The sequence below is a fragment of the Drosophila virilis genome, chromosome 3 (assembly GCF_030788295.1).
Source record: "Drosophila virilis strain 15010-1051.87 chromosome 3, Dvir_AGI_RSII-ME, whole genome shotgun sequence".
Classification (NCBI taxonomy): Eukaryota; Metazoa; Arthropoda; class Insecta; order Diptera; family Drosophilidae; genus Drosophila; species Drosophila virilis.
In genome coordinates, this window is record NC_091545.1 from 10,647,467 (window position 1) to 10,782,560 (window position 135,094).

Sequence of the window (135,094 nt, forward strand, 5' to 3'; positions counted from 1 at the left end):
ATAAGAAAATTCCATTTTAATAGCTGCAACAGTTATGCATATTGATGTATGTGCAACAAAGTGTGTGTGTGTGTGCCAACTTTTTATGGACCCTGTACAGGATGATAAACACGGGTGGGCTAGAACCAAGAAAAGGTTCAACTAATCAACTGCTCAGCGAAGCTTTCGCGTGCAACTTTTTCACATAGTCATGATTGTTTGTGAGGTGCTTGCTTTTGTGAGACACTGTGAGCACTGGCATTATCAGCTTAGCTGAGAAAAGCTCACGCTCTTGAGCGCTTAACAAAGCTCAACTATTCACCTGCTGCTCAAAGCTTTCGGTTACAGCTGTCACAGCTGATTTGACGCGTGTTTGTGAGGTGCTTACTTTTGTTAGAGACTGTAATGTGCATAAGCACTGGCATCAACAGCTTAGCTGACAAACACTCAACCTCACGAGCACTAGGCAAAGCTCAAGCCCCCACCGGCTGCTCAAAGCTTTCTCACATGACTTGACTCTCGTTTGTGAGGTGTTTACTTTTGTGAGACACTGTAGACATACTGTAAGCACTGGCATTATCAGCTTAGCTGACAAAAGCTCATTCGCTCACCTGTTGCTCAAAGCTCTCGCCGGAAGCTTTCTCACTTGGCTTGGCGATCGATTCTAAGGTGCTCGCCATATGCGTAGTGCCCCGTCAGTTGCCGTTGACGCGTTTGGCTAATAATAATAACAAATATGACGCCAGAGCGAGTCAGTTGACTGAAGAAAAAAAGTTATAAAACGTGATAAAACGACGATAAAAAGAAACTAATGCCAGAGGCTTCAATCAAGGTCAGACGCCGCAAATGAAAAAAAAGTGTAGTCCGTTAAAAGCAGGAAAAGTCTATAAAAAAAAATTCAAATAAAAACTAGAAGAGACAAAGTGCATTTGTCTGCGTGTCTCCGCGACGAATTCAACAAGCGCCCGTGAGCTCGCAATTCAATTACGGGCAACAAACAAAAGAAGAAGTCGGTGATAAGATAAGCGCAGAGAGAAACCAGCCAAAGGTGGGTTTGCTTAAGCAAATTTGCATCGCTCGTCTGCCAAATAAATTTCCAGCTGATGCCGCAAGCTGCCAGCCAGACAAATTGTATTAGATCCCAGACACCCACCCATAAATGCATATACCCTATAATATACTTATATCTATGAAATAATTGATTGATTGATGATGAATGAAAAGGCAAGAGCTGAAAGACGAAATGTTTACTCTGAATTGTTTACTCCAGTTATCTTATCTTATGTAAATGCACACCAAACTGGGGTTTTCGGTAATTCCACCCGCAAGTGTGGAAAGTAGGCGGAATATTTTTACGTGCAACTCATTTTGTTTACCATACGATAAATTTTTAAATCTTATTTTCCAAGTTCTTTCTGAACGATTTCCTCAAAAAGTGTTCCACACTCTTCACAAAATAATTTCCACTTCAATTCGGTTAAACACAAGTTTCGCACGCGTGGAAAATAGGTGAAAAGTGGTGTCTAACAAGAACTTGGGCACGGGCAAAGCCGGTTAATAGCCGCTAGCATACTATATAATGCCAATATTTATGGCAAGTCTCGATTTCAATGCTGCTGTCGTTGTTGTTGTTGTTGTCGACGTTGCTGCATTTGTTGCTGGTTCGCGCTTCAGTTGCCGCGTGCACAAATACATTTTCCCGCACAGTTATGCATATTAAATATCTGGGCGGTCTTTTATGCCAGTTATATGTATGCTCGTAATACCGCCGCCAAACAATAAAGGCATTTGCATGCCAAGGCGCTAACAAACATGGCTCAATAATGACTTGGCCATTCACTTTGGCTTCTCGAATCGCATCAAATAAGAACGCGAGCAAATGCCCACCGGGCATATAAATTGGGCAAATCAGCAAATCAGCATGTTAAGCATACGACGCATGGGCCAGAGAAAGGAAATGAAGCTTAGCAAAAACGAATCCAAATGGCCAGATACCTAAAAGTTTAACAAATAAAAAAACAGCCCCCAGTTCACTTAAATAAAGAAACCAAAAAATTTGACTTTGACAAACGAGATCTTAACTCTTGCGTACATACATGATATGCATGATGTATGATATATGATATGTCAGCTTATGGCCATATACTGGCATTTGCCAGTTTGGCAACGGAAAATCAATAGTATTTTTATAAATTATATGCGAAAATCTAGTTACATTTTGTTGGCCATAATTATGATTCATGCGCTAAATAAATCAAAATACTTGTGATTCGTATTGATGTGTTCCGCTTTCAACAAAACTACGAGAATAAAACAAAGTGCCACAAAACATTTGAAGAACTTTCAAATTGAAATTCCAATCAGGTTCTAAAACAGTGGAAATTATTATGAATATTAACAAGTCGCAGCTGCCGCTGGAGTCGAGTTAAAGGCGTCTTTAGGGCAGGCGAGCTGAGCGGGCACAAAAGCTGTCAATTGCGTAATTATTGTGTGTATATATAGGAATATGTATACATATAAGGAGCGCTTTGCTGCTGATGTTTATATAAAGAATTTACAAAGTACGCAAATTGGCAAACAAGCGTCTGGAGTTTAGCTGCCAAAGAGCTGCGACAACAACAACGACAACATGAGGCGCCATGGCAACAACAATTTGCAATTATGCGGCTTGATTACGAGCTTGTCAATTGCGTGTAGTTTGCACGCTCTGCTGGCGAGTCGTAAACAAAAAGCCTTATAACATTGCCAAAGAGCACAGCAACAACAACAACAACTCTAAAGCCAAGTAATAATTAAGTAAACGCAACTGAAATATAATAATGAAAAGGTCTTTGCCTTGACACACACTCGCACACACTTCTCCTCATGCGGCTGCTGCTGAGCTATTTGCAACAGCCGCAACATTCAGATGCATTCATAACTTGGCCAACGGGCTACTCAGTTATTCACAACATGCAAATGAAGAGGCTTTGCTTGTTAATTTTAACCATTGCCGGAAGTTCAGTTGACATTCGAATGCCAATTATCGACTGGCAACATGTTATTAAGTGCACTCGACTAAATGAATTCATTTCAAGTCAGTTGCCAAATTGACAGAGCTGCAAGCCAGATTTTTCCAATGAAATGCAAAGCAATGCAAAACCTTCGAAATGCCTGAAACAACTGCAAGTTTTAAGTTGAACAAAAATATGACAAGTATTTATTTGAACAGGCTTCAATAATTGTTGTCACATCGCTTGGAATTATTTTCTGTTTGCCACAAAAACAACAAATAAATAAATAAATAAATAAATATGAATTTAGCGTGCAGTCAAAAGACGTCGGTCTAAAGGAAATACTTCAACAAAAATGAGTGTGTTTGGGTGGGTGTGTGTGTAGGTATGTGTGTACTGGTTGTGTGTGCAAAAGTCAAAGCTACTTTCCGTCCCACTGTGTTGCAAATTAAAATAAACATATTTTGCACTTTTGCCTTTCTATGCAATTCTCATGAATTTAAGATAGCTCTACATGTTTTGATGCTTTCATCGCAAGTCTCTTTTATTAAAAAGTTGTGTTATTAGCATGATTCTTTTTTGAATGAATATACTGCATATTTATGGATGCATCTACATTTACTAGCGGATACTGGGCGAGGGGAATTTCGAGCTATGACCTTATAGGATATAATAATGTTGCCAAATTTAGATGCCGAATTGATCTAGAGGCCACCAACTGCAAACAGGCACTTTTAAAGACTCAAGCAAAGTTCTGACAAAGTTTTGCCAGTTATGAAGTTTTGTATCTTATTTAACAAAGAGAAATGAATCTGCAGCTCACATTGCGTAAAGCTGTTTGCTTAAAAAGTAAAAGTAAAAGTATTTTCTTTGTATACCCAAACTTATTTCTTGGCAAACAATTTTTTCAGTTTCTATACAAATTGATTTGTTCTGCATATATCAAGAACCACACACACACACATACAGCACATTAGAATGATTCATTGGACTATCAATAGCATTCAATTCGCTCGACTGTGCTCATTCATATTCCCAGTGCTCGCACAGCACTCATCAGCATGCATTCATCTCACGGCGTTTGGATGCAGTTTTGGCCACTTGGCTGTTCCAGATTCGGTTTCGGTTTCTGTTTCAGTTTCTGTTTCTGCAGCTGCATTGCGCATACGCCTCGTGCGCCGGCATCTAGTTTACCGCTGGCATTGCCTTTGGCCTCAGCTGCAGCTGCTTTTTGCTATTAACGTGCTCATTTTCACATTTCCAGGCGAAGCTCTGCATCCTTTGCCAGTGCATTGTTGCGCCAGATACACAGTCCGAATAAACAAAAAACCCCCAAAAAAAATTTGTAGGAAATATTAAAATTTATGATGACAAACCCGTCGACAAAACTTTTCAACGCCAGCTGCAAAGATTTGCTGGCCAAAAAAAGGAAAGAAAGAAAGAAGAAGCACACAAAATGCAAGTAAAAATATACATTTTTTATGCGATGAGTTTATCAGAGCTCTGTGCATGTATGTGCACACGCCCATATGAGCAGCGGCTTTTATATGGCGTCTATTGGCTGCCCATGGAGGCTGGAGCTGCAGGAGAAGGGGTGGCGCGGGTGCGGGCCCGTGCAATGGATGATATGAGAACGGCGCGTTCGGTAGCTTTCAATATTCGCACAGCTTTGAGCTTACTTTTTCCATTTCCCAGTGTCATTTTTGAAAAATTGATTTATGGCCAATAGAGCGCGGGGGCGTTGCTTTGTGCGACGGGCAGTGGGCAGTGAGGTGAGGGTGGGCGGGGGACAGCACAACAATCCCAAAGCGGCACAAAAACCTATCAAGTGTCCGACTTTGTTGTTGTTTATACTGTGTGTGTATGAGTGTGTGTGTATCAAGAAATATATTCATTGAGGCTTTGGACCAGCCGCCATTTATACTGAAACTTTCCCAATAACGGAAATAGATCAGTTTTTAACTAGGCAAAAAAGAGAGAAGAACAATTTAAAGCCGCCGAAAGCAATTGCTTTAAGCAATACATTTACGGGATTGTGGCTTGAAATGTAAGTATATAAGTGTGTGTGTGTGTGTGTGTGTGCATCGGGTCAAAATGAGCCGTCAATTAAAACGCATCAAGCGCAAACAGACAGCAGCAAAAGAGCAGCAACTCAAGCTGACTGATTGATCTATAGATATCCTGTAGAATATTTGTAGGTTTGTTTGAATTTTTTTTTTAGCTACTTTTGGAACACTTTTATTAAGCTCTACAACTTCCTTTTAAATTCTCCATGAAAACTAAAGCTGAGATATTTTTTTACAGCTTTTAGATATTAACAGATGCGTCATATTAATTTGATGCCATATATATAAAGTACTCATACATTTCCTGCATAGTCTCTTTTATTCTGCCTCATACGCCAAACAGACCCGACCAACTTATTGACTTGTTATCTACTTACTATCCATAGTTAGTTTTGAAAGACTTACTCCCCGGTCGCTTGTAGTCTCCTTATTTAGATTTGGCCAACGCCCTCTATGGTCACCTTACTATTATAGGTATGTACCTGCTAAATACATGAAAAATTCGCTTAGCTAGCTAAATGCGCCGTGATCACTTTAAATGCACCGCATAGTCCTCCATGGTCACTTGAATTGAACCACTTAACCTGGTGCAAATTTCCAATTGCACCCATACACACTTGTTATATACCCTTTACCGGCCAGATATTGGGTATTATGACTGCAGCAACAACCACAACATGTGCGGCCCATCAGCAACAACAACAGCAACAGCAACAACAACTTCAACCAACAACTATAAAAAGGAACAACAAACGTTTACAAAAGCAATTGCTCATTTTTGCACATTTTCCACGCCATGGAAATGTACTTTTCCTCCCCAACATCCACACCCCCCGCCACCTTACCGGCCGTTTCGCGTGCGCTTGAATAAATGAGAATTTCGTTCGACTGTTGCCGCAAGCCTCAACCCCCTTTGGCATGCCCCATTTTGTGGCAGGCAGCCAGACAGTTATGGTTGCCTTTCAGTGTAGTACAATAATTAAGCGTTGACTTGTTCAATTACCAAAATGCAATTGCTTTTAACCACGCAACGCCGGGTCGGACGGGGCCCGCTATTTGGCCTGGCCGTGGGCTAGCTGCCACTTCGAGCGCATTTCAGCTGCAATGAGTATTTACTGTAGTTGTTCGCGTTGTCGTTGTTGTTGTTGTTGTTGTTGTTGTCAATTTGCATGCGAAATGCAAAAAGTTGGCGTCCATCTTTGGCAAGTTTTATTTTGACGCCTTTGTATTAAAATTGTCAGCAACTGTTGGCCGCGTGTTTTAATCAGAGCAGAACTTTGGCCGACAGCTAAAGTCCTTTTGTGGCATTGTGGCATTTACTGCAGCTGGCCACGTGGCAAGTAGTCGCATTCTAGTCGCCATTCATTTAGGCCACAATTTTAAAATGCATGGCGGCGTCTGTTGGCTGTTGGCCCAGAGTTGTAAGCGTGCAGCTGTTGCATGCCACATCGATTTGGTGCACAAGCTTCCAAATGGTAATGGTAATGGTAATGGGCATTGTTATGCTTATGCATGAGCTACGTGCCACACGTCCTGCCAGGCCAGGACAGGCCGGGCAGGCAGTTGCCTGTTGTTATCTGTCGCATCCACGTCGATTAAGCCAGCGCCCAAGTTACAGGTTGATGTTGCAAGTTGGAGGCACGCTTTCGCCTTATTTATGCGCATAATTACTGCGATGCTCAATTTACATATGCGGCCCAATCGGAACTCAAGGATTTGCTCGCATACAAAGTGCAGCATTAAAGCGCGGCCGCTTAAATTGCAGCTGCAACTGCAACAGCAACTGCAAATGCAACAACTGAGTGCAAAGCGCGGCGCCACACAACAAAGAACCAACAACAGAATTGCCTCATTATGTTGAATAGTACGCGGCAAATAAAAACTTGGCACTTAATACAAAGGGCCACACGTAGCACAGTTGCAAAGGGGGGCGGGTCGTGCAGCAAAGGGGCGGGCCGTGTGCCGCTGAAATTTATGCAGCACAAAGCCGCGTGGCAAATGTGAGTAAGCCAAACGACATAAGCAGGCATAAACACTGCAACAGCACCAGGAATACACACTCCCTAACCACCCCAACCCCAACCCTAACCCCAACCCCACCCCCAGCGACTACTGTGGGTGTAGATTTTGTTATGCGGCAAATGCGCCATAAAGCTAGCAGCCAGGATCAGGCTGCGACCTCCCCAAGGCTTCCACTTGCATTTGCTCAATGTGTGTGTGTGTGTGTGTGTGTGTGTATGCGTGTTGTTGCCGCTGCTTGTGGTGTTCTTTTGGGAGCTGCTTCTGTCCGTGTGCATGCGCCACTCTAATAAAATTTAATAAAAAACGTGTTGCCTCGCATAATGCATCGACAAAGAACGGCGGGGCAGCGGGTCAACGGGGGTGGTGCAGCGCGCGCTTTTACATTTCGCGAAAAAATGTTTGTAAAAAATGTAGTAAAGCTTCAAATTGATTACAACATTATATAGTTGCGCTTAGAGATTGCCAATAAACTATGCGCGAGTAAATTTATAACCTTCATAAAAGGTCTTTAAAAGAAAAGTGCTAAAATCGTTGAGCTTTAAGCTAAAACAGAGAATATTAAACTATTTTTAAAGCTTTTCTTAAAGAAAATCAATATATATTTGAAAATACAATCATTTAAGACTTCCATTGCTAACGACCTCATTGTGCAAAGTGGAAAAATAATATAAGCTTTTTTAAGCTTCAACTTAAGCTTAAATTGAAAAATACTTAAAAGTTTTGAGCTTAAAAGAAAGTCTGTATTTTTAATATTTTTCACAAATAACAACCGAAGTTGAAAAGCTTAAAAGTGAGCTTTAATTAACAAAAGCTTAAAGTTCTCAAATGAAAATTATTAATGCTTTTAATAGTTTCGCTCAGTGTGAAATACCGCCAGGTTTATCGAGATAGTTAGTTTATACATTGCAGAAAAGTTATTTTAATGAATTCACTTTAGATATAAGTGGACGATGAGCACACTCAAGAGTTTCGCTCAGTGTAGACAGCACCTCAGTGGCTAACCGCATGTCAGCCACGTTCACAGCATATCAATATGCCACATTGGCTGCTGCCAAGCAGCTAATATGATAACCCACTCACTCATGCGTTTACGACTAATTTTGACAGGCGCTGCAAGTGGGGAAAGTGCAGCGGAGACACCACAAACAAACTGACAAACAGGCGAGCAGAGGCGGAAGTCAGCACATTAGGCATTAGCTGTCAGAAGGGATACGTGAGCGTATTGCAATCAAAATCAACGCCAGCTATTGGCAGAGTAGACCGCCCACAAGACCGCCAATGCAGATGCTCCATCTGGAGTCGACTCCATGGGCAAGTGTGTCTCCCGGCAGTCCGCGTGCCCGAGCCCCCGAGCACAACATCAATCTGTGCTGACAATTGCCCTGTCCCACCAAGATTTGGCCCAGGCCCACAAAATATGGCAACAGCTGACAGCGAGTAATGAATATATAGCCACAACAACAGCCCCAACAGATGAGCCGACATTTTATTACCACATAAGCCGCAGACAAGAGCACGAGCAGCCGCAGCAACAGCAGCAGCTGGAGAAGCACCAGCAGCAATCGCTGGAGGAGCAGCAGGAGGATGTTGTGGCTCTGAAGACAGCTGCTGTGCTGCACATTGAGTCTGTCTATAATCATTTGGATGCCCACGCGAATGCGAATGTTATTGGCAGTACGCTGACAGGCAACGCGTATGCCACTTGCCAGGAATTTTTGCTGCACGAGCTGGCGCAAGCACTCGACGAGCAGCAAGTGGAAAGCATAACTCCATTTCCGGCAGATAACAGCTCGAGTGGCATCAGCCGCCCAGCAGCCTGGCAGCTGACTGATAGCGATAGCGCGCTTGAGCAACCCATTCTCGAGCCATATAAGGTGAGTGCTACTGAATTTTTATCGATCTGCCATAACAATTTACGCTTACAAGCTGTGGACAGTTCTCTGATTCGAGCAAATATTGATATATTAATATCATTAATCTGGGAGCAATAAATAAACTTAAGATATGAAAGGTTCTTGAGCTTAAGCAAAGCAAGGGAATAGAACACTTACCAAGCTGAACTGATCTAAATCAGAAAGATATTCATACCGACTAAAAAATTACCTAAAAGTATAAGACCTTATAAGACTTGACCAAGTCTTATATAAAACGGAATCACCAATATCTTCCTTAATGAGTTTTTACATAGAAATTACACTATCTTTCCTCCCTTTGCTGTAAGAATCCCGCCAAACACCCTGGTTACCTTCATCATAACAGACAATTACTGTGATATTGACCGCCCATCAGTCATTCAATCAGGAAGTCAATCAGACAGTACGTTTTTATATATTAGTTTTTCTTAACAAACAGTCAGTCAATCAGTGACTAAATCAATCAGTCGGTCTTACTAGTCAGTCAATCAGACAGTAAAACAGTCAGTAAATAAATCAGTCAATCAGTCAGCCAATCAATCAGACAATGATTAATTTAAGGTCTGAGTCAGTCAGACAGGAAGCCAATCAGTCAGTCAAAAATAATATTACTTAGTCAATCAGTCACTTAACTGAATAGTCAATAAATCATTCAGCCAATCAGTCAGTCACTTAACTGAATCAATCAGTTAGTCTATTATTAAGTCGATACAACACTCAATCAATCAGTCAATCAGTTAGTTACACAAACAATCTGATAGGTCAAATTTAGGCTTAGGTTATCTTCTAGTTCAGCATTAGCGACTATAGCATGCTCATTTGTTTTTCCGCTTGATATTTAAAAAACCGTTGCCCAGCACTAGCACTTACTGTATTATTCAATTCAACCCCTAAGCAAACACACGCACGCGAACGCTAGATGGCGCCACAGTGAAAGCCACCCCAAATTGTAGCTTGATGCAGCCACTTGTTTTGTGTGGTTCTGCGCATGATCGGGCCACGCTCCGCTTCAGCGGACAAGGCATACACTCAACTGAGAGATCCAGAGCCTGCTAGAATTTTTCAGCCAGGCCATTCAATTTTCCGAGCGCTGCAATTTCACAAGTGAAAACTCCAGGAAAATTTGTCTAACAGCAAATAAAAAGCTAAAAAAAAACGCATTAAGTTAAGAGAAAAAGCAAAATATATTAATTGCAAAAAGTCGTTGCATACTTTGTGGCAGTGCGGCAAAAGCTTGTGGCAGCAATTGCGAAAACAACAATTCGCAGCATAGGAAAACTTTTTCAAGGACCTTCAAAACTTGCCGTACGGCAGTGGGTGTTAAATACCCACAGTGTGCGAGTGTGAGTGCGTGTGTGTGTATCTGTGAGAGAGTGTATCTGTATTTGTGCACCTGCCTCAAGTGCAATTATAAATGGCGTAATTTGCTGTGCGGCCGTGTGATGAGCATTGCTTTAAGCGTCTCGCACTTGGTGGCAACATTTACTCAGACATTTGTGGCAAATATCAAAACGGCGACCGAGCAGCATTCAAGTAGCGCCAAATCGCAGCAGCAGGAGACTCGCGGCATTAGCGAGTGCCTCTGCAGCAGCCGACGTGCAACATGGATGAATGCGACAACCTCGTCGTCGTCACATTAGCCACACACGAGGTAGCAGAAACCGAGCAGCAACAGCAGCAACAGAAGCCGCAGCCGCAGCAGCAACAGCACAAAGAAAACGTTGCCATCATCGATGACAACGCGTCGGCATTAGAGGAGCAGCAAAAGCAGAGAGACAATTCCCGCAGCCGTGCCACAATCGAGGAGGACGCAGCAGTTGACGCGGAAGTCGAGGCAGTCATTATGGTAAAGACTGTGCCACACACACGCGAGTTACACTCTTTGTAGTTACACAACATTGTAGATACTTTTGTATCTGTTTGGACAGCTTTGTGCGGCATGAGTCATGCATTCGAGTAGTTAGATTTGCATAGAAGCACACTGAACAACTGCACCACCACCTCCACCCAGTCAATCACCCCCCCCAAAACCCCATTTTGTGATTGTCTTGTATTGTGCGGCGGCAGGCAGGCAGGCAGGCTGTGCCCCATTGTCTGTGGTGCTCATCTCTTTTGACCCGTTTTTGCTTTTCAACACATTTTAATCGCTTGCTTAACCTGCTTTTCTAACAAACCAACCCACCCACCCACAGGGCCAAACGGAGAGCAAGAAGCACGGCGGCAAGGCGAGCCGACGCCACAATGGCAATGGCAGCACCCAGCTGGAGCTGGGCGAGCACCAGCAGCAGCAGCAGCAGCCACACACCAAAGGCACTGCCATGTCCTTTGGCTTTCGCAAGAAGCTCAATGGTACGCCCAAAAAGTTCAAGAAACTGCTTGAGGGCAGCGGGGTGGTGCCACAGACAGACACAAAGGACGACAATGGCAATGCTGGTGAGTAATGAGCGCGCCCTGGCAAGTGTTATGGCTTTTTAATTTGAGCCAATTTGCCGCTGCCTTATAACAAGTCAACATGCCAGCTACATTCAACTTCCCTTTCTATGATACCCAATCCCTTACTCGCCCTCTTTCTACACAGCTGCTCCCGTTCAGTTTGAGAAAGTGGGCGTTGCCGCTCAGAAGACAAATGCGTCCAATCGCACAGGTGCGGCTGGCAAACGTTTTGGCTATCGCGGCGCCGTGCCACGCCCCGCATCCGCAAGCCTCACAACAACCACAAGCGGCAGCGAAGACACCGACGAAGCGGCCGCAAATGCCCAGAACAACAACTGCAACAGCAGCAACAACAACGGCAACGGCAACAACACCGGCAACGCGCTGGTGAGCAATCGTAAGTAGCAACAACAAAGTACATCTCTCTACTCGGCAAGCCGAACCTCAAATACCCTTGCACAGATAAATTACATATATATATAGTATATACTCCTAAGAGTCCTTTATCCGTTTACATAAGACAGCCTTAAGACATCTTGAAAAACACTAAAGTGTTCTTCATGCAAGTATCTATATCAAATCAATGCTACCAATTGTATCTACATATATGTAAAAGGTCCAGACATATTGCTCAAAACAATTATGGAAAACAGACAAATTATCCGCACAAAAAAATCTTTTTTTCGACCGACCTCCCGTTAAAGTCCGATCCAGACTAAAAAAGACCTGCCCCTCCAAAGTTCCAGAAAATACTAGTTATAGAATTTAAAATGTGAGCTATGCGTTGCATATTTCGTGACTAAGCTGCAATGCTCCGCTGCCAGGGTATAACAAATGGAGGCAACTCTTTGACACATCTCTAAATGTATGTCCCACCTCTCCCCCATACCCCAATCCCTCTTCAACGCAGTGAAACGCCGCTCCAAGAGTGCACACGCGGGCCGCACAATTGATGGGGAGACGAAAATAGCACAGCCAAAGACGCTGACGTTCAATCTGAACCAGAACACAACCATCGAGTATCAGCGCCGGCAGTTCTTTGGCGAGATTCCGGATGAGGGCAACGCAACGGGCGCAACACGGCCGCGCTACAATTACAACAATCTGGCCAACATGCATGCGAATGTCATGTGAGTAACTGAACCTCGAAATTGCAGCCTCGAAACATCTGACCAATTGCAATCCTTTGTCCGCAGAGTGCGTCCCACGCCTGCTAGTTTTGCCAAGTTCACGCTGCAAACGGTCAGCCTGCCGCGTCCGGAGTATCCGGTGGCCATTAGCCTGACTGCGACAACGCCGACCACGCCCAGCAGCAGCGTGCAGTCGCCCGTGCCCGCACATGCGACGGGAGCCCGGGCCAAGGAGGTGGCCAGCACTTCGCGACAACATCCGCTGACCTCGATACACGTACAGCCCACACGACAGCTGGATCAGAAGAGCGTCAAGCAGTTGACCAATAATACTACGCGTCGCGGTTTCTCGGGCAGTCGCGAGATAAGCGCCGATTCGGGCATAGCCAGCATGGACATGGCCGTGGACTCGGGCAGCAGCTCCGGAGGCAGTGCATCCAGCTCCAAACGCAGTCGCAGCCGGCCACGAAATCTGCAGATGGTGATGAGTGGTCGGCACACCTTCGAGGTGCGTGACGTAGACGATCCGCCTTCGAGTGAATCCAACTCCTTTGTGGAGACCTTGGCGCTGCCCAAGCTGCCCATTGATAACAGTCAGGCGACACCGTTGCCGCTGGTCGGACTCGTTCGCTCCAATACAGTGCTCAGTCGCGAGAGCTACGAGCGACGTCAGGCGACAGCTGGACCGAATCAGGACGCGACTCCGGAAACGCCGCCCAAGCCCAAAGCCAGCAGCTCCGATGATAGCGAGAGCGTGGACGAGGAGAAACTCTATCTAGACTCGTCCACCTCCGAGAAGAGTGCCAAACAGTTGAGCCACAGTCAATCGTCCTCAATGTCCTGGCGCTGCCAGGCAGGTGAGTCTCTGGCCGCCAAGGAATGCAGCAGCATCAGCATCACCAGCAGCGACACACAAGCGCCCATTAAATTGGAGGACAAGGAGGAGGACATGTCCCTGGGTCTGGACGACATGAGTCTCATCAATACGGAGATGCAGTTCAGCACACTTTGTGAGTATTTAAAGATATTTCTTAACAGTTGGGGATAGTGCAATATACGAGACTATCCGACTGAAAGATACCCTGTACACAGGCTGCGCTCCTTCTTCTCTTTTCGAGATCAATCCTTAGAGAATGTATTGTTAAACATAATAAGATTCCTCACTGATTACGCCCAAGAACTCAGATCTTATGTCCTCCAGGGGCAACCTCGCTTTGTTATCCGAACTCCTAATTGTTATTTTACTATTTTACTTTTCTCCAGCTTCAATGACAGAACCGGCACCCCAGCCCGGCGTCAGCACCGCTGGCTCGGAACACTTGCTCAACATGCACATTGTGGACAATCGTGAGGCGGTTGTGATGCGCCTGGCCAGCGAGCGTCCACGCTCCTTTAACAATGCGCTCAATGAATCCAAGTTTGCAGAGCTGGCGCTGGCCAGCAGCAGCTGTCTGCTGCTGGATGACGAGACCTCGCCCACAGACAGTCTGGTCAGCAGCACCGAGGAGTCAGAGGAGGCGGCTGGCAAGCTCAAGAAGCACAAGCTCAATGCGGAGCTGCAGCAGAAGGATAACGATGTGGATATTGATGATATTTCGCCAGTGCTGGAGCTGGAGCTCGATCCGGCCAGTCACAGTCCCGTCTCGCCGGGAACACCCACGCACGCTTCCCACTCACTTTCACTGGGCTCCGATTGCGGCAATCTGATCGATGACGAGATTGCCGATCAGCCGGCGCTGCTGTGCAACAGTGAGGCACCAGAGCTGGCCACCGATACGCCCACACTGATGGAGACGCACACCACCGGATCGCTGCGCTCGCTCAAGAGTCAGTCCAAGGCGCGCACGGCGCTGCAGCAGGCCATAGAGCTCAGCCTGAGGACGCCGGCCGCGGTGCGCCGGGCGGTGCTTGAGAGCGCCGAATCGCTGGACACACTGTCACCCTGCGATTCCATCTGCTCCGACGATCTGATGATGGACTTTGATATGAACAGCAGCGTCGACTCCATAGATCGCACCGCCTCGATGCGCAGTCGCAGTGGCTCCGATCTGCACAAGCTAAGCGCAGACCTCGAAGCCGATCAGGCCGAGACCGAGGCGGAGCTGCTCGCCCAGCTGGAGTGCAAGGGCAGCGATGTCATGAAGGAGCTCAACAGCCTGCTGCGATCGCGCATGCGACGCAGCGCACCCAGTCCCCGGGAGCGCATCAGGTGAGTCCCATTACAGACCACACCTTGAAAACTCGCCCAACTAATAACTGGCCCAAGCCTTTTCCATTATCCAACTAATTGAATTGGCTGCGTCAGGCTGCTGTCGGGCAACCTGCCAATATGCCCAAATGTTCAAATGTCCAAATGCCCAAATACAGCGGCCTGCTTTTGGCTTTTCCTTTGATTTGGTCTTTTTATTAGCTCTCAGCTGGCACATGGCCAACAATTGCACTCCCAGGTCCCACTCCCAGTGCCATTTCCATTCCCATTCCCGTTCCCAGCACCACTCCCAGCCACTTGAAAGTAATACAATTTCAGCCTAATCAATCAGGCACGAAGCCCCCTCCTTTATCACTCTCGCCCTTTCTATCCTTGTGGCTCTCTCCCTCTATATTTGTGGCCGACCGGCCTCTTTACTTCAATTTAACACTAGAAAGACTTTGGGATTTTACCTACAACTCAAGTGGAACGGTTAAAACTTTTCGAGATAAATATTCCAAAATTAAAATGCTATAAAGCACATTCGAATTTATTTATTTATTTATTTATTAATGGTCGACAAAACGAGTGTCTTGTTTGGATATTCGAGACCAAGCATATTATATCTATAACTTTTATATATATCATCCACTTATATTTTAAAGGCTAACCACAAAACTTGCAACGGGCAATGCCGGGGAATACCCTTTAGCTCTATATATATGTACACACATTTTTTATATCTTTCCGATATATGGCTATACAACTTCCCATCTTATATTTTGAAAATCTTTAACATTTTTAGTGTTAAAAGTTGCGGTCTGTGAGCAGTTTGCCAGCTCAGAGAATTGGAATTGCATTGACTTGGTGGAATTGAAAATTGAAATCAGACACAAAATTAGGCAGACAGCATTGGGACAGGTTGAAATTTAAAAGTTTTTTTTTGTTTTTAGGTTTTTTGTTTGTTGCTTGAGTTGGCCAAAAGGTCGTTCCCATTGCCGTGTTACCAATTGCCGCTCTCAATTGCAATGCCTAAGCGCCGGCGACCACGAAACGTGGCGCGGCCCGGGAGCGAGAGGGTTTCTGTTGCCAAAGCCAAAGCCATAGCCAAGAGGCAACGGCACTTGGCATTTGCCAGCGAATGCCTGTGCCTGCGCCTGGTCGGGGTCTGGTCTGGCCTGGCCGAGGCCTGGCCAAATCGTGGCCGTAGTTAAGATAACATTTTGACTTTGGACTGAGACTAGATGGCGAGTGCCGCATTCTTTTGTCATGGCAACGACAGCAACAACAACCGGCAACGGCACGACAACCTCAGCGACAACGACAACGACAACGAAAAGTTGTTTCTGGTTCCAAGCCAAAGTTAAAAAGTTTTGTTGTTGTTGCTTGTGCGCTGGCAGCGGCGCATTTTTATTGCATTGGCAAGGAAAAATCAATTGTCTGCCCCATTGTGAACCTGTTTCGACCTGCCGCTGCCAGCTGGAAAAGCAGCGAAAAATAACTGCAAAATGCCGCTGTCCGCCGCCAACCACGACTGACTAACTGAAGCGCTGCATCGGCTACACGCATGCGCCTGGGGATTGCCTTTCCACAATGTATTGTGTGGTGAATGTCCCCATAAATTGGCCAGCAAAATGGCCAAGCTCAAACTGAAGTCGACCCACAGCTGCCGCCTGGCCAATATCTGTGTAAATCTTTTAATCGCTTGAACAACCATAATTCATATGCAAAGCATATTGCCGGCCCACACTTGTGGCCTAACCTTGGGCCAGCGACAGCCAGTGTAGCCACTCATGAGTCATGAGAGCTTGTGCTTCGGTGTTGCCACCGGGCAAAAAGTGCTGAATAACCAGCTGCCAAAGTAGTGCCAATTGCAGCTGCCAGTGCATTGTGATCTTTATTTATCTCCTTATATTGTGACTAGTTGCCTATCAATAATGCCAGAAAGCTTTCTATTCTAACGGCATAGCCACACATAAAGCTCCATTACAACAACAACCACAACAACAACCACAACATCAACCACAACAACAACAACCACAACAACTCCCATACAAAACATTCTTGGCGCTGTTTGTTGCTGCGGCTGAAACGTTGGGGAATTGAAACGTGGAATGCGTACACTGAAACAAAATCGATTTAATAAATATATATAAGTACCTCGAAGCTATTAAAAGACTGTTATAATTAACATAATGAATAGTAATCAAGGAATTAATTATAATAATTATTGATAAAAAGGTCGACATGTGAGGAGACTTGGCTGATAAATCAAATAAATAATAAATAATGTTGCGTAGCTTTTGTCAAGCACAATTATCAAACGTTGTTGGTGGCTCGATTCCAGTTTTAAGTTCTAATATTTGAAATAAATCAAACGTTTAGGCAAATAGTTAATAAATCTATCTGCACATTTGGTTTCACTGCCTCATTTTTCGAGTCAAGGAAGAGATATCACCTAGGCACATTAAACTGTATGTGAAATGTAGAGAATATTTACAATAATTTAGCTCACAGTTCCACGCTCCCAAGCAAACATTTAAATAGTAGATATTTGAAGCACTTTTCGACCACTCTCGTCCCACTGTGCTGTTCCGTTCCCACGAGCGCGCAGCCTTGACGCTCGCGACGCCAAACAACTTGAACCAACTTCAGTATTAAACAAGATCTCAAAGCGTTCGCAACGGTTCGATGCCGAGTGGCTACGTGGGCTAACTTTACGCAATAAATGTTAACTGCTCGGCTTTAGATTAAAGAATATCAGAATATTGCCTCAGACTGGCGGCTAATCAACGCGCGGCATTGTGCAAGTGTTCGGCTGCGTGGGAGTTGACCAACCCAGAGCCAAGTTAATTGCGTTGTTAATAACCAAAAAGACCAACAGAAAATAAAATAAAAAACTATAATAGAAAATAGAAAACAAAAAGAGAAGCCACTGAGCGAATAGACCAGACCGCCCTCGCTGACGCCGCTGTCGATACGCACTGTTGCCTTTTTCATGCCACAAATTCAAAGCCGACACCAACGGCAACAACAACAACAGCAACAACAACAACAATAAAAAACAACAACCACTAAAAAACAGGCAACGTTTATTATAAAGACGCGCCGCAGGCACAAGTGTCAATACTTTTTGTGTGAATTTTGTGCAGAAAAAATTTTATAAAACATAATAAAAGTTTAGACAAAAAAGAAGTTAACAAAACAAACTGCGGGCTGGCAAACGTGTGAGTAGCAAATGTTGTAACAAATACCAACATAATATAAATAAATAAATAAGTTATTTAACATGATGAAGCGACCACAAAATGCTCTTTGGTAGCCATCAGCCTGGCCAAGTGGCTGCCGATTTCCGCCCAAACCGTCCGCAGGCCCTTTGCATTTGTGTAATTTGATAGGCAGCGGATCGGAAGACAATAGGAAAAACAATCCCAATGCGGGAAAGTGTGTCACATGCAAATGCATTTTCGACAAATTCTCGGGAATTTGATGCCCATAAACGAAAAAACAAAGGAAGCCAAATATTAAATACCCTACAACTTAGTAGAGTTTCTATAAAAATCTATATCTGATGATATGATATGCGTTTGAGATTAGACGAGATCTCTTGAATAACAGAAAAGTGGACCTGATTTTTCCTCCATAGGAAGCTATATGATATAGTAATCCGATGTAAAGGGAACATGCTTGCTTGGAGATACCTTCAAAAGCAAACAAGTTATCCATACAATAATGTTATACTATCAATACTATGACAAGTATACGATATAGTTGTTCGATCTGAACCTAGAGAGAGGCCTATGAGAAAAGCTTTCAAGACTGAGCTTGCATGGAAACAGAAAGACGAACATGGCCATCGGCTCTTGATGCTGATTGCACATATAGATATGCCTAATAGGATCAACGACGTCTTCTGCTATGCATTACGCATTGCGTGACAAAACTGAAATACCCCGTAACAAAAGCATAATGAAGAGTAGAGAGGGAAATATAATCAGCTGCAAGTGTTGGCAAAGTAAACTGAGCTCCATTTATGGGCCTAAAGCCGTTGACGCTTCAAGTTCAGTTGCAATTGCTGTGGCAGTTGCAGTTGCTGCCTTTTGTGGCAAGTTGGCCCTGAGCTGTTAACGTTGTTGCCATCCATCTGTGGGGGAATGCGGTGGGCTTCTAAGCGCGCTGGCTGGGTACTTAGAAAGAGACAGAAAGAGAGAGATAGGTCTCCACTTTAGACATGCATAATTCAACAGAATGTGAGACCGTTGACCACAAAATGCCATTGAGTGCAAATACAGATACATTTACGGAAATAGCTACACTCAGCGAAAAAAATTAGCAGCTAGCAAATCAAGCACAAGCCAACACATGACATACATGTGATATATTTGCTAAAGGACTAGAGCTGGCTCTTAAATTCAGCTTTTGCACCCGGTTTTCCACATGCTTGACGCCAGGTCTTGTTTCAAAAGTTGGTTTGTCGCTTTTTGGCTAACCTAACACTCACACGGGTTAAAGTTTGACTTCTTTTGGGGAGCAATTGTTACGGTTAAGATTAAAGTTAAGAAAAAAATTGAATTTGCGATTTGGAACCGAAACGGTTCGATTGCAGCCTTGGACAAACGTTGTTCAAAACCAGCCCAAGGACAAATTATATAAAATTTCTATTTCAAGACAATTTTTTTGAATGCACAAATCTCATAGATGTTGGTCTTAAATACAGTCAAAAATGTAAGATATTTTGTACTTTAATTGCAAAACTTTTATTGCAATTATAAACATTTTGTGCTTTATTCAAGTTCATTCTTTATATGGGAATATTTTTTAACCAAATTAACTTGCTTTATAAACTTAACAAAAAGGAATCTCGCTTTTCTCTGAGTGTATTTATGTAGCTACCAATCTACCTACCTACCTACCTACCTGTCTGTCTGTCTGTCTGGTTGTTTGTCTGACTTTCCGTCTGTCTTGCTGTCGTCATTGCCGCCTCTTCCTCTGTCTACCTGGCAGTCATCGTTGATCATCGCCAGCCAGCCTCATCGTCATCATCATCTTAAGCTGCGCAGACAAAACTTTTCAGGCATGCCACAAGATACAAACCACAAGCTACAAGATACATGCAACAACAACAAAAGCAGCACCGGATTCGGATTCTCAGCTCAGATTTGCCTTGTGAGTGTGTGCGTGTGTGTGCGTGTGAGAATGTTGTATATGCTGTGTGTGTGTGTGTTTTTTTTATGGTTATTAACATTACGACGGCCAGTCGCCAGTTGGCGGTTGCCAGTCTCCAATCTTCGCAGCGTCTCTAATGAAGCGCCCTTTACAGCCTTTGTTGCTGCCACAGTGCCCGCTCTCCCACTCCCCTTGACATGCTCCCCTTCCCCGCCCACTTGTGCACTTCCGTGCCTATGACAAATGACGTTTCACTAAACAAATTGATAAGTGCCGTTAGGCTCCACATGGAGCGCTGTGTCAACGCCTCTGCCGCTGCTCCGCTGATTGCTGCTTGTCAGTTCGCTGGCAGTTGTCGGTTAACGGTTGCAACTGCCACTGCCACTGCCACAATGGCCCCAACGGCGACACTTGCCGCTGGCACTGGGCCTCCGCTAAATACGCGACTCCACACTCACACACACACACACACACACAGTTAAGACTATGCAACTATATGGCAAATCGTTCAACTTAAGCGAGACGCGCCGCTCTGCGGCAATACCAAACTCCATTAGCTGCAACTGTTGCAATAATGAACGTTTTGTCATTCAACATGACACACACACACACACACACAGGTATCCACTCTTTGTACAGGTATGAAATTTCCGGTGCAGTTGTGCAAAGTGCTCGGCATTGTTTTGATTTCAGACTTTTATTTCACAGTTGATTTCTGCATACTTAAGTACCATATAAGGCATATATATACCAAAAGCCGTAAACCATATACGATCCAACTAGCGTGCGAATTATGAATGTTTTTGTTTATCTTTGTTCAATTTGCATATGGTAGCTGGGCAAACTGAAAGTGTTTCGGCAAAAGGTACAGAATATGCAAATATACATGAAAAAATCACGACTCAAGAGTAAAACAACATTTTATATCATTAGACAGAGATAGGAAAGAGAAAAGAGAGAGAGAGAGGGGGGGGAAGAGAGATGGAATATACAATTGAAGCTGAGAACTCTTCAAATTGAAGAGCAACCTGTGTTTCTGTGAGTTGTCTAAGGATTCTTTTTACAAATTTTTCGATATACATAATTAACCTAGTTTTGGGTTTCTAAAGCTCTTAACGAGCCATCTTGTAAATTGTTGTCAAATTTTTAAAATCATAAACTTGATTTAATATATCTTAATTTTCGGCAAAATTATGTTTGAAGTTCTAGTCTGTTGGAAATGGAGAAGCATTAAATGTAATGTTTAACGAAGATTAAGCCTTTTTTTTACTTTTTTTTTGCCAGCTTTTAACTGAGTTTGTTCCAGTTTTCTTTTTGGGCAATTACGTAGCACTTTTGCTTTTTGCTACATTTTTTGCAGTCGAAACTAATTAAGTTTCCTTTGTGCTCTGTGAAAGTCAAATAAAATGTAAACAATTTGTTTTTATAGCGCTCTGCATATTTTTATACTCCTTCACACAATTTGAAAGCGAGTATATAAGGTTTGTCTACCTGTCCGAATGTATTAAAAATTTGAAATATTCGTATCAGATGACATTAAAAAATATAATGAATATATATTGAATTATACGCCCAAAGTTTTAAAAACAAAGTACACACATCTTAAATATAATCTACTGAGAACTGCTTTTAAAAATCTTACATCAGCTTATATGTTTAGCATGTTTTTCACCCTGAAAGAGTATTACGCAGTCGGTTAAGCCCGACTGCGACATTCTTGTCTTGCTTTTGGCATGCCAATTGGCCATTAGACCTGAGTTATTTGACTGTGATGCGACCTGGAACTACAAAATAACCATTAAAAATTGAGCTTAAAGACAAAAATTGTTGTTGTTGTTGTTTCTGTTGTTGCTGTTGCCCCTGCCCCCAATGTGAGCTGCTTTTTCAGGGCATTCATTGAGCATTTATGGGGCATTTGTTGTACGAGTATTCAATAATTTTTTTTCTTTAATAGATTATGCCGTGTTATATTTAACAATGCGCATGTGTAAGACTTGCTGTTGTCTACGGCAACAACATCCCCCGACCTCGCACTCCCCCTCGCTGGCATCCCTTGTCTACATAGCAACTGCAACACGCAACAGTTGACTTTCACCAGCAACAACATATTTCCATCGTCGATTTATTTGCACCACGTAACCACCGAGTGGATCAGCTTCCCAGCATGCTGGTGGCGCACTTAATTGCCCATTGACGGGCGGCCCACTGCGTGTGGCAGCTGGGGGAAGGGGGGAGGTGTGTGGCATACCCCCCGCCTTTAATCAATGAATGCCTTTTCACTTTCGTTGCGGCCAAGTTTACTAAAGCGCTTTGCTTTAAATAAATAATTGATTAAAAGTAAGAAGATTAAATACCCTTCGTATGACGAGAGATTTATATTGAAAAGGCTTTGCAGATATGTGAAAGGAATTGTAAAGCTCTTGGTAAGCAGAAAATGTTTCCAGTTTTATATTACGACCGATATTTCCTTGATATGATAACGTATTCCGTTGTTCATAGGATTTTGCTTATGCTTATGTAGGGATAAAAGGACCAAAAGGTATGCTAGTTCGATTTGTAGCTTGAAGGTGTGTCAGTGACATCTTCTTCGTTTTCTGTGCGTTGCACATTTCGTGACAATATTTAAATACCCTCGTCAAGGGTATAAAAGGCTGCAACTCTCCACTAAAGTCTCCGCCCAGCTGTTGGCGCAGTGCGCATGTCCGGATTGTGTCATCGTCATCGTCCTGTCACCAACAGAAAGTCAATTTCGATGCGTCCAGTCGCATCAGCATGTCCTCCAGTGCAGCCGCATCCTCATCGCCCAGTTGCGTGCGACGTGTGCGCACGGATCTGAAGACCTCGGAGAATAGGTTTCTGGCCGGGCAGCGCAACAGCTCGCCGCTGGGCATCAAACAGCTGAGCGGCGCTCGCCACCACACCCAGCCGAATTATCATCATCATTACCACTATGTGCCCAGTTGTGTGGCGAGCAGTGCGCCCACAGCCAATGCGACATATCTCAGGTTTCAGCTGATTCCATTGGTCAAAGCCCAAAGCTAAACTTGGCTCCTGTTTTGGTTATTCTTACAGCGCCCAGCTGCCTGCACGTGCCACACGTTTGTTGAATCGCTCCCGGCTGCAGGATCAGCAGCAGATTGCGGCTGGCAACGACTCGGACAACAGCTTGCGGTCCACGCACAGCGGCGCCTCCAGTCGCAAGCGCGCCTCCACCGCCTCGTCGACATCGAGCCTGCAGCGACGCCAGCAGCAACAGCAGCACCTGCAAACGGGCACAGCGTCCAGTTCGAGACGCGCATCTGGTCTGGGGGGCAACGCGGAGCTGCATAGCTCATCGGACGATCTGATGTTATATGACAAGTCCTTCAGGAATGCCATGATCCAGGATGTGCTGCAGTTCAAGAAGCAACTGCTGCGACTACGTCGCATTCTACAGGAGGTGGGTGAACCAGTCAGTCAATCATATGGTCATGTCCACATCATTTTCCTTTTTCATTTTCAATTTTCTTTTGCACACACCCGCACACACTCACACTCACATTCACACACATGCACAGGATGCTGATTCTGACACGAAGCGGGTAGGTTTTCATTTTCATTTGATTTTCTCAATTCACAAACACAAAAATCAGCTTGAAATGTTGCAGTGGAACGCGTCTCATTCAATTCATTCCGTTTCATTCCACTTGCAGACGGAAACGCTGAATCCCTTCGAGAACGACAATGTGCAGCTGTTTGCAGCCTGCGGCCTGGACAGCAAGCAGTTAAATGACATCGATCTGGCCAGTTTGACCTCATCCATCACGGAGGATCCCTTGCAGGAGCTAACGGATCTACGTAGACAGGTGGTTTACCTTCAGGTATTTGCACGTTCGTTTTCATTTCGTTTGCTCGTTTTGTCGCGCGTACCTCAAAAACTCAGTCTGAGAGTAACAAAGACTCACTTTCGCTTTCTTACCAACAACAATAACTATATATCTATATACGAAGCAGTCACCCGAACAGGAATACAATTTTAAATAGTTCTTTTCTTATCGATATACTATTGCTGTTGTTTTTTAAAGTTTCCTTTTGGCATGTAACATACAGAAACAGACCAAAACATACTTCATTTATGCTTATTTAAATAGTATCTTATAGATATCTATATCTTATATCTTGTATATTGCTAGCAGAATTCAAACGAATACCAAAACACGCACCTATTCCTATAACTAGCTACATTTAGAAGCAACAATTTAAAGAAAATAAACATTTTTAGCTGTTGTTTGTGAACTCAAGCTCCAAATTCCGAATTTGTGTACATATCAACTGTTTCCAGTTACAAAAGAAGGCAAGTGGAATGGCAAATTTCACAGGTACAATTGAAATGGGAACACTTTTGAATTGGAAACAGAAGATGAAGATAAAAAGAAACACAATTTGAAGGATATGCTGTTGAAAGGCTCTCACTTACGGCTATATAAATAGACAGATATATGCCTAATTTTTGCCATATTCCCATTCTTAACCATATTAAAACTCAACTTTAAGCCGAACATTCAAATCTTCCCATGTTTATATTCTACTCAAACTCAATTCCCATCAGTTTTGTAACTAGAAACAGCTTTTTGCCAAATTGCCCAATTATCAATTGTAAACCTGAATAATTTTCTACCTATTTAGGTCTGAGTTTTACGGGCCATAAAAGAAAAAAAAACTCGGCAAAAAAATCCCAAAAAGTAGCCAAAGCAACCAATTTTGTGCAACTGGAATGCTTGGCAATTGAAATACTCTGCAATTTAGCTCAAGCTTTTTTTTGTAAACATTTTTTGTTCGGAATTTGGAGCTTGGTTGTGTACATTGATGGATAGCATATACTCTGTATTTATGCAACTTTTTGTGAATGTCTTAAATTACAAAAAAAAACATACACACTCTCTGGCTTAGTTTGTGAACATGAATATCTAATTTAATGGCCTTTGTTTAAGCTCAAGCACAAAACTAACAATTGTGTATTTGTGTGTGTGTGTTTGTGTGTGTGCGTCTATTAACCAGGGTCAAGTGGATGATCGTGATCGCACCATACGCCTGCAGCGAGATCTCATCGAGCAGCTGGAGGCGGAGAAGCGACAGGCGGGCAGCGAGCTAGGCATGAACCCGGCCAACAAGGAGCGCATTAGCATGGCCACCCAAACGGAGCGGGTAAGTGTAATAGACAGCTATATAGCTCTATATATATATATATGATATACATATGTGTGTGTTTTTGAGTGTGTGTGTGTGTGTGCACAACATTGACTAACCGAAAGCTATCAACAATTCCAATTCCACTTTCACAGACACGTCCACTTGCCATTGGTGCGGAGGGTTTGTCCAGGTAGGCAAACGTTCAGCTGCGTTTTATTCTTGATTTCTTGCTATTATTTATTATTATTATTTGTTGCTCTTGTTGTTGTTGTTGCAACAAAACTAAAACAAAACGTTGCTTGTGGCTGTCGCTGCCGCTGCCTCTGCTGCAGCAGCTCGTGTGTCAGCTGGTTTCATGCGCTGCTGGCTTTTTGGCTCGCGGCAACATGCAAATCAGTTGGCCACTATTTTTTTTTTTTTTACTCTCTGTTGACGTTAATGGCCGCAAATTGTAATGGCAACGGCCTAATTTGGCCAGCCTGCAACAAGTAGCTGCCACAATAGCAGCAGCCGCGGCAGCCCGTCTTGCACTCACTTATTTTGTACGTAGCCTGTGCTGATTATCTAACTATTTGTAACTGCCGCATTTGATTAACTACTCTCTCTATATATATATATCATCCAAAAACACACTCGAATACTATCTGAAACTTAACATGCTGCTATTTGAATACTATCTGTATATATAGACTACAGTTTGGGGATCAGCAGGTACTATTTTGCGATTTCATATTAGCCGTTATTGTGCTCTGTGCGATCAATCTATTATGTATACTACATTTAAGCTATAGCTGTTTGGATAATTGCAATTCCTGCAACTAAATCTGGCCAAGCTTAAAGAAAATAATAAATTAAATAAGCACTAACATGTTTTATACTAAATTATATACTAAAAAAATACTAAAAAGTACCTGGTTCGAACCTTGGGCTTGTCAACGAAAGTTCTTTAACTGACTTTAATACTAGAAAATACTAAAACTGGAAGGAAGAGCTCGAATTTTAAGCTTTTGTTTTAATACTCAAATAATACTAAAGGAGGAACAGAGTTCAAACCTTGAACTGTTGTGTTTAATACTAAAATATTACTAAAGAGCAATTCGAACCTGGGCTTTTGTATTTAATACAAAGCCGATGATAAAAGATCAACCTGGCCAATCCGTAACATTGTTTTTAATACTGATATAATACTTAAAGAAAACTGCAGTCGAAACTCAGGCTAATTTGAAAGAAATACCGTATAGTATATCTCTCGTAGATCAGGGTTAGATTTCTGGACTTATTTATATATGTAACTTTAACCGTATTTAATACCTAATTAATACTAAAGCAACAACCCGATATAAACATCAAACTGATAATAAATGACTAACCGGGCTCGCACCGTTGTTATGTTGAATTTAATACTAAAATAATACTTTAAGAGCATCCGGGCTCGAACCGTTTGATGTTGTATTTAATACTATATAAAGCTTTAACTGTATTTAATACCAAACTCATACCAAAAGAGAAGCCGGGTTCGAACTAGACTATCCTATCGTAACCTAGACTAACATTAGTTAATAACTAATTTTAAAGAGACTTAGATATAAGCATTTGAAATTTGTTGCCTGACACTTAACACTGTGTGTAAACTATTTTAATTGCATGCGGCAATTAAATAGAGTTCCCAGGTAAAGCTGAACCCAAAAACTAACCTAAACAATTACTACTCAAAATATGATTAATGTAGTGAACGAATCAAATATGACACACATAGCATGTGCACATGAACCCGTTCGATTCGTTGCGTTCCCTTACTAATCTATGATCTATCTCTACCGCCCGCAGAAGTAAGCCCGAATATACCAGTTATACCACGCACTTTCCGACGCTCCACTTGCAATGCAACGACTCCACGCTGGCGGCCACCACGATAATCCGCCATCAGCCACAGCAGCAGTTGCCATGCAATGGCCACGGCAGCAATCACACCAGTCGCAGCAGCAATCACAGTAATCACAGCAGCAACAACAGCAACAACAACAACAACAACAGCAATTGCCGCTCTCTTAGCCAGACGCGCCGTCACACAATCATTTCCACCACGCTGACCAACTACAATCAGCAGCTGGCGGCCGCCGCGTATCCGCGTCGCGCCTCCATCGGTTGGGATGCGGCCGAGACGAACGCGACCATGCCCACTACCACAGCTGCCCACAAGCCAGTGCGTATAACGCTTATTGGCGAGCCGTTGCCCCAACAAAATGGCGGCTGCCACAAAACGCCGCCGACGCAACAAAATGGCGGCTGCCACAAAACGCCGTCGACGCAACAAAATGGCGTCAAGGCGCATTTCCTGAATGGCTGCCAGAGCGGGGCGCACAGCGGCGCGTCTGCGTCGGGCGCACATTATCAGCCGTTGTACAACAGCAACAAGATGACAAGCCCAACCGTAACTATAGTCTGATTTGGATACCCCAATACAACCCAGTTGCAACAGATGCGCTACCAGAAAATATATAAAGAACGCGTCAGCGGGCGCTTTTAGTTAATAAGCTACAAATTCTTAGAAATATGAGCATATTATCTATAACTATATATATATATATGGAAAACTTAAATATACCAACAAACTATATATATATACATATATCTAACAATATACTCTCAAATTGTTTGCAGTCTTACCAAATTCAGTTAAGAAAACTTAAGATTTCAATTAGAAAAAAAAAAAACAGAAAACTATAAATTATAGCTATACAGCATAGTTTTCAGTATCTATAAGAGAATAGCCTGCATTTTCTTCTCCATGTACAATAATTAAATAATTAAAACAATAAATAATCATTTAATTGAATGGCACAGCTCCGCAACTAGTTAAATTCGTGTACTTCAACTAATTAAGTGTTAATTATGTTATTTAATTTATAGCCCTAAGTTTTAGTATATTCTGTAATTATTTTGTTTCGGCTTAATTTAACTGTACTATAGTCCACGAACTAACATAATGCTACAAATAGTTAGTATGCATATATATCTATATAGTATTATAACTATATAATAATAATCTTCTTCTTCGTCGAGCACAATAATCGTAATTATCCCAAAATACTTCTATGCTAAAACAATTGTAAACAATGTGAAGCTTATTAAATAGAGCTCTTAGCCAGATGCTATTTATCTATAGAATTGCTGCGGTTCGTTTTTCTTTGGAATTCACTTTGTCTACAGCCTGGCCCACACTCGACTGTGTGTGTGGGTGTGTGTGTGTGTGTCGAGTGGAGCTCTTGAGTCATCTGGCGCGGGCCAAGATGCTTCTGCGAGAACCGGCTAATCGCGAAACTGGATTTCCGCGATGTCGGGGATTCTTATCAAGCGCTTGAGCGCTCGACAAGCTGCGCTCAGTAGCAATTGAACAGTCGAACTGGAATGTCGCCGAATGCCAAACAGTTCTGGACTTGGTCAGTTCTCTGGCTGCTCTGCTGGGCTGTGCCCCGTGCGTTGGCGCAGTTGTGCGAGGCGCAGGGCTGGCGCAGCTTTGAGTGCCGCGAGCTGGGCAGCCTGCAGGAGCTGATCAATGAGAAGGCCTTGCCCACTGACAGCTGGCACAGGCTGAGCATCAGAAACGAGCACACGGAGCTGAGCATAGGCACAGGTAAGCTTTGCGCTTGAAAAGTTGTGCAGCAGCGCCTAATTCTACATTGCAGACGAGGACGCGCAGAGCTTGGCCAGTTTGTTGCACTTGGATCTGTCGCATGTGCAGCAGCTGCAGCTGCAGCGTGCCGGCTTCTCGATGCTGCCCCAACTGCAGCAGCTGAACATCAGCGGCTGCGCCTTGGAACAACTGCTCGACACGCACTTTGCCGCCAACACAAGGCTGCAGCTGCTCGACGCCAGCCACAACGAGCTGACAACTCTGACAAAGCATCTCTTTGGCAAGCTGCGCACTTTGATTTATGCGAATTTCACACATAACGCACTGACGCACTTCGAGCTGCCCCACATGCCAATGCTGCAGCAGCTCCAGCTGGACCACAATCATTTGATTAATGTCAGCCTCGGCGCCTGTCCCCATTTGCAGCAGCTCAGCCTTAACGGCAATCTGCTGGACCAGGTGAGTAACCAACAGGGCAGACAATGGAGCACTTAATTTGCAGCGGGAATAAGCGGGAATTGTCGCTCCTAACACAAAAATAGATACAAGCAGGCACCCGAACACTCTTTTTCGATCACAAGTCACAAATCTGCAGCCCTATAAACTCTTTTCGCTTTGTTAACGAGTGCAGCGAATCATCAGCTGTATTTATTTTGGGTTCCACAAAGGTCGCGGCTTCCATTGAATCTAATCTATATTTGATTTCTTACAACTGCGTAGCTTATAATCTCATTCAATAAGTATAGTCTACTAGAGTGGAAATACCAGTTCCAGCAATCGATTCTTGAGTACCCTACTATTATTATTATTTCATATATTCATAAACCATATATGATATAGGCATACACTATCGGCGAAAGTTTCGCCCAGTCTTCGAAACCGGATCCTCGTTGTTTAGTGTATCGTAAAACTTCTCTGCTTATTATTCTATAGCTCCACTGAACTTTTCACGTTAAGAACCACGCATTCTGAATATTAAGGCCTTTAACTGGCAGCTCAAAGATCTTCGGTGTGCCAATCTTTAATACCCTTTAAGACATTTCCCCTTGACTGATATGTTGTAGAAAGTGCAGCTCGTTAATGCTGAGTTTGATCAAAATATCATGAATCTACTCTTCAACTGATCTACTATGGCAGCTATAAGATATAGAGGATAGGAAAGGATAGACGAATATGGCTTATCAAGCCGGATATGTCTAAGTGTTACACTTTTCATTACAAATGTATAATACTCTCTACAAGGGTATTCAAATGTGTACATATATTTATAAAAAAAAAGAGAGCCTACGTACCGAGAATCAAATCGCTAGCCCTAGCTCAACAATCAGTGCAGGGTATATAAAAACCTGTTTTAATTTAACGATATTACGTTATTGCGTATGAAGAATCTACGTGCATTAAATATCCATTTAAATTGCATTAAAAATGCACTCAATAATTTCTATAAATATTTTGATGTAACATTATCATTAATTAACTAACTAGATGAAATTACCCGGCATCGCCCGAGTCAAATGAAACAATTTGTGCAAAGGCCGAAAATTTAGTATTTCAATCTACTCTCTAGAGTCTGAAAAGGCAATCGGGCTTTATTAAAGCCAGTTGAAGTATTTCGATCGAATTATCGATTGATATTAAATAAATTGTGTTTCCAAATAACCAGGAATATAGTTAGAAAAGATCACAATGTTTGCCAGAGCTTCTCATATCAAACATTTTAGGATTCCAATCGGTTCTAAGGGGTATTACGATTCCAAACAAGGCATATCTCATCAGGATAAGACTTTTTGAGCCGAATTAAATTAATTAATTTTTCAATAATGATATAATTGAGGTATTTGGGGGTATATTTAGGAAGATTTCCTCCAAAACTTCGTCTTAGGAAAGGAAAAGGAAGCTACTGTAAAAGTTTCAACGCTCTAGCCCTTAACGTCTAGGCTGTGCGTTGATCAGCAATCATTCCGTCAATCAGTCAATCAGTCGGTCAGTCAATCAGTCTGGCAGTCTGAAAAAACTTATTCATATCTATATGTATAGGTTTCCCATCTCTTCGTAAATCCCATTTTGAATAATTGACTTTTGCACTTACCAGCTGAATGCGACAAGCTTTCGCGAACTACCTGGACTGGTGGACCTGCAACTGGGTGAGAATTCGCTTAAGACCATTGGCAAGGACACTTTTCAGCCGTTGAGGCAGCTACGTTCCTTGAATCTGTCGCACAATGAGCTGGATGCACTGCGTCCACAGGTGTTTGGCTCAGCTGTGGGGCAATTGATTGCACTGCAGCAATTGGATTTGTCCGGCAATAACATACGCCTGCTCTTTGACAATCAATTCCGAATGCTGGGCAAGCTCCAATTGCTGGACATATCCCAGAATAGCATCGCTAGCCTGAGTGCTGCACACTTTGCGGGTCTACATTCACTGCGCAAGCTGTATTTGCAGTCGAACGATATACTCGAGATCAAGCCAGACACGTTTGCAGGGCTTGAGGATCTGGACACACTGGACTTGTCGCACAACAACCTCGAGTATCTGGACGAGAAGGCATTTGGCAGCATGGCAATGTCGCGCCTGCGCAAACTCAATCTGAACGCCAACAGTCTAAAGCGTCTGCATGCGCTGGCCTTCTCCTCGCTGCCCTTTGTAGAATACTTGTCGCTGGGCAACAATCAGCTGGGCCGGCTGGATGTGCTCATGTTTGCGCCCATGCGACATCTGCAGAAGCTGCATTTGGGCCACAACGAACTGACCGAGATCAGTCCCACTGTGCTGGAGAGCCTGAGCAGCGTCGTGGAGCTGCTCATTGACAACAACAAGCTAACATTCCTGCCGGATCTAAATGGTACGCTGGCCAATTTGAAGCGTGTGGCCATTGAGGGCAATCCCTGGCAGTGCGCCTGTTTCACGCAGCTGGAGCGTTGGCTCCAGGCCAAGCACGTTACCTACGTGCGCGAGGGCACCGGCTACTACAGCGGCGAGAAGCCACTGTGCGTGGTCACAGCTGTGGAATACTGTGTGCAGACACTGCCGAAAGATCAACACCAAGATGTTGTGGATGAGTTCGAGGAGCGACTGCAATCGGGACGGTCCTTAGATGGTAGCTCAGATGAAGACTGATAAATGTGATCGATGAATAAGTGTGTGATGAATAAATGCATTTTTGAAGATTGATCGTTGATGATGGATGTTGTGGGGCAAGGCAAAAACACGGCCTGTTGTTGGCGCAGATTCCTATTATTCCAAGATAGATGTTGTATTAATTTAAACATATTGTGGTACATTTCCGTTTGTTGGCTGCGTCTCGCATTTTGTGTGTAATTTTCAATTTAACAAACTATAACTCGAGTCGTTTAGGCAGGTTGCTTGACGCGCAGAGACAAGGCAGTCAAATCGCCAATGCACTTGTTTAGCGTCTCCTTCTCCTGTTGGGGCGAGATGCTGGACAGCACATTAGCCACAATCCAGTTGACCATGTGCTTCTGGCTGAGACGACGCTCAACGTGACGGCATTCCACCTGATAGTCCAAGCGGCGCTTGACCTCTGAGTAGACATTCATGGCACGCTCGCGGAAAGCAGCCTCCAGCTGGAGGGCAATGTTCTCCTTCTTGGCATCCATCAACAAGAGGGCACCATCGGCACGCCACTGCTCCTTCTTCTCGGCCTCGATGGCATCAGCGAGCACCTTGAGCTCAGCCTCGCGACCCTCCTTCCACTCGCCTTCGATTTTCTAAAAAAAAAAAACCAACAATAATTAGCGATAATGCATATTCCATGCGATTGTTTTCACACTCACATCGATTTCACCATCAGCCCAGCGTGCAACAGCTGGACCCAGTTTCTTGACCGCAATAATGGCCATGATACCGAGCGACAGACCGCTGTAGTATTCGTGCTCCATCACATAGATTTCCTTGGAGCACAGGTAGGTGATCAGACCCACGCCGAATGTGTAGGGGCCAGTCACACCAGTCTTGTTATAGAAGAACTGGAACCATTCCTCTGGAATGAAGCCCAGACGCACCTTGCCGGGATGTTCGGGACGCTGGCGGCGCTCAACAGCTCCGCTGGCAGGCTGGGCGGCGGCGGCAGCTGCCGAGCGGCTGGCCACCAAGCTCAATGGGCGCTGGGCTAAACAAAATAATATAATAACCGATTATTATTTTGCTGTATCCAGTATCATTTGCAAAAAAATGCAATTTTAACACATCGTTCGCGAATGTAGCCCGTGATTACATAAACCACGATGGCAGATTTTGCGGTGCCGTAACAATTTTCACGGTCGCCGTTTGCTGCACTAACACACGCGCACCGGCCAATTAGCGAATTATTGGCCAATTTATATATTTAACTTTACTATTTTTACGTTTACCTGTAAGGAGTGCGGCTCTGGAGAACATTTTTGTAATTATGTTTCGACGAATTTATGCTACTAAATTGACGTTCAGGTCCTCACCTACCCTGTCATTCACAATAGAGCAGCAAAACTATCGATTATTGGTTCACAAACATGTGTCTACAGCGTTGCCAGATGTATCATCGTACATCGATTGCTCCACTCATACAATATACTAGAGTTGGTATTTTCAATTCGCATGTTTTTGGTATTTTGAAGATTGCCAACTGCTGTCACACTGTATCATTTTAAATATTCGCGCCTTAACATTGAGACGCAACAAAAGGTGATTAAATTAATTTAATGAAAAACTTATTAATACTATCTTATTGCAAGAATTTAGAAATAACCAATGAAACTGCAGACTTGTCGTTTGTAACTTTACAAGTTTTTATTAAAAAATATTACAATTCGCTAAGTAAATTGTGTCTAAAATAACATGAATCGCATGTGAAAGTGTTGCATTAAAATACTTTTACAAAATACTATAATAGACAGCAAACATATTTTGAAAATGATAATTATAAGACTGTAGTAATTCGTTTATGCATATATATTATTCGTTTACTTTGTTTGTTTGTTTCAGTTCTCAAAGCTATTGTGTGCAGTTTTCATAAATAAAGCGCTTAATCATGAGCTTCTTTGTGTGTGTGTGTGTGTGTTCCGTTTTGCTAAACTAACTAAAATGACTGTCTTGTGCGTAGAAAATAAAAACCTACAGAGAACACTAAATAGATATACAAAGAAATTAAAAATGATTAAAAAGAGCGTATAAAAATCCTTTCTGCGCTAACGTTATTTGTACAGCATTTCAAATAAAACATGATACGACTATTTACAGCAGTAAACATATACATATTTAAAAACGTAATAATACATGTATAAGACTAATTTACAACTTTCAACAGTGTTTGTTCCTTGTGTTTTTTTTTTCTTTTTATACAAAACGAATTGATTTGGCCTAACATTATGAATGGGTGGTCTCAACAGGATGATGATGATTACATGACGTTTGATCCTCATTTGAACACACTTATCATACATACATTCTGCTCTCTCGAGTCGGAAGGCTGATTGGGCGCAGTGGCGCAGTCCGTTGGCTCATTCAATAACATTGAAGCGTGTGAGCAGCTTGTGGTAGCACCAACGTACCACTTGCTGTACTCGGGATACCATCCAGACGCAAAGGCTACCTGTGTGACGCAGCTTGGAAGCGTAGTGCTTGAAGTGATCTGTGTGGCAAGAGTTAAGGCAACTAAAAACAAAGTGCACAATAAACAATGAACAATAGATATTTTGTGTAAAAAGGATATAATAATGTCCAAGGTGGATGACCGCCGTTTATGTAGGTCACGTACGTGAAACCGTCCTTGCCCTTGCCCCTTATGTTGTAGTAGTAAGGCAGAAACGAGTGTAACGTAAATCTGAAAGCCGAACAGAAAGCAGCCATTATTAAGCTAAAGACACGCCATCAATGGAGGAGGAGGAGTTGTGTTACCTTCTTTTCTCATAGAAAAATATGGCAGGTTGATTTGTGGTCAGCGTGTGCAGGAAGATTGCCTTCACCGCATGTCTTTCTACCGTCGTCAAATGGTTCATCAGCGCGTCCAGCAGCAGCGAACCGATGCCATTCCGACGATGTGCCCGATGCACGCCCAGCGACAATATGTAGCCAACATCCGCGGTGCGACCCATCGAGTCGGGCAATATGCCTTTGTCCTGCATGGGAAAACCGCTCAGCCTGTTGTAAAAGTCATCACTATCACTGAAATTGGCTATTACCTCCTTATTGACATTTCGATACGGTTTGATTTCGGCAACAATTAAACCAATTATCGCCAGATTATATACAGCGGCTAGCGCAAAGAAGCGCGTACTTGAGGTAATATCTTCGTACCATGACAGTGGATAATCGATTGGAAACCATTCTTGGCACAGCGTGCGCACCTGTCCCAGTCCAAATTACATGTAATTAATATTGTGCATTGGCTAGCAGGTGGCTCATACTCACCTCCGTCAGATCGTCGGGCACCAAAAACCTTAGCTGGACATCATTAACGGAGCAGAGCGGCACATGCTCGCAGTCGCAATCGACGCGCGTGAGTATATCGTTGTTGGGTGGAGCATTGTGTTTATTGTAGCTGATTCAGCGCCGCAAAGACGTCGCATTACCAAAAGAAATATATATATATACATATTATAGTTAATTGAAGTGCGTGCGATCTATGTATTAGTAGGCGACGGCAACCGATTTCCCTTGCATAATATTGCGACGCGTCACGACACCAATAGATAAACAAAAGGTCTATATTAACGCAACCCAGCGGCACCCGGCAACAGCAATGGGAACCATCGGCTATCGTCGCCCTACACGCAGTGGACTCTGCAGGTATATAATATAACAGCTTTTGTGCTACTCACAGCGTAAATTGTGGCATGCTGCCGAAGCTGCTGCTGCTGCTGCTGCTGCTGCTGCTCTGCTGCTGTTGTCTCCAATTAGGGCAATTATGTCCATGGATTGTGGCTGTGCACCACACAGGTTAGGCGCGGAATTTGGTCGGTCGTTTGTGATATGATAGGGCGAATATTTGTTTGCTCGGTTCGGGCTTTTGAGTGTGGTGCGCCTAATTGATTTTAATTAAAATTCACATTCGCCACATAAAAACCACTTGCTCTCGCACGCTGCAGTTGTTTTATGGTATCGAATATCAAAGGTAAACTGCTGCTTTTACTGCCGATGCACTCCATTTAGTGTGTGCCTGCTCTCCTGTGATGATACACACCCGCATTTCTTGGTTTTTAAAAAAAAAAACTACAAAAATTACTTTTTTTTTTTAGATTTCTTTACATTGTTTATTACAAACGACTAACGTGAAAACTTCACTGTGAAGAGCACGATTGCAAGTGTGAAACAGCTGATTTGGCATTCACACAAAACGACGCCGGGATGCCACATAGGCGCAATGCGGTGCTGCCTGACTAGCTGTAAATAGACCGCGTATTTTAAATACAAATTTTAAATTTGTTTGTATTTATATTTATTGTTATTGTTTGTTTTTGTTTTTAGTAACGCCTGGCTTGGCTTGCAGCCTGCGAAGTACTTGCCACCGGCGCTGCAGCTGGCTTTGTTGGATCGTCCAGCACTCGCACCACCATTGAGCTTTTCGGACCAGTGCACCAAGTTATGCCATGCTCATCCACGACAAATGTTTCCAGCGTAACCTGAAACTGGCCGCCACTCGAGATGGGCAGCAGAAAGCTACCAGAAAGGAAATCACGCTGCGGCTTCACGATCTGGTTGAGCGTGACTGTGTCATTGTTGGGCGTCTTTCCCAGTTCGTTGCCTGGCCGTGGCGTCAGCAGTTGCGATGTGAGACTCAGTTGCACCGAGTCGACACGTCGGAAGTGTTTCTGCTGCTTGCTAAAATGTTGCAGCACACCCTCCACCTTGATCACCAGATTGCTGCCCGACTGCACAATGACGGGCTCGGTGGCACTGCGGGGCTGTGGGCTGACCGACAGCTTTATCTGCGTGGACTGCAATATCTGGAAGAAGTAGCGCGGCAGGCAGAGTGAGGTCTTTGTTATAATTTCGATTAAAGCAATGATCACGTCCAAGTGCCTGTTGCTGATGGTCTTGGCGTTGGGCGGCTCCTGCGGCAGGTTTTTCTGCATTTGTTCCATGCGCTGGCAGCTGGCTGCAAAGAAGCGCGTCTCCGGATGATTGCCGGTGGTCAGGAAAACAGGTGGCTCCGGCGGCGTGGCATAACAAATCGATTCAATAATGTGGGCGAAGAGCGCGCATTGAAATTCGGCCACCTCAAGGAACTCCAGCGTCACATTATCCGCATCAAAGGATGACTTGTAGAGGCGTGCGTATGTCTCCTCGCATGCCTTCAGCGACTTGACCAGCTTGCGCAACTGATTCGTTACATGGCCAAACTTTTGCAAATAGTCGCGTGAGTTCTGGGCCAGGCTGCCGGCAATCGCTGGAGGCGGCACAATCACCTGCGCATTCTTGACAGTCACGGCCAGATGGAGAGTCTGCAAGAACTGTGCGCGTATCTTTAGATACTCCAGCTGAAAGCTGCACGGATGTTGTGGCGAGGAGCAGGCACGCATGCTGGCCAGCGCCTGTTGATACAGATTGCTCGCCGCCTCCAGGCGCCTCATCAGCGGCAACAATGGCTCCGGCGCCTCGGCGGGCGCATAATTATCGCGCATATAGGCATATTCACGGCCATAGTTAAGTATGCACTCGGCCTGCGAGATCTGCGCCAGTGAGACCAGAAAATAGTGCATATGATCGCTGATGACAATCTGCGAGACCTTCGTATAGATGTGCGCCGCCACGTAATGGTGTCCATAACGGCTCGCCGTGCGTGCTATACGATACAGAGTCCAACAGTTGACGCGTTCGATGCACTTCTCGAAGCAGTGCACCACTTCCTGCGTCAGATAACAGCCCATGGTCGTTTGGAAGACAAGAGCGCTCAGTATTTCCACTGTGCGCAGCAGCTGCTCCGGCTGCTCTTCGCTGTCCACCAGTTTGTTCAGCTTGTACAGTATAAGCGGTAATCGCGCCAGCATCGGATTGGGCTGAAAGTGGGAATCTTCGTAGGTTATTTGGTTATTGGATATGGCACAAATAATACCTTGGGTGGCGCAGGCTCGTCAGTTTCCATAGCCGCATCGTCTTCGAGACCTTCAGTCGTGGAGAACGCATACTTGCGCAGCTGGAAGTGCTCACAGAGTCCGACAGCCGCCTCGCAAATGAGCTGTAGATTTTCGGGCGGATAATCCACATTGTCGCCTAGAGTATTTGTTACCATCTCGATGAAGTCGGCTCCGAATTCCGCATTCGCTTGGGTTATGCGTATGCCATAGGCAAGCACACGTCGCAGATCTCGATTGAACTCCGCCCGACGCGACGTACAGAACAAAAGGCCCTCCATGTGCAAGTCCACCATTTCAAGTATAATATCAACATGTGGGTCCTGTTTCTTGAAGCCAAAGGCCACCAAAGCAGCCAGCACAGCCATTGCCTGTGTCGCTGTGGTGTAGTCATCCAGTTTGCTGATGCACTCGTTGCAAAGGCGCAGCAAAGCGTCGCGATGCTCGTTCAGCAGATGCTGGCACGTCAGTGGACACTCGCTCAGCTTCAAGAGTATGGAGAGAAACAGGAACTGTTCAGCCCCATTCGTGCAGAGATTGAATTTGCCAATGAGAGCGCCAATGGCGGGCTTGGGCCAAGCATTAACGCTCTGCTTGCCGGCCAGCTCATTGAAGGAGCGCAGAACCTGGATGCGTACGGGCGTACGCAAATCCTGCATAAAGTCGAGCAATACGTTTAGCTGGCCGGGCACGCCCACCAGCGTGCGCGACGACAATTGTGTGAGTGCATTAATGATGGCCACGACAAAGCTCTGAGCGGGGTATTTGGGCAACAGCTCCAGGCACAGCTTGCTGACCAATGCCGCCGTATTGGCATCGTGATGCATGTGTCGCAGCACCGGGATGAGCAACAGCTTCATAGGCACCGGCACCTGCAGGGATTCAATCATGTCCGAGATCTTCGCACACATGCTGATGGCAAAGGAGCTCGATTGGGCGGCAAAGCAGCTGCTGGCATAGATGGCGGCCTCCACTTCGACGGTGTCGTGGCTGTCGAGAGCACGACGTATTGCATGATGCACCTGTGGCTTCTCTGGTATTACACGTGAGACGGCGCCCAGGGTGCGGAGCAGCAGAGCGCGCGCTACCGGATCATTCGAATGCATCACCATAAAAATGCGGCGCACAAAGTTGTCAATGTTCAGTATCTTGTCCAGATGATTCTCGCTCTGCTGACACACGCGCAGCACCCAGAAACGCAGCAGATTTGAGCCGCTGACAAAGAACTCGGCCAGTTTGATGAATGACGAGTTGATCAGTATGGGGAAGGGATATTTCTCAAAGAGTCTCGGAAAGCGCACAATCGCTTCGCATTGTATTCCCTGCTTCGCGCTGCGGAGGCCCTTATCCAGCTCCATGAGCACGGCATTTGAATCGTGCTCATTGTCGTTCAGGAAGGACTCGTTAAACATGCTGACACGTGTGCCCGTTAAATGTGCCATTTTTTCGCTATTTATATAGTTACATTGACTTTCAAAATAAATATTGCTTCACGCTATGAAAACAGTAAACAAATCCAATATAAAAACTGATGCAGCCTACCGGTTGCCATTCAGCTGTAAACGTAAAACGGGGGGTACGCAGCTCTTGCTAACATGACTAACTATTATTTTTGTTTAAATGTTAAGGGCCAAATATGTGTGTAGATGATATTGTTGCCTTACTTATTTAGAACTTCATCCCATGTTTTTTTTTTTTAAGAAATATCTGCGGCGTACTCAGAAAAAGTAAGTTTGAAAGCCCTTAACAGCGCTGTTAACTCAACAGTATTACGTCAGGTGGTTCTGTTACGCTTTGCTTGCAAACTTGTTGCTGTTTAACTGTTTTGCTTATTCGCAAGTTTCTTCTGCAAAAATTTGCTTACATAGGAATAACTAACGCTGAAACTCTTAACAGAGCTGTTAACTCAACAGGATGCCGTAAGATAGTTCTGTTATTCGTTGATTGTGAAATTGTTGTTTAAATTGTTTAAAATATGTTTGTTTTGACTAGAGTAGATAGTGGTCTGTATACAAATAACAACTCATTGATATTAAATGCATTAACCAAGCTATATGTTGCAGATAAGGAAAAATTCATTTTAATTCCATCCAAAGGAATGTACACAATCGGACGCTTGTCGACGGACTTCATTTTAGCTAAAGACCTCAGCATTAGTCGCAGTCATGTACGCCTGTGCCTGCCCAGCGCTGGTTCAGCGGAGGCGCTCACTGTGGAAGACCTGGGCTCCAGGTACGGCACATTTATCAACGACGACATTAAGCGTAACAAAAAGTTGAATGCCAAAACGCCGACTCCGATCCAGGTTGGAGATAAGGTCCGTTTTGGTGCACTGGAGAACGTCTGGCAGCTGTCGCAGCTCAAGCTAATCACAACCGCATCGGCATTGAGCCGCGCAGAACTTCAGGAATTGAATCAGCTCATAAAACCTCTAAATGGCACCATCTTGCCTACTTGGACGGATGAGTGCTCGCATTTAACCATGAACACGGTTACGATCACAGTTAAGCTTCTGCATGCTTTGCTGCAGAATAAACCCATCGTCCGGGTTGAGTTCTGGCGGGAGCTGCTTAAGTTCGCCCGCCGGCTTCACGTCTCCGAAGATTGGCCGAGGCCAGCAGACTTTGCGCCAGTTCAGCCGGCAGATATGCCCAGCATTAAGTGGCGTCCAGAGCGCACAAAACTGTTTGCGGGCAAAACGTTTGTGTTCATGAATCGCAAGCATCTGGATATGTACGGCCCGGTGGTGCAGAAAGCAAGCGGCGCTTGCAAAGATCTCAACTCGGGCGTACGGAAGCAATTTCTAACGAAATCCAATGTCGTGGTCATACAATATGTGACCTCGACTCAATCGCAAGCAACAGAAACTATTTTCAGTGTTCAAGGTGTGTTTACTTAACCAATTTCTATTGAAGCTTTGTTTTTTTAATCAAATTTATTATTAAGGTATTCTGGAGCAGGCTGGACTGCGCCCTATACCAGATTACGAAATTGGATTAGCCATTTTGCACTGCTCCATGGACAAGTTTTGTAATCCGTCACACAAGATAACCGAGAACTCGTTGGCTACAACTGAATCAATGGATTCGTCAATCTTAGTCCCCAATACAGAGCGCACCCAAACGGAACGTTGTAGACAGAACAATGCATCTGAGTTTGTTGTCGCTGAGTCCCAAAGGTCGGAAATATATGCACTCAGCGCGGAGAGTGAAAACCCGGAATCGGAGCCTCAGTCGAATCCGACAAAACAATCAAAAACGAAGCCACACAGTAAAAAAAACAATGCTATATACTTGGACTCCTCTGATGAAGATATTGAGGTGGTTGAGCAACTAACTAAGAAACCTAAAGCATTGATTGAGAATGGCTCGAAGCGGAAAATTGATCATGTTGTCGATTCCTCTGATGATATTCAGCCCGAACCACATCAATTAAGGAAAAGAACGAAAACTTCAACCAGGCACAGCTCTGCTCAAGCGGCTCAAGAAAAGGAAAAAAAACCAGATACACTGGCTAATGAAGAGGATCTAGTTGACGACTGTCAATTGGCAAAGAAGAAAGCAAATGATTTGTCACAAAAACAGCCTGCAACTAATGCATCTAGGCGCTCAACTCGCTCCCACCCCCAAGTTGAGCAAATTATGGTTCAGACAAAAGCGCCTGCATCGCCCAGACGTTCACCACGCGGCAAACAGACTGCAGGAAAGGCTACATTGAGTATAGCCCAGAGTGATGATGATAGTGAGCAGGATGAGGAGCTATTTCAATTCAAAACGCAGACTCCAGCTTCTGTGGAACGTGCACCCTTTAGGCCGACCGAAGTTAATATTGAGTCCAACAGCGTGCTGGCTGAGAAATCTGTGCCCAGCCCACAGGTCAATAAACCAGCCAGAATTAGTGTGCGAAATTTTCTGGAAAAATCACAGACTCATGTTGCATCTCAAAATTGTGGGTCTACTGCATCTCAAACTCGCAAGCGTGTGCGACTGCAGCTCATAAACGAGAGCGACAGCGATGACAATGAAAATCTGTTCCAATTTGGCGGAGCCAAGAAATTAAAGCAGACAGTTGGCTCGAGCAGATCAGACAATGATTCCAATGATGAGGACTTGTTCAATTTTAAAGCACGTGCTCAACAAGAGCACAGCAAAGCTGAAAGCGACGACGACGACCAGGATTCAGTTTGCACAGAGCCATTTGTGCCCGAAACGAAAATAAAATCCAAGTATATTGTGTCTAAACCAAAGGAACGCCCTCGCAAAGTAGATATAAGTGCCTGGCTATCGTGTAGCGGGCTACATGAAGACGTCAAGTCGGAACCAAAGCCGGATCCAGATATATTACAAATGGATGCGGACACTGTTAAAGAGGAAACGGAGGATGATAAAGAAAAACTGGAGCACCTCAAATGGTTGGCAAGCATCAAGGATAGCATACAAGTGCGCATGTGCAACATGAGCATCTGTCTCCGCGGCCCCGATGAAACGGATGCAGCTAACACAACTGAAAATAAATACAGCCATCGCAAGAATTTTAAGAAGTTTGCCAAGGTACACAACGCTCGTTCTATCAGAATCACAGCTGACTTATGAATCAATTCTTTGTCTTTGCAGAAAGGCAATGTTCACTCGCAGCGGCACATCGTGGGACTGAAGCGTATGCAGCTGGCCGAAGGAATGGTCTCCGATCTGTAAGTCAGCATCAATATACATGTAATTTCTCTTGCTATATTTTGCTATCAATATATTTGCGAAACACGTTCAATGCCTTTTTTTGCTCCCGGGCTTGCAATTTGCGCTCAAAAAGTGTGGTTGCCGCCAGCCACTCGTGATTTTGTATTGCTTTCGTCACACAGCTGTCCGGCGTCTTTTTTCGCGCCTTTGACTCGCGCACAATAAAATGCTTGACATCCTCCACGGTGGCCAGCGAGTCCAGTTGGAAGGTTGGCTGCGTCGATGCAGCTTTTGGCGATTTACGTGCAACCACAGTGCCCACATCCGCTTTGGCCCGTTCCTTGGCCTTTTCTACTTTCGTAACCAATGGCGGGAGTTGTGTCTGAAGTTTGACACTTGCAGAAGGCGCCTCTTCGGCTGGGACTAGCGGCTGGCCTGCTTTTATCAGACGCAGCTGCGTTGGCAGATTACAGTTCTCGGGTATAAACTTATGCTTTTCCACTAGCGGAAATTTGGTGAGCTGAGGTTGTAGCTTGTTGTACAGTGTGGCGCAATTGTTGGCCTGCAGTAAGCTTAACTTGTTTATTTTGGCTACGGCTGCTATGAGCAGCGTCAGGAACTCCATGAAGAAATTGCTGCGTATCATTTGTCCAAAGTATTTGACGGTCGCCTCGCAGCAGTCGCGAATCCGTTCATGCAGACGATGGAAAGCTATTAAACGCACCAGTATGAATTCAAGACTGTTTCGTGTGGGCATTTCGCCAGACAGCTCCTCATCGCATGCATCAGGCAAGGCGCCGCGAAAATGTTCCAATTCACGCGGCAGATCTAGACGGAGTAGCCGGCAGAGCGCTGCATTTAGCTTGCATACAGCACGAAATCCTGGCATGCAGCGAAAAGAGTTCTTACGCCGTGCCATCAGACGTCCTATCAAAGCGGCTGTCTGATTGAACTCCAAGTAGTCTGGGCCGGATAACTGATTCAAGTATCTGTTGGTGACCACAAATACATTCTTTGCTGTGTGAACATTGATACTTAGTAAAAGTTCGCATAAACTATAAAATTCACTTAAGCTTACCAAAGCCCGTATCATTTACATGTAAAGTCACCAATGGTGGCTTTTTTAATTCAAATTCGTTCCAAAAGTGTAAACTCGCCATGCCTCAACAAAAGGTAAATAGATTCAATAAGCTATCGATAACGTTAAGATTCGATATCTTCGACTGTTATGCCTGCTTTAAGTTTGCCAGATCGAGATGGAAGTGTGCAGTTTTCTTTTCAAATTTCAAGTGCATGTAGAAGACTGTACATATATTAGGTTTGTTGCTGATTTAAAAACTTGCTTTATTAACAGTAATGATCACGCAAAACATGTAACGATTAAAGTTTGTACAAATCTCTATAAGCATTTAAAACGCTGTTCTTGGCGGTTCAGCGCTGTCAGATGGGACGATCACAGCGGTCTGGCAACTCTGCCGTGCCCATATGACTTTGACTCCACCTGTCAGCTATTCAATTTCCTCAATTATTTACTGTAGAGAGCTGTTGCGTGTACTACGTATACGCGCTGCTAATTGCCTTTTTTTTTTTACAATTTTATTAAGTCGAAGATATCGCCGTACCACGGGGGTCGCGCGGGTGTTTGTGTGTAAACTGATTAGATAGAATCGAGGCTTTGCAAAAAAAAATGCTAGTCATCAACACAATCAGAAATTCAGCGAGGCTGACGCTGCGTAATGCTTGGCTACGAAATAGTTTGGCCAGCAGAACTGGACCAACAAATTTCTCGCGCACTTTCTCGCTGGGTCTGACACTTAGGCAACAAGATGTGTAAGTGATATTAATTAAACGAACACGCCCAAGGGAAAACATATGAATTGTTTATTGTCGCTTGCAGCGTGAATGTGACCTTCGTGAGAGCGAACGGCGAAAGGATTAAGTCTTCCGGCAAAGTGGGTGACTCGCTGCTGGACGTTGTGGTGAACAACAATGTAGATCTTGACGGATTTGGCGCCTGCGAAGGCACCCTGACCTGCTCCACTTGCCATCTTATTTTCAAAGTTCCCGACTACGAGAAGTTGCCCGATAAGCCCGGTGACGAGGAGCTCGACATGTTGGATCTGGCCTACGAATTGACGGACACCTCACGTCTGGGCTGCCAAATAACGCTGACCAAGGAAATGGACGGGCTCGAGGTTCAGGTGCCGGCGACAATAAACGATGCACGCGCTGCGTAGACGTTCGTACCCGACGATTGTTACAATTTGTTACTTTTTGAGTGCTATTTCGTTTAGTTAACCTATTCATAGACGATTATTCAAAGAAATCTTTTGTATTGCATGTCCCAACGGACACTAACAAGCTCAGGCGTCTATTATAGATTCGTGCATAAATGAATTTGATTGTATGCTAGTTGATTTTTGGCAATGTATAACAGTTTTTAGGTATACAGGAACAAAGAGAAATGTAAATATTTATGTGTTCGTAAATAAATAAGTAAAGTCAAATTCTATTTTCATAAAATATGCATTTGTGATTGTCGTAATTTCAACCTACTTCGATTGCGCTGGAGTTGCCCAACCTACTCCGACTGCGCAAGAGTTGCCTAACTGTTGCTTCAAAAAAGGAGCAGAATCGAATTTTCCAACTGAAATTAAGTTAACATTTCAGTTTAATGAAGATGTCTGAATTTCCAGCTGGAAAGTGTGCCTTTGCGGCTATGTAAAATACCTCCGCCCCAAAAAATAAAAACAGAACACAGTTTTTAATAAAAGTAAACTTTTTATTATTTCGCAGCTATCAGATAAAGTAATAAATAAATAATTTAATATATACATCTGCTATATTAACTTATTTTAAACGATTCTCAGCATTTCCATTTTGCCGCTGTGCCTTTTATGATAACATTTAAACGCGTAATTTAGATAGCTTTAAATTATTTATGTATAACTGAAACTTAACAAATCTGACAATGAGAGAAATGACGTCACAATTTCGTTTATTTTCGTTTCGATCTCTTCGTTAATAACTAAAGAATTATGCAGATAAGGCAACCTTGCCATACGAATACGCAGCGAGCGATTGGAAAAGGAAAATAAACTCAATAGTTCGATAAAGAAACAAAAAAAATTAAAAAATAAATAGTTTAGGTGAAAAGGGTGGCATAAATAAATAAGTAAATAGTTAGTGAGTGAGGTGACGGGATGAAGATAAGTGCACATAAAACTGATTTGGTTTTCTGTTCACGCCGTGCTGATGATGGTGCCGTGGATACCTAGTGTGTGTGTGTGCGTGTGTGTGCGCGTGTGTGTGAATTGCCTTCTACTTAGTTGACATAGGCCATGCCCGCGCCCTTGCGATCGAAGTGGCGCACTCGCACAAAGAGGAAGGCGGCGACTAGAGAGGCCACAGCGAGGACGAGCAGCAGCATCACCAGGCCGCCCACAAAGCTGGGCACGGACATGCAAATGGTCTCGGCATCGGCGGAGCGCGCCGACTGTATGACAACCGTCTCGTTGCTGGCATTGCTGTTCAGCGCAAAGTTAACGTCACCGGGCGCCACCACCTGTATGATGCGACTCGTGTTCACGTCGGTCATTTCCTGTGCGTTGCGTTTGTAGATGCGCGGCTTCACCACAATCTCCATGGTGTCGCGACGCCGGCGCACGCCGCGCAAATCATCCAGACCCTCGACGGAGCGTGGACGGCCGCCCAGCGAAACCAGATTGCCACCAGCGCTCAGATCATCCTTGCGCTTGACGGTACTATATTGACCGGGCTGGCCAGGCAGCGGTGGTGGCGGCAGACCCAACTCGTTGCTGTTGCCATTGCCCTGCTGCTGTTGTGGCGCCTGTGAACTGGCTGGACCGCTGCCCGCATTAGCTCCCGACTCGGCTGTCGTTACGGCTGAGGTTTGCGCCTGCGGCGAGGGCACAACATCGGGCTGATTCTCGGAATAGGCGCCGCTGGCATCAGCAGGATGACGTGGATCGGGGTAAGCTGCTGGTGGGAGGCCACCCAATGGGAAATCGTTGCGTTCGTAGGCCTCTGGTGGACCATATTCCTCGGAGAGCGCATTGCCGCCTATCTGGGGCAGTCCATATTCACCGCCAGGCAGGCCGGGACCGCACTTCGGCTCTGGGCAATTGTAGCGGCACACTTGGATCACACACTGGAAGTGCACGTTCATCGAGTCGGGGAATTTGAAGGCCTGGAAGTAAGCAAAGCTGACCACCGATGCAGAAGGACCAAAGTTCTTGATCTTCTGGAATTTGCTCATGATCTTGGGTCGGACAACGCAGCCGTTTTGGTCCACCAGCTGAATGGGAGCACGTTTGCCGTCATGGGCAACACAGTTGCGCACCAGCATATCGAACTTGTTTTCATCATCCTTGATGGCCAACACCATGGTCATGGTCTGTCCGATCTTCACAATGCCTGACACCTCAGAGGCCCATGGGCCCTTGCCGACTTGAATCTGCATCCAGCACTGAAGATTATCACCCAGGAAGTTGGCTGTTACCGCATGCAACATGTCCACCTGGAAGGGCCTGAAGGTAACTGCCTTCTCGTAGAAGTCGTACCAGGTGCAGCGCAGCTTGCGTGCCTGATCCCACACCTCCTGCACATACGGATCGTACTGAATAATGATCGTGTTCTCCACATAGCTACCCGAGGGCGTCGGTGCACCATAACCAGCCGCATTATGATTGGCCGAGCTGCTCATGCCGCAACTGTTCAGGAAGATCTCAAAGGTGGCGCTCAAATGGCCAGTGCCCGGCTGCATGTGCACGCAGTGGGATTCGCTGTAGAAGCCCTTGGAGAAGATCATGCCATAGAAGGGCCTATCGAACTCAATGTTCACCCGCATGTGCGTCTTCTCGCACTGCACCTGCAGATGCTTGATCTGTGGACTGTCATTGGTGCTGGCCAGCGGCCAGGCCTCCTCGGACAGATCGTTGGTGGCGCCAGTGCTCAGCGGGCCTTGTGGTGCGCCATAAATGGGCGATGGCGCTGGCGGTCCGTAGCCCGCTCTGTGTTCCAGTGGCAGTGCGGCGGATTCAATGTGTGAGGCATCGCCGTGAACCGAGAGATGCTGCCAGAGTAAAAGAACTTCATGAGTAAGTAGAATATCTAATATAAATTTGCTATTTTCTTTAAATGGAATATTTATTCACGTAAGGAAAAATCTTCAAATCTAATAAGTCAGTATCAGCAGTCGTTCGATATAGAATCTGTCCGTCTGCTTTCCTCGTGAAACTCTGTGTGGTCATCGGCCACATCGAAGTACTATATAATATAGAGGTGCCTTAGAAACGATTCTTCTTTCTTTGAGTTCAAAGAATTGCTGTTGTTTTTCAAGATATCTTAATCAATCTTGGCATATATAGGAATTGCTATACACTATAGGAAAAACTCTAACTTAAATAAGTTTTTATATAGAAAACTTTTGTTTCTCAAAATATCTTGACCAAATTTAGCCGTGATATAATAATAATTCTTCTGCAGAGCCGGATAATTTCTATCTATAGAATAAACCATTCTCTGTTCTGGTCTTCTGTTGCTAGTTTATTCAGAGACTACTATCAGAGGGCTTTCTTTGGCCACCAGCTCAAATTGCGCTTATAATAAATTACTAAAGATATTTGTTCAGAAAACTTGATGATTTCGACAGAGATTGCCAATGATGAAAGCTCTTTACGATCCATAATCGTGCGCATTAAGATCTGCGATTTGTTGGGATTGCGGAAAACTTGCGCTTATGGTTGGCTGCTTATTTTGTCATTTAATTTGAGGCGGATTATGCAATTGGAGCCCAGTTGATCGTCACCAAAATTTTCGAAAGAAGCGTGCCAGAGCGTTGAAAATTGCAGAGCATATTATATACGTTTTGAAATTAAATGGCCGCCGGAGCGAAGCATGTTTACCTAAGCCAAAAGCAGAGGGCCCATTGCATAAGACAGCAATGTATATATGCCCCGCTCTCCGCTCTGGTACAACCAACTGGATTGCGTCGCTTTCTTTTCAGTGTATCTTTTCGTTCCCGTTTCACATTCGGTTCATAATTTTATGGCTTTTTATTTGGCTGTGCACGGGAAACGGATGTAACGCTCTGCGTCTGTGTCTCTCTGTCTGTCTGTATCTGGGCACAACCCAACTAAAATCGAAAGTTCAAGTCGGCGGCACACGATGACGCTGTGGATTTTTGGGAATCTTTTGTCGTGAGTTGATTTTGAAAGTGAAATGACCACGAACAAAACGAAAATCAAATAAAAAAGCGTCAACGAAATGTGTTTAACTTCTGTATCTTTTGATATAAGACAAGACATTCTAAATGAAGCTTTCAATGCGTATCTGTGGACTGAAGTTTTTCCACTTCTACTGGTGCATTTCACTCGGCACTAAAGAAAACTGACGATAAATAAATAATATAGCAATCTGAATGTATTAATGCGCTATAAACAAGAAAGTCAAAACTGGTACAAATCAGAGCATAACTGCAATTTCGCTGCCCCAATACAGACACGCAGCTGCCACTGCCACGGCCACAGCCACTACAACTGCTGGCCAGTTAGTAGCTGGCATTTTCCGTGACGCGATTGCATCTGCATGATATTCGCTTTAACGATTGGCTGTGTGTGTGATTGATGCAGCTTAAATGGCTGCATAAATAAGCCATAACTTGGCTTCATTTACATGCACGCATATCAAGAAAAATACGTTTTTCGTTTAAGCCATGCCATTTCAAACGAAAGCGCATCCAAGTTGCGGCAAAAATATCCCGAAAATGTAATTTTGATTGGCGACCGTTCAAATGGCTAACATTTTGCACGCTGTTAAGCGGCTGTAAAGCGCCACTGTTAAGTTCGGTCTTTATCTTTCTCTCTCTCTCACACTCGCTTGCTTGTAATTACACTGATCAGCCAAGTGCCGTTTAATGCGGCGACGGCAGCTCACTTATTGCACTTTTTTTTTTGCCTTTCTTCTGCCTCCGCATATCCGCCTGTGCGTATCGCATAGATCGCATTGATCTCAGCTTTACCGCTAGCATTACAGCTCATCTTATACACGCTGAACGTTTGGTCAATCCATCAATATGCCATACACAATGGACACTCGCACTGATTTGCATTCGAATTGATATTGAATTGTATATTGATAAACGGTAGTCCGTCGCGTCGAAAGTGATCGAATCCGCTATAGCTTGGTTTGCATAAGAAACGAACTCGTCGCTCACCGATCGCTCTCCACATCTCAACTTCTCTTCTTCTAAGTGGGCCACTCTAACTGTATAACGTTTGGTGTTTCCTAATTGAAATGAAAACATATTGATTGGGCTATCGGACATCGATCTGCATTTCAACAAGTGGCTTGTAAAGTTCACGTCAACACTTTCTTCCCAAACTAAGCTGGATGTACGGGATAGGCGGGGGGGGGGGACTTACCTGTGTGTTGAATACCAGGCACAAGACTAAGGCCAAGAGGCAACTGTGTCGCGTATAATGTCCCATTTTACTGCTGCTATATAAATCTGTTCGATTATATAGCCGTGTGTCTGTCGGTGCGCCGAATTGGTGCCTGATACAGCCAATCGTTTTGTTTTGAATTTTTGCTGCTGCTCGTCTCTGTTCGTGTTCCTCGCTGCTTTCTTCTCAGGTTTGTTGATCTTTTGGTGTCTCTTTCTGTAAGTAGCAGAAAAGAAAGGGGAACAAGGGTAAACAATGCAGCTAAACGGCGTGTAGTTTTGCATAGAGTATATAGGCCGATGCTCTTAACTGTCTAAGCATTTAGCATTAACATTAACATTAACATTGACATTAACAGCATTCATATTCTACAGGGTGTTGCTGTTTTCCATGACCTTGTCCTTTAATTGCATAGCTTGATCCATAATAAGTCGATATCTCGACTTTTACATGTTTTGCGTATTTTATTATTATTATTTTTCAATTTTTAAAGTTGTTTATTAAAAGTCTAAGTTGATTCTTAGATGGTTTATTATATTCTGTCAAATTTCATGCCAAAAATTGGCAACATTTTCAGCTTGTAATGCTACCAAAATTCGTAGTAAATCGTAAATCGTAGACCTAATGCCTTTTGAAGAAAACTTTCAAAATGCTTTTTTGTTTCTTTTTCATTTTTAAATATTATTTGTATATTTTAATTTAATCGGAACCTTTAAATTTGTATTAATATTATGTACAATTATTTTATTGGTTCGTATAACCACAATAAGACAAAATGAAGAGCAGACTCATAATGGCTTAATGCTCATAACTTGAAAAGCACTTAAATGACACTATATATATACACACTCACACACACACATACACACATACACTTTTATAGTCGCCGAAACTGCATTTTATGTAAAGCAAATGAAAACTCGCGGGCAACAAACAGGAACCACTTTCTATTTTCACTATAACAGTACACGGAGGAGCTGCAGTGAGCAGCAACAACAACAAGTAGCCAAACGCCAACGCAGTTGCAAGTTTTCTTCACAGTGGCTGGCCCCACTTTATGGGCCCCATTAATTTGTATTTGTGTGCTTGTATTCCACGGTGCTTACTTTACAGTTTGGCCTAGCATAGCAATAACATTGTGTTAACATACGCTAAACATTTCACGTGCCGCGCGTTGACTTCGACTTGGAGACGTTGCCGCTGCGCCTGCGTCTTCGTCTGCTTGCCGATTGAGACTGAGGCCGATTCTGCGGCTCTGGCTGCGACTGAGACTGAGACTGACGACCGCATCAGAGGCGCAGCTTTCACACAGCTCCAAGTGAAGCGGCTGAGCTCAGGTTGCCGCGCCGGCTGCTGCTTTTGGCGGTGCTACGAGCGGGGCTGTGGGGAGTTGCTTTTTAAAAAAAAAAAGTAAGCGGTGTCTGCGTCGCATTTCACTTGACTGAGTGTTGAGTTTTTTTTTTTTTTTTTGTTTTTGTAAGTTTTTGGGCTGCCTTGGTGAATGTTGTAGCGGGCAGTTTTACTTTTACAGATGGTAACAGCGGCCCATCATATGGCACCGGCCAGCCGAAAAGTACGACACCCGAGCACACCCCATCTAAATGGCTTTTTAACAAGCTGCGCAATAAATCGACGAGCACGCTAAATAAAGAAAAAAAAATACAAAAACCGGCTCTCCAGCGTTGAGCAAGTGTACCATTAACCCACTGAGACAGTAACGGACGCTGCTGCGCTGCGCTGCGCCACTGTCAGCGTCGACGTCGACGCTGACGCCGCTTAAGCTGACCCTAGCCACGACCACTGACTGGCTCGTTACGCAATGCTCCCAAAAGAACTTCAATGAATGGGGCTGGTCAGTGTGCCTCTATGTGTGTGCCTCTGTGTGTGTGCGTGCCTGATTGTGTGCCTTTATGTGTGTGTGTGTGTGTGGATGTGTGTGTGGGTTGCTTACTTTAACGGCGCTTTTTGGGGCTTCTGCTGCTTCACTTTCTTCCTCGACTATTTTCACCCGAGCAAAATTGTCTCCCATTTGCATACGAAAGACTTAAGACACAAACTTGGCAATTAAACAAGCAGCGAAATTTTTGCTAATTGCTGCCCAAGCAGCCAGCAAAATGAAGATGCCTTATCAATGCCGACTCAAATCGTTACATTCAAGTTGATATAGTTATATATTAAGTACAACGAATTCAATATACACTTACATTTGGCTAAGTGAGGCATTTCACAGCAAAAAACGTGAATAATCTCTAAATGTATTTAGTACAAAAAAGTGTTAAATAAAAATTTAATAATACAAAGAGTATCTAGTAGCATAATTGAATAGATAGACTTTAGACAGAGATATTTATGTGACAGATAGTATTATTCTTTTTGTGACACACAACTTGACTAGTTAGCCATGCTCTTTTGCAGGGTATGCCTTAATCATACAAGACTTCTAGGCGGCTCGTGGGGTTGACTGCCATCTGATGATCCAGCCTCATCTAGCGTGCTTGATGCGCATTGTTATTGCTTATTGTTGTTGCCATTTGTTATTGTTGCTCTTGTGGTTGTTTTGTAGTTATGTGTAACTGCTGATGATGAGTGGCTTGTTGTTATTGTTGCTCGTTTGGCATAAGGCAAGTGAAAGTTGGCGTTTGCCATGCGCACTCCCAGCGAGCTTTCGTCTGGCATCTCTTTTTCATATAAGGGCATTGCTGCTGCTGCCACTGTTGTTGTTGTTATTGTAGCTGTCTTTTGTTTTCTTTTTTAATTAACACAATCAAATTACTGTTTACTGGCATTTCTACATATCGTTATCATTGCCGTCAGACAAAAGAAAAAAAGTATACCTAAAGGTGCGAACTTTTGTTTTCAGCCAGTTCCTGACTAATTAGCTTATAAGCTTTAGCGAGACCCAACAGCCAGTCGATGCCACACGGCCTGGCTGGCTGCCACAGGGGCAACATTGCCAGCACTTGCTGCTCTTTTGTTAGACGATTTATTCTCAGCTCAGGTTTGTTGCTGACAAACATTAAATAATGTGAAAAGTGCCAGCAAGTGAAAATGCAATGAAAAGTTGTTGCTCGTGTTGTTGTTGCTTGTGTTGTTGCTGTTGTTTGTTATTGGCTTGTTTGTGGGCTGTTTGTTTGCTTTTGGAGCGGGAGCGCAAGTCGGCGTCCGTCTATTGATTGAAATGACAATCGAAGCTGTCTCCTTGACTGGTCGTCGTTGTCGTTGCCGCAAACTAGGTGAACCACTGCACTTCACACAAACACACATAACTCTAGCGTTCGGTTTGTTCTAATTCTTGTTAATTTACGTGGCTGCCAATGCTCGTGCTCTGATGACCAACAATTTGGGCTAGATGAGCCGGATATTTATTTTGAACCATGCGTTTCCATTCATGACACTCGAATTGCAGGATGATGCCTGAGGCTAGCAATCAATGCCAAATAACAATGCCAGACAATCACATGTTGGTCGCATATTAATTTCGAATACTATCAACAGCTCTATATATAATTTGATGGCCCAGTCAAATAATAAGACTTAGTTGTCCTGCTGTCAATTGGCTGCATCAAATGCATTTAATGTTAGCTTAAGTTAATTTCTTTGTAGCTTGTAATGGGATTTTTTTTATTTGGTGGCAGCCGTTTGGCTAGTTCCATTAATTTAATTGAACGCTTTCACAAAACTACCCAAAAGCAAACGGCAAACACTTTTGGCAATGCCACGGGCGACGCAAATGTCCGGCGAATGATGGAGGGGGCGGAAGGCGACGACGCGACACAGGCCGGACATTTTGCTTAATTGAGCACGCCAACGATAGACAACATCAACATCAAACAGCATCAAAGCTGACAAATTTTTGCTTATGACACAGATGGCACAGCTGTGAGCCAGCGACCAAGCCCTGACTTGGAGCCAGAGCCGTGGTTCCAAGAGCCCAAAGCTAATGCAAACAATGGGCGTGCACAGGTTTTGCTTAACATACAAAAATAAAAAACAGAACTCGAAACAGAGTTTTGGGTCTTTGTCAGTTTTATTGTTGGAATGTTTTTGTTTACCACTTCGATTGCTGCTTGGCTGATGTTGTTGCTTTTGTTGTTGTCTTTGTCGCTTGGCGGGTAAAAGTTTCACTGGCTTGCAGATGCTGTGTGTGTGTGTAGCTGTGTGTGAAGCTGTGTGTGAAGCTGCGGCTGCTGCTGCTGCTTTTAATATCGCCTTGAAAATGTAACGGTGCTACAACTACTACAAGATGCTCACACACACACACACACTTAGACAGAATTCGTTGTCATTGTGGCTGCGCCGTAAATGATCGATATTACTTGCCATTGTGGCATAGAAATTGAAGCCCCATGCGTAATTAACTACAAACACATGTCTCCAGCGGCTGTCTCTATGCCAATATCTATATCGAACTGCGGCCACAAGTCGGATGCTGTGAAAGTGAAATGTTAACGCCAAAGAAAAGCAAACAGCAACAAAAACAAAAAATGTTAACCACCAAGGTTTGCATGTGCTTGTTGCTGGCTGGCTGGCTGGCTGGCGAGCTGGCTGGCTGACAGTGAAGGGGCAATTTACGTTTCATTTCGTTTTGTGGTATGTGCCTCAGTTCACTTTTTTTTTTATAGCTATTAAGTAACTTTTTCTCCAGATAGATCTGCGACAGCTGACAAAATATTTGTTAGCGGCGCGCAAACGTGTTGCGCGAAAGGGCATTTCTTTGACTCTTAACCTGGCCGACGCGTGCCAGCATAATTGATAAAGATCTCAACTTGAGACAGTCATAAAAATTGTTTTAAAATTACGAAAATAATTATTATCTGTATAAATGGCCAGTCAAATGATTTATGTAACTCAATTAAAAGTGAAAAATTAAATGAATGATTGTCAGTTAGGAAAAACAAATGACTTAGGCAACAAACTTGGCTGCATTTTCACAAACGCCCGCAGCTATGCGTCTTGGCGGACAAGCACAATTTTGTTATCGTCTTTTTTTTTTTGCCAGGCATTATGTAAAATAGAGCAGACAATTAGTTTTCTATGCTCCAGTTTTTGGCGCCGGCAGCTCGCAGCTCGCGACAGTTGGCGACAATTAAAAAGTGATAAGGCGCCCGCAGGCCCCAGGCAAAAAGACAAGTAGTCTGCAACCCCCCTGCCCGCCCAGACGTGCCTGCGCGACAAATGAAAGTAAATTGTTGCATGCCACGCCGCCTTGGCGGCATTCCATTCACTCATTTGCCAGCGCTTTTCGTGAAATTTTTCGCATATGCGTAGCGCACAACAAATAGACGAAAAAGTTTGAAAAAGTTAAAAAAGTTGAAAAAAAAAGCACGATAACGCATTTATCGCAAATATAGGGAAAGTGAAAAGTGAAGTGGAAACCATCTGCATATGTCTGATATGGACAGCTATGCTAAATGGAGCGACACATTGGGCGGGCATATGGGCGTGCAGCATTAATATGCCAATTGCAATGGATGACGGTGGCTGGCAGCGAGCTTTCTTTGAACAGCGAACCCTGCAAGCCGAACCTGCGGAACGATTGTCACCCAGTGGGAAAACTTAGTGTCTTTAAAGCCAAGGATTTCACACTAGCTACGGGGACAGATTGATATATATGCAATGGGGCACAGGCAAGGTATAATGCATAGGCCACATCATCCCCGTAGCAAGAAGTCTCAAAATTCCCACATAGAACTATCCCTTCATCGAGTGCCAATCTGCAAGACTTTCAAAATAATCATTTTGTAGAGCGGGGTTAACATGCTTTGCACAAGTCGTTTTCTGTCTCATGTCTAGACTTAACTCTGCCTTCTCTGAACTCTCCATCCATCGAATCTAATAACTAATAACTAAGAGCCTAATATAGAGCCTAAAAGTTATTTCTTCTTCGGTCAGTGATTTTACATCCCAAACTCTTTAACCCTTATTCCTTTCTACTTAACAATAAGTTTATTACTTTATCCGTTTCTCTCGCCTCATCTCTGTCTTTCCTCTCTCTCTCTCTCTCTATTCTATTTTTTACTTTCATCTTATTTATGTATGTTTTTTCTCCATTGACGCACTTCTTCCCGACGGGAAATAGGGATTTTGTTATTCTATTAGATTATATTATTTTATTTTAAAATAAATGTTTAAATTGTGGTCAGCGAAGTTGCCTCAAAATCTTAAATATTAGTGGCATTTACAAACGTCTCAGTTTTAGTGTCAAATTAGATTTCTCCTCGTTTGTCTGATTGAAGATAGCCTCCTGTCAGTTAACTGTGGACAATGGCGGTCAAAAAAATAAAAACAATGAAAAAAAAGCTTGTACCGAAGACGCCGCTAAACATGCCAAATGACTGACAGAAGTGCCGTTAGTCAGGATCGCAGATAAGCGACCGCAACAACAACAAACGCTACAACAATAGCAACAACAATAGCAACAGCAACAATCGATGCGCACCCCAGCTAAAACGAGACAAAATTAACATAATTTACAACTTCCCTCCCCTGCTTGAGCAGCCATTTTTTTACTTTCCATTTCGTTTAACGGTAAACCAAACGTAGCGAAATTCGCCAATGCATCCAATTGCAGGCAAGTCATGACATGGACATGGGCATGCATTTCGATTTGGTCACTTGGAACTTGAAACCGGTTCAATGCACCCCCCTTCCCCGTCCACTCCATTCTGTTGCTGCCATCCTTTCAGCTGCTGCCATGCTGCAAAGCTAATGAAAGTAAAAACTCAAGGGCTTGCACTTTCTGCCCACAGCTGACAGCCGGCTGTCTGTCAGTGAAAGAGCCGAAAGCCCAACTGCAAAAGAGACCAGAGGCATCAAAGAAAGAAAGAAAGATAGGAGAAGAAGCGAAAGAAAAAAAGAAAAAAAACAAGGCAACAGAGCTGGCATATCCTCGACGTGGCCTCGCAACGCATCGTTAGCTGCCGACTGCGACTTGGACTTTGGCTTCGACAGCGCGCGGCTGCAACTGGGGGCCGGTTGCATTTTGCTCTGAAATAATTAGTGACCCAATTTCGTGCTGCCGACGCCGACGCTGACGCTGACGCCAGCGTGTTCCGCTTGCCTGGCCCCCCGACTGCCAGCCACGGCGGCCACAAAACGCATGCAATTTGCTTGGCTTGACTTGGGTTGCAGTTGCAGTTGCTGTTGTTGTTGTTGTTGCTGGTGTTGGCGTATTTTGTGGCATGCATGCAAAGAAAGTGGTTTTCATTTCTTTACAATTGCTGTCAGCAGGCTGCCTCACTTGCCACAGTTGCACACACCAAATGCCGCAGCCACGAGTACTCTCATAAGTAGCACTCATACAATTCATACAGACTCTCCCTGGGCTTGATACGTCGCAATCAAAGCTGGCCCATTGATTTGCATGATTTACAAAAAATTTCCTTTAAAATCGAAAATTGATTGTGCATAATCCAATGCCGCGGAGGGCGCTACAGCGCAGGGCGTGGCAGCAAATGAGTTTCTGTGGTGTTAAAGATTTGATTGAATGTTTCGGCATGAATTCGACTTGATTATAAATCATGACTGCAAATCCAACAATCGTTTTCTGCACTTCATTTTCACGGCTTGTCGAATTCGTGAACCTCGGCTTGGTTTGAAACCTGGCTAAGAGTTAGCCCAAAAAGTGATTATGTTCTGCTTAAGAATTGGCCATTGCTTGTCCATGGAACTCCTAATTAAACTGACCCGGCTTAAAACCCGTTTTACAGCCTTGCTTTGAATGCATCTGATATACTGACAATTTGACTTCTAGTTAACGCTATAACAAATTTGCTGCTTCTATTATATTTATAATAATATTCCTTCATAAAAGCCAACTACATAATAGCTGCCTTGCTTCTAGCGCAACTAGAGAGAGGAGAAAATCTGCTTTAGCTCGCATACTTAACAAAATAGCTGCGTAATTGTTGTTATTGGTCCGGGCATGCCTTGGCATTCTAAACATTTGCTTTTAACGTCAACGGGCTCTACAAAGCCGAAGATGTTGCGACGGCAACAACAGCAGCAGCAGCAGCAACAGTTGCCAAAGTCTTGAGCAATGAAAGTTTTTGTTGTTCACGCTGAGTTGGAAAAACTGCGTGAAAATTGTACAGGCGGCAAAGACAATTGCCGTTAATTTAAAATTGTCGCCAAGGCAAGCAGCAACAGCAGCAACAGCAGCAGCAGACGCAGCAACAACAGGCAGCCAGTAAACCAGTAATTATATCGCTGCAAGTGGCGCAGCTTCTTTCACCTGCGTGTGTATGCAACTATGTGTATTTGTGTGTGTGTGTGTGTCTATGGAATCAATTAAAAGTATTGCCAGTGCTATGTTTGGGCAAATGACAAGTGCCAGCAGCAGCAGCAACAGCGACGGCAGCAGCACGTTTGGCTGACGGGCCACGCTGCGTATGCGCAACCCACTTGGCTGGCAGCAAGTGCAAGCACAATGCACGCGTGCTGGCTAGCCAGATACAGATACAGCTACGAAAGTATCTACGAATTGCCAACGTAGGCCTGTGTGTGTGTGTGTGTATTTATGTGCGCGCAGCGAAATTGTTTTCATGTGCGCCAAAGTGGAGCAGTTTTTGAACAAAGCAATTCGCAAGATTAATCAAACACACATGGAAAACTACAGTGTTATAGAAGCTGTATCTGTATCTGTACTTGTATCTGTTGCTTGGCGCATAAACCACCATCACAACTAGCGTCAGCAGCAGCAGCCGTGGCAGCAACTGCAGCAGCAGCGGCAAATGAGAAGCGGCACAAGTCAATTTCAGACTTTCATTCGCGCGAAACGCGATGAAATTTCACCAAACAGCGGCGAGAACTCTTGCGCCGGCAACTGCAGCCAGTTCCAGTTCCAGTTCCAGTACCAATACCAGCTCCACGGCAAGTGGCAAGTGGCACTGTGGCTCTGGATCTGGCTGTGGCTCTGACGCTGACTGCGTCTGCGTCTGCGTCTGCGGGTGGCTGCCAAATTGGTTAGATTTATGCAAATTAAACTAATGAACAAAAAGTCTCAAATGCCGCTGCTTCACGCCTCAGCGGCCACAGCTTTTAACTAAAACCAGGTGTGTGTGTGTGTGTGTGCGTGTGTGCGTGTGTGTGAGTGTAGCAAGTACTGCTCTTTTGTTATTAATAATTTCCGCATACTGCACGCCAAGGCAAACGGCGCATTCGACGAAAGTTTAGCGTCTGCTTTCTTTTGCTCTTTCAATCATAGGCAAATCTACACACACACACAGGCACACACACACTCATCTATATATAATGGATGTAGATGCCACAATTTAGTCTTAGCAGCGATATAAACCGAAAACACTTTGATTTTCTTTCCCAAATGTTGCAACGCTTTTGTGCGCAATTGGAGCTACAGTTGCTTATAATTCTTATTATTATTATGATTATTATTATAATCATTATTTTTACAATCAGCCTGACTATAAACTTGCGTTAGTTGGCTTACATAGAACTGAATGTGTAGCTTGAGGCGTCTATCGAACGCGTCTGTAAATATGCAGCAACTATTTTAATTGCTTTAGCAATTATTGATAGTTGACTTAAGCAGATCTTTTAATTGTGCTGACTAATTTTAAATTGGCTTATGTCTTTTCTTAACATTTTTCTTTATATTTAAAATAATTCATAATTACTTTTCTGACTGGGTTACTTCAAAAAATCGCCAGCAGCTAAGTTTAAGTTGAACTATTTATGCTGTTAAAGCTGCAGCTAATTGTGTTGAACCACTCAGGCCAGAGTTATATATCATCTTGTTAGCTTAATGAAAGTAAATCGAATTATATAATAAATATTATTTAGCTGTCTCGAAGCAGCATAATATACAACAATTCTGGCTTGAGCCTAAAATTTATTAACTATTCCTTGGCCAGAAGGTTTACGGTTCGAACAATCTTCCTGCCTTTAGGTGCGCTTCGTAAAACTTCTTTGCCGCATCCTTGAAAGCAGTTTATGGTTTAAGCCTTGGTTTTTGATTTGCATTCCAAATATCTTTTCTTTTTTTATTAAAGATTGCCCGTTGTACTGAAAATTTTGCCAGACGTACAGGGATTCACATACAAGATGTGGGCTTAATTAGCTCCCTATCCAAAATTAATCCTTGAAATGTTCCCTGACAAATCCAATAAATAGGTTTAACTTGAACTTTAAACTTTTTGGTTTTATTTAATGTTCGGCTTACGTTTAAAAATATTGGAGTTCCCAGCTCGAAACGGTTCATTACAAAACCGGTTTAAGCGCTTTTCATGCAACAAGTTTTGTTTATAGTATTAATTAAAGCTTCATCAGATCATTTCAACAAATATTTTATTTTGCGAGCCTTACCTTTAGTCAGTGTTAATCCCTAGCGTTTTTGTAATCCTTTTGAGAAAGAATGGCACAGTGGCTGCCTTTGAGCGTAGATCACGGGGCTTTTGGCTTTAACGGCTCGGTTGGGGCCTTGAATATTGCAAGTTGTTTCTGTTCGGATTTCGCACAAAATATATCAGGAGCAAAGCGCGTTGCTCGTGTGTTTTTGTTATTGTTATGTTTTTCTTTGTTTTATTTGCTTTTTGGGCACACTTTGTAATTTTCGCACTCAGACTCGGTCACACGGTTGGTTGGAAGGGCGCGCGGCTCGAACGCGTAGTTTGGTTCAGTGTTCAGGACGAGTCGTTCGCTCTCGAAATCGATTTCTCGGACTCGGAATCGATAGACAGACTGCAGCAGCGTCGCACCAGCCAGACACTGACTCGTCGCACACAAGAGTTGAAATGAAAATGCGGCCCGGCCGTATCGGTAACCAAGATTTTATATCGCGTGAAAGTTTTGACCCCTTTCTGTGTGTTGCCGCTCCGCTCGAGCGCTGTCGAGAGAGAGAGAGAGACAATCAGAGACAGCGAGAGAGAGAGAGGCACTGTGAATACTGAGAGCAAGCGTTGTTAAATGCAAAACTTGCCGTTTTCGGCTATTCTTTTTGGCACCAGCGCCCCGACGAAAACCGAAACTGAGACCAAGACTGAGACCGAGTCCCAGTCCGAGCCCGAACCCGTTGTGGCAACTTTTCATTTCAGCCCGCTTTCTGCGGGCTTTTGTTTTTGGCAACTCGTCGTCGCCGTCGTCGTCGTCGTCGTGTCAAGGTAACTGATGACGTCGAGTGCGTCGCCGCGATTGCCTAATTCCCATTGTTATTCACAAAGGGATGCGGCTGATTCAGCGCCTAACGGAGCTCGCTAAGCCCCATGCTTATTATTCTGGCCAATGCATTGGAAAATTAAATTATGGGCCGCGTTATGCAATCGTTAATGCCATAATGCGTTTAAATATTTACAATAACTTAACTGTTTGTTGCGCGCCCCAACTCGACTTTTTTTTTAATCATTATGACCTTTGTTGCGCGTCTAGCGGAAATAAATTAATATCTTAATTTTTGTGTGTTTCGAGTGCATTGTCTCACCCAAAAGAAAGGCAGAAATGTACCAAAACAAATTAGCAACGAAAAACAAGTTCGTTGTCTCAGTCTTTTGTTTAGCGCTGTAAGAAATGTTTTCATTAAAAAAATTTTATTTTAATTGTATTATTATAGTAAAATAAAGCGGTAAAAAACAAGGATTGGAGCAATTTCAAAATATATCAAAACAAATTAGCAACTAAAAAAGTTCGTTGTCTCAGTCTTGTGTTAAACGCTGAATGAAATGTTTTGATTATAACATTTTGTGGTAACTATATTATTATAGTAAAATAAAGCGTTCAAAATATGCACAAATTGAAAGAAGTTCAATTTGTAAAAGAGACTGAAAGTTAATTGTGAAACTCTAAGCGTGATTTATTGATCTTGAATGCTATATTTTAGGAAAATAGCTGTAAAAATAATCAACCCACGCATAAATTAACTCAATTGGCTAAACAACTCTGTGCCCATTTTTTGCACAAACTGAAGATGTGCCAGCAACTCGTTAAGTACTCGCATATTTCGACAAACAGCGCAATTTTCGATGATGAAATGGCGCTAAAATGGCGAAAGAGTGAAATGAGAATGCGCCACAAATTTGCCAAAATGCGAACACGAAATATGTTTATATATATATATAAGTATGAAAATGACCAAAAAATAAAAAAGCCAATCACGAGCATTTTAAAAATAGCTTTGTCCATTCGACACAGCAGCCCGAGTTGCGTTCCATGAACTTTCATTTATGCGTGCGCTCGCGGATTTGCCACTCGCTGGCAAATTCATGCGCCTTGGCTGCCCAAGCGATGACAGCATGAGCGAAGCCCAAAGAAGACCATGGGACACACCCGACTAATCGAAAGAAATCGAAAGTTCCGGCTCTGCCAGCGACCAGGTTTCGATTTCATTCAAAGGCAATGGGCACATGGATTGCTATTATTACAGTTGTTGTTGTCGCACGCCGGATCCGGTGTGAATCATATGCCGTGGCTTTGATGACGCTCGTCCCGCCAGCATTTTGTTGTGCTAGTCTCAATTTTGGGTTTATCATCAGTTACGCTGACGACCAATTCAAGACGGAATTGAAGTCGAAATTGGGTCAGGGACGTGCTCGGCATGCTAATCAAATTATGTTTACACTTTTTATATGACGCACTAAACCAAGTTTCAAATTGGGAAATGTGGCATGTTGATGCGGGCATTTTCTAGAGAGAACTCGCGAAGGTTAGCCCTCACACAAATTGTTTAACTATGATCAACTAAAGTGTTGCAATGGAAACGTTAACCAAACTGTAAAGGAAGTAAAAAACAAGAGGGCTTTAGGCAGAGGTATTTGACTAGGGAGTACTCTGAACATCAAATGCAGCTCGAGCTAGAGAGGGAGGGGGTTGGGAGTAGCTATGAAATGAAAGATACTTAATCTGTACAAACTATTCAAGAAGATATATGTGAAGTTTGGTGACTCTAGCCATGAAAACCAATGAGATTTTCACTAATAACAGGATTTCGATATCGATTTTTATCGATTGTCTGGAAACGAAGCAATATATCTCTTATCGGAAACAAACTCGTACTGCGAGGCCACTAGGAGGACCTATGTTTAAATCGTTGGCTCGAGGTCTAGCTTCTGATATTGACGCGTTCAGACGTACAAACATTTGGAGAGAGCCATAGTTCACTTCGAAAACTTGGATCATTGAAGTGGCTGCAAATAAGGAGTTGCGAATCGGTTAAGCATTTCTTTCTTGTTTTATTGAGACTTGCAGCCAGTTGAGAAAGTACGTTTTGCTACGATATCGAGATTTATATTTATAGTTTTCGATCTTGATCGAACTATTCATAATCGCTGAGATATCGTCTGCACTCGCATGTCTGCAAATGCTTTGATAAATGAGCAACAAATGCGAGCGCATTTTTCACACATTATTTTCTTTTGGAAATGGAGGGGAAAATCGCTGGCAAACTAAAACAAAGACAAAAACAACAACAGCATATTGATATCTCTCGGACACTCCAGATTCATTCAGCTTCAGTTTCAGTTTTATTTCGAACAACAACAAAACCAGTTATATGACAACGTTTTGCACAATTTGCTGGCCCCTTCTGCAGTTACGACTGTAACGGTGCCTGGCTAAAGCTCTTATTGTTTTTTAACAAAAAAAAAAAACGTAATAATGTGCTCCGCGCAAGTGTTGTCGATGCCAATCATTATGCAAGTCGGCTCTCAACTCCGGTCAACCTCGGTCAATGGAATCGCAGGGCGCGCGCTCCCAACTCGCCGACTTCACTTTCCATTTCTTTTGTCAGCCTCTCTGGGGCACTCTTTTTTATCATTTTTTCTTATTTTATTTTCATTTTGCTGTTGCTTTTCTGTCAACGGCCCTTAATTGCATACCCTAGACGAGTGTAAGTCTGATTATGCATATAGACAATGAACCTGGCCACATGGAGTTGCAGCTGAGTGCAAAGCTATTTGGCTAAGACGGGTTAAGGCCTGCTTTATAAGTGAAGATAATTATGGCATCTATAGATTCAGTAGTGCATATAAATAAAGAGTTATGCTTCAATTATTGACTACTGAGTTGCATTAGAGTATATAAAGGTAAGTTCTTCTACCTATCCAATTGATAAGAAGAACTCTCAGATCTGATTAATAGATCATTTTTATTGCATGGAAATAAAGCAAATCTGCCTTGTCTTAGAATTATATTTATATTTTGTAAAATAACTGTTAAGCTGCTGATAGGCTACTTTTGTATATTAAGAGACACATTTTTTGCCATGTTCAAATATCAAAATCAATCAATCCAGCAATGTCAAGAATTTTACCTTAAGACTATACTTTATACTTTATACTTTATTTAGGAGAAAAACAAATAAGAAGCTTGACTGAAATTTAAAATAAATTTTATGGAGTTCAGTTCAACCTAAGATGTCCTCTATAGAGCTTAGTTCATTCCATGCTGCTTATAGAGTTTACTTCATCCGATGCTGTCCCTTATAGAGTTTACTTTATCCCATGCTGTCGCTTACAGAAGTAAGTTCCATGTCACGCTGTTTTTTTTTTTTGACTATTATAATTTCCTTTTTCTTTTTTTTTTCTCAATGTACTCAGTTGATATAATCGATTTCTTGCTTGTGAGCTTTTGTTTATTTGGCTGCTGTGCCCTTTTGCTGTTTTTGTCTAGTGCTGCATAAAAATGCGGCTTAATTATTATTTTATGCATATGAAGGGGTGTGTGTTTAAGTTGTGTGTACCTGTGTGTGTGTGTGTGTGGCCGCTACCTGTGCCTGAGTCATGCGCCATATATCACTTTCACTCGCCAAAACGACAACGGCAACGGGCAAAAATCTCAATCAGCCAGACAACCGAAACCAGACGGCATTGGGCGTGTCTCTGGCCAAGGAACAACAGCAACAACAACAACCACAGCGTGGCAGGAACTCACGGTGTGTTGGCCATTTGCATTTAATTGTGAAAAATACACGACTGCCCACTTAAATTCACTTTAAACAGCAGTTGCAGCTCGTGTTGCAAGCCCGACTCTATAGAGCATATATCCTGGATCAAGACGAAGATCTGAGCCGATGTAGTCTGTCTATCTGTCTGCCTATCTGTCTGTGTGATCGTCTCCATTTCGGAATCTTGGAGGGGAGGAAGAAACCTAGTTGCACAAAGTACTCAGCCTTTGGTTGGAGCTGCTGAAAGCTAAGCTCATATTTGGCTAAAGGTTGCGCAAGCTCTTAACTGTTTTGGCCAAAATAAAGGCAACACAATAGTTTTCTAAACAAAATCTTAAAGAAATGGGCATACATCACGCTTTGTTTGTTTTTTCATTGAATTCCGATGCCGAATTTCCAATGCGCAAGACAAATGGCCAAAAGCGAATCGAGTATCGAGTATTTATCTAACTCATTTTGAAAGACATTTGAAATGTTAGCATTGTGTGTATCTTGCGGTTTAGTCACAAGATTTTCACTTTCATTCGCTGACAAAATAACCAAAGATACTATTTACAGATGCCATGATGATGCGCGCATGTGTGTGTGCGTGTGTGTGTGTGTGTGTTCCATGCGTATGCAAATTAGCTCAAAAACGCCAAAGACGGGGACAGCAAGGCACAGATATAAATATATATATATATATATACATATATACCGTAAGTGGCCAAAAGCAAAGTCTCTGCTACAGATATGAAAAGAGATGCGGCCAATACGAGGAGCACTTCCAGCTAACAGCCAACTACCAGCATACGCAGCCGGAAAGCAGTTAACAGTTTTTTATGTATTTTGTTTTTTTGGCAAATGAAAGAGAAACTTTATATGCTAATTGGTGCGCACACTTCGACACAGTTTAAGAAAAACCAACCTCAAAATGATCTGTTGATTTGATATGATATGTTAGCTGCCTCGAATTGAAGGCAGGGTTTGTTGGGGGAGTTGCAGCTGTGCATTAATGCGACATAGAAAACGGTATATGCGATATTAAAAATGATATCAAGTCTTAATTAGCTTAAAAGAAACAAGTCGGAGTACTTTCAACAATGCTCGACTAGCAGATGCTCTGTACCCAGCGGCAATCAGGCGCTGAAATTATAAGTTATAGAAATGAAATAACTGACATGCTCCTTCGATTTTTTTGATATTCGAGAATATATATTTCAAATTGCAAGTGTCTAACTTCTATAGTTTTCGAGATCGACGCATTTATAAACTTAAAAACCTTTTTGAAATATTTCTCGAAATATATTACATTTGCATCAAAAAATATTCTTATCTTATAAAAATTGTTGAATAATATTACAAATTCTTAGCAAATATTTTCTAAAATTAATCATTTTTTTATATTATAGGGGTTTTTTTAAACCTTTCAACACGGACGGACTTGTCTAAACCGATTCGCCGATTGATGCTTACCAAGAATATATATGCCTTATCAGGTGAGCTGCCCTTTGTTGCCTTGAACATAAAACTAATACGCCCCTTTTTGTCGCTTGGGTGCAGGGTATAGAGACTAAGCAACAAACTTTATATGAATGAATATCAGATGCATATCAAATGACAACTTTTTTTCTCCTATTTCTGAACTCCTTACATAACGTATATAATCTTAGATAAATACTATTCGAAACGTTAACCAAATTTATTGATAGAAATCTATTATGAGTTTTGCTAGCACATAAAATTAACAATATGCATAAATGGCGAAGAGCGGACGCTTTCTATGTGTCTTTCTAAGGTCTTTTTGTGTGTAGGATTCGCATTTTATGGCCGGCAAATGTTGCGCAACAAAGTCGAACATAGTTATTTTTTGGCGATGCATTAATCAGAAACCACGGCGATTATGCGGCACAGAATGCGGCACTGTGGGGCACAAAGTGAAATGCTGATGGAATTTGACACCTGGTCAAAACGATTTGGTTTCGGTTTCAGCTTTTGCTTTCGTTATTAATTAAATATTGGAGCTGTTAATGGTCGGTTTTGGAGGTGCGTAAAGTCAGGAGTGCTTGGCTATGGCTTTAATTAAATTTGGAAAATTTATATGCCGTTTATGCCACAAAATGGATAAATATCGGTTAGGCTTTGAGGGGTCGCGTTTACGTTGGCAGCGTAGCCCGGGTTACTTAATGACCCTAAGCCAAAAACTGTGAAAGAGAAATGAAAAGAGATGCGGAGAAAGCATCGTCAGACAAAATCAAACCAACTGCAACAATTCGCTAACTTAACAACAACAAGCAGAACAGGTGAAATACTTACAGAGTGTGCGTGTGTATGTGTGTGTGTGTGTGTGTGCTGATATGTAAATGCGTTTCGGCTGATTATTTTCGATTGTGCGGTTCAGCCTCATGTAGTTGTTAATAGGCGAAATTAAGCACACGCTGACAGACTGTTGCCCGCATTCGAAATTATGCACGCTATTCAATTTAAATGGGCATTTGAATATTTTGGTTACATTTAGGTAGATTTTTAAATAATTGTTCCGTTTAACCGTTTTTTAACCGGTTCAACTGTTTGAATAGAACGGTTTTAGGTAAAGTGCACTCCGAAATTAGCAAAGTCACAAACCAGAAAGTACACAAAATCACCACCGCAAACTGTTTGCTGTGATAGTGCTGCCAGCTCATTGCACAAATAATTCTCGTAGGTGCTGCCAACTTGTTGTAAACGTATCAGCTGTTGCGTTTCGCGCCAAATTGAGCTGCAGCGCGCATCTGTGTGTGCGTGTTTAACTGCGACTGTTTTATTTTTTATTAAAAAAACAAAAAGAACTGACCCAGAAATATGAGCGAAACAGTTGCAGAAACTGCAACAGCAGCAGAAAATGATGAAAAAGCAAACGACTCCATGGAAAAGCTGCAACTTGACGATGAAGACGAAAAGAACGTGTCAGCCGAAGATATTTTGGGTGGAGAAGCGTTGGTAATGTCGGAAAGCGAAGATGATGAGACGCGTGTGCCAGCAGGTAAACAAATATCCCCCAAGAACAATGCCCAACGGATGCAGGACAGCGATGAAGAGCAAGATGAGGTGGAGAAAGATGACGCACCAAAGCCCAAGAAGAAAATATCAGCGATTATTGACTCCGACAGTGAACAGGAGGAGCAACTTAAGACACAGGAGGAGGATTCTAGGGCAGCAGCAAAATCTGGAAAAGAGAGACCCAATGATGATAAGGAACAAGAAAACAACGTGATTCATAAGCCCAAGAAAAAAGTGTCTGCTATTATCGACTCGGACAGTGAAGAGGAGGAGCAAGTTGAGGCGCAGGAGGATTCTAAAGCAGCAGCAAAATCTGAAGAAAAGAAGAACAGTGAAGACGAGGAACAAGAAAACAACGTGATTCATAAGCCCAAAAAAAAGATATGCGCGATTATTGACACGGACAGCGAAGAGGAGGAGCAGGAGCAACAGGTGGAACCACTGGAAGAGAAGGAACGCTCAAAACAAAAGAAAAAGAGCAAGAAACTGGATAAGAAAAAGAAACAGCGATTGGAAAGCGATGATGAGCAAAGTAGCCAGTCGAGCGATGAAGAAGCAAGCGATAAAGAAACACAAAATAAACTTAAAGGGATTGTGGATTCCGAGTCCGAGTCGGAGCACAATAACACAGTCGAACCGATGAACCTCCAGGAGACAAACGAGACCTCTTCAGAAAAGCCACATAAATCCAAGCCCATGCGAGTGAGTTAGGAATTGCCGAAGCAAGTGAACAATCTATACAACACATATAATCTCCCTTGCAGGCATCAGCCAAGAAGGCGCTAGATGAGATGCAGGCCATCCAAAGCGAGCAGCAGCGGCTGCATCGTGAGGCACACGTCAGCGTGCCATACCATCAGCCGAAGCCACGCACGCTCAAGGAGTTCCTGAGCCGGCGTACCATAAACAAGCCACTGGCCGTGGCCCTGGCCGGTGGAAGTCCCATGCCCAACAAAAAGGAGCCGAGGAGATCAATGGGCCTGCGCATGACCAGCGAAGAGTTGCAGGCGTATGCGTAAGTTACGGCCACCTAAACATCCATCAATTAAAGCCTTAACCACAAGCACGTTTATGCAGCAAGCTGATGGAGGAACGCGCCCAGGAGGCCACCGAGTTCTTCAAATCTGAATCAGAGCATGAAGACGACGATGAAGAGGAAAAACCAATTGCAACAGATGCGCTGGATATTGAAACAGATGGCGGAGAACAAACAAGCCAGCCAGAAGTCGATGACCATTTAGCACAACCGGAACCTGAGCCAGCCCATTCCGCAGATGTTGAGAGTGTCCTAGAACCCACTGAAGACGAAGCAATGATCATGGCAGAGGCTAAACCTATGTCAGAACCGATTTCACCCACTAAAACGAGGCTTGTAACTGAGATTGTGGAATTGCCCAAACTGGATTTGAGCACACTGAACGTTACACCACCTTCTAAGCCCTCTACGCCACGTATTAGCGAGGCTATACGACGCCTGAAGGACGAGAAGAGCAGCGATGTGAGTCCATCGCTGAAGGGAGATGCCAACATGGTCATTGACCTGGAAACAGGCGACATGTTCACTAAGAAGCCAACTGGTGTCGATGATTTGCTGCAACGTCTAATAAAGACACGTGAGGCCAAAAAGCACAAGACCACGGAGACTGTCAAGTAAGTAGGAGCACAGATTAATCAGTTTGAATGGTCTAAAGCTAAAATCTGTACAGCATCTTGTCCACTGCACATGGCAAACTGGAGCTGTCCAAGGTGAGCATCCATTTACACGAAGAGGAGCCTGTCAACAAGGAGCAGAAGCCGGGCGCAGCCTACCAGAAAATGCAGGAGCATCTAAAAACGTTGATTACCAAAAAGCGAATGGAGGAGCTACGCAAAAAGCAGGCTGAGGAAATGGAAGATGCAGTTGATGATGATAATGAAAACGAGGCTATGGATGTAGATGAAGATGAGGAATATGAACCAGCTGAAAAGCCATGCGAAAGCCAACTGATTATTAATGATGATGAGGAAATTGTTGGGGAGCAGCTGGAAGAAGATGCAGGTGATGATGAAGAAGCAGATGCTGAGCCTGAAGCTGCTGGTGGTGATGCTGAATCCGAACTGGAAGCAGCAGAGTCGGAGACAGAGGTAGCAGCGGAGCCAGCAGATCCAGAAGCAACAAGCAACAGCAGTAGCGACAGCGAACCAGAAGAGCAAACACAGACGGGCAAACGTAAGAATCGTATTATACGTGCATTCCAGGACGACAACTCCGACGAGGATGACGTCGATTTATTGCAGACACCAAAACCAAGCAATGTGGCGCCAATGACAGCCGCCCAGCTACAGTTATCCGCCCACAAGCTATTCGATACAGAAGTTGAACGTACGGCCAGCGATGAAGAGAATGAACTGCTAGGCTTGTGTTCTGGAAGATTTACCCAGTCCGACATGTCATCGGCGGCACCAACGTCTGGAGCACTTATTAGTCAAATACCTATAACACAAGCAACAGCAAACGATCAAGCACCCGATGAATTGGAGGCGCTATGTTCAGGTGCCTTTGAAACGCAACCGACCCCACTGCCTGAGCCGGAGACCAATCAAATCTTGTCCAGCGATGAGGAGCCAGCAGAACATACTGAGACTGAGAAGCCGCGAACAAAAAAGTTGACTAAGAAGCGTCAAAAGAAGAAGGCCAAATTGGGTTTCTCCGATGACGAAGAAAGCGAAGAAGATTCTGCTGATAATTTGGACGAGGAGCAGCCGGAAAGTGACGTAGAAGAGCCAGCAGATGTGCCAGAAACATTCGTCGACTATGATTCCGAGGAGAATGAAATTGTTGTCGAGATGACGAAAAAGGATCGCAAATTGCGTGCGGCCAACTTTGTGGAAAAAGAAGCTGAACTATCTGAATCAGAATGGGGTTCAGCTGATGAGGATGAGAAGAACATGGACAGATATGACATTGAGCTGGGTGACGAAGATCAGTTCGACCGCGAGAAGTTGCGTCACGAGCTGGGACAGATTCATGCGTAAGTACACAGCTACAAAAGTGCATCCAAGAATTGACTTTTAATTTGCAATACGAACATCAACAGCCGCAAAATGCTTGACCAGGATATACGCGAGGTGCGCAAGATTCAGGAGATGCTCTTTGAGGATGAAGAAGGTGCTGTACGTCAGCGTCAGTTTCGATGGAAAAATGCCGAAAACGGATTGGGTTTCAGCCTAGATGATCCACGCAAGGAGAACGCTGACGGTGAAGCCAACGAGGGCAGCGGCGATGAGGAGAACGAACATTTGTGGCGCAAGATTCGCTACGAGCGCGAACAGTTGCTGCTCGAGAAAGGACTGAAGGGGGTAATCACATGCTTTACTTGTAAACAACTGCCGGAACTCATGCAGAATGTAATTTTTATTAAAAGGAAGCAACAGGCAGCGGCTTGCCTCTATCCCCAGCTGTGGTTAACACCACTGTGCGCAAGCTGACCATTATAACGGCTAAAAAGACAACGGTGGAAGCGAAGAAGAGTTCACCATTTTTGATTTCAAAAAGCGTAAACGGTACACAGCAACAACAACAACAACAGCAGCGGGCGGTGCGTGGCTCATTCCTGGTACGGGACAAGGAGACACTCAGTAAACTGGCGGGTCTGACCAAAGGCGCAGCTGGCGATATGGACGGATCAGCGGGCACTGTTTCCGTTAAGACGGCCAAAGCCAAGAACTTTGTGTTTGCCACGCTAACCGAGGAGGAGCATGAGGTGTGTGTGTGTGTGTGTGTGTGCCACAATAGATTCCCATTCGCATTTCCACAACTCTCTTAATTTCTACCTTTGCAGAATCAAAAACGCAAAGCGGCAGATTTACTAAACAGCAGCAATGAGACGGGCGTTAATTTTATGAAAAAGCCGCGTCTGGAGCCGCGACGTGATAAGTGCCTTATCGATCAGCTGCTTTAGTGCAAACAATTAAGTTTTATTTAGCTGTAATTAAATATATAATTAAGTGTAAATTAAATATACATATTTTTAAATATTAACTGTTTACTGCTTACAACACTGTCAAACGGCAGCACAACCCCTGCGCTCGTTTTGCAACACTGTGCCGCTCTCCCAGAATTGTAAAAGAAAACGGCATTTGTTCTGGGAAGCGCTGGCATTGTTTAATGCAAATAACTTTTATTACTCATTGACTGAATAAACGCAAACCCAATTACCGTGCACTACAGCTGGGCGAATTAACAAAGTGGCATCAACGTCGTATATCACGACAAAGTGGGCGCGGGGACTGCGCTAATCTAATCTGGCGTCTAGCGTGTCGTCGAAATTTACGTTTGGACCGGTGTGCGGGTCAGTCAATCAGTCAGTCGCTGTCCAAAGACGCCGCTAGACGTGCGTCGCTGCCCCTTTCTGAAAGCATTAATAAATTAACGAAACAAAAACAAAATACAAAATACAAAATGGTGTCACAATCGAAACTAAGCCAAGTGTTTAGCTACCAAAACTGGGTACATGCCGTCTCGGGCGCAGCCGTAAGTATTGCCCCAAAATGGTTGTACGAAAGTCCAAACTCCAATATGCTAAACAAATTTCAATCAAATACTCGCACAGGGCGGCTGCATAGCTATGAGCACATTCTACCCGCTGGACACGGTGCGCTCCCGCTTGCAATGTAAGTTGCGGTATTCCCGGCTAATCAAAAATGGGCTCGATAAGCTCGCATGCGGACGTAGATAAACATTGGACGAGTTCAAACTCCAATGCTGTTTAATTTGATATTCAACTGATATCAGGTGGTAATCCGTTTCATGCCCTCTTTACTTGCAGTGGAGGAGGCCGGCGAGGTGCGCAGCACAAAGCAGGTTATCAAGGAGATTGTGCTGAATGAAGGCTTTCAGGCTTTATACCGTGGACTTGGTCCAGTGCTGCAGAGTCTGTGCATCTCGAATTTCGTCTACTTTTACACATTCCATGCGCTCAAAATGGTCACCTCGAACGGCGCGCGCGGACAACAGAGTGCCCTAAAGGATCTGCTGCTGGGCAGCATAGCTGGCATCATCAATGTGTTTACGACAACCCCCTTTTGGGTGGTCAATACACGTTTGCGCATGCGCAACGTTGCCGGCACCTCCGAGGAGGTTAACAAGCACTACAAGAATCTATTGCAGGGTCTTCAGTATGTGGCCAGAACTGAGGGCCTGACCGGCTTGTGGTCGGGCACAATACCATCCCTGATGCTAGTCTCGAATCCTGCGCTGCAGTTCATGATGTACGAACTGCTAAAGCGAAACATTCTGATATTCACTGGCGGTGAAATGGGTAGCCTGAGCTTCTTCATAATTGGCGCCATCGCCAAGGCATTTGCCACAGTGCTCACATATCCGCTGCAGCTGGTGCAGACCAAGCAGCGTCACCGCACCAACGATGCGGCCAACGGACCAACAACCTCCCAGCAGGCGGGCAAGCCAAAGACGCCATCCATGCTAGAGCTCATGGTCGGCATACTGCAGCATCAGGGCATCGGCGGCCTCTTCCGCGGCCTTGAGGCCAAAATTCTACAGACCGTATTGACGGCGGCGCTTATGTTTATGGCCTATGAGAAGATAGCCGGCATCGTCAAGCTGCTACTTAAGCGCACAGCTTAAGAGGATATAGTCTAGTCTAGCTACAATAGTTTAGCTCTTAACACAACATGACATGGCGATGGATATTGATGCGGACACGGACACGGATACGGAAGTACACGTACACGCACAGACTCCAAAGTTAACCAATAAGCGTGAATGTTTATCCAATAAGAAAGCACACATGATTTAACAAAATTATTAGTAAATTTTATTAGTTAGCAGCGACAACAGTCTCAATAGATTTCGTTGAATTCTCAGCGGGCGTCTCAGGCTCAGCGTCTTGCGCCCCTGACTCCTTGTCTTCCTTCTGCTCGTCAGATTCGTTGGTCTTTATTTCGCCTTCGGCACTTGTCTTCTGTCCACTGGCATTTGCCAGCTCTGATAGATTGTATCTCTTGAATTCCAAGTAGTTGTCAATGACGCTGAGCAGGCAAAAGCCTCTCAGTACCTCGACAACGATGGACTTCTTGGCGTTCTGCAGATCAACCTTGTTGCCCATATTCTTGGAATTGACCAGTTCGGCCAGTTCTTTGATTATGGGTTCACGTTTGATTTGGTTATTGTAGCGATGATTGAATATGATGCCATATGTGGTGGGCTCCTTGAGAAAGTGTTTGTCGAACAGCGCTCCGGCTGTGTTGATTATGTCCGGCATATTGGAACGGCACACAGCCTCGATGGGCACCATGCGTAGCACAAAGCGTGACATGGCCTTGCCCGTTGCAGTTATGTCCTCAACGATATGTTTGCCAAGTGCCAGTGGATCCTCCAGTTGGGTGCGTATAAATATGCAATTGGTCGTGCCAGTATCAACGTTTTGGAAGCGTAATTTGCGTTGTTCGAAAATCTCGCGACATTTGGCCACAGCCGCATCCACGTCATCGCTATCGTCACCGCCACCATCCTTGACAGCTTCAGCATCTGCATCCTGTTTACTGGCCACCTCCGGGCCGTACAGCTCGTCGGCATAGTGGTTCAGCAGATTGTAACATTCGCGCACACATGCCTTTTCATTCATGTTGCAAGTGACCAGGAAACCGCGTTGGCCAGCCTGCAGAAACTGTTTCTTGCTTTGCTGGAAGTACTTCTTTTTGTTTTGTTTGAATTTATTATTAACCATCTTTGATTTTTTTGTGGCTGGCTCCATAATCCGTTCGGCAGAATAAATGGAAATATTTTTGTAGCCGGTGCGCAATGGGACCAAATCCAAACAGACAGCGCAACACTAGTTTAAAAAAATACCAGCAACAGTATGTTTAATACTGCAAAAAGCACTGCTGCACAACACTGAAAAACGAACCGAAATCAGCTGATTGGCAGCCGTTTCAAATTGCGGTACCGCAAAAGCCGGCTTTGAGCATTTTAACCTGCCAATGGGTGCAGTTGAGGCATCTTTGCTGGAGCTCGCCAAATTACTGCCTCGGTTTGAGGACATAGTAGAGCTGCTGGAAAACGAAGTTGAAGCGCGTTACATACTCCGGCGAGCAGCAGATCACTTTGCCAAGCGACAAGCGATCGACCAGTTGAATAGGCCGGAGGAGGAGGAAATTTCATATCTGATACACGCGTTGGTTGACAAGAACTGGGAGCGTATACATAGTGGACACTTCAGCTCTGTGCCGCTGACGATACGCAAGATCTATGCACTGGGCTGCTACTTCAAGGTGATAAAGGAAATATTAAAAGTAGCTTAAGTACAATTTCTAACATCGCAGCAGATTTTCTTTTTGCTGCTGGAAAACCCAAGCTTGGAACAACGGGAACTATGCGGCACAGTCTTGGACGAAGCTCAGCTGCTGGGCTGCACGGAGGAACTGTACGAAAAGTGCACTGAATTAAAGCACGCGCTGATGCAGTACCTGGACGAACGTGCCACAAGCAACAACTCATTGCCGCTGCCCATTTTGGCGGCTGTGGAGAGACGCGCGTCACGCTGTGATATACCCCAACTGGAGGCACCTAGCATACTGGAATTTCGCACGAGCTGCTATCAGGCGCTGCAGCCCACGCTGCTGCTCAACACGATTAATCATTGGCCCGCATTGAGTAAATGGCGCGATTTGAATTATCTATTGAAAGTTGCCGGCAATCGCACCGTGCCCATCGAAATAGGCAGCAATTACGCCAGCGATGAGTGGTCACAGCAGCTGGTGAAGCTACGTGTCTTTCTGCACAGGCAGTTTGGCCCAAGCAATGGCCGTGCCGATCACGAAATTGAGTACCTGGCGCAGCACGAGCTTTTTGCCCAGATACCAGCACTGAAGGCGGACATTTGTGTGCCCGACTACTGCACTGTGTCCTCCAATAATGCAGCCGGTGTCGATATCAAAGCCTGGCTAGGACCTAGCCACACCATATCGCCCATGCATTACGATCCAAAGCACAACTTGTTGTGCCAAGTTTTTGGCTGTAAAAGCATTATACTGGCATCGCCAGAAGACACAGCGAATCTTTATGCACACGAGAGCGAGTTTCTGAACAACACCTCGCAAATTGATGCAGCCAAACCGGACTTTGAGCGCTTTCCCCTGCTGCGACGTGTACGTTTCTATGAGCTGCTGCTGCAGCCCGGCGACTGTTTATATTTGCCGCCTAAGTGGTGGCATTACGTGCGCTCCGAGACACCCAGTTTCTCAGTTAGTTTTTGGTGGGAATAGGTGTCTATAGGTGTTGATAAGGTGTGTCACGAATGACGTCAGCTAAGAAGACGTGAATCATAAGCTTCTTGAGTTTTGAATATTAATATAAGATAGAGTTTTTTTATTATTACTTTTAGAGCCAACAAATTCCTGGCTGCGGCAAACAATTTTGAAAGTTTACGAATTAATACAAAGATTACAAGCTTGAGAACTTCGAGATAATAAACAGTAAATCGTTATCGATAACGTGTGTTGTGTACTAAGAACTAAGCTTTTATTGTTTATGGGTGCGTGTGTGTGTGTGTGTTGGGTTTGTTATGTTGCAAATTTATAATCTCCCATAATCTTGAAATATTTCCATTTGATGCCTTCGCCCCGAACGCCATGATTAAGTCTTATCGTTCTTTAAATGTTTATTTTTTGCTCGCACCGAGCGCCTACACGCTTAGTCATCCTTGTTGGACGCACCGCCGACTGCTCCAATTGTGATTTGTTTCTGCAGCTTGCTGTATTCCTCGGTGAGCCGATCGTATTCACGGTTCAAGCTCTCCGCCTGCGACTTGACTGCTTCCTTATCCTTCTTTTCGCGATTCAAGTCGGCGGTCAGCTCCTGGACGCGTTCCCGCAGCTTGTTGAGCTGGAAAACGAGCTTGTTGTGAGTATTGGCCACGCAGATATGGAGTATTTAAATTTTGTGTGTTTGTGTGTGGAGAGATTCTGATATTGGGGAATGTGCTCGGAAAACTTAGTATACTCTGGCGGTGAGTCCTTGCACACGTTTCCGCAGCCTTGACAACTGTTCAAAGAGTTTACGAGAGAGTTTTACTTGGTTTATCTCTATGCTGGCCCAACACTTTCCATGCGGGTATCAACAACAAATTGCCTGGATTGTACAGCTGGTAGTAGCAAACGGTCTAAGTGTTAGGTGGGGGCCGTTGGATACTTGCAAAGCTCTTTAAACATGCCTCGGCTTGACCATGTGCAAAAACTCTAAACGCCAACTATTCAAAACTCTAGGAGCCTACTCACCTCATTCAGTGTGGTATCCTCGGTGGCCTCCTTGGCCTTGTCGGTCTTCTCGTTGATCAGGGAGCGTGCTGCGGCAGTGGCGCTCTGGGCCTGCTTCATGGAGGCCTCGCTCTGAGCCAGCAAATTGGCCTGTGCCGAAATCAGTGTGACCAGACGACGGATCACAAGAACAAGGAATATCGCAAAGCCGGAAATGTAGAAATTGCGCTGTGCGCGAAACAGTCGCATGCTGTGCTGCATCTCAACGTTAAGATGCACCTCACCGGAGTTCTCATGGTTGGAATACTTGCGCATTTCGCGAATAGCCTCCAACAGGAACAGCACCAGCACACCCATAATTAGGAAAAAGTATAGATGCGCCTGCTGTGCCAGCATAGACAGGAATTTGGATTTGAAGAAACGATTCCATTTGTACGGTGAGAAAAGGGGTAGCACCAGCAGCATAACCACTCCAATTTCTGCGTACAGAAAAGTGGCGATCAAAGTCCACACCAAACTCATGTTTGCGAATTTTTTTCTCCAATAAAAAGTTGAAAGTTTGTTCGTTTGTGTTTGCTCGCTTGACGTTTTGTGCGCTGCAAAGAATTTTTTCGATATTAGTATGAAATACACACGTTCAGTTGGGCTATGTGGCTATTTATAAACGAGTACCGTAAATTGGCTTACTTTAAATAGCTATAGAAATTAAAATACAGCTGCATATGATGAAATATGCGTATTTCTATGCGGTCATGCACGGCCACGTCAACTCTGCAGACTTGTTTCCGAACAGCTTTTGCAACAAGTTGGCAGCTCCCCAATTTGCTTGTAAACAAAAGCGAACAGCTGACAGCCCTGGTTGCCAGGCAAAACTAAATGTGCTTTTGCGCCATCGATCAAATTCAGTTTGTTATTTATTTCATTAGTAGTTGCCATAGACAAAATGTCCTACGAAAATTGGTTGAATTATCTGCAATCAGCCGAAAAGAATTCAATGATTAGCGGCAAGCTGCGTAAAGTGCTCTACAAATTCCCGGATGGCCGGCAAATGGCCGAGGAGTACAATATGGATACGGGCGTTGTGCAAAGACGTGCCTGGCGCAAATGCAAACAACTAATGGGCGAGCCCGAATGGGAGATAGAGCTTGGTGAGGAGCCACGCCAACTCAATTTTGCTGCCGGCAACAAGCCAAACCCGGCTGGCGGCGGCGATGCAGACAACATGGCTGCCGGCGAGTTTACACTGCGCGAAAGCAATACGGCTCCATTGCTGACCAAGCGGGTGACCAAGAAGAACATCGAATGGCGCATACGTAATCTACCGTATCCGATAGATGTCTACAATGTCCGTGCAGATGCTGAACAACGTGCGATCATTGTGCGCACTAACAACAAGAAGTACTACAAAGTTATTCCTGTTCCTGAGCTGGATCGTTGCAGCATACCGCCGGTCCAAGCAAATATCAGCACACATCATCAGTTCAACACACTCATCATTACCTACCAGAAGCCGGCCATTCTGTGCGAAATGGAGGCGCAGGTACTGCTATTGCTAAAGAACGTGGAGACGGAGACAGACATGGACGATCTGCTAAAGGGTTTGCTGGCCAAATAAAACGCACAGCATGTAAAATACATACAAACTATTATCTTTACATATAATTATCACGAGCTTAGGGAGCTACTTTTGAAAACTTTCGGCCAAGCCGATATAGCTTGCCAGCGACGGAGCCGATGAGCTGGTAAACAATGAATAATCAAATGATGGCAGCTCCAACGGAGTCAGGGAGGGCATATCGTGTTCTGAGCTTCGCTCCAGCATGGAACGGCTGTCGTATTCTTGACCGTCCGACTGTGGATCGCTGTTGGCCATGGCCTCAACTTTGAGTTCAACTAACGCAGGCGTTGACACTTTGCGCTCAATAGTGGACGTGAATTTGGCATCAAAGTCCTGCACGGTCTTATCGATGGCTTTGGCCACGGACTGAGCTGAACCCACGCCATGCTCGGGACGCAGTGGTAGCATGGGGCTGGTTTCCTTAAGCTGCCCGAAATCTTTCAGCTTTGTTAGCCCATGTTGGGTCTTACGCATCTCGATCTGCCGCAGCTTGCGCTGAAAGTCAAGCGTCAAGGTGTCCAGCACCTCCTTCGATTTTGCCAGTTGTACGTTCTTATATGCATCCTGCAGGTATATCAAAGATGTCTCTAGCGCTTTTATGGCCTCTTCGTAGCGATGGTGACGCATGAAGCGCTCTGAGCGTCGCTCATGGAAATGCGCCTGTAGACATTAACACACACAGATTATATATATATGTAGAAAGTCGTTTAATATTATTTTTATTTACCAAATTTAGCGGTGCACAGTCCATGATTTATTTTTTTTTGGTTTTATTTACCTGCGCAGTATGCCACCTGCTTGGCAACTCTGCAGCACAGATAATTAATCGATAACTTATCGATACATTGAAAAACTATTCAAATTTGTATAAGTACAAGATTTAATAATAGGTCAATATTTGTATAAAGAAAAAATAACACTACAGCGCCTTAGCATTAGCTTGTTTACCCTCGGTGAGTGCTCGTGATGCATGCACAAAAACGGGCACGTTTATGCCCTGAAATTATTATTGGATTGTATACTAAAAACAGAGATTTGTTTTGGCCCAAATACGTTACCTGCATCTTTGCTGACCGCACAAATGCCTTGTTCGACGTAACTGTAAATATTTTACGTGCCATGCCAAAGCTGAATATCTTTAAGCTACGCTCATTCACGTTGGCCGTAAAGCGTAAATTGGAAAACTCTGGGGGTATCGTCTCCACATCCGGATACACTGTTACCCGCTTCATGAGCTCGTTAGCAAGCGCCCGCTCACTGGGCCCGCCCAATACACTGAGAATATTTTGAAATGCATCGTTGGCCAATTGGCAACAGACCAGTCGCTTGCCTTGAAATATTTTATCAAGTATGGGTTTAACTGGACACTCGCGCTCCTTTTCGGCTTGTTCGGTCAACAGAGGCTCCTTGAACACAAAATTGCAGCCACCATTTGTGAGAGCGCTGACGTATGCCAACAATGTTGTCACATCCAAATTGAGTTCGTTCGATATGGTGGCATACTGATCCACATCCAGGTCGGGCTCTTCCAGTGATGCCGTTTGCACGCCCATTTCTTTGAGCTCATCGTGCAACGAGCTATCTATTTTGTTGGAGAAGTAGAAGACTACCTGCAAGGCATTTGAATTGCATTAATCGACAAGTTAGTTACGCATTTCGCATTCACCTTGGGCCGTTGGAACATGCAAAAGTGTAGCTCGCTGGCTTCCAAGTAATCGCTGGCTTGATCCAGGACGCTGCGGGCGCCAAAGCTGACACAGCCCTTTGCCGCATCTTCGATGGACTTGGAGTTGCGCGCTATAACCTTAATCCATTTTAGACCGTTATTGGCAACAATATCCACACGCAACGGACTGTCACGCGATTCGAGCGGAAAGACTGCGTTTATATCGACGACTCCTTGCTGCAGGCGCAGTGTTTTAATAAGGAATTCATAATTGACAAAGTTGCTGCTAGTTATGTGATTCTCCTTTAACGTCTTGGTACGTATCACCTGCACATTAATCGGTGTTACTAGCTGTTTATAGACATTTTAGTATCATGGAACAGTCAAACCTTTTCCAAGAATTTAAGTTCCTGCTGGATTTTCCTTTGCACTTTTGAAACCCCAGGTATTTGCTCGAATTCGACCAGTGATTTCTTAAGCTCCTCCCCTAGCCTTATTTTATCATTGGCATCTGCATACAGAGCGTCCTCCATCTCCATTGCCACCTGCTGAGTTTAAGCGAGCAATTTTTTTTATATTCAATATTATTGTTATCGGTCAGCTGTTCGTTCAGGGCTGCCGAACCGGACAATATGAATATTGTTATCGAAGTGCTTGCAACTCTGCTCAAAGCAACTCTACAAAGAGCAACTCTGCTCAAAGCAACTCTACAAAGAGCAACTCTGCTCAGAGTGCTGTCAAACGCCGACATTACTCACTTCCTTCCACTTTTTCTACGCCGGTGAAGCCAAGCGGTTGTTATGTGGTATGACGCCGTTTATGTGAAGTGAAAAAACTTAATCTGAACGCATCATTGTTAAAATGTGTAAAATAATTGAATAAAATAGCAAAAGGTAATAATCTTTGTACCAAACTATATGAATTTGTTAATATTTAAGTGATAACTGTGCACGAAGGTATCTCCAGAACAGCAGAAATGTCTGTGGTTTGGTCGCATTTTTTAACCGTGCAAAGATTAAATAAATACTGCTTACTAGCATCGTTGGGCGACACGAGCATCTTACTGTGGCCCTGGTTTTATTAAAGTAGTACAATTACGCCAAAAAAAATCTATTTTCTGCATAAAAAATGTGTCGATCGTTTCTAACCTCAACTTAAAAAATTTTTTCCGTAGGCTTAAAATAGTACAGCATCGACATGTACCTGTATAATTTGACGCTCCAAAAAGGCACTGGCGTCACCCATGCGGTGCACGGCAACTTTTCGGGCGGCAAGCAGCAGGAAGTGCTACTCTCACGTGGCAAGTCGCTGGAGCTGCTGCGGCCCGATCCGAACACCGGCAAAGTACATACGCTGATGTCGACGGAAATCTTTGGCTGCATACGTGCGCTTATGGCCTTTCGTTTAACAGGAGGCACAAAAGGTTGGTTTCATTTGTATATTGTATATTATGTATGTGTATGTATGTTTTACGCACAGAATCCAATTGGGGGCAGCTCTGTGGTTGTGCCCAGTTTGACATTATTTAACGTGTCTAAGTGCGATATTAATCCAACTTGGCGTCGCATTTGCCATAACCCCAATCACATGGTATGGCGAACTGAAACTTCGAGTAACAAGATATTCTAATATGCAAAAAGTACAGTTTTATACATTCCTTTATAATATTAGTTCTTCGATTTCTCTTCTCATAGATTATATCGTCGTGGGCTCGGATTCTGGACGCATTGTAATTCTGGAGTATATCCCCAGCAAGAATTCGCTGGAAAAGGTGCATCAAGAGACATTCGGCAAGTCGGGCTGTCGTCGTATTGTGCCTGGACAGTACTTTGCCATTGATCCAAAGGGTCGTGCAGTGATGATTGGTGCCGTTGAAAAACAAAAGTTGGCATATATCATGAATCGAGATACCCAGGCCCGACTTACCATATCTTCGCCACTGGAGGCACACAAGTCCAACACCCTGACTTACCACATGGTTGGCGTGGATGTTGGTTTTGATAATCCAATGTTTGCATGTCTGGAGATCGACTATGAGGAAGCTGACTTGGATCCATCAGGTATGATTAGCCGTACCATCTGAATATCCTTCGTACCCTTGGCGCCTAAATGTTCGGTGGCTATGGCTAATCCTCCATAGACACTGTTTTGTAACTGAGCGCTAGATAAATGTGACCACTGAACCATTGGTGCTGCTGTTATTACCTAGCAGCACTTCACTGATTTGTGGCCCACATTCTATTCAAGTTTATTGTATTTTGCTTCTCTAAACAATTTTTTATTATTTTGCAGGTGATGCTGCCCAACGCACACAACAAACTCTAACGTTTTATGAACTTGACTTGGGCTTAAATCATGTGGTGCGCAAGTACTCGGAGCCACTGGAAGAGCATGCAAATTTCTTGGTTTCTGTGCCCGGTGGGAATGACGGACCCTCCGGTGTACTCATTTGCTCGGAGAATTATCTGACTTATAAGAATCTGGGCGATCAGCACGACATACGTTGTCCCATACCACGTCGACGCAATGATCTAGATGATCCGGAGCGTGGCATGATCTTTATATGCTCTGCAACACATCGCACCAAGAGCATGTACTTCTTTTTGCTGCAAACCGAGCAGGGTGATATATTTAAGATCACCCTCGAGACGGATGACGATGTGGTGTCTGAAATAAAACTGAAGTACTTTGATACAGTGCCTCCCGCGACGGCAATGTGTGTGTTGAAGACTGGTTTTCTATTTGTGGCCAGCGAATTTGGCAACCAGTAAGTGCAGAACTGATTTTTGAACTTTTGTCTAAGCTTTGCTAACCTGCTCTATGCTTATAGCTATCTGTACCAAATTGCACATCTGGGCGACGACGATGACGAACCCGAATTCAGCTCTGCTATGCCACTGGAGGAGGGTGAAACCTTCTTTTTTGCTCCACGTGCATTAAAGAATCTCGTCTTGGTCGATGAGTTACCCTCGTTTGCGCCGATTATCACCTCACAGGTGGCTGATCTGGCAAATGAAGATACACCGCAGTTGTATGTGCTTTGTGGGCGTGGACCACGCTCAACACTTCGTGTACTGCGTCACGGTCTTGAGGTATCGGAGATGGCTGTCTCTGAGCTGCCCGGCAATCCAAATGCTGTGTGGACTGTCAAGAAACGCATTGATGGTGAGTTAAGAACAAGGATTTATTTATCTTTGCGCTTGTTAAGTTTAGGCCTTAAGTTTGCTAGCAATGAAATGTTTCTAATAATTCAACTGGTGCATTGATGATACTGAACACGATACCCCAAGATAAACAATGATATTGCTATATATAGTTTGCACTAGGATTGTTGATTTCAAACAATTTTACTAAAATACATTTAAAAACTTCTTGTACTATACGCATTGTGGCAATATGGTCAGCAATAAGTACTTACCGACATGTGAAGAAGAAAGTACCAACAATCCTAGTCTATATAACTATATATAAACCCGATCCAAAAGCCACAAGTTATCAACCACCAGTTCTCTCTTATTTCAGGCGCTTAAACACAGACGTCAACTGTTTGTTGTGTGTGACTATCGAACAGATATAAAAACGAATGTAATCCAATACACTCGTGTAAAATACTTATAATTTATATTTGTCTTTTGTGAAGCGATAGGTAAGGCAACATTACTGCAGCTCTTAAGTCAACAGATACTACAAAATGCTACTACATATGATTATTGAAATTTAATTTTAAGCTTAGACATTGAACATGATGTGATTACTTATCAACCGTGTTTCAGCTGAATTCTCCATTGATTACAAATTGATAACCTGATTATTCAATGTCGTAAAATTCCCTACAATTTGTGTACTCTTATAAGAATCTTTTGACTGATGACAAATTCTTTTGTGTTGTGCTCCTACTTTTAGACGAATTTGATGCCTATATTATCGTTTCCTTCGTGAATGCCACACTGGTTCTGAGCATTGGTGAAACCGTTGAGGAAGTGACGGACAGCGGCTTTTTGGGCACCACGCCAACATTGTGTTGTGCTGCGCTCGGCGACGATGCTCTGGTGCAGGTGTATCCAGATGGCATTCGTCATATACGATCCGATAAGCGTGTGAACGAGTGGAAAGCGCCCGGCAAGAAATCCATTACCAAATGCGCCGTTAATCAACGTCAAGTGGTCATAACGCTGTCTGGTCGTGAGCTGGTCTATTTTGAAATGGATCCGGTAAGCAGTTGATATTGAGACAATCAAAGAGAAAAGATAGTTACAGTGGAGCGAGATATGTATGTCCGTAATCTGTAATTGGCTTTTCTCTCCTCGAAATTGCGCTGATGACAAAAACACGAAAAAGAACAATCATGTTGAGACACTATGTGTCCTGCAGTGCTGAGCATTTGTTAGACAATGTATTGTCTTATTTCTTTAATAACCCTTTCTGGGCTAATTACTAACATGATCAAATTCATTTTTTTTACAGACTGGTGAGCTAAACGAATATACGGAACGTTCAGAAATGCCGGCCGAGATAATGTGCATGGCTTTGGGCACGGTGCCGGAGGGCGAGCAGCGTTCTTGGTTCTTGGCTGTCGGTCTGGCTGATAACACTGTGCGCATACTTTCGCTGGATCCGAATAATTGTCTGTCGCCATGCTCTATGCAGGCTCTGCCCTCGCCAGCCGAGTCACTGTGTCTGGTCGAAATGGGTCACACAGAGAGCACCACCAATGCTGGTGGTGCGGATGATGATGTGCCGGCACAGCGCAGCGGTGGCAGCAATAAAGGCACCATCTATCTGAATATTGGATTAAGTAACGGTGTCTTGTTACGTACTGTGCTGGATCCCGTGTCTGGTGACTTGGCGGATACGCGCACACGTTACTTGGGTTCGCGACCGGTGAAGCTGTTTCGCATTAAAATGCAGGGCGCCGAAGCCGTGTTGGCTATGTCCAGCCGTACTTGGCTGTCCTATTACCATCAGAATCGTTTCCATTTGACACCGCTGTCGTATGAGACGCTGGAGTATGCCTCGGGCTTTTCCAGCGAGCAGTGCAGTGAGGGCATTGTGGCTATTTCGACGAACACATTGCGTATCCTGGCGCTGGAGAAACTGGGCGCTGTCTTCAATCAGGTGGCCTTTCCACTGCAGTTTACGCCGCGCGCCTTTGTCATACATCCGGATACGGGTCGGATGCTAATTGCCGAAACAGATCATAATGCTTACACTGAGGATACTAAGAATACACGTAAAGAACAAATGGCCGAGGAAATGCGTAGCGCTGCCGGTGACGAGGAGCGTGAATTGGCCAGAGAAATGGCCAACGCTTTCATCAATGAAGTGCTGCCCGAGGATGTGTTCTCTGCACCCAAGGCAGGCCTGGGTCTGTGGGCTTCGCAAATACGTTGTCTAGATGCCATGCATGGCCAGACGATGTTCAGCGTGCCGTTAACACAAAACGAGGCCATAATGTCTATGACGCTGCTTAAGTTCTCCGTTGCGGCAGATGGTCGTTATTATTTGGCCGTGGGCATCGCCAAGGACCTGCAGTTGAATCCACGCATTTCGCAGGGCGGCTGTATTGATATCTACAAAATAGATCCAACCTGCTCAGCTCTGGAGTTTTTGCATCGCACCGAGATCGATGAGATACCCGGCGCATTGTGTGGCTTCCAGGGTCGCTTGCTGGCTGGCTGTGGCCGCATGCTCCGCATCTATGATCTTGGCAAAAAGAAAATGCTGCGCAAGTGCGAGAACAAACACATTCCTTACCAGATTGTCAACATTCAAGCGATGGGTCATCGCGTCTACGTATCGGATGTGCAGGAGTCTGTCTTCTTTATACGCTATCGTCGCGCCGAGAATCAACTAATTATATTCGCCGATGATACCCATCCGCGTTGGGTGACGGCCACTACACTGCTTGATTATGATACCATTGCAATTGCTGATAAGTTTGGAAATTTGAGCATTCAACGCCTGCCACATTCTGTCACCGATGATGTAGACGAAGATCCCACCGGCACCAAGTCGCTCTGGGATCGCGGCCTATTGTCGGGCGCCTCGCAAAAGTCGGAGAACATTTGTTCATTCCATGTGGGCGAGATTATCATGTCGCTGCAGAAAGCCACGCTCATTCCTGGTGGCTCAGAGGCACTCATCTATGCCACATTAAGTGGCACTGTCGGCGCCTTTGTGCCGTTTACCAGTCGCGAGGACTATGACTTTTTCCAGCACCTGGAGATGCATATGCGCAATGAGAATCCCCCCTTGTGCGGTCGCGATCATCTCAGCTACCGCAGCTCTTATTATCCGGTAAAGAATGTCCTGGACGGCGATCTGTGCGAGCAGTATTTATCTATTGATGCAGTGAAGCAGAAGAGCATTGCTGGCGACATGTTCCGCACGCCGAATCAAATCTGCAAGAAACTGGAAGATATACGCACCCGTTACGCGTTCTAATTAGGTGAGTGGGGCTTAAAATATATGAGTGGGAGATATGTTATCTGATGATATAGTAATTACCTTGGGACACCTATGAAATATGCCTTGATTAGTGTAAATTTTATGAAACTGAAACTGAAATTATGTGTATACATAGATGATAGATGTTACTCAAATATTAATTGTCGTTTATTATTATTTTTGCAGTTAATTGTCGATGCGGAATCGCTCTCATCATTACGTACTTCTTTTTTAAGGTGAGTTTTGTTTAATTACAACTTTTTTTTTTTTTAAATTACATTGTGATGAGCTAAGTTTTTACCTTGGGACACCTATGAAATGCCTTGATTAGTGTAAATTGATAATTGCTGAATTTCAATTGAACTAAAAATGGAATTGTTTATTGAACAATATGCAACTATTTTAATAACTTGCTCTTAATTATTTGCAGTCTTATATACAACCCATAAATTACGGATCTCGCAAGCGGAACTCACTTGCAAAAATTAAAAGTAAATATAAAAAATTAAATATTCAAAGAATTAATGCTTTACTGTGATGCTTTTTACATATGTTAGACTAATGAAATAATTTGATTGTAAATGAATTACTGAGTTTACAATTTGAAATTATTTTCAAGTCGAAATGAAAATCGAACGCAAACTAAAGTCAATTTCTGTTCCTTTTTACGCAGCTCTTGCGCTTTGGATCCTTTGGGTAATCGATCAAGTAACTTAAATATTAACTAGGTAAAATAATTGAAATCAAATTAACATGAAGCTGAAATTTGCTAATTTGATTCTTTTATTCCATTGCAGTTTATATGTGTAATTATTTGTATTTAAGCGTAATATGCACATAATACACACAATACACAACCACTAAATGACTGCCTATTTATACTACATTTAATTTGTTGCACAAATTCAAACATTTGTGCAACAAATTTAATAGCCACACACGCTATGTAATTTAAGCCTGATATTATAATAATAATAAATGTACACAAAGCACAAAAGTGGACTGTAATTTAAATATACCCGTTTGTGCCTTGTTAGTAATGATGTTTGGCTAGTTCTTGTTCTTGGCCTTGTTACGCGGCACACTTTACCGTTGTGTTCGCTGTGGCATGCCACGAATATATATCTGCTAAACGTCTCGTTTTCTCTGCTCATCTCTCTCTCTCTCTCTCTTTCTGTAGCAATCAAATTGTTGTAATTTGTTATGTACAGAGTTATAAGCACACGGCAGTTATGCAAATTACGTGCCTCTAACACAGACGTGGACAACGGCGGTGGTCGTCGTCGTCGTCGACGCTGGCCAAAAGAGGTCATAAAACAAGCATCCGCAAAGTGTTCCACATTGTTGATCTACGGATGGATGAGGAGGGGGTATCATCAACTGGCTGACTGGCGCTGCGGCATCTGGCTAAACGATTTATTAACTTCATTTCTAGATCATTAGATCGCATAACATCACTTGTGTTTGCAACTTTTTGTTGCACATTTCCAGAACGTGAGCAACACGCAAGCGTGCAACAACAACAGCAATAACAACGAGTAGCAGCCGTCTCTAGGCTGCAGCTACGCATGCAATTCATGCCACATGCAGCTGCAGCTTGGCGATCGCGCCATCGATAAGCACAATCAACGCTTGGCGCAAACACTTGCCACATGTTGCCTGCTGCGCCCTAATACAAACACGCCCATTTTTTTGTTTGGCCTGGAAGCTGTTGCCTTTTGTGGAATGCGTTCAGCAGCGACCAAGCAAATGAGATGCCCAGTTGCAGATAAAGCAAACGCGCTCTGTCTCAGTCCCTGGGATGATGTCCACATGCCTTGCTTGGGCTTTTGGCTTTGTGTGGGGCGTTGTTGCCTTTATCAGCGCCGGGCGATCAACGATCTGAGCATCAACATCGGACTCCACTTGCCTCTGCTGCAGATGCTTATCAAAATGTGCCTCGCGTGATAAAAAAGAAAAAAAAAAAAGTTCGCATGAAACGCGCTCCACACTTGAAAATGGAAATGGGTGTTAACGCAGCAACTTTTCAGCTGTCCCCGCGGCTTGCGTGTAAGAATTTTCTGCGAATTCGCTGAGATTTTAATCGGTTAGATGTCTGGAGCTTGAGCTGGAGCTGGACCTGCGGTCGAAGAACGGGGCTGGTCGTGGCCGTGGCCGACACTTTCGCTGTAAATTTTCCAGTCACGTCGTTTCACAGTTAGCAGCTTTATTAAAACTAACGGCAAGCCAAATAATTAAAACGCAGCGCAGCAAAAAATAAAAAGAGGAATTGCAAATTGCGGGCCATGTAATAAATAGAATCATCAGCTTGGCAGTCAGCCAGCCAGGCAGCGCGGTCAGCCAGCCAGACAGTTAAAGTCAGGGTCTGGGTCTGTGGCTGTCTTACTGCCATCATGATCATCATCATCTTCACTAACAACATCATAATTAACATCATAATCAACATCGTCAGCAGCTGTAGCCGAAGTAGCAGCAGCATCATCATTTTTGAACTTTTGTGGAGAGTATATTATTTGCCTCGCGAGATGTGTAACTCATAGGAGACTTCTTCGGCCCCAAAAAGTATGTATATTCATGATCAGTATCAATAGCCTAGTCAATATAGAGTCTGTCTGTTTCTATGTAAACATATTGCAAGCAATACATGTATAGGAATCAGCTGGATCTCTATCATGTATCATATAGCTTTTATCGAAATGAACAGTCATAAATGTAGAGGGTATTATAGTTATATTTCGCAAAGACTGAGACATCTCCGACCCCATAAAGTATATATATTCTTGATCAGTATCAACAGCCGAGTCGATATAGTCATGTCCGTCTGTCTGTTTCTATGCGAACTAGCTTATCAATTTTAAAGCTATCGTTGGAAGTCCAAATTAGGTATTTATAATGCTATTCTATGCTTACTAACGATCGGTTTTTATATTATATTGTTTAGCCTAGCGCCCATTGAGCTTGGTGGTCAGCCGCTCGGCAGCTGCCCCCTCTGGGTCCAGCTGTCCTCGCTGGGCTGATGTTGAAATCGACGTGAGTGTAAAAGGAATCGAAGGGAATATGCATTAGCATTAACTTTTGTTTTTGTAGAATATGTACTCTGGGGTGCTTGGATTATCAGCTGGAATGCCGTCACGTTAAGCGTCGTCGTCGCCCCAGCGCTAAACAAGTGCATTTGCAATTTGACTGCCTTGTCCCTGCCCGTCAAGATCCCTGCCTAAACAACTCGAGTTAAAGTTTGTTAAATTGAACATTACACACAAAATCCGACACACAGCCAACAAACGGAAATGTTCAAATTAATACATCTATCTTGGCCTAATAGGAGTCTGCGCCACCAATAGGCCGTGTTTTTGCCTTATGATTACATAGAAGACCTACAACATCAATCATCAACAATCAATCATCAAAAATGCATTTATTCATCCCACACTTATTCATCACATTAATCAGTCTTCATCTGAGCTACCATCTAAGGACCGTCATGATAGTAGTTGCTCCTCGAACTCATTCACAACATCTTGGTGTCGATCTTTCGGCAGTGTCTGCACACAGTATTCGACAAATGTGACCACGTACAGCGGCCTCTCGCCACTGTAGAAGCCAGTGGCCTTGTTGGTAACGTGATTAGCCTGGCCAACGCTCCAGCTGCGTGAAACAGGCGCACTGCCAGGGATTGCCCTCAGGGATTGGCCACATGCTTTAAGTTGGCAAGCGTACCATTTAGATTCGGCAGGAAGGTTAGCTTGTTGTTAATGAGTAACTCCACGATGCTGCTCAGGCTCTCCAGCACAGTGGATGGATCGCCCAGCGACAGGTATTCCACAATAGAGCAGCGAGGAGAAGGCCAGCGCATGCAGACGCTTCAGACTGTTGGCGCTCAGATTGAGTTTGCGCAGGCGCGACATTGCCCTGCTGCCATATGCCTTCCTCGTCCAGAGACTCGAGGTTGCTGTGCGACAAGTTCAGTGTGTCCAGATACTCAAGCTGCAAAGCTGTCTGGCTTGATCTCGACTGCAAATACAGCTTGCGTAGCGTCCCCCAAAGTGTCCAGCACTCAGGCTAGCGATGCTATTGTGAAATATATGTCCAGCAATTGGAGCTTACCCAGCATTCGGTTTTGATTATCATGGAGTTATTGCCGGTCAAAACCAATTGCTGCAGCGCAATCGATTGTCCCACAGCTGCGATAAACACCTGTGGACGTAGTGCATACGAGTGATTTTAGGAGCGTAGCTGCCTCAACGGCTTAAAAGTGTCCCTACCAATGGTCTAAAGCGAATTCTCACCCAGGTGCAGGTCCTGCAATACAGGTATGAAATTATTTATAATGGGATTTACGGGTGAAGCCTTTATTAATTATCTATAGCCAAACGAGTTTGTCAGAATTATTTATTGACTGACTTATTGGTAAGGGCTAGGCCGTTGAAATATTTATAGTAGCCCTATGGGTTGAAACGGAGAAAACTGGAATCAAAATCTGAAATATTATTCAAATTATAACATTTCGAAATGTGTAGCATAGAAGACATTTTCGACCCCATAAAGTACTTGTATTCTTGATCAGTATCAATTGTAAAGCGTCTGTCCGTTTTTATGTAAACTACTGGAAGCATTATATATGTAGGAAACTGTACATAGCTCCTATAGGAATGAACGATCCGAAAACGTTTTCGATTATTTCTTGACAAAATTGGGTTCCAATAAGTTTAGGTATAATCCCAACCTGATAAAATCCTAACATCGGAGCTATATACCGTGTATTATATCTGTCATAGAAACGATCGGTCGAAATTAAATTATTGTATGATAGACTTTGTTGCTTTTTATGATATCTTTACCAAATTTGGTGCTTATTATTTACATTATGCCCCTTACGTATCAGAAAAATCTTAACGACATCGGAATACTATAATCATATAGCTGCCATAGGAAATATTGCTAAAAAATTACGATTTTGTTTGAAAAACTGCTGTTTTGCAATGTCTTGACGATGCTTTCTATATATTAGCGATATCTTATTATTGTCGAAATACTATATCATATAGCTCTATAGGAAGATTCGGATGAAATTTAGTTTCTTTCTGAGATATAAGATGTTTTTCGAGATATATTGACCAACTAATTGCGAGTTCTGTAGAATATTGAATATCTTTATCTAAAGTAAAAAAAGTCTGAGAAAATCAGTTAACAAAAGGATTATCAAACGTTATTACAATTGGAAAGTGGCGAACCAAAGCCCAGTGTTAACTGCTATTATGATGAGCTGCAGGAATCGGAGCGTAAGACATGAAGTTATCAATTCGCTCTGCTTTGTTTACACTATAGTCGGGTGCCTATTTCGTGCCAGCTCAGCTGCTGGGGCCATGGACCAGTTGTAGGGTCTTCTGCAGCAGCAAGAAGAAAACTGTCTGCAACCGCATAATTGCCGACCGCCAGAAGAAGGAGAAGAAGAAGCTGATGAGGGGAGAAGCGGAATGACACAGTTGCGTCCAAACCTCAGCTGGGGCTCGCTGTCAGCAGTCTGTCGTGGCCAGTTAAATGTACTTATCTACCTTATATGTGAGCTCGCATGCGTGGCTTTAGCTGTGCGTCGACTGGGCTGACCCCATTCAATGTCATTAACTCGGCCCAAGGTCTGTTTGTTTTGGCTTGGCCCCAGAGCTCGCAATTTTCGCATAATTGACTGAAAATTATGAATTGTGACGAGGGCTTTTGTGGCAAAGTCGTCGCCCACTGAACTCATTTGAACTCCACACACACAGCTTGTCAGCAGCTCGTCCGTGTCCAGCTGTTGCCAATTTCTGGCGTTCGCCCGGCGGCGTTGACGGCGATGTCTTCATGCGATCTGCGATCTGTGGTCCTCAACGACAAACCTCAACTGTAAACGTTTCAGTCGCTTAGTCAACAATCTGTTGCATCTAATTGTCTTTTGCAACAAATTACTCAATTCCGTGTTGCCGAGATGCTGCGATAGCAGATGCAGATCTGACTTTAGATCAGACTACAGATCAACTCTCTATCTCGCTTTCTGTCCCTCCTCTCTCTCTCTCGCGTTCTCTCTCGCTCTCTTTCAACAGGTTTGACATAATTTTCACTTTAGTTTGTTTTGAACAGCGCAAATTGGACTGAGGCATGATCACGATGATGCGTTGAGTAACTCAATCGCAATCTCTTAGTTTACGGCTCCGTTTTTATCTGCGTCTTTAGAAACATGCACTTTAGTGGGCGTGGCGCACTTCCGCAAGCAATTTGCTGCGGTTCTTGGGCGGCGGGCATAATGGAGCATTTTAATGCTGAAACCGATGATTAAAATCAGAGCCATAAAAAAGGCTAGTAGTGTGCCGTTGCCGACTGCTCGACGAGGAGGTACCCTAGGGTTGTACAAAACTTGGAAATAAAAAAAATCCCTATTTGAAATTATGAAAATCGCATAGAAAGGGGGTTCATATGAAAGTATGAAAGAAAAAATGGATAAGAGAGAGAACTGATAATATTACAAATGCCAAAGAGTGAATGAAAATGTGGCAGAGATCAACTGAAGGAGAAAAAGGGATTCATATATCTACAAGCGGAGTTTACAAAAACTACAGGGTATAACAAAGAGCCAGCGCGGGCTGACTCCGCCACTTGGAGATGTCGAGAACGCAGTCGCAGTTGAAGCCGCAATTGCAGTTGCAACTTGCCAGATAAGTACGTTGATCAGTCGCACAGATCATCAACACGAACATGCCTCAGAAACGAGCAACGTGCAACAAGCGACAGAGACACGTCAGCAACGGGCCATAAAAACGGGAGCAGCATGCAACATAATTGAAAGCAATTTGCGGCTGACTGACTGGCCCAAGGAGTGGAAGGGTTGGGCCACAGAGTGAGGTTGCCTTTGAGGTGGGGACTGCTGCTGTGGCCGGGTGATGAGCAGCCGGCAACGCGAGCGTCAGCATAAACATTACATTGATTGCCCCACACACACACACACACACACACACAAACACACTCTCTCGCACACGTGTTGTTTGTCAATGCAATTGGCGCTTCTTCTTCTGGCTGCCCCTCATCAAGTGAAGGGGGTTCGTGCGGGCTGTGCCACATGCGAGCGAACGGAAGTCGCTCAGTTCCGGCAAACGGCAGCCGTTGCCGTTGATCATCTGCACCTGAAACACATTTGATGCAGCCAGTTTCCCCTGCAGCCCCTGCACTCCGCCTCCCAATTGCAGTTACGCAATTGTGCAATGCCTTTGATTTGTGTTTCTCTGGTTCTTTTACCACTCGACTCGTAATTGCAAACAGCTGAGCCACATGTGCCACAAGTCGAATTCGACTGATCGATCAACAAAAAGACTAAAAATTGGGCAAGTTTGCCAAGTGGCAAGGGGGGGCAGAGTCAATGATCATTAGCATAGCTTTGAGCATATTTGAGATGTGGTTCGCAGAATTCAGTGAGGATTTCTGAAATAGTGTGTTGACACACCAGTTGTGCTTTCAATCAACCCAATCAGAGTCCAATCAAAGTTACAAAAAACAAAAACAGATGTAATATAAGTGCCAGTACACACAGAATTAGATTGGGTTTAAAATAACTTGCGTTCCATGTACCCTATACCAGGAATTTCTGGAAAAAAGCTTATCAAAAATTTGATTCGTGCAGTTTAATGAAACATGCGCACTTTCAGTCTACATTCGCTTAAGTTTGGTTGGCAGACTTTATCGAATGCATTTGAAGGCTAACTCCCAGGGGTCATTTCGCTTGAGCCAAGCTTCGTTGGGCAGCAGCTGAGCAATCTGCTCTGACATGGGGTCTGGCCTCCGATATATATGTATATATATACCCTATACGCGTATTGCACACACAGCTGAATCATGTTGTGTGCAATGTATAAAGCAACTTCCTACAGCTGTTGAAACTCAGGCACAGCCGGCCAAGTGCGTTGGGTATATTTTGCCGCTGCCGCTGCCGCCGTTGTTGTTGTTGTTGCACAAACAATGAATGAAACGCGTTGTTGTTGTTGCTGTTGAAGTTTATCAAGTTGAAATTGCACAGTTGGTTGACTGCTGCCACAACAAACCGAAAGAGCACTAAAAAGAAAAGCACTCGACTTATAGTTGGGGTTTATTATGGGACCTAACCCATTTGCCAGATGCTTTTCCCTCATTCAATAGAACCTTATGAAACTTGAGCTTATAAATCTGAATAAAGTGTTTATATTTTCTTAGTTTTTGTGTCTGTCCCATTTGTTGTTTCCGTTTCCGATTGATTATGTTTATTCGCACTCCTTGGTTTACGCGTGGTGCTCCAGGTGGTGGGCTCCACAGCCATTTGTCAACCCTGAGTTGCATGTTTCACTGTCAGACACTGGCAACGCACAAGGCAAACAAGCGGCGCAGAGTGGGCGCGGCTGCGCAGTCGGGGCAGCGGACCGGCTGGTGGCAGCTGTTGTTGTTTATAGCAAATCGCTCATACGCCTCGTTGTGCGGCCAAGCGTTGCAAATAGTTCGTCATGACTAAACGAGTGTGTGTGTGTGTGTGATTGCGTGTGTGTGTTTGTGTGATCATTCAGCGCACCCACACAACAACAATTCAAGTGCAGCGCTCATCAATAAAGTGAAATTTTGTTGATTTTGCCGACTGGCGGTTGCTTTTGGGGCGTGCAGCCTTGCGATTGTTGTTGTGCTTTGATGGACACATGCACGGGGCATATGCTACACACACACACACACACTCGCACACATATGTGTATATCTGTGTGAGTATTGTATGAACGACAAGCAGCCAAGGCAGCAGCTGAGGCAGCTACCGGACGCACGTGTTCATTTTCATTTGGCGCAGAGAACCCAACGATAAACAGCCGCAGTCGCAGTCAAAGCAACAACAACAACAACAGCAGCAGCAGCTGTACAACAGAATCTTTGTAGACGCTGACGGAGACAGAGACGACGCTGATGACGACCAACTGCGGAAATTGTTCATTCAAGCGCTGCTGTTGCTGCTGCTACTTGGCTTGGCTTGGCTGCTTCTGCCTGCCATAGCAAAGAGACGCAGCAGAAGCGTAGCATGTATATATAAAGGCAACAATTTGAAATTCATACAAATTGCAAGCGGCCAACGGAACAAGACAATAGCCGCAGCAGTTGCCACATGCGGGGGCAGCATTTGGAGCCACCCAAGCAGCGCCAACATGTCCGGCAACAGCAATAATAATAAAAACAACAGCAACCATAATAACAATAACAACAACAATAGCTGTCCATCAAAATGGCAGCGAAGCGCAACAAGCCCCAAAATGTACTTTTTTTTTTGTTTTGTTCAGCTTTGGTTTGATTTCATTTGCCTGGCAAATGCCAAAATAATTGTCTCACATTGCATAATCCGAGTAGGAAAAAATAGTGAGGCCCAAACAATGGCCGAAATGAAAGCTCAGCTTTCACCCCGTCATTTGGCTGGGGCTCAAAGCTATGGCTGAATCCATCAGCAACTGCGGATCAGAGACAATAAAACAAAAGACGCCACAAAAGCTGAAAAAACTGAAACAAAAACCTCAGAAAATAACCAAAAAACAAGAAAGAATTGCTATTTAGGGAGCGCCGACGATTAAATACACTAACTGACGTTTAAAAGTGATGTGATTTTAAACAAATGCTTGATTTCCGAGTAATTGTTCCATTTAATATATTGGTTCGATATGTTAAGGTTTAGTGAAGCTCGCAATTCCTTGAATATCTTGAAAAATAGAAAGTTTCTTCCATCTATATCAGACTTAGACCATTTCTTGCTATATAGCTATATGATATAGAGGTTTTTTGCATATGAAAAAGATTAAGAGTATATATAATTTAAAGAGGAATTTGCCTGCTATTACGGGACAAAATAACATTATACCCTCCACAACAAGTAGGGTATAGAAAACCTAAACCCAAAATCGGCATCAGCTCATGGCACACAGGTGTGCACAATCAATCAACCTGAGATCCCATTAAAGCGGCTGTAACAATGACCAAGATAATCACGCTGCCGCAGCCACACTCACACTCACACTCACAGTCGCGGTCGCCACCACCCGAAAGATCGGGTGCCACGCCGTTTGCGGTCGCTCCAGGTCCACGCACAAACGCGTTGATAGCTTCGATGGCTGCGCCAACAACATGAACAAGTCATAGTCACGGCTGGTCTGACCATATCTGGACAGACCACCGCACAGCTCAAGGTGGCATGCTGGGGGTGGGGTTGGGGCGCAGCTTGGGGCAGGGGCTGTGGCGAGGCGCCATTGTATGAACCCAGTTGATTGCTGTAACATTCCACACTTAATTAGCCAGCAGTCAATGGAAGGCAATGACTGAAAAACGCTTGTAACCAAAAAAATTTGGTATTTCAAGAAATTTAAATGGTTTTTATGTTATGAAAACACAAGAACTTATAAATTGTTGGGACAAACTGGTGATTATTATTATTAATACATTTACTTTTATTAATTTCATTATTAAGATTAATATTATTACCTTTATATAGATAATGCTGGTCAGGAACCATCATTGATGTAGGCTAAGATTTTTATAAAAGAACATCAACAAATTTTGCTACCGACTGCTTTAGCAAACCGACTGCAACATACTCTATAAGCTCGTGACTCTAAGACTGTTCTCTGCTGTCAGACTTGTTGTGTATAGCTTTAAGACTGTGTAATACAAACTTAGTCTTGATTCGTAAAAGCGACCATATTTCTAGGCAGAATAGCGTTCCCTCTTTGATGTAGACCATAAATAATCTATCTGTCAAATGTGTCTGCTTTTGTGTTCTAATTGTGAGCAATCTCGAGGCTTTGTTTGTCGCACATTTTGAAATCTCTTTACTTTACCATCTAATATAATTAATTAGACTCTCTTAAGAGACCAAGAATTTCCTTTAATCTAGAAAAGCCAACTTCTTTTTATATGCATCCAATGTCGCTTGGTTCACTTATAACTCCTTCCAAACGAATTTAAATTTTAAATATGCCCTTTTTAACCTCGAGCTTTCCACCTGATCTATTTGTCTTTAACCTGTATCTTTTTGACTTTCTTGACTTATTAGTCAAATTTGTCGAACCCATTTCTAAAGTTCAGAGCTACTCTGTCACGATTTTTCCGATGCCCATTTGCCATATGGAGTCGATTCAGTTAACTGCGCGTGCTCCACGCTTTCATATTACCCGGCGGCCAAGTCCAATATTTTGTCGCAACGTTGAACAATTTTAATTGGATATTTGTCGTAGGCTCCATGTTGGGCCGTCGCAATGCCACAACTCAGCGGCAACGACAAGTTCGACTACCCCCCGCCACCGCCTGGTCATATTTTTCTTAACGCTAAGCGAAATTAGCATATGAATAACTTTTGGGTGTTACACTCGGTAAATGAGTGTTAGTGTGTGTGTGTGTGTGTGTGAGTGTGCTTTGGAGTGGTGCGTGTGGTTTTCTGCGTCTGAAGAAGGCGGCGGCACGCATCAAAGCCGACCACACCAACAGTCGGCAACATGTGCACTTTGGGCTCAACGCACATGAAACTGAAACTGAAACTGAGCTAAAATTGGAGGTCACGTAGTTGTCCGGGCACCACGCAACGCCTTCATTTGGCCAGCCAGTGTATGGGCTGCTTTGTGGCGCATATAAATTACACAATGCAACGGCCGTCGCGGCAGCCGCCGCGTTGCTGCAACCAGCTACAAATCGAATTGCCGCAAACCGAGAGGCAAGTGAAACCCTGTAAATGCAATGAAATGGTTTTTAACTTTTGCAATTTTTCAACAACCAACCGAAAAAATAAAAGATGTACATGAATTGAAACATTATCTTGCAAATGCCGAAGACGAAATACTCTAAAAAACATGCATAGTAATACACGACTCTGTACGATTCGAATCGAAAGATGTTCTAGGCAGACACGTCTCAAGATCCTGACCGGCAAAGATTAAGAGATTTCTGATGAAAGTACATTAGAACTTAAGATTCTCTCTATGAAGGGTTTTTATGATTCGATGGTTCGGCTTTTTGGTTCGATTAAGGCAACGGTTTGCTGCCGAGCCCAGGTTTGGGTTCATTTGTCCGATTTCTTGCCAATTTCTAATGAATTAATTGAGTTTATTTTATATAAAGATTTTATATTAAAGTATTGGAGTCTTATGCTTGTTTCGATTCATGCTTCAGTTTGGTGTTTCGCTCATTTTATAAGAAATATGAATTCAGGCTTTGAACTTGTCGGCTGACTGTCTAGGTTCCTCTATCAGGAATGCCAAATATGTATATATTTTGCTTGAAAATGCCTTCAAAATCCATGAGCGAATCGTGGTGCTCGCTGCTAGAGTAACCTGAGTAAGCTTAAAACACAAGGCGTCGGCACGGCAATAATATGGTTTTTGATGTTTAAACAAGGTCAGGTCTTTGGCTGCTTGGCGCTGGCTTCAAAGGTCTGCGCCGAGCGATGAGCAAACAAAGCGAGCTGTCCGTAACCAGAGACTGGCTTGGCCCTTGCCCCTAAAGCCACGGCCTCAGCCTCAGTCTCAGGCTCAGGCTCAGGCTCAGCTACATCGACCATTCGACAGTTCGACATCGGGCATCCACAACTCGACCATTCGACAGCTCGACATCGGGGTAATAACCATAATGCGCCGCTTCACGCAATTTTTGAAGCTTGAATCCGCTGTTAAAGTTCGAAAGGTTTTTGGAGGCAATCGAATATGGAATGGTTTTCGGCTTATTTGCCTTGCCCGCTGGCCCAGCTCCGTTGCGGCTGGAGTTTTTTTTTTTTTTTTTTTAGGTTCGTTCTGCTCCGCATCATTCATTCATACATTCATTCACTTTAGCCCGGTCGGGGTCCGCGGCCTTTGATTGCTTTTTTGGCGCTGGGGCAATAAGCGATTTGCTCTGCTTGGATTTGCATGCATTAAAAGCGAGTACGAGCCCGGTCACGAGTGGGATCGGGAAGATTGAGATAGACCTCCAGGGTCTTTACAGTTTGAGAGCAACAACAACGGTTTGGTGAACACTGCTGAAAGTCTTTGTTTTCCCAATCAACTTGGGAAAGGCATTAATTTTAACGCTTTAAGAGGGTATTATAGTTGTGTCAATATATACAGTAAAAAGTATATATATTCCTGATCAGCATCAACAGCCGAGTTGATATACTTAGCCATGCCCGTTTGTCTGTGTGTCTTTCAATGTGTCCGTCTGCTAGCTTCTATGCGATCAAGTCTCATTAATTCTCGTTTTAACTTTAAGCTGATAATAGAAAGCATTATACGGTTTTTAACTTTCAGTAAAAGTGCAAGGCTACATCAGGTTAAGGTTCAATCTTCGCCTTATAAACCTCTCTTAATGAAAAAACTACCAAATAAATGCGAGCCAGCTACTTAAGCCAATCAAAATTCTCATTAATTAATTTTGCTTTCTCATAAAATGAGGCAGCAAAGGAAATTGATCAAAGGCCTGGGAATTGTTGTTTGTATATAGATCATAGTATATATTGTACAATCCTATATGAACGATCGGCGGCGCAGTGTATCAAAAAGTATAAGTTTTATTGACTGCGGATGCAGTTCATAAACAATGCGTTGCCATAGACTTGCCCATTGCCCCTCCAACCCCTCCCCCTCCCCACTCTCGTGGTGGCTATGCCGACGGCTGTAGGCGCAATGTGGAGCGCATCTGTTACATGTTAATGCGCACCAAGGCGAAATATCCCAGCAGAAACAGATATAGATATAACTGTATAGATATATATGTAGTATATGAAAATGAAATGTGCGATCGCTGGAAATACTCGCGCGTATTTGTATTTATGAAATCAAACATAAGGTACGGCTATTCGATCGTCTGCTGCACATTTGGCACACATGACAGCCGCATGCTCCACCAAAAGTCGATTTTTTTTTTTGAAAATAACTAAACAGGGTGTGGGGGGGGGGGGGGGGGTAAGGGGTGGCGGGTTGAGGTGGCAGGCCAAACCACACACATGCACGGGTCCCATACCCCGATATCTGTGTGAGAGAGTGGGCTTTACGCAGTTCCAGTTAAATCGGAAGTGAATATCACGAGGAACCGAGCGGGCGACGGCGGCGGCGGCGGGCGCTCCTCTAGCAAAAGAGCGTGCCACGATTATCACGCTATTTCTGTCAACCTAAAAGGGAAGGGGAGGGGTGGCAGGCAGGGCAGGCAAGGGTAAGGGTAGCGCTACCCACATGTCAGCCCCAGCTGTTGCCTGCCCGCGATCAGGCTGCCATATATACTTAGATGAGCTGCTAATGATGCCAACGGGTTAAATGCGTTGCGATCTATTTCGAGGCGCTTTTCTTTTCTTTTCCATTCTATTTTATTTCATTTCATTTTTTTCATTCTATTTTTTTTTTCTATACATTTTTCCAAGTGTTGCCCAATAATTTAGCTTTGTTTATGGGTTTTTGATATTACCCACGTGTCATATTTTATGGGCGCACTGGGTGCTGTTCGCTTTTTTGGGCGCTTTAAATTTAAACTGGCAGCGAAAATATTTTGATAGCTCCTTGAGTGTCTACATTGGTTCGGCCGTTGCCTGCCCCCGCCACTCTCTATTATGCCAAGATGATTTTTTCGGTTTTCTTCTGGCAGTCGAATGCATTTTGACACAAAACTGACATTTAACAAAGTTGCCAGCCGTGTTGAGGCAGCAGCGGCCACATTTAAGGCAAGTGCATCCAAAACACGCCCAGTTGACAGTCGGCAACGGCAACGGCAGCGGCAGCGGCAACGGCAACTGTGGCAGTGGCAACAACAAGTGCGTCAACAGATGCGACAAACACCAAAATGGTCAGCACTTTGGGTGCACAGTCGCCGCAGTTGCCACTTTGCCAGTTGCCAGTTGTCGATTGGCAGCATTTTGGCCAACCCAACCTGGCCATATTTGTTAATAGCGACGCAGTCTCTAAAAGGCCATGCGACCGATATTTCACATATTTGTTTGGCGACCACCAAATTGGCAACTGTTGCGCCGCCTAAATGCCAGTTCATAATTCCTGGGCCTTGTACCTTTCACTCAGGCAATCATACTTGAAAGTTTTTGTTATTGACACAATATTAAAGGCGGAATTCCAACGATTAGTTCATGAAATATAATTATACAAAATAATTTTTTATTGATTTTTTTAATCCAAAAACCTTAGAGAAGAAATTGTATCAAATTTGACAGATTTATATATAACACAATTTGATATATCATTGGTTCAAATCCCAATTTAAGGTTCGGTTCTTTACTCAGATTTTTCACTTTTGCGAAACTTTAATTGCATTCAAGTCTTGGGTGTGTCAATTTTCTATAGATCTTCCAGATGGATATTATCTTATACATAGATCTTACAAATGGAACTTTTTCAATGTTAATATATTCAATTAAATATGTTTACATTTTTGTATCTATCAACTAAAGTTAAGACTATGTCTTTAGCTATAACTAAAAACTAATCCAAAAAGAGTTATTTGGGTGTTAAGCATAGAGTTAAAGAACCAGGCTCAAAACGGTTCGGTTCAAAATAAAATTATCTACATTCCTTATGGGCTTGGATATGTTTTCTTCGGTCTGTTGAAAACTTCCTTTTACCCCTTTCTCAAACAGGTACGGGTTAAGAAAAGTCTATAAAAGTATCATGAGAGTATATTCTTAGCCAAATAATGTGGAAGTTAAGATCTAGTCAGCAAGATCTTGGGCTCTGAAATGTGAATTTACATGAAGTATTTTATTGGCTATCAACTTGAAAGGGTATTGAAATGGCGATCACAGCTGTTGTTGCCGTTTGCTGCTGGCTATTGTTGGCTGTTGCTGCCGGGTGTTGCAATGGCAATGCAGGTGTTTGTTGTTTGGATTGGTTAGCCAAGATTTGTCACCTGGCGTCGGGCACGATGTGGCCAGGTTACCTGGCTGGCAGCCTGCTGTTTGTTATCTTCATTTTGGCATCGAGTAAGTCATATTTTGCACCTTCCTTCACGAAAGCAACACCAGCAACCGCAACAGCAGCAGCAGCAGCAGATTGAGTTGGGGTGGTGGGAGGGGGGGATTGGGGTGAGATGCTTGTTGGTCATGTCGTGGAAACAACGTGCCAAATTTATCGCACAGCACTCATCGCTTGGCTTGGCCCACTGGCACACCCACTCCCACACATACGGGCGCATTAAATATCAATTATGCGGGTCTAACCCAGAATATGGCCGGCCAATTTCCTGCTGCTGCTAATTATAACTGCCAGCCTGAGTAGAGGGCTGTGGCGGGGGGCGTTGCCATTGCCGGCGGCCACTTGAAGTTGTCTCGTCTTGCTTCATGTTGTCGCAGTTGTTTTTGGCGGTAATTGCGCGACGATTTGTTTATGGGCCGCCAATCAAATGGACAACAAGCCGACGACCACAACACACATAAAACACACACCAAAATGGTGCGCAAAGCCAAACGCGCATTCAAATCAGGCCCAGGCCCAAACGAACCGAGGAGTCCCTCCCTGGACACTCTGGCCAAGCCAGCGACAAGCTAACAAGCCACCGATCAGCGTTTCGAGCAAAGACCACATTCGGATTGGGCTACAAGGCACGCACAAAGCACAACGGCAGCCACATGGTAGACGACGTTAACATCCGGCGCTGCCACTCGCATGACAATTAGAAATATGTTGTAGCTTAGACACACACATACGCCACACACACTCACAAACACCACACCCACTCTTGGCTGGTTGTACCTGAGACTAGACTGTGGCCCATACTTTCTTTGGAACGTCTAGACATTGTTTCTATTTATAAACCAACTCTTTAAAAGTGCTGACAGCTCTCCTGTTCTGCTTATCAATGTAATTTCAGTCCATTCAGGAATGGCTTGCAGGCATTTGAGTTTGCTTTGGATATGAGTTGGGAGTTGTTTTGAGATTATTGCAATTTATATTTATTTTTTTACGTTCGTAGCATAACTAAGATGAAGTTGAGTAGGGATTTATTTATTAATAATTTTCTGAACTTAAGATATTAACATGGCCCAAGCGAGGAGCCAGTAACCAGTATTTGACAGTTTACCATCTTTGCAACCTAAGAAAATAAGTTCGTAAATATGCGATTCTCATGAAATCGAATAAGACTTTAAAGCTTACATGCTTTGAATATATATAAATATGTCTATAATCAAGTTGTGTTCGGTTTCTTTGAAACTTTATATGGGCCCCTTTCTCTCACTTGCTCTCTAATTTTATTTTCATATTTTACCCCTGCTATTCTAATACGCTCATTCTTTTGCTCTTTTAGTGTTTATATAAAAGTCATACTTCCTTCTGCAAACATATGGATATAAAATAATTGTACTTTTTATGTGATATTTTGGGTGAGTGCATTTTTATATATTTCTACATAACTAAGACTTTATCATATGGCAAGTCAGGATTGTGCAACACACACATACATACTTATATTTTAAGTTTTTGACCGTAGAGATATTCTGTATTTTTTAAGAACCCCAAATTACATTTCATAAATTGAAACCCGTCTCAGCTTTTGTTGTTAAAATCATCAACAATTCCCACAATTTCTGCACTATTTGCATAAGCTTGATGAGCTGCTGCTACTTTTGGCAATTAGGCAGACAGGCACCTTGCTTGACAGCCCTTCATAGTGGAAAATATTTGCTTAGTCAAGAGTTAAGGCAAAATACACTTAAAATGTCAAAATTTTGACAAGCCAAATGCCCACCCACCCGCTGCTGGCACTGGCGACTGCCAGGCCACGCCCACACACGCATTAACAAGAGCGCCAAATTAAGCCATAAATTTAGACGGCGCTGGACCACCGGCAGAGCCGAGCAGAGCAGGGCAAGGCAGGGCAGGATCCGAGTAACAGCAGGAGCCAGTCTAAACTTGGCTATAAGTGAAACGCCTCTGCGGCAAGACTTGCGAGTCGCGACTCGTCCGCAGCTGTGCCACACCCCCTGCCATCCACCCCTTGCGAGTTGCAGCTCAGCTCGTTTAATATAAAAAAAAAAAAAAAACGAAGAAAAAATTCAAATTTAATTAGTCTTCAAGTGAAGAAGTAATATTTGTACAATCCACAATCTGGTAAATTTCGCAGCTGCATGCAAAGCGAACCGGTGGAGAGTTGAGGAAGGCGCAAGGAAGTGTGTTGTTCATGCGGCTGAAGATGGAGTTGCCAGTTGCTGCTGTTGATGATATGAAAATATGAGCAGCAAGTGGGCTGCAGTCAGCGTTGTCAGCACACATCTGCATTCCAGACGAGTCAACAAGCAATAGCCCAGACCCAGACCATGTGGGATTCAGACGCGACGGCACTTAACGCTCTCTAGGCGAGGCAAAGGCAGAAACAGAGACGGAGACAGAGGCAGGCACATTGCTGCCACATCAATTGCTGTGGCAGCATCGCAAGACCTGCCGCATCAACTGTTGCTGCGTCGGCGTTCGCATGATGCGTTCTTGATTGGCTTTGGCACTGCGACGCCTCCGTTTTGCCAGAGATGCAGCTGGAGAGCGGACCGGTCGCGACCCCCAGTGTCAGTGGCATCGCGTGTGACATTGCAGCAACTTCTATGCCAACTGCACCACATTCATTAGCAGCCGTTAAATGCTCGCTTAATCATTGCGTCTGCCTCGGTCTGTGTCTGTGCCTGCGTGTGTGTGTGTGTGTGTGCCACATGACACATGCACTCAGCTGGCCGAGGGGCCAGCCAGCTTAGAACTCAAGTGGCCCCGGGGCTCGGAGACCCCGGCAACGTAGAGACAGAGGCTGCCTCTGTTGCCTTTGTCGTTGTCGCTGTCGTTGTTGCAACATTTGTTGCAATCTTAAGTGAATTTGTGTTGCAATCTGCAAGTTTTTGCAGCTTCCTTTGGCTGCCTGCCACAACTCATGATGACTTCAATTAATCAGCTTTATATGCGTTGCATGCCACTGCCTGAGATTGCAGCAGTTGCCAAATGCTCCAAGCACTTGGCTCAAATCCTGCAATGCATTCGAAGCAAAGCGAAAATAAAGCATAGCAAATGCTGGAGAGGATTTGCAACAAGCTATCTATTCAAATGCAATGATAAACATTTCAAAAAGAAATATATTCCTTTTATGGACAGTTTTATGTTCCATCCTTAGCCACTGCCCTAAGGGCTGCTCTCACGCCCCTTTTCGCTTGTTTGTGTTCATTTATTTCATTTTGTTGCCAATTTGTGAGCAATTCAATGGAGCTAAACTAATTTAGCAAATTGATTAGAGACCCAGCCCCCGCTTAAACTGGCCCAGTTCGCTTACAAGCCATTGAAATCCAAATCAAACAAATGCGTCAATTAAATTTTCATATGCGAGGCACACGACCAGGACACACGCACCGGGCTCGGACGTGCGTCAATTAGGAGCTGGCTTGGTGGTTGCTCGGCGACGTCACACGCTGCACACGCCCAGAGAAGAGGCGGCGGCCACGTGGCCGTTGCATTGTGCACTGAGTCAATAGAGGTGAATTTGCTCGGAGGCCTGGCGCAGGGTTCGCGTCTCATTAGCGTGGAAACAGGTAAAAGCGAGCTCGACTCTGGCCACGTGGCAGCTGCGAGCCCCCGGACTGAAAATGTTTGTCGTGTTGTGTCGCCACAAACAAATGTTGCGCCGCTGACCCAATTGCCACGCTGGGGTCATGATAATTTCAGGAGCTTTGGCTTTGTTGTTATTCGTGCGGCCGTCGATCGTGAGCCAGGGCCTGGGCGCTCCTTTGGCCCCAGCACAATGACTGCGACTCCAACATCAACGCCAGCTGCACGTGGCCCGCCGGTGGCGCCACAGAGAGCGTTGCTCCTGACATATGCAAAACGGCTGCCATAACTGGCCGATCGACTGTGCCACAATGCGACATTTGCGACGTTTCTTATACCCTGAACCTATTGAAAATGAATAAATGGGGTATAACGTTTTTGTAAGCTAAAAGAAATTTCCCACCAAAAGAATAATATATATATTCTTGAATATATATATATTCTTATCGCGTTAGTCCAGGCTACAGATTTGGGTTTTAATATATATATACCTTCGCGAGGAACGTTTCGTCCATTTTCATATTATCGATTTTGAGACCTGGTCTTTTAGATATAACTCGAAAATTATAAGCACCGCTGTATTATATTCAAGAATTCATTATCCAAACTGCCTGGCTGTAGGGAGATGCAGCTAGAAGTAGGTTCAAGGTATCTGTCAGTCGGTTAGTCTTGCTGGAGCACTTTTATTTGTTTTATGGCTGAATTTTTCTCAGGTATTGACTGCGATTTGCATAGAAATCAAAGTGCAGGCAAAACTGAGCCCATGAAAATCTGTCAGCGGCCACCAGATTTATGGCATCGGCTTCAGTTGCGCCAATGTGGGCGTCACATTATGTTGCCACAAGAAATGTGGCTTCTCGAAATAAAGGAAAATCGATACGCGCGCGGAAAAGTCTACAAAGCGTCTGCGTTGCACGTTGCCCCCCTCAACGGCACCAGTCAGCTTTAGTGGGAGAGGGGGCTGCATACATTAAAGTCTGCAAATGTATTCAAAATGGCCGCCTTCAAAAAGTGAGCGACATGCGCAAGAGAGAGCGTAGCTGAGCGAGAGAAAGTGCAAAGAGAAAGAGAGAGTTCGAGTCTCCACAGTGGTTGCCAGGCAACACATATAAGCTTTGGCTGGGGGTTGCTTGGCGCCCAAGGGGGTTGTCGTAGCTGCCTTCTGTCTGGGCACGATGGGAACATAAACGCTGGGAATCGATTGCAGTGGACACCAGATGCAAGCTATTTCGTTGGCTCAACCGATTTGGTACGGTTTGATTGGGTCCCACTAGCTGCAATGCCTATATCGGATAACTGAACCCTATATCAAACCCACTTTAACCACCTTACAATGCTTACTAACACCACTTGACAGCTTCTGCCAGGGTGGCCGGATGGCCGGATGGCCGGACGGCCGGATGGCAGGGTGGCGGCAACAATCAGTGCACGTGGCCGACACACGAGCCGATGTTCTGCTCATTAAGAAAGGCTGACAAGCGTTTTTCTCTTCGCGATATGATCAACAAAATGCCAAATCTCCCGAACAACAACAACAACCCTCCTTTAACAACCTTTAAGCGAAACCATCAACCTACCAACCCACTGCGATTAAGTCCACTAAGCTGTTGTTGCACAGTGGGAAAGTCACGCCAGTGGCATGTCGCAGACTCCTTCCCAACTGCAACAGTTTCCAGCTCATTGCATTTCATCACGCTTTGCTTTTGGTCTACCTTTCTTCTGGGCAAGGCCTAACGACATTTTTAACGATCTTGTAACACTTTGATGCTTAGTATCAAAGGGTCCATGGATCCGATTCTATGAATCTTTTTCTTTGATTATTATTATTATATATGTTTAAATAACATTATTATATTTATATTGGCCCAGACAATACTATATCTTGTATTTCATCCACTGACAATTACTTTTTAGCCATATTTCCCCATTCTTTTAAGTTATCAACTGGGGATCTAGTCTAGGTTTATCATTTCTGTAAGAGCCTTGATGACAAATCAATAAGTTAACTTTGAAGTGTACGAGCGCTTCGTGTTGTCTTTCTTGTGAGCATTTCCTTTGGTTTTGCATGCTGGTTCATGGACTACTCGTAGTCTTGTATCCTCGGACCACGTAATCATGTTACGACACACACAACTGAAATCACAGTTTCAGCAAAAGCGATTAATATCGCACACGACACGAAGCTGGGCAGGAGCAAGACTCCAAGCTCCGGCTTCAGCTCCCACTACGAGTATCATTTGCCTTCGTGGAGCATGCGCACATGACTCCAACTTTGACGCTGAGTCTGAGGTTCAGTCTGACTCTGACTCTGAATTGGTTTTCATATGATGCTGTCCATTGTTGTTTGTGGTGCTGTTGATGGTGGTGGTGGTAGTAGCTGGTGGTGCTGCAGGCGGGCCAAAAGATTCGTTTAAAATGACTTAATGGCAAACAGCTCATAAATTCACGAATTTGCATAAACCGACTCGACTATTTGGGCAACATTGCAACAGCAGAGAGGGAAGCGCCCCCGGGGCACATCACAGCCAGCTCGAGCCAGTGAGTCAGCAGCAGTCGGCAGCAGCAGCAGCGGCAGCGGCAGCTGAAACATGAGCTAGACCTGGAGCTGTTCAGCTCTTGTGACTGGCAGCCTAATAAACACAATTAACTTCATCATTTTGAACTCAAATTATTTCATTTCAATGCGATAAAATCGCAAATCACGAAGCGGCAGCCAAAAGCTGCGGACAAGCCAGAGCCACAGCGCCAAAGCGCCAAAGCCAGAGTCAAAGCGAAAGCGGCTCTGGCCAAAACGTTACAAACCAAAGCCCACAGACAATAGAGCCAGACACAGATCCGACCTGGCCAGGACGGTGAAAATTAAGTCAAACTCTGGCTGCAAACATTTTACCAATCGCTCGACCAATCGAGCCGATCGCGACTGGGGCCTGTTGCAACCGCAGCCGCACCACCCGCAACTGGGATTCGAGCCACTTTCAATTGTGGTGGGCACTCTGCAGCTGCATCGGGAATGGGCATAGGGATGGCCTTTTGGCTTGGGCACCGGAGCCTACCAAGCTGGGTCTGGTTGGGTCTGAAGGTAGAGAATAATGTTGCATGTCGCGCCAATTGTGTACACGATTTGACTTGGCAGCCGCCTGACAGTGCTGCCCACTCCGATGTTGTTGTTGCTGTGTTTGTTGCTGTTGCTGTTTGTGTGTCAGCTAATCAGCTGGCAAGTATCTCATCTTCGAGGACTACTAGCAACTGCCAAAACAACAGCGAAACAGCAAAACAGGCAACATGCACACGAAAAACTACCAAGTCATGTTGCCTGCTGATTGTTGTTGCTCCTGCTGCAGTTGTTGTGATTGTTATTGTTGTTGTTGTTCTTCTTGTTGTTGTTGGTCTCGCAAATAAATCTCTTGGCCATTGCTGCTGTTGCCTGCTTTTGCCACGGCACCCAAAAACTTGGACACAACACAATCAGCCAGCAGCCAGCCAGCCGTGTGTTGCTGCTGTTGCAGTTGTTGTTGTTGTTGTTCTTGTCGTTGTTGTTGGTGTTTCCTGGAAAGCGTTTCCTGCATTTAGCTTTGTTAGTTTGCTTTATAACTATGTTGGCGCTACAGCCAGTTGCAGTGCATTTGTATACCCTATATACCGATTACAAAATAGGATCAACGGGGCATATTGTCACTACAAACTAGCTTCTTCATTTCCTTTATTCTCAGCGTATCTCAAACATTTAAAGAACTGGAGACAACACTTAGTTAAGAGAAAAATGAAGCACAGTCACAATTTGTTAGGGTTACTTGTAATTACAGGGTATCTGCATGTAAAGCAATCGTGGTTAGAAAGCGTTTACTTGTTTATGCTGATTTAGATCGTGTCCACCAACGAATCCGGCTGGCAGTTGACTTTATGAGGGTCAATCAGGCTAACCAGAGTAGTCGCAACTGTCCAATCCCAGGAATGCGATCGTATCGAAACAGCAGGCACAGGTCGAACATTTCTTAAATATTAAATGTCCTACACAGTTGGGCTAGTCGGAGAGAGTTGCTTGGACTATCATAAACCCAAATCATAAAGGCAAATAAAGTGTACGAAAGTTTCGTTAAGGATGGCAAAGTGTGGATAAATATGGAATAGAATAGTCTAACATTCTATGTTATGGTCCTTGGTGGAGTTATAATATTAAAGTATAGTATTATAACAAGGGTATATAGCAAAGGGAATGATCAGGATCTTGACATTAGATTTCAGACATACTTGGCTCAATTGCTAGAAAGAAACATAGAAATTTTAGAATTTTTGTTTTTAGACTTTTCATTTTAAACTTTTAAGTCAAGTCAGACACATTAAATTTTAGTTTTGGTAAAAAAAAGGAAATTTTCCATTTAGCCCATCTTTTAAGATTTTAGCAATATGTCCAAGTATTGTGAGGCTCTCTCTCAGCTGTCGCTGATCGGCGCCTGCTGCTATGGACTCTACGCACTGGCACCGGCTGAACACCCGTATGGATATACAGCAGCCGCATTTTGTTTTGTCCATGGACTGCTTTCGCTCGTGCGTGCCCTTGAGGAGGATGAGGAGTGTAGTCCTACACGCTCATTTTCTGTGTCGACGGGCATTGTGGATGTTATACCTCTTCCGCTGGCCAATATTGAATTCTATTTGCAATCCTCTCAATCGGGCATGGCCTTGGTGCACGCTCTGTCTCTTATATTGCTGCTCTATGATATGATGGGCAGCTTGGGCGATGACTGGGATCGTGCCACGGAGACGGTTAAGGATCTATCGCTGCTGGGCAATGTTGCATCCGGCGCGTATCTGGGCACACAGGAAGAGAACTATTATCACGTGGGCGTGGCAGTATCCGCTGGCATTGCCCGTTACGGCTCCTCGCTGGTCAGCACAATCGTGCCGGCCGCGGGTCCCCATGTGAATACTTTGAGCAAGGCAGCTATTATAGGGCTAATGACGTACTCCCTCACCAACAAATGATTTCAATTTTTAATATGGATACTAAAATATTTGTAACAAGATTTGGAGCTTAACATGTGCAAATATCATCAGATGATTAAATGGTTATAATTTTAATCACATATCTCTTAAGTAAGCTGTGCGAAAGGGCGAAGCTCTTTCACTAACACAACTTTTGCTCCAACTTAAATGCTCTTTGGTCTGTCCGCTTTTACTTTTACAATGTCCCTACAAGTTACAGTCTGCCCAGTGTTCTGTCTTAGCTATACAAACAACCTGCACATTTTTTGCTGTTTCTACCTTATCTTTATTTATATATATATATATATATATATATATATATATATATATATATATATATATATAAGAAAAAGCCAATAATAATAATTAATAGGAGTTGGAAATTCACGGGTATTTCTTAAGATCATCTATTGCCGACTACTGCTGGCAGTTTCAGTACTGATTAGGCTAAATGACTGTCGAGATAACCGACTGGCTTGGCGCATTCCTGTTGCTTTCCAAATGGTACCCCACTCCCACTCCCACTCTGGCACTGCCACTGCCACTCCATGAAGACAAAGGAAACTGGGCAACTGGCAGCCGACGCTGCGCAGGCGCGTGTTTGGCAAGAGTTCAAGTCACAGCTGGAGACTGCACTGCTTTTGGCGCATAACTGGACACAACTGGCGGACAGGCAGCTGGAGACTGGAGGCCGCCTGGCCCGGCCTGTCTGTCTCCCTGTCTGTCTGTCTGTCTGTCTGTCGCTGTGGCCGTGTTGGATAACAGGCAGCTGAGAGCTCTTGGCCAGCTCTTTGGCCATAAAAATGGGAAAATGTTGCGTTAATGCGACGTTTGTTCGAACACAGTTTTCAAACAGATCGACGCAGGCAATTGTTTGGACAGGCTCTGGCTAGCTGTGGACAGACAGACAGATGGATGGCTGGCTGGTTGAATGGCTGGAGTTGGAGTTGGAGCAGCAGCTGGCGGGCTGGTGGGGGCCACTGTTATACACGACGTTGGCTTTGGCTTCGTGTAGACATTATTTTTGGGGCGTTTGACTCATGAACTACGCGCAGTTTGTTTGCGCAGATTTTTCGCACGTGTTTGGGGTCCCCAGTTGGAACACTTGGAATTTCTACAACGGGAGCGGCTCTCACTTCTACTGCGCAGCAATGGCGGCCAGCCGAGGCGCCTCCCATTGCCATGGCAAGACGTCGACTAAGAGGGGACGGTGGCAGCAATCGATTTTCCCAATGTGATAAGGTTTCAACTGCGGCTGCTTTATGGGCATCCGGCCAGCGCACGAATCCTTTCAAGCCGCACACGTGCATGCACTGCCGCGGCGCAAGAAGGGTAGCTGCGCAACGACATAAACAACACGAAACACGTGTCACGCGGCATCAATTGAAAGCCGCGACTGCTGCAACATCCATCAAGGCACGTCCGGAAATCGGAAGTGCGCCCCCTTCCACGGCTCCTGCTGCTGCGAGGGTGGCTACACCAATGTTGATGATGTCAGCATGCGGGCAAAAAAAAAGGACAATCGATTGTTGTGACACTGCATTGTGTGGCAGCAGCTAAACCCCTGCCTGCCACATCTCTCTTCAGCAATTTATCCAATTTTATGCCGTTGCCAAGTTGCCTTGCCTCAATTAACGCTGTCCAGTGGAACGCTGAGACGCTCAGCTTCTCCACTGGCTGCTCCCGCGGCTCTCGTCGCCGTCGGCGGCGGCGGCGTCGCGCTGTGTGCACGTGCAGCGCAGGACATTTATTGGATTTTTGCCATGTTTTTATTTGTTTCTATATTTGCTCAGAATTCCAATTAAACGCCAATGCCAATGTCTGGGAATGGGATTTGGGTTTCGTATGCAGAATACAGGGTGTTTTTCGTTTATTGAGAATATAAAAATATAAAATGTGTTATTGAAACAAATAACAGCACTTTATAATTAGATATATATTTAAAGGAATTCGATACAATCATATATTGTATCTTATATATGACTTATGGATATACATATATTATTATTGTAATAATAATATATAAAATATTTGCATGATTTCAGTTCAATTATATATTGTACCTTAAATATATCTTATCGACATATGATGTATAATTATAGTAAAACAATCATATTTATTAATATTGGAGGGTATTAACCGGCCTTGCCTGGGCCAGGTTATTGTTTCACATCTTTCCATGCAAAATTGATATCAACCATCTTAAACCCTCGACTCTTGGAATTTTTAAAACTTCTATATTATATCCCATCGAAACGGTCGGCTTAACATTTTTTTATTCATTTATTTATTTTATTCTTATTCTTTTAAAGTCCGCGTCAATTAACTTGTAAATTTATTTCCCCCTGTTTGTTATGCTAACTTTAAGACCTTTCAAGTAATTTCTATGGCAGCTGAAGACCTAGCAAGGAAAGGTCCATTCTTAGGGCTTCCTTGAATAGGGGGCTGTGGCGACACCCTGTACTCAATTAAAGTTCTGCCATTTTAAGTAGCGCAAACGGCAATTGAATGACGCGATTCCGATTCCGACTCCGACTCCACCCCACTCAGCTGCAACAACAACAACATGGGGAGGCAACATGGTGTAAAGAGGGAAGGGGGCATCAGTTTGAGGCACACGCTGCGGATTAGACGTGTAATCAGCATAAAATGTTGCCAGAGTCGGGTGCGACGTACACAAAAGTGGCAAACATGAAATCCAATATGTGCGATACGGCGGCAACGGCCACATGAAATTGTAATAGCGGCCAGCGGCCATGTCGATGATGACGATGCCAACGACGCCAACGACGCTCGTACGCATGTCCCTATACAAACACAGATGCAGCCAAAGCTACAGCAACATCTACAGCAACAGATACAGATACAAATGCGAGTGCGAGTGCGAGTGCGAGCAAGGAGTAGAGCGTGGAACACGTGCAAAGCCGCGGGGGACTTGCACGACTTTTGTGACGAGGCGAGGCTGAGCCAGAACCGGAGCTGGAGCTGGGGTTGCGGCTGGAGTCGGGTCTGGTATCTGAAGCTATAGCTGGACTTGGGCTGGGCCACGCACCCAGAAAAAAAAACAAAATCTGCAATGCGCGTTGCCTGTCGCATTTAATAACTGTTTTTAATAAGTGTCCCTTGCGGCCATGCGTTGTGCCATGCCACGACGCGTCGTTTGCCAGCGTCATTTGCATGAGCGCCGCCAAACCCAAAATCTACCCGCCACCCCTCCGCCTTATATGCCACACTGCATGCCCGATTCCCGATTGCCAGTTCCAGACGCAGTCCCAGTCTCAGTCGCAGTCGCCCAAATATGTTTTACTCTCGTACTCTAATTGCACGCCCCGTTTGAGTCAGCGCGCTCCTCAGGTGCAGGCCGTTGGGGCAGTCGTCGCCGCCGCGTGCAACATGCAACATGTTGGCTGCAATTTATTAGTGCTGCCATTATCGTTTTTCTTCAGATTTAGCTGCTGGCCCCTGCCGCCACACTCTGTACGGCTGAGTGTCGTCTGCTTCTTCAGCCGCAGCTCCTCCACTTTGCACAATTCTCAATTCTCAGCCTGCAAATATTTATTACTATAATTTTCCATATGTTTTCCCTGCATTGCGTTCGGCTTGTTGGCTTTTTTTTCGGCAAATTGCGCCTGGAAATTGCCGCCATAATTTGTTGCTTACTAAATATGAAGATCAACCAGTTCCCCAGTCGCCCTCCGGTTCCCGGTGTCCCCCCAGTTGCCAGTCATGCCGCACGATCCGTAGCTGTGTCTGCATCTGCGTCTGTTTTGTTTCCCCCAAAATTTATTAACTTGTGCAAAATTAGTCGTTTTAGTCGTTTAGTCGTTGCAATTTGATTTTTATTGCGGCTTGTAAATTGTAGCGCCATGTTAGAGCTGTGTATCTATGAGATACATTTTGCGAGCGCTCGCATCCAGCAATTAGTCGTCGTCTCTCTCTCTCTCTCCCTCTCTTTCTCTCTGTGTGTTCTGTCTCTCGTTCTGTCTATGCTAACGACTTTTTATTAGGTTTTGTGGCACTGAAATTGTTGCACTAATCAGCTGACAATTTATGAGGTATTTGTATTTGGTTAACAGCAAAAAAAAAAAAAATGTTGCCTTGTAGTACATAAAAAGCCTCGGACAGGGTATCCGAGGGTATCCAAGATTGGGAATTAGTCGAGCTATGCAAAGCATGTGGCGACCATAAAGCAGCTCAAGAACTTTGATTAGTTGTAATCTTAACCAGCTGCATCGTAAAAATAAGCAAAAGAATGCACTACGGTGAAGTATGCTCCACTTGAAGATACCCTGCCATTCGAATATATTGGTTATTTGAGGAGTGCATTACTTTATTGTAAATAATTCTTATACAAATCTTATAGCTTGTATCCCTAATGAGTAGGTATACTAAAATGCTTAATAGCTTCTGAGCTGCCTGCTCTTGCTTGTCACATACAACAGTTCTGTTTGATTATACCCGTTTTAACTCTTTTATGAGCACTGGATATAACAAGCTGCCTGAAAATTTTTAATTACAAGTGCCGTGTGTGGGCCCAGTGACAGACCCTTTTAATAGCGCTGTTTCAGAGACTGCGAACATCTCTATAAATTGACATCCAACTGCATTTAATGTCAACCGAATTGGTATTTGCGTTGGGAAGAGCCACGGACTTAACAACATCTTGTTGAGCTCCTCACGTAGTATTTTTAAGATTTAAAATTTGTATGTTTAAAGCGAATCGGTTTGAAGCCCAACCGTAAACCAACTTGGGTAAATAACTTAATCCTGAAACGAGTTGTTTATTAAAAGCAAAAGGCTTGGTTCCTAATGGATACTTTATGAGCTATCTGTCTGAAGTTGTCGCAAATAATGTACGACTTGGGCTTGAACCACCAATAATCTTTGCAGGGCTTGCAGCCAAAGCAGACACTTTTAATAACTCAACAAACATTCATTTTTAGCAGACAGCAATGCATAAATGCAAGATGTATTTCGGTCAAGTTCGAGCCCGGCAGCTCGTTAAATTAACCAATAGACCTGCCATATAAATGGAATAAAATATTGTTAACTGTTAAATGCGCTGCAAATCAAGTATGTAATTCAATACAATTTGTTTGCAGCTATAACGGTTAACACTTGAGCAATGAACCATTAACTACAGCATTAACTATGCCCAACTATTTATTTAGTTGTCTGCTGCGGTTCACTCAGCTACTGAATCGGCTCCAATGTAAATGTCAAAGCAAAACTGCATTCAGATATTCATAAAAATTCAAATGGCAGCCATAAATCTGTCCCAGCTACCAAGGGGTTGGCGGCTGGAGCAGCAGCGAGCGGGGAGTGAGGAGTGAGGAGCGGAGCGGCGATGGAGCAGTTGCTGCTGAGGCAGCTGTGGCAGCTGAGGCGGCAACTGCGCGGCCGTCACGCACTGCCATCTTCCTCTCGCTCTGACAAATAATTTAGCATAAAATCAACGACAACTGCCAATTTTTTAGTAATTAGCCAGCCGCCAGGCAGCGCCTCCCTGTTGTACATATATCCATGCAGCACTTGGGCGCAATTAATAAAACATAAACCCGGAGCAGAGCCGAGCCGAGTCGCGTCGAGGCAAGTCTCTGGACGGCGGGGGCAACTCCCGGCTGCCGTCTCATTGTTAGTCCAAAAATGCGTCTCAAAGCATTTGCAGAAAATTAATTGTGCTCCACGCAGATTAACACATGCGTGGCAGGCTGTTAGTGGAGTAAGGGAAAGGCGGGAGGGTAGGGGGGACTTGGCTGTGGCATTTGGGCATATGACAACGTCGCGGATGAGGCACGGTTCGCTGCGGCATGCATTGGGAATGCTGCGCGTTTTACAAATTTGAAAATTTCTTGCCGCATTTTTATGACTGTCGCCCGATCGCCGCTCGTTGCTCGCATTTTTATGTCGCCGCTGCATGCTGCCTGCTGATGTTGCATGTGGCACGCGCGTCGCATAATTAATTAAAAATGCATTTAAACGAAGCTTCACGACAGTCAATCGCTCGTGTACATTTGGTTACAGACAGCGTACACCAACCCCACCCACCGCCAGCTGTTCACGATCCAAGTGGCATGCCCCTCCCCCGAACAGCCACGACGCCACCCCCCCTTCAATCGTTGCCACAAGCTGCATGCATATGATTTCTCAGAAGCCTTTCGTCGCCGTGGCATGACTGCAATAAATATACCTACATCAAATAAGAGAATGGAGAATTATTTGCTTGTTAGAATTTTGTGTCTTGCAACATGGCCGCAACAGGCAGGCAACATGTGTCGCTCTTGTCTACCGTGTCTTGTGTCTTGAGGCATTCGTCAAAGATTTCGTGTTGACAACTCGCATACGAGCGAAGGAAACGGGCAACACACAACAGACGACGACAGCACATGTGATTTGACTGATATATCCCAAACTCAACTTGTGAACTCTTTAAGTAGTTCCCATAACCTTTTACCTCTTACTTTTTGCCGAATGGCAGCCATTGAAAGCCCTGACCTCAGAGCGGGTACTTTCAAAAAAACTTAAATCTAAGTATAGCTGCACCCAACACCTTATAATGATCGCACTGAAATAGAATATAGCCATAGAGCTACATGATTGACTAACTGACTTATTGGTTGATTGACTGAGTGAATAGGCAACCGATTGATTAACTAAGTGAATGAATGACTGACTGAGTAACTGACTGCCTGATTGACATACTGAGTGACTGGCTGAATGAATGACTGACTGATTGAATTATGTCAGCACCTGATTAGCAAAAGCCCTAGAAAAAAGCCTCTAGAAAAAAGCCCTCCATATTTACCCATTTCTTTGGCAATGGATCATAACCAACTGCTCTATATACTCGTTTTGATTCGAGAAACTCTTTTGACAGCTGCATAAACACGAATGATATTTAAGCATTGAACATTCAAATCAATTTTTATGATCGCTTTTCATTTCATTAGAATTATTGGCAACTGAAAAATGTTTCGTTAAAATCGAAAATTTGAGTAAATAAAATATATACGTGTGTAAATAAATATTGGCAGAGATCAGTCAGTGGATATGTGGAAAGCAGTTTAAATGCCAGATAGCCAAATATTTATGCGCATATTTATGAAAATTTTATATTTATTTTCTTAGCTCTTTTTTGGTGTTGGAAAATTAAATAGCTCACTGAAAGCCACTTAACAGTTGATTTCATTTGAATTTAATGCAACATTAGCGTTTTTTTTTTGAAATGCCACTGCCACAAACTTAAGGTGATACGATCTACAGAGAACCGGCCCACTGCCCAAGGCGACCCCAACCCAAGCCAAAGAACGTGGTGCGGACCACCGACGGTTTTTCGTTGGGATCTCTTGGGTTTGGTGCTTGTTCTGGTTTCTTGTGTAGCAGGCGCCGTTGATGGGAAACAGCTGACCAAAATGTACAAAAATATTTTATTTATGCGCCAGATAAATAAAGTGAAATACCCCACCCCTAAAAAAAGAAAATTCCGCTTGCCCCACCATCTACGGGGCCAACTTTGATTGGCAGCCAGCACATGAATGAAGCCAGTTGGACTGCTGCGGACGAAGAGCAGATGCCACAGGTGAGGTGGCCAGCATATGGGAAAGTTTTCATTCAATCCAACTGCCAGCTAGTAATTAAAATCAAGTGGAGAATCTTTTAGTGACTAGAAAATACCCTGCTGTGATAGCTGACTGGCATTTATGTACATATACACATACCCTGCCATTAACAGTGACTTAATTATGCACTATTATTATACCCTGTTATGAAAGGTTAACATAATATACCCTGCTATGAACAGAGTTTAGAATATACCCTGTTAGAATAAAACTATCACTCCGACAAGTAAATACCCTTTTCTCAAAACTAACATACCCTGCAATAATGGATAAATCAGGGCGGCTAATTCAAAAGAATTGTCATTGGCTTGGCTTGCAGTCTGTTTTGTTGTTTTTAGAACCTTCTCTTTTTACATCCATGAGTAAAAGTTTAAATCGGTTTTTTTATGCGTATATTTAAAAAATTTTAAGAAACAATGATTTTTAAATGTGTAACTGCCCGTTCTACTGAAAATATTGTTTAACCTAAATATTTTCATATAGAATTTGCGGGCTACATTTGTTCCCTACCCAATGTTTGGCGAGGGCACTCCCTCGATCCGGGCTTTTTGATGATTTGATGATTGGTTAGATATAAGTTTTGTCTCAAAGTATAAAATAAGTAAAGATTCCGAGCTCGAGCCGAATATCTTTTGTTAGATTAAAACAATGATGTCTCCAAAATATGGTCTTACTTTTAAACCAAGCTCACACATATCAAAGCTTTCGAAGAATGGATGGAGATCAGCTTACAAAAAGTATATATAAATATAGACTCTGTGAAAGACCCATTCTTTAGTCTCGTGTGTGCAACATAAAAATTGAATAAAATTTATAGAATGACGCCCAGATTATCCAGAAGTTGTTCATATGCAGTAAAAATAAATGTGGAAGCAGCATGATTTATGTGCTTAGGCAGCCGTCGGGCACTCTTCTAACTGGCTTTTACGTGCCGAAGCGAATCTCTGAGCTAGCCGTCTGATGGCCGCTTCATTAAAGCCCAGTTGCGCTGTGGCCCATTCGCCACACTTAACACCTTGGCTAGGGGGGCCACCGAGCAAACCTAACGCTACTTGTAACGACTCTAACGATTATTTTCAGTGCACAGCGATCGTTGGCACAGCGGGTAGCCAGGCGCTAACATGGCGGGCATAGCGTTTAACTACTGTACTGAATGGCATATTTACAATATATATGCACTCACATTTCGGGTGCCCATAATAAATTCGCATAAATTCATATAATGAATGCATATGAAACGGCCAATAAGTGCGCGATTTGTGCGCCTAATGAAGCCGATTTGTTGCGGCAGCAAACTGCCCACTAAATTTTCCACATGGTAATTGATGTATCCACAAGATACAAAGCTTGAGAGAGACAGCGAGAGAGTGAGAGAGAGAGGGAAAGGGAAAGGGAAAGGGAAGAGTTGGGAGGCCCTACCGAGCTATGTTGCGGCATTTAACGAGCTGCCGCTGATATTCTCAATACATTTGGTAAATCTCTGTGGAAATATTTGATTTTATATACTTCGTTCATGCGGACGATCGAGTCTGATCTGCGCAACTTCTTCAAGAGTTCTGCATAGCATCACAACGCGGCGTATACTTAACACGTGTCTGTCCGCTTGTCCGTCTGCCTGTGCGGCTGTTGCCACCTCATTCACAGTGAATTGTTTGTTTTTGGAGCAGTGCTTACGCACTTTTCACACAACACCATGCACACACACGCACACACATACTTGCCACAAAATATCTACAGATGCGCAATGGAACACCTGCAAATTGCACAACATGAACAGATTCGTCACAGAAAGTCCCAAACGACCGCATATCCAAATGAAATGCAAGGCAATAAGTCAGCCCAGGGCTGACTGTCGGGCAACAACAACCCCCAAGGACAAGCCCAAAAACAGCTGACAGGAAGCCCGCCACACCCCACGGTCCAATGCTGCCAACCCCAACGGGCTGTTGTCCGACTGCCAGCTCAGCTCAGCCCAACCCAACCCAATCCAGGCCGGCTGGTAAGAGCCAGCTCATGAATACATTTGAACTCGTTAACTCCCGCCACAGTACATACAACCGCCCCGCGCACACCCCTCCGCCCAACACTTGTGGGGGTAGTTTGGCCCTTGGCGTGTGTCCTGGCTGCTTGGCGGATTCGTTGGCTTTGCACGTGCACAATTTCGAGTTCATCAAAAGGAATTTGCTTTGTGTGTGCGCTGGGGAGCGTCTGACATTTATTAGAATTCTTGCTGCCAGCCCCAACGACGGGGAATCGCTGCGGAGGGCGGGTTGGTGTAATAAATTTGCCCTGAAAGCTTTTAGCCCCGACATTGCCTGCCACAGGAAGTGGAAGCGCCGCATAAAGTTTGAGTTGCTGCCATGACAGGCGCTTCGTTTCGGTTTGTTGACTCTCAGCTCTCGGTTTCTGTTCCGTTCAGATCCATTAAAGTTGGTTCGTTCTCGCTGTCTGTGGCTGTGGCTGATTTGCAAGCCTTAAAGCCATTTGTAGCCCATTGAAATCAGAGCTGCAAACATGCCACACTTATTGACTTTTGCAGCTGCATAAACTCGAGCTGCCACCAGAGGGGGGATGGGCAGAAGAAATGAAGAAATAGAAATGTTTGTGCATAGGTATTTATTTGTTGTAGGAATATTTTAGATTTCATTCTCGAAGAGCTTGGCAAGCTGCTTGGAAAAATATGTTAAGCAAAGGAATTCCTTGAGATAATATCTAGAAAATGTTTGAAAAAAAAATTAAAACAATATATCATGAAAATTTCGACATATTCCAATCGATACCTTTCTACAGACATTACATTTATAAGAAAGATTGCATAAATTTAATGGGAAGAACTTAATATATACTCTACTGTACTAGAAACGGATATATGTTTGATATATATAAATTATATACTGTATGTTTATATATTTTATGCACATAATCTTCCTTTAAGCAAGTAGCTTATAGCTTCCCTTTATGGCAAACAAATGAAACGTATAACATTTCAATTACATTAAACAAATACTCACAAATACTTTCCCCAATTACATTCATCATATACAGAGAAAGAGAGGGGGAGAGTGTGAGAGAGGGGCCTGCAGCTATTTGCTAGTTAGTTTCAATTTTATGCTCAAGACCTCAATTTTAATTAGTCAGCCAAATCAAACAGACCAAATAAACTTGCGCATATTTGTCAAGCAATTTGGTTTTAGTGCGTGTACAAATTAAAATTATTCATTATCATTTTGTACTCGTACGAAGCGCAAACAAACTGGGCAAACATTCGAGTACCCGAAAAAAAGGTTGACATTTGTTCGAGCACAAAGGCAAACAAGTGGTCTGCGGGTGGTGGAAGGAGAGCGGGTATTGGATATAGGGCTCGAGTAGCTTGGTGTGTGGAGTGGACTACCGGGCTAAGAATCAACATTTTGCGATTGCCGAGCACTTGTTATTCCATTTTAATTAAGTTAATTGCACGGATTTCGTGTCATTGGGCGATTTGCGAGTGCAGTCCGAGGGTTGCCCCGGGGCAAACGTAATCGATTGATGGCACCTCTAATGCCCACTCATAAAACACACTCGGACTGAGACTCACATTCAAGCACTATTGTTTGTATACCCTATATATGAAATTGTTAAACGGGTGTGCTCTACTGCCACAAAAGTTATTTTGAAAAATGCATCAAATAAAGAGCCAAAACTTGAAGAGAATGATTAAAATAATTATTCAGTATGCTTCGAGGAATGCAACACCAATTAAACTCTTAATTTAAGATCCATTTGTAAGTTTTTAAATTTTCTAACAAAAAAAAAAGTAGTATCAGATCAGATTCAAAGAAAAGTAGTATCAGATCAGATTCAAAGATCTTGTCTAATGATAATTTCTTAACTATGTTCAGGGTATCTCATAGTCTGGGTATTTTTACATGAAATATTTGTCCTTGTTTTTTCAACCCTCCAAGAAAATGTGCACAGACTTGCGTGCGAATTATTGGCAAATGTTCTGAAAAAAAGAAACCCAACCAAAAATATAAAACACAAGCGAGAATACTTTTTCGGACATTTGTTTTAGAATTCGTGCGTTTTGTTGGCTCGACTCGATTCGTAATGCATTTGTCTTGGCAAATATTTGCGATTCAAATGAGAAATCTGTTCGAATTGACGGTGAGATATTTTTTATAAGTCGCTTCGACAGTTGTTCAATGGCCAACGGCAGCTGTGCTCAAGTACTTCACTAATTATTATTTTTATAAAAGCGACCGAAAACACATTTCCCAAACGAATTTGTTAGGGTATATTAAACGAGAAAAAAACACATTTCCCAAACGAATTTGTTAGGGTATATTAAACGAGAAAAGAGAAAACAGGATTGTGACATATACGAATGGCCAAGAGGGAATGTAGGAGTTTAGAGGCGCGTTATCGTTGAGTTGGTAGGAACATGGTTGTTTTTGAATTCTTCCATATATTTGAGGATAACATTTTCACATGCATTTCGACCAAGAATCATGATGCCAGATTTAGATGTCAAGTTGATCTAGATGCCAGACCATTAACAAAGAACGAAACCTCTTTAAAATCGGATGAAATTTGACCGAGTTATGGGGGTAGGAAATTTGGACCTATGTGTATATGTAGGATACTAGCGGGTATACCAGGCTTCGGCTTCGCCGATAAAGAGCGTGCGTATTTGTAAGCTCAATATTAACAAGTGCAATGGCAAACTTTGCGTATAAAGACTACATTTTAGTATGAAATAAGTTGACATAATCTCAGCTCTTACACTGTCTCTCCCTCGCATTATCTTATTTTATTTTATTATAATTTTTATTTAATTAATCTCTCGCCTGCTCTTACTCTTATATACATTTAATTTCTGTTGTTTTCAGATATTTGTTTATACAAAACTGCGCTTCCTCGAAATTAAATAAGGAAATAAATTAATAGTTATTTTGGATGTGATGTTGGAATAAGTACATAAACAGTTCAAATCATATTTATAAAAAAGAAAATGTTTGGAAATGGATACGGATACGATTATAACACTAATTATCAATATATAAATTCGAACAAGACATTCTTCATTTGAAATATGGAAATAAATTAAATGTTCGTAGGGATGGGATATGGGGTAAGTACATTCAACTCATACAAAAAACGGAGGATAGGATGCGGGGTAAGTACATAAAACATATATTATTTATATATACATAAGAATTTTACCTTAAAACATCTGCATATACTATTTACTTGTATAAATTCTCAATATGGTCACTTATATATGAATAAGAATGTATGAATACTTCGACCAGGCATGGGCTTTTATACCATATGACATATACATTTACTATATTCATTTATTACATTACAAATAATATCAGCATCTAAATACCATACACATATTATGCAATTGCAAATATGATCATTTATATATAAATAATAATAACATTAACAAGCCTACTCACCAATGGATATGGATACAAATATTAAATCTACATTTATCATCAATATATAAATTCAAACAAAAAGGATTTCTTCTATGAATATATGGAAATATTATATTAACTATTCGAATGGATGGGATTAATAAGGTAAGTGCATGAAACACACATCAAAAAAGGAGGAGGAATGCGGGGTAAGTTCATAATTCATTTATCTTTTACATATATATTTATATACATATAAACAAAAGCTTTCTCCTATTGAAATTTTGAAATACATTTACTATATCCATTTTATTATTTACATATACAAAAGAATAACAATTTATGACTTCTGAATATACGATTTTCTTACCTAAATTCTAAATATGACCATTTATATCTGAAAATGAATATATGATAAGGCAAATTCGATCTGGGCATGGGCTATTATACCATATGACATAAAAAATCTACTATATTTATTTATTTAATTTCAAATATGATCATTTATATATAAATAACAATAATAATAACATTAACAAGCAAAATCAGACCTGGATACGGATAAAAATATTAAATCTACATTTATCATCAATATATAAATTCAAACAAAAAGGATTATTCCTATGGAAATATTATCATAACTATTCGTAAGGATTGGATTTATAAGGTAAGTGCATGAAACACACATCAAAAAAGGAGGAGGAATGCGGGGTAAGTTCATAATTCATTTATCTTTTACATATATATTTATATACATATAAACAAAAGCTTTCTCCTATTGAAATTTTGAAATACATTTACTGTATTCATATTATTATTTATCTATACAAAAGAATTACAATTTATGACATCTGCATATACTATTTTCTTACCTAAATTCTAAATATGACCATTTATATCTGAAAATGAATATATGATAAGGCAAATTCGATCTGGGCATGGGCTATTATACCATATGACATAAAAAATCTACTATATTTATTTATTTAATTTCAAATATGATCATTTATATATAAATAACAATAATAATAACATTAACAAGCAAAATCAGACCTGGATACGGATAAAAATATTAAATCTACATTTATCATCAATATATAAATTCAAACAAAAAGGATTATTCCTATGGAAATATTATCATAACTATTCGTAAGGATTGGATTTATAAGGTAAGTGCATGAAACACACATCAAAAAAGGAGGAGGAATGCGGGGTAAGTTCATAATTCATTTATCTTTTACATATATATTTATATACATATAAACAAAAGCTTTCTCATATTGAAATACATTTACTATATCCATTTTATTATTTACATATACAAAAGAATAACAATTTATGACTTCTGAATATACGATTTTCTTACCTAAATTCTAAATATGACCATTTATATCTGAAAATGAATATATGATAAGGCAAATTCGATCTGGGCATGGGCTATTATACCATATGACATAAAAAATCTACTATATTTATTTATTTAATTTCAAATATGATCATTTATATATAAATAACAATAATAATAACATTAACAAGCAAAATCAGACCTGGATACGGATAAAAATATTAAATCTACATTTATCATCAATATATAAATTCAAACAAAAAGGATTATTCCTATGGAAATATTATCATAACTATTCGTAAGGATTGGATTTATAAGGTAAGTGCATGAAACACACATCAAAAAAGGAGGAGGAATGCGGGGTAAGTTCATAATTCATTTATCTTTTACATATATTTATATACATATAAACAAAAGCTTTCTCCTATTGAAATTTTGAAATACATTTACTATATCCATTTTATTATTTACATATACAAAAGAATAACAATTTATGACTTCTGAATATACGATTTTCTTACCTAAATTCTAAATATGACCATTTATATCTGAAAATGAATATATGATAAGGCAAATTCGATCTGGGCATGGGCTATTATACCATATGACATAAAAAATCTACTATATTTATTTATTTAATTTCAAATATTATCATTTATATATAAATAACAATAATAATAACATTAACAAGCAAAATCAGAATTGGATACGGATAAAAATATTAAATCTACATTTATCATCAATATATAAATTCAAACAAAAAGGATTATTCCTATGGAAATATTATCATAACTATTCGTAAGGATTGGATTTATAAGGTAAGTGCATGAAACACACATCAAAAAAGGAGGAGGAATGCGGGGTAAGTTCATAATTCATTTATCTTTTACATATATATTTATATACATATAAACAAAAGCTTTCTCCTATTGAAATTTTGAAATACATTTACTATATACATTTTATTATTTACATATACAAAAGAATAACAATTTATGACTTCTGAATATACGATTTTCTTACCTAAATTCTAAATATGACCATTTATATCTGAAAATGAATATATGATAAGGCAAATTCGATCTGGGCATGGGCTATTATACCATATGACATAAAAAATCTACTATATTTATTTATTTAATTTCAAATATGATCATTTATATATAAATAACAATAATAATAACATTAACAAGCAAAATCAGACCTGGATACGGATAAAAATATTAAATCTACATTTATCATCAATATATAAATTCAAACAAAAAGGATTATTCCTATGGAAATATTATCATAACTATTCGTAAGGATTGGATTTATAAGGTAAGTGCATGAAACACACATCAATAAAGGAGGAGGAATGCGGGGTAAGTTCATAATTCATTTATCTTTTACATATATATTTATATACATATAAACAAAAGCTTTCTCCTATTGAAATTTTGAAATACATTTACTATATACATTTTATTATTTACATATACAAAAGAATAACAATTTATGACTTCTGAATATACGATTTTCTTACCTAAATTCTAAATATGACCATTTATATCTGAAAATGAATATATGATAAGGCAAATTCGATCTGGGCATGGGCTATTATACCATATGACATAAAAAATCTACTATATTTATTTATTTAATTTCAAATATGATCATTTATATATAAATAACAATAATAATAACATTAACAAGCAAAATCAGACCTGGATACGGATAAAGACATTAAATCTACATTTATCATCAATATATAAATTCAAACAAAAAGGATTATTCCTATGGAAATATTATCATAACTATTCGTAAGGATTGGATTTATAAGGTAAGTGCATGAAACACACATCAAAAAAGGAGGAGGAATGCGGGGTAAGTTCATAATTCATTTATCTTTTACATATATATTTATATACATATAAACAAAAGCTTTCTCATATTGAAATACATTTACTATATCCATTTTATTATTTACATATACAAAAGAATAACAATTTACACTTCTGAATATACGATTTTCTTACCTAAATTCTAAATATGACCATTTATATCTGAAAATGAATATATGATAAGGCAAATTCGATCTGGGCATGGGCTATTATACCATATGACATAAAAAATCTACTATATTTATTTATTTAATTTCAAATATGATCATTTATATATAAATAACAATAATTATAACATTAACAAGCAAAATCAGACCTGGATACGGATAAAAATATTAAATCTACATTTATCATCAATATATAAATTCAAACAAAAAGGATTATTCCTATGGAAATATTATCACAACTATTCGTAAGGATTGGATTTATAAGGTAAGTGCATGAAACACACATCAAAAAAGGAGGAGGAATGCGGGGTAAGTTCATAATTCATTTATCTTGTACATATATATTTATATACATATCAACAAAAGCTTTCTCCTATTGAAATTTTGAAATACATTTACTATATTCATATTATTTATATATACAAAAGAATTACAATTTATGACATCTGCATATACTATTTTCTTACCTAAATTCTAAATATGACCATTTATATCTGAAAATGAATATATGATAAGGCAAATTCGATCTGGGCATGGGCTATTATACCATATAACATAAAAAATCTACTATATTTATTTATTTAATTTCAAATATGATCATTTATATATAAATAACAATAATAATAACATTAACAAGCAAAATCAGACCTGGATACGGATAAAAATATTAAATCTACATTTATCATCAATATATAAATTCAAACAAAAAGGATTATTCCTATGGAAATATTATCATAACTATTCGTAAGGATTGGATTTATAAGGTAAGTGCATGAAACACACATCAAAAAAGGAGGAGGAATGCGGGGTAAGTTCATAATTCATTTATCTTTTACATATATATTTATATACATATAAACAAAAGCTTTCTCCTATTGAAATTTTGAAATACATTTACTGTATTCATATTATTATTTATCTATACAAAAGAATTACAATTTATGACATCTGCATATACTATTTTCTTACCTAAATTCTAAATATGACCATTTATATCTGAAAATGAATATATGATAAGGCAAATTCGATCTGGGCATGGGCTATTATACCATATAAAATATAAATCTACTATATTCATTTATTTAATTTCCAATATGATCATTTATATATAAATAACAATAATAATAACATTAACAAGCAAAATCAGACCTGGATACGGATAAAAATATTAAATCTACATTTATCATCAATATATAAATTCAAACAAAAAGGATTATTCCTATGGAAATATTATCATAACTATTCGTAAGGATTGGATTTATAAGGTAAGTGCATGAAACACACATCAAAAAAGGAGGAGGAATGCGGGGTGAGTTCATAATTCATTTTTCTTTTACATATATATTTATATACATATAAACAAAAGCTTTCTCCTATTGAAATTTTGAAATACATTTACTGTATTCATATTATTATTTATCTATACAAAAGAATAACAATTTATGACTTCTGAATATACGATTTTCTTACCTAAATTCTAAATATGACCATTTATATCTGAAAATGAATATATGATAAGGCAAATTCGATCTGGGCATGGGCTATTATACCATATGACATAAAAAATCTACTATATTTATTTATTTAATTTCAAATATGATCATTTATATATAAATAACAATAATAATAACATTAACAAGCAAAATCAGACCTGGATACGGATAAAAATATTAAATCTACATTTATCATCAATATATAAATTCAAACAAAAAGGATTATTCCTATGGAAATATTATAATAACTATTTGTATGGATGGGATTTATAAGGTAAGTGCATAAAACACACATCAAAAAAGGAGGAGGAATGCGGGGTAAGTTCATAATTCATTTATCTTTTACATATATATTTATATACATATCAACAAAAGCTTTCTCCTATTGAAATTTTGAAATACATTTACTATATTCATATTATTTATATATACAAAAGAATTACAATTTATGACATCTGCATATACTATTTTCTTACCTAAATTCTAAATATGACCATTTATATCTGAAAATGAATATATGATAAGGCAAATTCGATCTGGGCATGGGCTATTATACCATATGACATAAAAAATCTACTATATTTATTTATTTAATTTCAAATATGATCATTTATATATAAATAACAATAATAATAACATTAACAAGCAAAATCAGACCTGGATACGGATAAAAATATTAAATCTACATTTATCATCAATATATAAATTCAAACAAAAAGGATTATTCCTATGGAAATATTATCATAACTATTCGTAAGGATTGGATTTATAAGGTAAGTGCATGAAACACACATCAAAAAAGGAGGAGGAATGCGGGGTAAGTTCATAATTCATTTATCTTTTACATATATATTTATATACATATAAACAAAAGCTTTCTCATATTGAAATACATTTACTATATCCATTTTATTATTTACATATACAAAAGAATAACAATTTATGACTTCTGAATATACGATTTTCTTACCTAAATTCTAAATATGACCATTTATATCTGAAAATGAATATATGATAAGGCAAATTCGATCTGGGCATGGGCTATTATACCATATGACATAAAAAATCTACTATATTTATTTATTTAATTTCAAATATGATCATTTATATATAAATAACAATAATAATAACATTAACAAGCAAAATCAGACCTGGATACGGATAAAAATATTAAATCTACATTTATCATCAATATATAAATTCAAACAAAAAGGATTATTCCTATGGAAATATTATCATAACTATTCGTAAGGATTGGATTTATAAGGTAAGTGCATGAAACACACATCAAAAAAGGAGGAGGAATGCGGGGTAAGTTCATAATTCATTTATCTTTTACATATATATTTATATACATATAAACAAAAGCTTTCTCCTATTGAAATTTTGAAATACATTTACTATATACATTTTATTATTTACATATACAAAAGAATAACAATTTATGACTTCTGAATATACGATTTTCTTACCTAAATTCTAAATATGACCATTTATATCTGAAAATGAATATATGATAAGGCAAATTCGATCTGGGCATGGGCTATTATACCATATGACATAAAAAATCTACTATATTTATTTATTTAATTTCAAATATGATCATTTATATATAAATAACAATAATAATAACATTAACAAGCAAAATCAGACCTGGATACGGATAAAAATATTAAATCTACATTTATCATCAATATATAAATTCAAACAAAAAGGATTATTCCTATGGAAATATTATCATAACTATTCGTAAGGATTGGATTTATAAGGTAAGTGCATGAAACACACATCAAAAAAGGAGGAGGAATGCGGGGTAAGTTCATAATTCATTTATCTTTTACATATATTTATATACATATAAACAAAAGCTTTCTCCTATTGAAATTTTGAAATACATTTACTATATCCATTTTATTATTTACATATACAAAAGAATAACAATTTATGACTTCTGAATATACGATTTTCTTACCTAAATTCTAAATATGACCATTTATATCTGAAAATGAATATATGATAAGGCAAATTCGATCTGGGCATGGGCTATTATACCATATGACATAAAAAATCTACTATATTTATTTATTTAATTTCAAATATGATCATTTATATATAAATAACAATAATAATAACATTAACAAGCAAAATCAGACCTGGATACGGATAAAAATATTAAATCTACATTTATCATCAATATATAAATTCAAACAAAAAGGATTATTCCTATGGAAATATTATCATAACTATTCGTAAGGATTGGATTTATAAGGTAAGTGCATGAAACACACATCAAAAAAGGAGGAGGAATGCGGGGTAAGTTCATAATTCATTTATCTTTTACATATATTTATATACATATAAACAAAAGCTTTCTCCTATTGAAATTTTGAAATACATTTACTATATCCATTTTATTATTTACATATACAAAAGAATAACAATTTATGACTTCTGAATATACGATTTTCTTACCTAAATTCTAAATATGACCATTTATATCTGAAAATGAATATATGATAAGGCAAATTCGATCTGGGCATGGGCTATTATACCATATGACATAAAAAATCTACTATATTTATTTATTTAATTTCAAATATTATCATTTATATATAAATAACAATAATAATAACATTAACAAGCAAAATCAGAATTGGATACGGATAAAAATATTAAATCTACATTTATCATCAATATATAAATTCAAACAAAAAGGATTATTCCTATGGAAATATTATCATAACTATTCGTAAGGATTGGATTTATAAGGTAAGTGCATGAAACACACATCAATAAAGGAGGAGGAATGCGGGGTAAGTTCATAATTCATTTATCTTTTACATATATATTTATATACATATAAACAAAAGCTTTCTCCTATTGAAATTTTGAAATACATTTACTATATACATTTTATTATTTACATATACAAAAGAATAACAATTTATGACTTCTGAATATACGATTTTCTTACCTAAATTCTAAATATGACCATTTATATCTGAAAATGAATATATGATAAGGCAAATTCGATCTGGGCATGGGCTATTATACCATATGACATAAAAAATCTACTATATTTATTTATTTAATTTCAAATATGATCATTTATATATAAATAACAATAATAATAACATTAACAAGCAAAATCAGACCTGGATACGGATAAAGACATTAAATCTACATTTATCATCAATATATAAATTCAAACAAAAAGGATTATTCCTATGGAAATATTATCATAACTATTCGTAAGGATTGGATTTATAAGGTAAGTGCATGAAACACACATCAAAAAAGGAGGAGGAATGCGGGGTAAGTTCATAATTCATTTATCTTTTACATATATATTTATATACATATAAACAAAAGCTTTCTCCTATTGAAATTTTGAAATACATTTACTGTATTCATATTATTATTTATCTATACAAAAGAATTACAATTTATGACATCTGCATATACTATTTTCTTACCTAAATTCTAAATATGACCATTTATATCTGAAAATGAATATATGATAAGGCAAATTCGATCTGGGCATGGGCTATTATACCATATAAAATATAAATCTACTATATTCATTTATTTAATTTCCAATATGATCATTTATATATAAATAACAATAATAATAACATTAACAAGCAAAATCAGACCTGGATACGGATAAAAATATTAAATCTACATTTATCATCAATATATAAATTCAAACAAAAAGGATTATTCCTATGGAAATATTATCATAACTATTCGTAAGGATTGGATTTATAAGGTAAGTGCATGAAACACACATCAAAAAAGGAGGAGGAATGCGGGGTGAGTTCATAATTCATTTTTCTTTTACATATATATTTATATACATATAAACAAAAGATTTCTCCTATTGAAATTTTGAAATACATTTACTGTATTCATATTATTATTTATCTATACAAAAGAATTACAATTTATGACTTCTGAATATACGATTTTCTTACCTAAATTCTAAATATGACCATTTATATCTGAAAATGAATATATGATAAGGCAAATTCGATCTGGGCATGGGCTATTATACCATATGACATAAAAAATCTACTATATTTATTTATTTAATTTCCAATATGATCATTTATATATAAATAACAATAATAATAACATTAACAAGCAAAATCAGACCTGGATACGGACAAAAATATTAAATCTACATTTATCATCAATATATAAATTCAAACAAAAAGGATTATTCCTATGGAAATATTATCATAACTATTCGTAAGGATTGGATTTATAAGGTAAGTGCATGAAACACACATCAAAAAAGGAGGAGGAATGCGGGGTAAGTTCATAATTCATTTATCTTTTACATATATATTTATATACATATAAACAAAAGCTTTCTCCTATTGAAATTTTGAAATACATTTACTATATACATTTTATTATTTACATATACAAAAGAATAACAATTTATGACTTCTGAATATACGATTTTCTTACCTAAATTCTAAATATGACCATTTATATCTGAAAATGAATATATGATAAGGCAAATTCGATCTGGGCATGGGCTATTATACCATATAACATATAAATCTACTATATTCATTTATTTAATTTCCAATATGATCATTTATATATAAATAACAATAATAATAACATTAACAAGCAAAATCAGACCTGGATACGGATAAAAATATTAAATCTACAATTATCATCAATATATAAAATCGATCAATACCGCTTCCTCCTATGGAAATATGGAAATAAACAAATTATTCGAACACAATAAGTATGTCACAAAAGGAGGACAGGGGTAAGTGCATAATACATATATCATTTATATATAAATAAGAATATATTTTATATCTTATTCCTTACACCTTATACTTTTACTATCTGCATCTGCTATCTATATTTATGTTAACTTAAACTTTCTCAAGCCCAGAGTATTTCAATGCTGACTATAATTCTTAGCTTAAGCGTAGGTAGGCTTGGTTTCAGCTAAAAGTAACTAAAGGAAATCGAAAAGCAGTATTTGAATATTTAAAGCAACGAGGGATTCAATATAAATATGGAACAGGATCAATTTTTGACAGGTGTGTATTACAATTAATTAAAAAAATAAATATCTATTTTTAAGCAAACTAAACTTAGTTATAGCATTCTGCTCTTAAAGATTTGGGAAGACAAAATTATTTATAGCCTGGCGGGTTTATCAAGCTTAATTCAATTCGTAGAGATATAATAGTTTAGAAGATATTCTGCTAAGAAAGGAAGCAGTATTAAAAGTTAATAATATTATGGATTTTAACTAATTGAAATTGCGAGGGACGGCGAAAACAGGAGTTTACTCTATGGAAACGAAGCTTCAGTGTCAAATATAACTAAAATTTGTATTTTAAGGGGTCGAAACAAAAAATGCATAAAAGAAAATTATCCCGTACAAATCGTAGACATATACACTCCCATACTTCAGCACTCGAAATTGCAATTACCCTTTAATAGAGTCTTTCAGAACGAAAAATCGGATTTTATAACTTAATCAACGCAGCAGTCGCTAATGGCACATGTGGGCATTGAGTTTGGGTTGGTTGTGGGGTTTGAGAGTTCTTGGTTTTTGGTTTTGTTGGTATTTGATGTCGCCCTCAGCGGCTGCAACTTGCGGCATAAACAGTTGACCAACAAATGCGCAAATGTGGCAATCAGTTTTTGTTTTGGGGGTTGAACCCGCCAACGATTTTATGTTGGGGGTTGGTTCGAGAATCGGTGTCGAAAGTCAGACATAAATGCGTTACGCGCTATCAATCTTGATTAGACGTGATTTCTGCTTTTAGACACAAGCACAAAACATAAAAATTAACAAGCCGCCGTTCTG

The 135,094-nt window shown here is 42.3% G+C and overlaps 19 protein-coding genes, 2 long non-coding RNA genes and 3 other non-coding genes across 41 annotated transcripts; 14 read left to right on the top strand and 10 right to left on the bottom strand.

Moving 5' to 3' along the window:
- Window positions 1–677: 677 nt before the first annotated feature.
- On the top strand, window positions 678–28,227 carry LOC6622904 (serine-rich adhesin for platelets). 11 transcript variants are annotated; one of them, XM_070208707.1, is made up of 14 exons: window positions 678–1,027; window positions 8,168–8,934; window positions 11,166–11,406; window positions 11,552–11,803; window positions 12,317–12,536; window positions 12,603–13,546; window positions 13,800–14,745; window positions 22,963–23,329; window positions 23,448–23,471; window positions 23,583–23,750; window positions 24,928–25,074; window positions 25,212–25,249; window positions 25,749–25,770; window positions 26,887–27,025. In XM_070208707.1, exons 2-14 carry the CDS (start codon window positions 8,368–8,370, stop codon window positions 26,890–26,892), a joined length of 3,942 nt encoding a protein of 1,313 aa, XP_070064808.1. In that variant the 5' UTR covers window positions 678–1,027; window positions 8,168–8,367; the 3' UTR covers window positions 26,893–27,025. The 11 variants fall into 11 exon arrangements, with proteins under 11 accessions (XP_070064808.1, XP_070064809.1, XP_070064805.1 ...); XM_070208704.1 differs by lacking the exon at window positions 25,749–25,770 and having other exon boundaries at window positions 679–1,027; window positions 23,583–23,735; window positions 26,887–28,227; XM_070208702.1 differs by lacking the exon at window positions 25,749–25,770 and having other exon boundaries at window positions 680–1,027; window positions 26,887–28,227.
- Window positions 28,228–28,436: 209 nt separating this feature from the next.
- LOC6622044 (insulin-like growth factor-binding protein complex acid labile subunit) lies at window positions 28,437–31,868 on the top strand. The gene is made up of 3 exons (XM_002047035.4): window positions 28,437–28,693; window positions 28,746–29,152; window positions 30,786–31,868. The coding sequence occupies exons 1-3, from the start codon at window positions 28,468–28,470 to the stop codon at window positions 31,812–31,814; spliced, it is 1,662 nt and encodes a 553-aa protein (XP_002047071.1). The 5' UTR covers window positions 28,437–28,467; the 3' UTR covers window positions 31,815–31,868.
- A 57-nt stretch (window positions 31,869–31,925) lies between these two features.
- Window positions 31,926–33,218, bottom strand: ATPsynB (ATP synthase subunit b, mitochondrial). The gene is made up of 3 exons (XM_002047036.4): window positions 33,068–33,218; window positions 32,492–32,826; window positions 31,926–32,425 (listed from the first exon to the last, which is right to left on the bottom strand). The coding sequence occupies exons 1-3, from the start codon at window positions 33,093–33,095 to the stop codon at window positions 32,048–32,050; spliced, it is 741 nt and encodes a 246-aa protein (XP_002047072.1). The 5' UTR covers window positions 33,096–33,218; the 3' UTR covers window positions 31,926–32,047.
- Window positions 33,219–33,457: 239 nt separating this feature from the next.
- On the bottom strand, window positions 33,458–35,949 carry Naa60 (N-alpha-acetyltransferase 60). 2 transcript variants are annotated; one of them, XM_070208137.1, is made up of 6 exons: window positions 35,513–35,949; window positions 35,103–35,232; window positions 34,874–35,038; window positions 34,590–34,810; window positions 34,404–34,515; window positions 33,458–34,324 (listed from the first exon to the last, which is right to left on the bottom strand). In XM_070208137.1, exons 1-6 carry the CDS (start codon window positions 35,527–35,529, stop codon window positions 34,193–34,195), a joined length of 777 nt encoding a protein of 258 aa, XP_070064238.1. In that variant the 5' UTR covers window positions 35,530–35,949; the 3' UTR covers window positions 33,458–34,192. The 2 variants fall into 2 exon arrangements, with proteins under 2 accessions (XP_070064238.1, XP_070064237.1); XM_070208136.1 differs by having other exon boundaries at window positions 34,590–35,038.
- Window positions 35,223–36,295, top strand: LOC138911071 (uncharacterized). The gene is made up of 3 exons (XR_011416374.1): window positions 35,223–35,480; window positions 35,930–36,076; window positions 36,159–36,295. It is a non-coding gene; the product is annotated as an uncharacterized lncRNA (long non-coding RNA).
- On the bottom strand, window positions 36,113–39,207 carry defl (Integrator complex subunit 7). Its single transcript, XM_002047038.4, has 2 exons — window positions 37,747–39,207; window positions 36,113–37,690 (listed from the first exon to the last, which is right to left on the bottom strand). The coding sequence occupies exons 1-2, from the start codon at window positions 39,205–39,207 to the stop codon at window positions 36,155–36,157; spliced, it is 2,997 nt and encodes a 998-aa protein (XP_002047074.1). The 3' UTR covers window positions 36,113–36,154.
- A 410-nt stretch (window positions 39,208–39,617) lies between these two features.
- On the top strand, window positions 39,618–42,529 carry nbs (nibrin). 2 transcript variants are annotated; one of them, XM_002047039.4, is made up of 4 exons: window positions 39,618–39,768; window positions 39,829–40,650; window positions 40,712–42,315; window positions 42,379–42,529. In XM_002047039.4, the coding sequence occupies exons 1-4, from the start codon at window positions 39,741–39,743 to the stop codon at window positions 42,457–42,459; spliced, it is 2,535 nt and encodes an 844-aa protein (XP_002047075.2). In that variant the 5' UTR covers window positions 39,618–39,740; the 3' UTR covers window positions 42,460–42,529. The 2 variants fall into 2 exon arrangements, with proteins under 2 accessions (XP_002047075.2, XP_070064236.1); XM_070208135.1 differs by lacking the exon at window positions 39,618–39,768.
- On the bottom strand, window positions 42,473–43,661 carry LOC6624583 (uncharacterized). Its single transcript, XM_002047040.4, has 2 exons — window positions 43,517–43,661; window positions 42,473–43,455 (listed from the first exon to the last, which is right to left on the bottom strand). The coding sequence occupies exons 1-2, from the start codon at window positions 43,596–43,598 to the stop codon at window positions 42,491–42,493; spliced, it is 1,047 nt and encodes a 348-aa protein (XP_002047076.1). The 5' UTR covers window positions 43,599–43,661; the 3' UTR covers window positions 42,473–42,490.
- A 304-nt stretch (window positions 43,662–43,965) lies between these two features.
- On the top strand, window positions 43,966–44,963 carry Fdx2 (Ferredoxin 2). The gene is made up of 2 exons (XM_002047041.4): window positions 43,966–44,268; window positions 44,336–44,963. The coding sequence occupies exons 1-2, from the start codon at window positions 44,126–44,128 to the stop codon at window positions 44,673–44,675; spliced, it is 483 nt and encodes a 160-aa protein (XP_002047077.1). The 5' UTR covers window positions 43,966–44,125; the 3' UTR covers window positions 44,676–44,963.
- A 236-nt stretch (window positions 44,964–45,199) lies between these two features.
- dyl (transmembrane protein dusky-like) lies at window positions 45,200–60,669 on the bottom strand. 3 transcript variants are annotated; one of them, XM_032434872.2, is made up of 3 exons: window positions 60,228–60,669; window positions 49,884–50,120; window positions 45,200–47,533 (listed from the first exon to the last, which is right to left on the bottom strand). In XM_032434872.2, the coding sequence occupies exons 2-3, from the start codon at window positions 49,947–49,949 to the stop codon at window positions 45,764–45,766; spliced, it is 1,836 nt and encodes a 611-aa protein (XP_032290763.1). In that variant the 5' UTR covers window positions 49,950–50,120; window positions 60,228–60,669; the 3' UTR covers window positions 45,200–45,763. The 3 variants fall into 3 exon arrangements, with proteins under 3 accessions (XP_032290763.1, XP_015030751.1, XP_002047078.1); XM_015175265.3 differs by lacking the exon at window positions 60,228–60,669 and adding an exon at window positions 51,055–51,195; XM_002047042.4 differs by lacking the exon at window positions 60,228–60,669 and adding an exon at window positions 51,011–51,152.
- Window positions 60,670–67,519: 6,850 nt separating this feature from the next.
- Window positions 67,520–72,240, top strand: Claspin (claspin). Of its 2 annotated transcripts, XM_070208133.1 has the most exons (8): window positions 67,520–68,514; window positions 68,577–68,827; window positions 68,890–69,462; window positions 69,519–70,823; window positions 70,890–71,151; window positions 71,217–71,555; window positions 71,634–71,779; window positions 71,867–72,240. In XM_070208133.1, the coding sequence occupies exons 1-7, from the start codon at window positions 67,615–67,617 to the stop codon at window positions 71,751–71,753; spliced, it is 3,750 nt and encodes a 1,249-aa protein (XP_070064234.1). In that variant the 5' UTR covers window positions 67,520–67,614; the 3' UTR covers window positions 71,754–71,779; window positions 71,867–72,240. The 2 variants fall into 2 exon arrangements, with proteins under 2 accessions (XP_070064234.1, XP_002047079.1); XM_002047043.4 differs by lacking the exon at window positions 71,867–72,240 and having other exon boundaries at window positions 71,634–71,833.
- Window positions 71,912–73,650, top strand: PMP34 (Peroxisomal Membrane Protein 34). The gene is made up of 3 exons (XM_002047044.4): window positions 71,912–72,325; window positions 72,405–72,465; window positions 72,621–73,650. Exons 1-3 carry the CDS (start codon window positions 72,254–72,256, stop codon window positions 73,436–73,438), a joined length of 951 nt encoding a protein of 316 aa, XP_002047080.1. The 5' UTR covers window positions 71,912–72,253; the 3' UTR covers window positions 73,439–73,650.
- Window positions 73,606–74,631, bottom strand: LOC6622066 (THUMP domain-containing protein 1 homolog). The gene has a single exon (XM_002047045.4). The coding sequence runs from the start codon at window positions 74,565–74,567 to the stop codon at window positions 73,632–73,634; it is 936 nt and encodes a 311-aa protein (XP_002047081.2). The 5' UTR covers window positions 74,568–74,631; the 3' UTR covers window positions 73,606–73,631.
- Window positions 74,632–74,728: 97 nt separating this feature from the next.
- Window positions 74,729–77,602, top strand: JMJD5 (Jumonji domain containing 5). 2 transcript variants are annotated; one of them, XM_015175751.3, is made up of 2 exons: window positions 74,729–75,084; window positions 75,136–77,602. In XM_015175751.3, the coding sequence occupies exons 1-2, from the start codon at window positions 74,794–74,796 to the stop codon at window positions 76,075–76,077; spliced, it is 1,233 nt and encodes a 410-aa protein (XP_015031237.1). In that variant the 5' UTR covers window positions 74,729–74,793; the 3' UTR covers window positions 76,078–77,602. The 2 variants fall into 2 exon arrangements, with proteins under 2 accessions (XP_015031237.1, XP_002047082.1); XM_002047046.4 differs by having other exon boundaries at window positions 74,730–75,084; window positions 75,139–77,602.
- Window positions 76,310–77,893, bottom strand: LOC6622957 (B-cell receptor-associated protein 31). The gene is made up of 3 exons (XM_002047047.4): window positions 77,755–77,893; window positions 77,089–77,663; window positions 76,310–76,696 (listed from the first exon to the last, which is right to left on the bottom strand). The coding sequence occupies exons 2-3, from the start codon at window positions 77,587–77,589 to the stop codon at window positions 76,505–76,507; spliced, it is 693 nt and encodes a 230-aa protein (XP_002047083.1). The 5' UTR covers window positions 77,590–77,663; window positions 77,755–77,893; the 3' UTR covers window positions 76,310–76,504.
- Window positions 77,894–77,909: 16 nt separating this feature from the next.
- Window positions 77,910–78,710, top strand: LOC6622929 (protein DPCD). Its single transcript, XM_002047048.3, has one exon. The coding sequence runs from the start codon at window positions 78,011–78,013 to the stop codon at window positions 78,680–78,682; it is 672 nt and encodes a 223-aa protein (XP_002047084.1). The 5' UTR covers window positions 77,910–78,010; the 3' UTR covers window positions 78,683–78,710.
- LOC6622985 (uncharacterized) lies at window positions 78,696–79,513 on the bottom strand. Its single transcript, XM_002047049.4, has 2 exons — window positions 79,413–79,513; window positions 78,696–79,345 (listed from the first exon to the last, which is right to left on the bottom strand). The coding sequence occupies exons 1-2, from the start codon at window positions 79,434–79,436 to the stop codon at window positions 78,749–78,751; spliced, it is 621 nt and encodes a 206-aa protein (XP_002047085.2). The 5' UTR covers window positions 79,437–79,513; the 3' UTR covers window positions 78,696–78,748.
- A 34-nt stretch (window positions 79,514–79,547) lies between these two features.
- LOC6622953 (UPF0415 protein C7orf25 homolog) lies at window positions 79,548–80,951 on the bottom strand. The gene is made up of 4 exons (XM_002047050.4): window positions 80,741–80,951; window positions 80,352–80,678; window positions 79,744–80,295; window positions 79,548–79,682 (listed from the first exon to the last, which is right to left on the bottom strand). The coding sequence occupies exons 1-4, from the start codon at window positions 80,888–80,890 to the stop codon at window positions 79,605–79,607; spliced, it is 1,107 nt and encodes a 368-aa protein (XP_002047086.1). The 5' UTR covers window positions 80,891–80,951; the 3' UTR covers window positions 79,548–79,604.
- A 137-nt stretch (window positions 80,952–81,088) lies between these two features.
- Sf3b3 (splicing factor 3b subunit 3) lies at window positions 81,089–88,804 on the top strand. Of its 2 annotated transcripts, XM_002047051.4 has the most exons (11): window positions 81,089–81,244; window positions 81,526–81,774; window positions 82,046–82,411; window positions 82,644–83,118; window positions 83,182–83,516; window positions 84,255–84,562; window positions 84,816–86,799; window positions 86,985–87,034; window positions 87,229–87,289; window positions 87,472–87,526; window positions 87,596–88,804. In XM_002047051.4, the coding sequence occupies exons 2-7, from the start codon at window positions 81,549–81,551 to the stop codon at window positions 86,793–86,795; spliced, it is 3,690 nt and encodes a 1,229-aa protein (XP_002047087.1). In that variant the 5' UTR covers window positions 81,089–81,244; window positions 81,526–81,548; the 3' UTR covers window positions 86,796–86,799; window positions 86,985–87,034; window positions 87,229–87,289; window positions 87,472–87,526; window positions 87,596–88,804. The 2 variants fall into 2 exon arrangements, with proteins under 2 accessions (XP_002047087.1, XP_015031239.1); XM_015175753.3 differs by lacking the exons at window positions 84,816–86,799; window positions 86,985–87,034; window positions 87,229–87,289; window positions 87,472–87,526; window positions 87,596–88,804 and adding an exon at window positions 83,874–83,997 and having other exon boundaries at window positions 84,255–84,394.
- Window positions 86,833–86,914, top strand: LOC6623015 (small nucleolar RNA Me28S-Gm3113). Its single transcript, XR_048894.2, has one exon. It is a non-coding gene; the product is annotated as a small nucleolar RNA Me28S-Gm3113 (small nucleolar RNA).
- Window positions 87,071–87,151, top strand: LOC6623017 (small nucleolar RNA Me28S-Gm3113). Its single transcript, XR_048895.2, has one exon. It is a non-coding gene; the product is annotated as a small nucleolar RNA Me28S-Gm3113 (small nucleolar RNA).
- On the top strand, window positions 87,325–87,397 carry LOC6623019 (small nucleolar RNA Me28S-Cm788). The gene has a single exon (XR_048896.2). It is a non-coding gene; the product is annotated as a small nucleolar RNA Me28S-Cm788 (small nucleolar RNA).
- A 1,394-nt stretch (window positions 88,805–90,198) lies between the features above and the next one.
- LOC116650644 (uncharacterized) lies at window positions 90,199–91,608 on the bottom strand. Its single transcript, XR_004303658.1, has 2 exons — window positions 91,061–91,608; window positions 90,199–90,992 (listed from the first exon to the last, which is right to left on the bottom strand). It is a non-coding gene; the product is annotated as an uncharacterized lncRNA (long non-coding RNA).
- Window positions 91,609–110,743: 19,135 nt separating this feature from the next.
- On the top strand, window positions 110,744–111,322 carry LOC6623045 (uncharacterized). The gene has a single exon (XM_002047054.3). It carries the CDS (start codon window positions 110,744–110,746, stop codon window positions 111,320–111,322), a length of 579 nt encoding a protein of 192 aa, XP_002047090.1.
- The last annotated feature ends 23,772 nt before the right edge of the window (window positions 111,323–135,094 follow it).

Coding starts and splice junctions, on each gene's coding strand:
- LOC6622904 (XM_070208702.1), top strand. CDS start 8,368: ATGGGCAAGTGTGTCTCCCGGCAGTCCGCGTGCCCGAGCCCCCGAGCA. Junction 8,935..11,165: donor CCATTCTCGAGCCATATAAG/GTGAGTGCTACT, acceptor ACCCACCCACAG/GGCCAAACGGAGAGCAAGAA. Junction 11,804..12,316: donor CAACGCGCTGGTGAGCAATC/GTAAGTAGCAAC, acceptor TCTTCAACGCAG/TGAAACGCCGCTCCAAGAGT.
- PMP34 (XM_002047044.4), top strand. CDS start 72,254: ATGGTGTCACAATCGAAACTAAGCCAAGTGTTTAGCTACCAAAACTGG. Junction 72,326..72,404: donor ATGCCGTCTCGGGCGCAGCC/GTAAGTATTGCC, acceptor ATACTCGCACAG/GGCGGCTGCATAGCTATGAG. Junction 72,466..72,620: donor GGTGCGCTCCCGCTTGCAAT/GTAAGTTGCGGT, acceptor CTTTACTTGCAG/TGGAGGAGGCCGGCGAGGTG.
- LOC6622953 (XM_002047050.4), bottom strand. CDS start 80,890: ATGGAGATGGAGGACGCTCTGTATGCAGATGCCAATGATAAAATAAGG. Junction 80,679..80,740: donor AACTTAAATTCTTGGAAAAG/GTTTGACTGTTC, acceptor ATTAATGTGCAG/GTGATACGTACCAAGACGTT. Junction 80,296..80,351: donor GCATGTTCCAACGGCCCAAG/GTGAATGCGAAA, acceptor AATGCCTTGCAG/GTAGTCTTCTACTTCTCCAA.
- LOC6622044 (XM_002047035.4), top strand. CDS start 28,468: ATGTCGCCGAATGCCAAACAGTTCTGGACTTGGTCAGTTCTCTGGCTG. Junction 28,694..28,745: donor GGAGCTGAGCATAGGCACAG/GTAAGCTTTGCG, acceptor TCTACATTGCAG/ACGAGGACGCGCAGAGCTTG. Junction 29,153..30,785: donor ACGGCAATCTGCTGGACCAG/GTGAGTAACCAA, acceptor TGCACTTACCAG/CTGAATGCGACAAGCTTTCG.
- LOC6622929 (XM_002047048.3), top strand. CDS start 78,011: ATGTCCTACGAAAATTGGTTGAATTATCTGCAATCAGCCGAAAAGAAT.
- Fdx2 (XM_002047041.4), top strand. CDS start 44,126: ATGCTAGTCATCAACACAATCAGAAATTCAGCGAGGCTGACGCTGCGT. Junction 44,269..44,335: donor ACACTTAGGCAACAAGATGT/GTAAGTGATATT, acceptor TGTCGCTTGCAG/CGTGAATGTGACCTTCGTGA.
- LOC6622985 (XM_002047049.4), bottom strand. CDS start 79,436: ATGGACTGTGCACCGCTAAATTTG. Junction 79,346..79,412: donor ACTGTGCACCGCTAAATTTG/GTAAATAAAAAT, acceptor TAATGTCTACAG/GCGCATTTCCATGAGCGACG.
- LOC6622957 (XM_002047047.4), bottom strand. CDS start 77,589: ATGAGTTTGGTGTGGACTTTGATCGCCACTTTTCTGTACGCAGAAATT. Junction 76,697..77,088: donor AGGATACCACACTGAATGAG/GTGAGTAGGCTC, acceptor CTCGTTTTCCAG/CTCAACAAGCTGCGGGAACG.
- LOC6624583 (XM_002047040.4), bottom strand. CDS start 43,598: ATGGCGAGTTTACACTTTTGGAACGAATTTGAATTAAAAAAGCCACCA. Junction 43,456..43,516: donor TGTAAATGATACGGGCTTTG/GTAAGCTTAAGT, acceptor ATGTTCACACAG/CAAAGAATGTATTTGTGGTC.
- Sf3b3 (XM_002047051.4), top strand. CDS start 81,549: ATGTACCTGTATAATTTGACGCTCCAAAAAGGCACTGGCGTCACCCAT. Junction 83,517..84,254: donor TGTCAAGAAACGCATTGATG/GTGAGTTAAGAA, acceptor TCCTACTTTTAG/ACGAATTTGATGCCTATATT. Junction 84,563..84,815: donor TCTATTTTGAAATGGATCCG/GTAAGCAGTTGA, acceptor TTTTTTTTACAG/ACTGGTGAGCTAAACGAATA.
- JMJD5 (XM_015175751.3), top strand. CDS start 74,794: ATGGGTGCAGTTGAGGCATCTTTGCTGGAGCTCGCCAAATTACTGCCT. Junction 75,085..75,135: donor CACTGGGCTGCTACTTCAAG/GTGATAAAGGAA, acceptor CTAACATCGCAG/CAGATTTTCTTTTTGCTGCT.
- ATPsynB (XM_002047036.4), bottom strand. CDS start 33,095: ATGTTCTCCAGAGCCGCACTCCTTACAG. Junction 32,827..33,067: donor CAGAGCCGCACTCCTTACAG/GTAAACGTAAAA, acceptor TATTTTGTTTAG/CCCAGCGCCCATTGAGCTTG. Junction 32,426..32,491: donor GGGCTGATGGTGAAATCGAT/GTGAGTGTGAAA, acceptor TTTTTTTTTTAG/AAAATCGAAGGCGAGTGGAA.
- Naa60 (XM_070208136.1), bottom strand. Junction 34,516..34,589: donor TTTTTCTATGAGAAAAGAAG/GTAACACAACTC, acceptor TTCGGCTTTCAG/ATTTACGTTACACTCGTTTC. Junction 34,325..34,403: donor ATCCACCTTGGACATTATTA/TATCCTTTTTAC, acceptor TCTTGCCACACA/GATCACTTCAAGCACTACGC.
- defl (XM_002047038.4), bottom strand. CDS start 39,207: ATGGCACATTTAACGGGCACACGTGTCAGCATGTTTAACGAGTCCTTC. Junction 37,691..37,746: donor ACGAGCCTGCGCCACCCAAG/GTATTATTTGTG, acceptor TCCCACTTTCAG/CCCAATCCGATGCTGGCGCG.
- nbs (XM_002047039.4), top strand. CDS start 39,741: ATGTTTGTTTTGACTAGAGTAGATAGTG. Junction 39,769..39,828: donor TTTGACTAGAGTAGATAGTG/GTCTGTATACAA, acceptor TATATGTTGCAG/ATAAGGAAAAATTCATTTTA. Junction 40,651..40,711: donor AACTATTTTCAGTGTTCAAG/GTGTGTTTACTT, acceptor TTTATTATTAAG/GTATTCTGGAGCAGGCTGGA.
- Claspin (XM_070208133.1), top strand. CDS start 67,615: ATGAGCGAAACAGTTGCAGAAACTGCAACAGCAGCAGAAAATGATGAA. Junction 68,828..68,889: donor GAAGAGTTGCAGGCGTATGC/GTAAGTTACGGC, acceptor ACGTTTATGCAG/CAAGCTGATGGAGGAACGCG. Junction 70,824..70,889: donor GAGCTGGGACAGATTCATGC/GTAAGTACACAG, acceptor GAACATCAACAG/CCGCAAAATGCTTGACCAGG.
- LOC6622066 (XM_002047045.4), bottom strand. CDS start 74,567: ATGGAGCCAGCCACAAAAAAATCAAAGATGGTTAATAATAAATTCAAA.
- LOC6623045 (XM_002047054.3), top strand. CDS start 110,744: ATGTCCAAGTATTGTGAGGCTCTCTCTCAGCTGTCGCTGATCGGCGCC.
- dyl (XM_032434872.2), bottom strand. CDS start 49,949: ATGGGACATTATACGCGACACAGTTGCCTCTTGGCCTTAGTCTTGTGC. Junction 47,534..49,883: donor GCCTGGTATTCAACACACAG/GTAAGTCCCCCC, acceptor TTACTCTGGCAG/CATCTCTCGGTTCACGGCGA.